The sequence below is a fragment of the Alnus glutinosa genome, chromosome 6, assembly GCF_958979055.1.
Source record: "Alnus glutinosa chromosome 6, dhAlnGlut1.1, whole genome shotgun sequence".
NCBI classification, from domain to species: Eukaryota; Viridiplantae; Streptophyta; class Magnoliopsida; order Fagales; family Betulaceae; genus Alnus; species Alnus glutinosa.
In genome coordinates, this window is record NC_084891.1 from 1,814,905 (window position 1) to 1,936,800 (window position 121,896).

The 121,896-nt window shown below is 36.2% G+C and overlaps 6 protein-coding genes across 6 annotated transcripts; 5 read left to right on the plus strand and 1 right to left on the minus strand.

Annotated features, from left to right (window-relative positions):
* The first annotated feature begins 17,189 nt into the window (after positions 1-17,189).
* Positions 17,190-20,747, plus strand: LOC133870566 (aspartyl protease family protein At5g10770-like). The gene is made up of 3 exons (XM_062307727.1): positions 17,190-17,403; positions 19,180-19,629; positions 19,924-20,747. The coding sequence occupies exons 1-3, from the start codon at positions 17,190-17,192 to the stop codon at positions 20,745-20,747; spliced, it is 1,488 nt and encodes a 495-aa protein (XP_062163711.1).
* Positions 20,748-25,445: 4,698 nt separating this feature from the next.
* LOC133870568 (uncharacterized) lies at positions 25,446-29,828 on the minus strand. Its single transcript, XM_062307729.1, has 3 exons — positions 29,787-29,828; positions 27,691-28,202; positions 25,446-25,665 (listed from the first exon to the last, which is right to left on the minus strand). The coding sequence occupies exons 1-3, from the start codon at positions 29,826-29,828 to the stop codon at positions 25,536-25,538; spliced, it is 684 nt and encodes a 227-aa protein (XP_062163713.1). The 3' UTR covers positions 25,446-25,535.
* Positions 29,829-72,892: 43,064 nt separating this feature from the next.
* On the plus strand, positions 72,893-75,994 carry LOC133871742 (aspartyl protease family protein At5g10770-like). The gene is made up of 3 exons (XM_062309157.1): positions 72,893-73,057; positions 73,799-74,236; positions 74,914-75,994. The coding sequence occupies exons 1-3, from the start codon at positions 72,913-72,915 to the stop codon at positions 75,744-75,746; spliced, it is 1,416 nt and encodes a 471-aa protein (XP_062165141.1). The 5' UTR covers positions 72,893-72,912; the 3' UTR covers positions 75,747-75,994.
* Positions 75,995-86,885: 10,891 nt separating this feature from the next.
* Positions 86,886-88,870, plus strand: LOC133870569 (protein FAR-RED IMPAIRED RESPONSE 1-like). Its single transcript, XM_062307730.1, has 4 exons — positions 86,886-87,261; positions 87,382-87,504; positions 87,631-87,743; positions 87,842-88,870. The coding sequence occupies exons 1-4, from the start codon at positions 86,886-86,888 to the stop codon at positions 88,868-88,870; spliced, it is 1,641 nt and encodes a 546-aa protein (XP_062163714.1).
* A 9,966-nt stretch (positions 88,871-98,836) lies between these two features.
* On the plus strand, positions 98,837-101,755 carry LOC133871859 (aspartyl protease family protein At5g10770-like). The gene is made up of 3 exons (XM_062309299.1): positions 98,837-98,983; positions 99,745-100,182; positions 100,870-101,755. Exons 1-3 carry the CDS (start codon positions 98,839-98,841, stop codon positions 101,700-101,702), a joined length of 1,416 nt encoding a protein of 471 aa, XP_062165283.1. The 5' UTR covers positions 98,837-98,838; the 3' UTR covers positions 101,703-101,755.
* Positions 101,756-113,884: 12,129 nt separating this feature from the next.
* On the plus strand, positions 113,885-119,423 carry LOC133871207 (aspartyl protease family protein At5g10770-like). Its single transcript, XM_062308601.1, has 3 exons — positions 113,885-114,096; positions 117,100-117,543; positions 118,469-119,423. The coding sequence occupies exons 1-3, from the start codon at positions 113,904-113,906 to the stop codon at positions 119,293-119,295; spliced, it is 1,464 nt and encodes a 487-aa protein (XP_062164585.1). The 5' UTR covers positions 113,885-113,903; the 3' UTR covers positions 119,296-119,423.
* The last annotated feature ends 2,473 nt before the right edge of the window (positions 119,424-121,896 follow it).

Below are 121,896 nucleotides of genomic sequence, written 5' to 3' on the forward strand. Positions count from 1 at the left end.
TGCAGTTCTTTTGTTTATGTAGTTCACCTCGCATTTTAAATGAATATTTCACATTTTGGTCTTATTCAATTCATACATAAATGAGAGTATTAAAGCATTAGTTAAATTTTAAAATTTATCGTTTTCTTTTAACTTTAACTTTTTGAATAATTGGTGATTTAAGACTTTTTAAGGTTTTTTTTTTTTTTTTGAAAAGTATACAAAACCCTCCTCAAACTACCACTTCGTCAATGTCCCCTTTTCTCAAAATACCAATTTTGTCAATGCTCCCCTTAAACTACAAAAAAAATGTCAAACATCCCCCCTTATGACAAAAATACCCTTCATAAAATTATTAGAATTTTTAAAAAACTAAAAAAAAGTCTGACCAACTCCTAAAAAAATTTCTAAAATACTCGTGTTTATTTTTTTTTTAAAAAAAATTATAAAATCTTTCAAAGATTCAGTCACGGGTATTTTTGCAAATTTTGTTAAATTCTGATCAATACCTAAATCTTACTAAATCCTAGCATATTTTTTTTCTTTTCTTTTTCTAAAACAACATAAGGGTATTCTGAGTACTCCGTTAGGATTTAACAGCAAATCTTAACTAAGTACTTTTAAGTGAGACATTTGAAAACTTAGATTCCCCAATTTGAGACGTTTGCTAGTTCACTACCCTTATTTCAAAACACGTATAATTCGATACTCTTTTGTGAAGTTATTCCAAGTAAAAATAATTTTTAATTTTATAATTTTTTCCTCTAAAAAGAAAAATGATGTCTCACAAAATATAAGTCATTATATTCACTCAACCGAGGCCAATACAACTATTAGTTGATTTTTCTTTTAGAAAGGATAAAAGTACACATAATTTTTCTTAAACTACTATTTAATTGTCAATGCCCCTCTCAAAAAAAAAAAGACCTTAAAAAAGTTCAACAAGACAAAAATATTCTTATAAATTTGAAAAAAAAAATACAAAAACTTCAAAAAATTAAAAAGCAAAAAACAAAATTAATTGTTTAAAAAAATAAAAAATAAAAATAAAATGACCGCATCAGTTTTTCAATTTTTTGAAGATTTTTTTTTTTCAGTTTTAGAAAAGAAAATTTTAAAACGAAAAAAAATAAAAGACAAAAATAAATTGTCTTGGTTTTTTATTTTATTTTTTCGTATTTTTTTAATATTTATTTTTATAGGTTTTTGCTATAATTTGAATTTTTTTTTTTTTTTTTTTTAATTATAAAGAGTATTTTTGTCATTGGGGTAATATTGACATTGTTTAGTAGTTTATGAAAAAAATTGACACAATCGTAGTTTATAGAAGATATTGACGATGTGGTGATAGTTTGATGAGAGTATGTGTAATTTACTTTGGTAGTTTACCTAATTTCCAATAAATTCATCGTTATATTAAAATATTCTAAGAACTCTATAAAATATGATAAATTACTCATCGGCCCTTGCTATCAAATTATGTAAAATACTTGACGAATTCGTTGGCGTGTCGCACGTCAGAGCCAAGTCCTTATTCTCAAGGTGAGCAGCGCGCATTCACTTGCTTCCTACGCAAGCAAATTGTGTTTTTGAGGATTGACGTGGCAAGTGGTTAAGGTATGTATTCTGCCACCTCTTTGAGATTTTGTCAGTCTTATAGAATAGAAGGGTCCAAAGCAAAGTATTTGCACCGACAGAATTTCAATACTTTATGCCAAGTAACTTGTAGGTGGAAAAAAGAAAAAGAAAAAAAAAAGATTTGCATGGCCCACTAAAAAAGAAAAATAAAGAAAGAACTTGTATATGCAGTAAGTAATAAATTCTTAGAGTTAAATACACTCTTAGTTCTTGAGTTTTAGAAATTTTATTTTTTAGTACTTAAGTTTCAATTTGTATCACAGATGGTACTTCCATTTTGAGAAAAGATCAAATTTGTATCTTAGTCAAATATTTTGACAAAAAACTAACGGCCTACCAGGTGTCAACGTACCCTGGAGAGTCGACACGTGTTTTAGTATAAAAAAATAAAAAAATTAAAAAATTAATTAAAAAATTAAAAAAAATATTAAAAACTTAAAAAAAAAAATTGAAAAAAAGAAAAAGAAGACGACCTCTTGACCGGCCATGGGGTGGTTCGGCAACCACATGGCCCAAAAAAAAAATTGATCAAGGGTTTTGGCCCTTGGGGGTGGTTCGGCCACCTCCATTGGCAAACCCTCAATTTTTATTTTTATTATGATGGGTTTTGGCCTCTGTGGGTGGTTCTTGAACATTTCTTTTATTATTATTTTTTTTTATACTACCATGGCCCAGACCAGTCAAGAAGGTGGCTCAACTACCCCTCTTATTTTTCTTTTCTTTTCTTTTTCAATTTTTTAATAAATTTTTAAAGATTTTTTTTTATACTAAAACACGTGTCACCTTCAGGGGTTGACACCTGGCGGGCAGTTAGTTCTTGAACGGAAAACTTGATTGAGGTATTAATTTTGTCTTTTCCAAAAACAGAAGTACTATTTATGATGCGAATTAAAATTCAGGTACTAAAATATAAAGTTTTCAAAACTCAAAGACTAGAATTATATTTAACCCTAAATTCTAAAAGGAGAGATTTGTTGAGAAATGATATTCAGTTAATGCAGACTGATATTTTCAGGTTCTACAAGGAGAAATTTGTTACATTTTCTAAGTATCTTTTACTTGGTTTCTTTAGCTAGGAGGTTGTACAACTGTGCCTGTCATGCTTGATAGAAAGATGAATCAGATAAGAAAATATCAAGTTTAAGCAATTCTATATGCCATCAATTGATGAGTTTCTTTAGAAAATGTACTTGTGGGGTGTCTTCAATCATTGGAATGCTGTTGAAAGAACACATGTCATTTTTATATATTAGTTATAGAAAATTTTCTACAAATCAATATGAAGAAAATTTTTGTCCCATTTTGCATTTGTTTTCTTGTTAACCTCTAATTTTTCTTGTTCTTGTTAATCTCTACTTGTTTCATCTCATTAAAAATAGAGCTCATGACGGACAATTAATACTGGACTTTAACCCAAAAAAAATGACTTACTTTAATGGGATTGGACCCGACTGAAATTCATGGAATCAACTCAACTTGATTGGAAAAAAAAAACAAAAAAGGATACGCTTGTTTCGGCAATAAATATTTTTTGTTGTTTGGTACGACCGAAAGTGATAGTTATATTGAAAATATTTTCAGTTTGATCAGAAAAACTTCTTTAGTTTTAAAAAATGATTTCCGTTTTTAAATTTCGTAAACCATTTTTCGAGTTTAAATTTCTCTTTCTCAAACCTCTAGATTGACCTCATCGGAAGTTGCCAAAAGTCGCCAACCTTTTTCTTAAAATATATATATATATATATATATATATATATATATATATATATATATATATATATATATATATATATATATATATATATATATAAACATAACTTTAGAGAGAATGAGATTGGCTCAATCGTGATCTAAAGTGGGAAAACTATGTAAGTCACATTCAATTCGGTCCATCTCCATTAAATGTGATGCATTCTAAGTGATTAAGGTTGTGAGTTCTAATTGATGTAATTGGAGTAAAATTGGAAAATTCGTGTCTGACACTCGTATTATTTTAAATTCTCTCTAGCTGGCATGCAGATTCTTCATATTAGTAAAATCTCTAGTAAGACGGCACATGTCTTAATTCAAGCTACCATTAAATAGTTCATACATTAGGTTTAGATAAAAGAAATTTTTGAATGTATCTGTGATATTATTTTGGTAGAACAATCTCTTCTATTTCTATGATTGAGTTATAAAAGTGTTAATTTATTATTAAAATTAAAAAAAAAAAAAAAAAAAAAGATTGAAAAGCGTCCACAAATTAGTAAACATGTTTTTTACAAGCTAACCCTCACACGTACGTAGACTGCCACTAGCTTTACTTGCTTTAAAGAGGCAGAAATGCGAGGTTGTTGTTATTGGACACGTAGCTGTGTACGTGGTGGCTGTACGTACCATGCATGTTGCCGTGTGTGTTTTGAGCAAACGGTTGGTTTGGTTTTTTCAACACTTGGTCATAATCTAAGTAACTATTCGTAATGATTGTTGAATAATAATAAGGAATTCCAATCTTTTATAATACAAGGGGCGTCTTTAATTGGCTCCATATCCAAGAGTCCAAATTTTTGATTTTTAATCACATAATATAGAAAAAAAAAAAAAAATAGTTGTCACAAATAGAAATGAGTATGGCATAGAGATTGGGGTTTAAATAAATAAATAAAAAAGAAAAAAGAAGAAGATAAATTGACTTTAGCTTAAACACAAATATTCAACCTGTGAACACTATTTTGAAGCAACATTGAGAATCAAGATAACCTTTCCCTTAAACATGCTAAGCCAAACATCCTTCTCATAATTAATTAATTAATATCATTCAGTCATTCACCAATAAACTATATATATATATATATATATATATATATATATATATATATATAAACACAATGTACAAAATATATTGATGAGTTCTTGGCCAAATTCTATTTTCCTAAACTTGGATAGTTAAAGATATAATCAAACCTCTTAGGAGAGAGAGTGTGTGTTCCATGATAGCTAGCAAGCTTTGAAATCTCCATGCCTTGGGGCAAGTCTAAGGCTATTGTTCCTGGCTTTCTCCAACCATCACTCGACTTTTTTTGTTATTTTAATTTCTCTAAGACACGAACGAAAGCCATGGACATTACACTTGCATTGAGTGCATTCTAGGGGCACGCCATCGAAAGCCTTACCACAAGCATCACATGGTGGGGAGGACTAGTCCTTGAAACAAAAGTGAAAAGGTGCCGGTAAAAATAGTCATTTGTGAAAGTACTACCGAACTTAATAGATGAACATTTTCCTAAAATGCATTGGGAATAAGTAGGGAAGTCATATATATTCTGCACAATAATAAAACTAATGATTTAAATCTCTTTCTTCTTCTTAAATTATACAATAGTATTCTTCACAATGAGCTTCAACACTATAGGTGAGCTTGAGGATATGATCCTCATGTTTGTGCCTAGCTACGAGCGGAAAAGTTGCACATTTGAAAACCCAAGAGAAATTCGCAATTAGTGCATACAAATATACACCGAGTTTCTCATTGGAATTAATAAGTGCAATTACAAATATGACATCTTCTATTAGAATTAACAGCAAGAAAGAGAGTGTTTATGGCCTTCAAGCTTTCAAAAATTAAATAAACATTGAAGATCAAGAGTGAAATCACATGGGATATATACATCTATAGTTGAAGCCACCGTTGAGACGTCCGCAAGCATCACAAGAGGCCAATATTCCAATATCATACATAGGAATCTGACAGCGAAAAAAGGGGAAATTAAGCATGTGTGGGTGAAGTAGCTAGGTATCACTTCCTTCTTGGTAGTCATGAGCACATCTATTGATCTGTTAGAAAAATAATTGAAATTAGAAAATCTTTTATAAGAATTAGACTATTAATTAATGGTGTTAAAAATAGTTTTGTTAATTACTAACCGATCGAATATAGGGAGGAGAATGTTGTTGTTTCAACAAATTATGACTTCATGAGACTAATATATTAGCTGGTATATATGTTATATAATAAGCATTATACAGATATATGAAAAATGTTTGCTTTCATTCTCTAATTACACATTTTTTGTCTAATTCTATATAAGAGATGTGCAAATCTAGTACTAAATTGAGAGTTTCTTAAATTTAAAATAAATTGTAAAATTGATGAAAGTTCAGAAAAATTCAGTACTTCATGCTGAATCATTGGTTCGTCTCTTATGTGAACTCTCATTAATTAATAAACAATTCCCTTATTGTGTACAAAGTGCTTAAGCTTAAGAGAGTGGTGAAGTATAGAGAGTAATACTTAATTACTTTAAAGGGTTTAAAAAAAAAAATTAGGCCCTGCCGTAGCCTAGTTTGGGCAGTTGGGCTTGACCCAATTTGTTCTCTTGCTACAAAACAAAGCCTACACAACTTTCACTTGTTCACAACTTTTGATGAACTTTGAGATTACCCCCAACTGCATTTATTCAGTGTGGATCTAAGAAAAGATTATCTTTTCTGCTGCTTGGCTAGCATTTAGGAGGGACCAATACGATAAAGGACCATGTTGAGATCATTTTTGTAGCAGCAGCATAATTCACTAGTTTTTTTTTTTTTTTTTCTAAGAAATAAAAAATATCATTACAATAAAGAGAAAAAATAAGCCTAGTCCAGAAGCTTCTTGGCTCAAAGGCCAATAAATAGAAAATAGCAGCTCATTAAAATTAATAAAATGTTCCTGTTTTATAAAATTAATAAAATTTCAATTCCCTAATTAATAAAAGAAAAAAGAAAACAGCAGCTCATTAATTTCCTTCCTTTTTTGTGTACGAGCTCACCGGTTTATCTCGTCTTCTTCCACCGTGTTTTGTGTGTTTTTTGGATGGTTTTATGGGTCAAGCTCTTAGGATCTAGATCTACACTTCTTGGCCCATTTTCGCACAACACGCACCTCACAAGTGAGTTCGCCGGCATACTCTGAATCCACCGACAGTCGTCGTGCTCCTCGTCCCTGCCCACTAGCTGGAGCATCCACTGCACGTGCCAGGGACCTTCCTGGCTCGTGTGGACCACGTCTCCTCCAACCGCCTCCCCACCACGACTCGTGGCATACTTCGGCGGCTCCAGCGTCTCCCATTGGCGAGAGGCCTTCCTCTGGCCGCACGTGGCTCTCACGCGCCACTAGAGGCGGCTCCCACTCACCTCCCCTCATCCAGGCCCCTATTGTTGGTTATTTTCCTGTTTTTATGTTGTTGTTGTGTTTTGTTTTGTTTTGGGCTTTTCAAGTTGTGCAACTGTTCTTCTTCGATTTATAGCAGTGCTTGTTCTTGGGTTGGGGCTTTTTGAGCCATTTTGTCATTTGAAACCGCTTCGTGCGGCTGTCCGACTTGTTTGTGATTCTTCTGGAGTCATGGGTGATCACCATTGCCTACTGTTACTTGTTTGTTTTTGTGTTTGGCTGCCTTTTGTGTTGGAGTTTAGTTGGTTTGTTGTTGTTCTTTCTGGGTTAGTTGTTGGGGAGCCCACCCCTTCTTTGTTTGTAGGATTTTTCACTTCTTCTTCCCTTGGGATCAGAAGTGGAAAGGATTCTCCCTTGTAACCCTTTTCCTCAATCAATTAGAAAAAAAATAAAAAATAAAAAAATAATTTATATTATTAAAAAAATTAAAGATATCGCTTGGTGTGTGTGTATATATATATTAGGTAGTAATTTTAAACTAACACTTTTAGTTAGGCGATAATGCACTTGCTTCAATTATATATACCAAGAAGGTGTTGAGATCATTTGTTAAAACTTTATAGATGCGGATTTTGCTTTTTGATTGTGATGTGATTTGGCGTTGGGCACATTATTTCACTGCTTAGCTTGCAGTTCTCTCATTCATCTTTGGACTTATATGAGTATATGCAGATGCTGATTGGCAAGTGATCTCAACGATGGTCGCTCCATCAAAGGCTACTGTTTTTTATTGGGTGATTTTCTCTTTTTTTTGGAGTAGTAAGAAACAATGTGTTGCTGCTCACTCCAGCACTGAAGCTAAGTACCATGAATTTTATGACTACACCTTCGAACTTCTTTGATTACAATGGGTCTTACTGGAAATGGGTGCTCCTCAGACGTTTAACTCTCCTACTTTCTGTAATAGCTACGGTGCAATTCAGATTGCCCATAACAATGTCTTCCACCAGCGCGCGTATAAGATGCTGATTATTTTTCCTGTATAATTTGATATTATTCTGTAATATTCAGTATTAATTGTCTGATATCATTTTTATTGTATATATTTTCTATTACAATAGAGCATATATGGATCATGTTTGTGTACCACTTTCAAGTTTCAAGGATCGATGCATGCTTTTTTATTAGGGCATGTATTTTTATCCTTAATCAATTTGAACACATTCACATATAACATGTGGTCTATCAATAAAAGGGTTAATTAAGTTGAGAGCATGGATTAATTGACCATGTTTTCTCTGATATTAATGATACGATGATAATATATTCGCATATAGATTGAAAAGGGTTGAGCGGTAAAAGTACTTCTTTGGGTTAATTCTCCCATAGGCAAATATCTTGTCTTTTTTAAATGCCTCTTCTAATCCTCTCTCTTCTTAGCTTTGGAAGGGGCTGTTAAAAGAATAGGATGGTGGTTGAAAATGGTGCTTTTATTTCTATTTCAAGTGGTTTGAATGTGGATATTTGGATTCCTTTGATGCCTAATTTTAGGCCTATTCCCAATGTCAATCTGGTGCACTTTCCAATTTTTTCTGTGGCTGAGCTTTTGATTCCAGGTGAGCAGATTTGGAATAGTCACTTGTTGCAACTTGCAAGATCTACTTGAACCCTCTATTGTTCAAAACATTCTTAGGCCATCTCCAGCAGTTGGAGTTAAAATAACTACTCAAAAAGTATCAATCTCTACTTTAACTACTGTTTTTCCTATATTCTCTCCACCAGATTTACTATTCAACTCTCTACTTACATTTAAATATTATTTTCTATTCTTTTTTTATTATATATGTTTTTTATTCTTTTATTCTCCTCATTTTCCCTTTCCGATCTCTCTTTCTTGTTCTTCCTTTCTCTTTTCGTCTGAAACACACTGAGACAGAGATCGAGGGATTTAGGGAGAGACCCATGAGAGGAGAGCCGAAGATGGAGAGACCCGAGAGGTCGAGACTGATCCGAGAGAGAACCGCTGAACTCGACGAACCCAGACGAAACCCATCAACCCGATCCTCCATGAGTCGAGCTCCGGTGGCCTGAGGCGAGTTCCGGTTGAGCTAGGCGCAGATCCGGCAAAGTTAGAGGTGATTTCCGATGATTATGAGCGATTTCCGATAGAGAACCGCTGAACTCGACGAACCCAGGCGAAACCCATCAACCCGATCCTTCATGAGTCGAGCTCCGGTGGCCTGAGACGAGTTCCGGTTGAGCTAGGCGCGGATCCGGCCGAGTCAAAGGTGATTTCCGGCGACTGGTAAAATAGGTTGATGATTTTGGTTGATTTTTAGTTGAACCCATCTGATTTTGAAGCTTGAATGTGTCTCCCCTGTTTCGATTATATGTATCACGACTAAAGCTATATTTATGGTTGATTTTGATGATTTTGGTTAGTTGTTCATGATTTTTGGTTGGTTGTTCATGGTCGATTTTGGTTGGTTGTTCCTGATTTTGTTGGTTGTTCATGGCCGGCAGAGAGGGACGGAGAAGGGGAGAGAAAAATATATTAATAAAAAAAGTGTAAACAGATGAATAGTGAATAGCCAGTGTTGGCTATTCACTGTTCACTGTTAAGGAAAAAAGTTTAAAGAAGCTATTCTGCTAGATTGAAAAAAATAGCTAAAAAAGTCAAATTTAACAATTCTGGTTAAAATAGCAACTCTGTTGAAGATGCCCTTAGTATTCACCTACACCATTGCTCCTCTTTTGATAAATGGTTTTGGGCTCCTTTTCCCTAGACTCGTCTTTTTTTTTTTTTAGCATAGTCAGCTCATGAGCTCTCTCTTTAAAGTCCATAGTTGGCCTAAGTTCAACCATTTGTTGGTCTAATTTCTTCGGCATTTATGGTAGTGTTTTTAAAACCCAAACCCATTTAAGGCCCACAGTTGACTTTCATATTTGACCATGTTTTTAAAGATTCTCGGACTATTGTTGTTAAATGTCCAACTCACTACAAGAAATTCACCATTTTTGGATGGTTTAAAACCGTCCAGAATTTTTGGTTGAGAATTCAGATTCTAAACGGTTTGGGTCAAACCGTCCATAATTAATTCCAGACGGTTTGAGCAAAACCGTCCAAAAATAAAATGAATATTTTTTTTTTATATATATTAATATCATTAATATTAATATAATTATTATTTTTTATATATTTTATATATTAATTAGTTTTTTTTAATTAAAACTAAATTAATCGATCTGAGAATAAAAAAGAAAAAGAAAAAAGAAAAAATATCGATCTGATATATGAGCCCCACACCAGGACGAGGGATCCGGCCGGTGACAAAGAAAGAAAGAGAGGAACAGAGATCTGGCACCACGCACACCGGCTGGCGAATGAGAAAGAGAGAGGAAGAGAGAACCAGCCGGAAATCCACGTATTTTGGCCAAATCTCTCTCTGTGTCCGTCCAGAGATTCCGTCGAACGTGGGTTTCGGCCGGATCTATCAAACCCAAGCACATCGGCATAGGTTTGATAGATTCGGCCGAAAACCCACTGTCTCTAGTCGCGAGATCCCATCGTTTCGTTCCCACCGACTATCCAGATCCCGTCGCCCGTCTTCAGTCGCCGGCCGAAGAGAGAGAGAGAGAGAGAGAGAGAGAGAGAGAGAGAGAGAGAGTTTGATGGTTTGTTGTGCAGCTTTTGTTTTAAAAAGAAGCAAACAGGGAAAAAGAAAAGAAAAGAAAAGAAAAGAACAATGGTTCAGTTTGACTGCATTTTGTTTTAAAAGAAAGAAACAGGAAAAAAAAAACATGTTATAGACGGTTTTATTGAAACCATCTATAAGTTACAGACGGTTTCAATAAAAAACGTCTCTAAATTTAGTGACGGTTTAAATGAAACCGACTGGAAATTTGGTTAAAACCGTCTGTAAATTTACAGACGGCTTTATAAAACCGAATGTAAAAATATAATTCTAGACGGTTTTGAAAACCGTCTAGAAAAAAACCGACTAGAATCGGCCCTTTTTTGGTAGTGACTCCCTCTGCCGCCAACCATTGTCAACTTAGTTCAAACTCAAGTATTCAACCTTGAGTTTGAGGTTTGATGGTAATCAAATCAATTAAATTTGAATACCATTCTTATCTATCTCAATTCTCCTATAAATAATAGTTTTCTGTATTGTAAAATCATCAAGGAGGAAAAGCAAAGTGTAGACCTTTGGGCTTTATCTTGTGGATGTAGGTCAAAGCTGAACCATGTAAAATCTCTTGTCTTGATTTTATTTTATTTCCTCGATTATCTTTATTTTTTTATTTGTTTATCTTTTCTTGATTTTACTTTATTTCCTCTATTATTTTTATTTTCGATTTGTTTATCTTTTCTTTTAGTAATAGGTTGTAAAATTCTGTTTGGTCATGCGATTTTTTTTTTGGTAAAAAAAGTTTTTTAAACAAAATTGTTGTGAGTTTAAAAGAGTACTCGCAAGTGCACGAGTCGTTTGCAATATAGTGTGTGCAATTGCGAGGTCGAAACATGCACAGGAAAACGGTAAAAAATCAGTGTTTTGTTTAACTAACCTCATTTTAACCTAGTTCCAAATATTGAGATTGAAACATGCAAAATAACACTAAGTTAAAGATGATGACACAAAATATGTTAAAAAGAGCTAAGGCTAAAGAATCCACCAAACCAAATTCAACAACACACACTCTTGTTTTCTATTTAAACACCCCAAGAGCATTTAAGCTTAAGTTGTCATTTAAGTTCTTAACCACAAATATTAGAACTATTTAATGAATCCAACTAAAAAATAAATCATAAAGAATACCCATTAGAAATCAAATCATCCATTGTATTCATTCAAAGAATAAATCACAATGAATATCCTCTTTCAAACCGATAAATCGATGTATTATCGGTTGAAACACACTAAAGGTCTTACTTCTTCAACTAAATACATTCATTCCAAAAGATAAAGCATTAAAGTGAATAGAACTTGAATAACATATTAATAGAACATCAAATGTACAAATAGCATAACAAGAGTGCGAGTGTTATTAATGGTGAGGTTTCATCCCCAACCTTAGTTGAGAGTTTTAACCTCCCATGACTAAAAACACCACAAAAGTTTGAAGAAACAACATAAACTCAAAGAAGATTTAAAGAAAAGAGTTACAAAATGTAAAGAGTTTCTGAAACTAACACTACAAGAAAAATAGGGGTTTTGAGCCCTTTTTTAGGGGCCGTTTTAAGGCCTTAAAACGGCTCAAAATGTTTTGTCATTTTTTTTAAGCCGTTTTCAAAATGGCTCAACATATCGCGTATTAAAGTCTCGGTTTGAGCCGTTTTGGACCAAAACGACCCTAAATAATTAGAGCCGTTTTAAAGAACAAAAAACGGCTCTCATTTTTTTTTAAAAAAAAAAAAAAAAATCTATTACTTTCTTTAGAGCTGTTTTAGGGTCCCTAAAACGACTCTAAATAAAAAGAAATTAAAAAAAAATATATCAAAATCCCTTTTCAGTACACCATATACATCCGATCAAAATAACCCCAAATCAGAATACCCATCAACAAAGGTGACAAACCAAAACCACAAATACTCATCTAAATTTATCACAGCATCAAGACCATTAGGCTACTAACATTACCACAACCCACAATACACAACTTGCCGGAACACCACACCACTAGAAAACTGTTAAAGCATAATCACATTCACAGCTCAGTCCATCAAGAACCCCAAAACAGAGAAACATCCAGTTAATACCAAGAATAGTGCGAGCAAACCTGCATTAGTAGCATTGTTTATTGCAATGGTTGCAACTGAGACACCCCTTGGTATCTGCATAATCATAAAAGAGAAAAAAAAGTTTTAGGACTTTCTGCCTAACAATTGGAAAAAAAAAAATCGATGAAAAAAAAAGAAGAAGGGAAATAGAGATCACATATGAACTGGAAGTTCACAAATAAAGCAACATATTTTACAAGGGTTATTTACCTAGAGGATTTTCGTAGAAAATCAACTGGAAATCTTGTCTCAAGCCGCCAGAAATTTCACTGAAGCCTCCCCTGGTTCTGTCGTCGTCGAACCCTTGTCCAGTCGCCGAAAATCGCTCCTACTCCCCGGAAATCGGCTTTTGGCTTGGTGTCTTGAGACCTACGGCTAGGTATCAAGAGACGGTGGTCGGAGAGAGAGAGAGAGAGAGAGAGAGAGAGAGAGAGAGAGAGAGAGAGAGAGAGAGAGAGAGAGAGAAGGAAGAAGAAGAACAAGAAAGAAGAAAGAAAGGGAGAAAGGAGAACATGGAGAGATGAGAGTGACGGATCATAGAGAGAGTGAGGAGATATTATATGGGTGTGTGAAAGGAAAAAATAAATTAAAATTCAAAACTCGAACTTCTCTTTGGCTGTGCGCGCGCGGGACACGAAAATTTCGTGTCCCGTGCACAGGGCCCTAAAATTTAGAGTTCTTTTTGGCAAGAAAACGACTCAAACTCGGAAAAGAACACATAAAAAATATTTTTTAAAAAATAAATTAAAAAAAATTAAAAAAATTAAAGAAAAAAGAAAAACAAATAAAAAACAAATTTTTGTTTAAAAAAAAACTGAAAATTATAAAAATAAAGAAATTAAAACCAGTTTTTATTTATTTTTCCTAAAAATTTTTGTTTTTTTTTTGTTTTTGTTTTTGTTTTTTTTAATTTTAATAATTTTATGAATGGTATTTTTGTCATTAGGAGGAGGAGGAACATTGACATTTTTTGGTAGTTTGAGGGGGGACATTGACATAATTGGTAATTTGGGGGGACATTGACAATTAAATGGTAGTTTGAGGGGGATATATAGATCGTATCACGATCGATCACATAGATCGTGCCACGATCGATTACATAGATCGTACCACGATCGATCTCATAGATCGTACCACGACCCATCACTTTGATTGTACACATAGATTGTTCCACGATCCATCACATTGATCGTACCATGATCGATCACATAATCGTACCACGGCCGATCACATGATCGTACCACGACCGATCACATAGATCGTACCACGATCCATCACATAGATCGTATCATATTCCATCACATAGATCGTACCACGACCAATCACTTAGATCGTACCACAATCGATCACACATGATCGTACGATCTATGTGATAGATTGTGGTACGATCATGTGATTGATCGTGGTACGGCCAATATGATCAATCGTGGAACGATCTATGTGATGGAACGTGGTACGATCTATGTGATGGATCGTGGTACGATCTATGTGATCGGCCGTGGTACGATCATGTGATCGGCCGTGGTACGATTATGTGATCGATCGTGATACGATAATGGTACGATCAATGTGATGGGTCGTGGTACGATCTATGTGATCGATTGTGGTACGTTCATGTGATTGATCGTGGTACGATCATGTGAGACTTTTTTTTGTTTAAACAGTTATAATTTGAGACATTTTTTTGTTTAAACGACAGCAATTAGAGCCGTTTTGATCGAAACGGCTCTATTTCGAACCGTTTTTCGTTAAGATGGCTAAACGGCTCAAAAAGCCTTTTTTTTTTTTTTTTTTTTTTTTTTTTTTTTTTTTGTAGTTTAAGATTTTACAAAAGAGAAAATGGCCTAAGACTACTGCCTAATTCGTTGGTTAACAAATGAGAGAATGCTATGGCTTTATAGAGGAGCATTTGGTTGGAAGGCCATGTAGAAAGACTCCTCTACCCCCCTCTATGGTTCTTCTTTTGTAAGAGACAACCAAAAACATGAAACCAGCGTGTTTAGCTGCGAAAATCAGAGGGAGAAGAGCTTTTGTGAAAAGAAATGGTCTGATTGGAGTTCTGGTACAAGTCTGCATTTTTGCCAGTTCTGCAGGGTACGCTCGAGCACAAATGGCCTACGCTCGAGCTCACTCAAGCTTGAAAGACTTCTTTGCGCGCATCCTGGTGCTCTGATTGGTGCTAAAGGGCAGGTGCGCTCGAGCCCAGTAGGTTTGTGCTTGAGCCCATGTGACTGACAGGCTCTTTGAACGGCGCATTGTTGCGGGCTGATGGCATGCTATGGGTGTGTGCGCTCGAGCACAGCAGGGATGTGCTCAAGCCCATTGCCTTAGAGTTCGAATTTCTAGTCTTTTGTGCAAATTTGCCTCAAAACCTCCATTTTTCACTTAATGACCTGAACAAAATGCTAAAACACCAAAACTACAAAATACATCAGAAAATAACAAATCTAAAGGCTTAACAAGTGTGAATTAATGAGTCTAAATATAAAATATTTGACACTCATCAAAAATCATAATTGTGGGCACCAACTATTGAATTTCATATGGTTAGTCAACTTTTGTAAATTAACTACATACCCCTGTAGTACAAATTAAAAGGTGGTGATAGCAACAAAATCGTACAAAATGTTTTGTTTGAGAGTGTATTTTAAAAAAAATAATGGTTTAAAAACGTAAAAAAAAAAAATTCACGTTTTTAAATCGTAGGTAAGAGAGTCTGCTGTTAAAAAGCACTATTTAAATTTAAAAGGCCGATCAAACTGCGATTTTAAAGGCTGAACTGTGATTTAACTAAATGCTAACTATGTCTTTAAAAATCATGTTTTCATTAATTGCGTTTTGAAATTACTATATATATTTTTTCAATCTGCCTGTTTTGAAATTGTTAAACCAAATGTACCCTAAGAAACTGAGCTGAAGGAAATATTACTTTGACACAGCGTTTAAGTTAATGTCAGAACCAATAAAATAGTAAGATGTGTTCTATTTAAGTCAATGTCACACTAATAGAATTTGTTAAGTCAGTGGACAAAATTTGATTATAAAGAGTAAATTTTTTTTTTTTGCATACCTGAAAAACATCTGAGTTCATTTTAATATCATAAAGAACTAATTATAAATAAGGTAACTACATGGACTAATTTACATTTTTTCCTCCATTTTAATTACAATCTGCTGTTACGATGTGGACGACCGTAGCTGGTCAAACAAATTAATCACCCAATTTTGGAGGGTAATTACTTAATGTAATTCTAGCTTTAATTATCCGAGCCTCATCGTGGACTGAAAAATTTCACTAATTATTTCAGAGATACTCAGCTTCATTCTTGCCTCTTCGTCTTGAAAGACTAGAACAATTTGCAAGAGTGTCAACTTCAGCACTCACAATGTGATAAAATAGGCAACCTCCTGATTTTTTCAGGGAAGCATTTTCACTAGTTCCCCTTTTCGCTTGTCTAGTTTGGCTGGATAGTGGAAAAGATTCTCTCTTTCTTACCACCTTACATTCTAAAATTGCACAATTATTGTCCTTTGCAGGACTTCAACCCTAATCTCTCCCTTGGATAGAGACAGAATATACCATCCAGTGCATTTGGCCATGCTCAATCTTGCTTTGGACTTCCAAAGCATTAAAATAATATGGAAAGTTCCATGAGGATTCAAGTGTGCTAGGAAAATCAAGATAGTCTATACAAGCTAGATAATATGATAAGGCCATTGTTAGAGGTTCATTGAATATGATAATTAGAGAAGAGAAATGCTACACACTTTTAAGTGTACACTTCCTGACATGCAAGGTACTAAAAATTACTAATGGGTTATGAATAATCATATATTATTGAATTTTAGATCCAATGATAATTTTTAGTGATACATCAGCAAATTTGCACTTAAAAGTGTGGAAGTGGAAGCGTGCGCAACATTTCTCATTAGGGAATAGGTGTAAAAGTTTTTTGAGCTATCTAATCTAATAATGTACAAATTGAACCATAAGCAAAGATGAAACTAGGGGTCCCTGAAGCCATGCATGTCCTCACCCCGAATTTTGATTAATTTTTTTTTTTTTAAGATTTGAGCGGTTAAAAATTAGATTTAAGCCCCATTCATGCTTTGATTCTATTTGGACTATAAGTTTGGTTGAGCTTTGCATACCACTCACTAGCTCTCTCTCTTTCTCTCTCACACACACAAAATGGTTACAAGGAAGGATCCTTTCCATTCTTGATCCTAAAGGAAGAGAGAATCTGTTACCTTCCAGTCAACTTGTCCTACATTTGAGATAGATAGAAGATCTTAAAGAAACAAAAACCGAAAAAGAGGTGGGCTCCCAACAATAGACCCAAAACGATAAATAATAGTGTGAAAATACAAACAAACGGTAAAAAATAGGACAAACAAGTTAGTGACCTGGTCATCTCAATATGGCCACATAAAGCGGTAATAAAAGCAAAAATGACACAAATTAAGACAAATTTATCTAAAGCCCCACTATATAAAGCTCAATTATATGAGTACCTGAAATAGAAAATGTGATGTCGAAGATTTGACAATCTATTTTATCGCCAATTATCTTATAAATAAGGCCAACAAATTAAGACAATAAGAATTGTTCACATGCAACAGAAACATAGTGGAGAGAGCTAGAGAGAAGGCTAAACAATGGCCACTCCTCCTCTTTCCTCCTCTTTCCTTAGCTTTTTCCTCTTGATCATCAGCACTCTTGTATTAATTCTTTCTTCTTCTTCTTCAAACAAGCTGGGATTTGCCTTTGCACGAAGAGAGAAAATAGAAAGCAACCCTCTTCATCATCATACTCATACCCTGCAAGTCAGCTCTCTTCTACCATCAACTACTTGCGGCCCTTCTTCCAAAGGTTTGTCACAAAACTCTCTCTCTCTCTCTCTCTCTCTCTCTCTCTCTCTCTCTTCAAAATCTAATGAGTTTGTGAATAAGTTAGAATTCATGCAAAAAATAAATAAATCAAGTTTAAACAAACTATCTAAATAAGTTAGCTCGAGTTACAAAAACGTACTCAACCAAAGAAACTAGGGTTAACTACAAAGAAAATAATAGGAAAAAGTACATATAATCCCCTCAAACTATCACTCCATTGTCAATGTCCCTTCTAAACAACCAATTGTGTCAATCTTCCCCTTAAACTACCGAAAAATGTCAATATCCCACTAATAACAAAAATAACCTTCATAAAATTATTAAAAATTTTTTTTTTAAAAAAAGACTAAAAAAATTATTTAAAAAAAATCCAAAATAACAAAAAGTTATAAAAAAAAAATAATAAGAAATAAAAACGGGGGTTTTTTTTTTTCATTTGTTTTTTTTTTAATAATTTTTAGTTATTTTTTCCTTTGTTTTTTTTTTTGAAAAAAAATATCATTCTCTTTCGTTTTTAATTTTTTTTTTTAATTTTTTAGTTTTAGTTTTTTTTTTTTTTTCGAATTTATAAGGACATTTTTGTCTTATTGAAAAAAAAATTATAGTCATTTTTGTCTTTTTGTTGATTTTAGGGGGGACATTGACATGTCTTCTTAGTTTGAGGGAGGACATTGACACAATTGGTTGTTTGGGAGGGATATTGACAATTGAGTGGTAGTTTAAAGGGTATATGTGTATTTTTCACAAAATAATATTTAATTTCGCATGCTCAAGGGTATTTTGGTAAGTAGGACACATAATGTCTCCCATGAAGTTATAAGTATGAATATTATATAGAATTATGATACGTTTACAACCTTTGTACAACTTATAAATCCCAACAGATCCAATAATTAGTTTGAAAAAAGCTGTATAAAAGTTGGAAGCATATCATATCTCTATTATATATCATACACTGTTTGGACAAAGACAGCTATTGCACGTCCTACGAATAGGCTGTGAGTATGTGATCATTGCAATAATGGTTTTAAGGGAATTGAATGATCAATTTTCTTTGATTTTTTAACACTTTTTTTTTTTTTTTTAATTTCCAAAACAAAAAATTAACAAATCCAAAATATAAAATACTTACATATCATTCAAAACAACTTCACTTTTATGTCACATAAGAACATTTTTTTCAAGCAATAAAGTAAAGAAAAAGAAAAAGAAAAAAAATGACATTATCTAAAAAGCATTAACAAACATAACCAATTTGCTTTTTTAAGCACAAATTCTACTCTTCAAAGCAAGTTTTGTTGTCCAATTCTCTTGCTCAATTTATTAAACTAACATATGTCCTTAATTAAAGCATATAATTCCCATACGCATTTTTGCTTTGTTCATTTTTGCATTGTCTTTTCATGATCACCGGCTTCATTTTTGGTGAGCTTTGTCAAATTGACAACTGTAAGAATAGTTTTTTTGGATGTATGTAATTTACAAATGAAGGATTTTTTTTTCTTTCTTTAATTTAATTTATTAAATTGACACATATTGATCCTTACGGCACGTAATTCTCATGCGTACTTTTTTATTTAAAAAAAAAATTGTGCATGATAATTGCATACTCTGTTAATCTTAATGAAAATTCACGTAAAAATCACATATTTTTAAGATAAATGTCAATTTAATAAACTAAATTAATACACATATTGATCTTTTTGTTAATATTAGATGTGAATGTGTTCTAACTGATTGGGAATTAAAAACACAGGCCCAAAAAGAAAATCATCCTTGAAAGTGGTACACAAATATGGTCCATGCTCCCACCTTCATGAAGACAAAGCAAAAACTCCCACCCACGCTGAAATCCTGCAACATGACGAGGCAAGGGTGAAGTCAATCCACTCCAGGCTCTCCAAAATGTTGGCCGGCAGTGGCGGAGATGATTTGAGGGACGTAGAGGCCTCCGCCGATATCCCGGCCAAGACCGGTAGCACCATTGGCTCGGGCAATTACGTCGTGACCGTTGGCCTCGGCACACCCAAAAAGGACTTGACGCTCGTATTTGATACCGGCAGTGACGTCACTTGGACCCAATGTGAGCCTTGCACCCAAACTTGCTACAAACAAAAGGAACCAATCTTCAACCCATCAGCATCCAACACTTACACAAATGTCACGTGTAGCTCAAATTCGTGCTCTCAGCTCAATTCTGCCACAGGTGATACAAATAATTTCGGCACTCTAACAACTATTTTTTAAGATCAACTATTGAATATTTATGACTCACATGTAGAAAAACAAATTTAATGATTGATCATAAAATTAAAAAAAAAAAGAAAAAAAAAAAAAAAGAAAAAAAAGAAGAAAGAAAGAAAAGAAGTTAAAGTTATGTAAAAATTATGCAAAAAATATTACTCATATATATATATATATATAATCATGGTAATATACTTTGGTAAGTGTCGTGTGCCAAATACTTTCCATATAAATAGAAATTTGCATGCAGGCATAGCACCGGGTTGCTCTGACTCCACATGCTTGTACGGCATACAATACGGCGACCAGTCGTTTTCCGTTGGATTCCTTGCCCAAGAGACGCTGACCCTCACACCAACAGACGTGTTCGACAACTTCCTCTTCGGTTGCGGCGAGAACAACAAAGGCCTCTTCGCCGGCTCAGCTGGGCTGCTCGGCCTTGCCCGCAACCCACTCTCCTTCGTCCAACAAAGCGCACCCAAGTACGGCCACTACTTCTCCTACTGCCTCCCCTCAACCTCCAGCTCCACCGGCCACCTCACCTTCGGGAAAGGCAGCGACGGAGCTTCGAACGTCCTCAATTTCACGCCCTTGTCGAAGAGCTTCAGCGGCACGTCGTTTTACGGCCTCGACATCACGGGAATAAGCGTTGCAGGAAGAAGGCTAGCGATCGCCGCCTCGGTTTTCTCGACCTCTGGGAGCATCATCGACTCGGGGACTGTCATCACTCGCCTGCCGCCCGCGGCGTACAGCCCATTGAGGACGGCATTTCGGGAGGCAATGAAAGAATATCCTCTGACGGACGCGTACGAGATACTAGACACGTGCTACGATCTCACCAGCTTCGACGATGTTACGTTCCCGGTAATATCGTTCTCTTTCAGCGGCGGGATCGACGTGGAGCTGGACGAGGTGGGGGTGTACTACGCTGAAAAAATCTCGCAGGTTTGTTTGGCTTTTGCCGGGAATAGTGAAGCGAGTGACGTGGCGATCTTTGGGAATGTTCAGCAGAGAAGGTTGGAGGTGGTGTACGATCTTGCTGGAGGGAGGGTTGGGTTTGGGCCTGCCAGTTGTACGTAGCTGATTAATTAACAAATCATTAAGGTGGGCTAATCACTGGATTAATTAGTTGGGATGCCTATAGAGAATAAAATAAAAGTGTGCAAGTCGATCATGCATGTATATATATAAAATACAATAATTCTTTTTTCTTTTTTTTTTTTTCTTTTTTTTTTTTTTTCTCACTCTTGAATTTGGTTGGGTCTTGTTTTTACTTAAATTATGATAATTTCTTCATAACTCAATTGGATCTTAATCTCTCCGGTGTCATATGATCGATCATCAAATTAAGGTTCGACGAAGATATTTAAATAAAGGGGAAATTACACTGGATTTAGCTTAGGTATTATAAAAAAAAAAATTAAAACATTTTCAATGATTTAGATTTAATTTTAATTCTTTTTATAAAATAGAGTGATTGAAATTAAATCTGAACCGTTGAAAAAACTATAATGTATATACTATAATTTTATTATTTCTTTTTCTTTTAAGCACCTAAGCCAAATTCAATTACATTTATTACTCCCCTTTAATAACTTGTACCCAATTTACAATATTCTTCAAACTTTAAAAAGTTACAATTGACTCCTTTTAACTATTTAACCCTTTTCACTTATCCTCGTTAAGATTTTATATTAAAGTCAACAAAAATTGCGTAATGTGTAATATACGTTATTCAAAATATTTATTATACCCTTGCATCATATTAAAAACAAATAAAAAAAATAAAAAAGAAAAACTGAAAAAATGAAAAAACTGTGAGCGACCAAAGATGCATGACCAGACCATGGAGAGTCGTGGATCACTTATAATGCAATGTGTTTAGGTGTTCGATTTTTAAAATCATAATTCAATTCTTATTTTGTGTGTGAATTTCGAGGTTTGACTTTGTGAGATAAAATGAGAAAAAATTGAATAAAATATAATGTGCTTTTGAAAAAGTTGAATAAAATATGATTTTTTTTTTTTAAAAAAAAAACACTGTAGCAAATAAAAAATATTTTCTACTTGCATCCAAATAGACCTTTAGGCTTTTCTTTTGTACCTACTTTGACCGGATCACATAAAAAGAGACATTTTGTTGCCTTTTATTTATTCAAAAATTGTTCTATCCAATTATAAGAGAAGTGATTGGTGCACAACAACGTTGTGCAAATATCATTTTTTCAGTCATAATGTCCACGCAAGTTGTTCGAAAGGCGACCTTGGAACCAAAAAAAAAAAAAAAAAAAAAAGACATATATGATTACCTTTTGTCTAAAATCACTAAGCAAAAAATACCTTAAAAAGCCTCTTCTCTTTTTTATATATATAAGAAAATTCTCAAAAAAATCACATGCAATATATAAATACTCTGTTCCTCCCTAAACTATTGGTTAGCTACGGTGCCACCCAAGGTAGCTACCCAGTACATTATTCTAAGATAGATGCTAGAGCAGGCTTTTTCTGTGGCCTATTGTAAAGTGTTTTGGAAACCGTCGCCACACGTACGGTTTTCTTTCAAAATCGGGTGCCTCTACATATTGTCTAGACACAAAACGACACCTACATAGTCATCCAACGCCTGTGCGGTCTTCATTAGCATGACTTTTGGAAAAGAGATATGATCTATACACAAAAGCCTCACAACTCTCGCACAACAGTCTTACGTGGCAAGCATATTTTATTGTTTTTTTTGTTTTTTGGTTCCTGCGGCTAGAAAACACTGGAGAGGGGGAAAATCAAATTTCATTTCCCCGCACCACTGCCCAGTCCCTATCTCTCTCTCAAATTTCTGTCCGTACAGCTCGCCCCATCGCCGGTCGCCCCCGTCGTCCGTCGTCCGTGTCTTCCCCCTCCGGCAGGCAGATCCTCTCCAGCTCTCTCTCTCTCTCCGGCGTATTTCCTCTCTCCGGCGGTTCCCACTCCGCCAGAGACGGTCGTCCGTCGTCTTCCCCCTCCGGCAGATCCTCTCCAGCTCTCTCTCTCTCTCCGGCGCTTCCCGCTCCGCCAGATTCGGTCGTCCGTCGTCTTCCCCCTCCGGCAGATCCTCTCCAGCTCTCTCTCTCTCTCTCCGGCGGTTTTCCTCTCTTCGCCGTTCTCTCTCGGCGTCCGGCGTCCGCCCTTCTCTTCGCTGTTCTCTCTCGGCGTCCGGCGTCCTCTGTCGTCCGGCAGATCTCGTCCCAGTCCAGCTCTGTCTCCGGCAGATCTTCTCTCCGGCAAGCAGGTATTTTTTTTTTTTCTTTTTTGCTGCTACATTCTGTTTGAAATTTTGATTTGGGGTTTTTTTGTTCTTTTTTTTTTGTTTTGGCTGCTACATTCTCTGGCATTTCAGTGAACTATGGTTTTGCAGCTTTGTTGTTTTGCATTTTGCTTTATTAAAATTTTTGGGTTGTTTTTCCATTGCACACAAGGTGCTTGATAAAATGCTCCACTGAGCTGGCTAGTAGATTTCAGACATGTTGTAGATTTTCGTGGATTTGGACTAATTTATTGGCTAGTAGATTTGTTTGTTTGTAAAATGGAAGGAAGAAAGGCCTTTGCTCGACATCATTTGAGCAATGATGGCAGAAATTTTGTCTTAAACAACATCATTGCCTTCCCTATGATGAATATTGAAAATTCTCATTCCCAATCCCTTAGCACTTGTTGACTGAGATGCCATATTTTGAAAGTGTTTGGCCCATGTTGAATAATATGTGGATAACGCTTTTTTGGTGCTAAATAAAATGTGGATAATGTTGGTTACTATGATTTTTATTTTTTGTAGATTTGAAATGTTTGTGTTAATGTGTTTTTTAGATCGGTTTGTGTTTGGATAAGGCTATGCTGGTGGAATAGGAGTTATATTTTGGATGGTATTCGATCTCCCTTCACATGTAGAGTGTATTTTGAGGTCCCAGTATATATATATATATATATATATGAGCTTGTAATTTATGGTCATCTACTGTTTGTTCTTGTGGTTTAGTTCATTTTTATATCCCATAATCATTGTGTTGTAGATTTTACTCCTTCTGTTGTGCTTCATTACTATAGTTTACCATCCCCTAAACTAAAAATAGGCTAGGTGTTTTAGAATGATTTCAATTGCCTTCTAGAAGAATATGTTTATGGGTTTTTACATGTTTTGATGCCTGTACTTCTCTGATGCAGTGTGTTGAAGTGATATTGGTGCTCTGCCTACTTGACATTTTTCAACATAATATACTTTGGTGTGTGATTCCCGTAGGTCCAATAATAGGATTTTTTACTGAGCAACTGGTATTTCAATTGCTCGTGGATATAATTATACTACTATGCTAAAATGACCCCAAATACTATTTTCTGATTTTCTTGTTTTTTTTTTTTGATGCCCACGGCTTAAGAGTTACATGCTTACAATAATTTGGTTTGAACAAGGACCGGCTTCTTAAATCAAATAGAATCCATATTAAATAAGAACAATTGGCTACTTTCTTTCTGTTCTTTTTAAAAAAGATTGTACTTGAGAATTTGACCTAAAGCTAGTGATTACTAGGATCTGATTTTGGTTTAATATATCCCGCATTTAGTTGGATGACTCTGATTATTTGAAGCAATGTTTGATTCTTGCATTCTCGTTCTAGTTTTTGGAGTTTAATGTTGAAATGTTTTAATTTTCAGAATCCCTGAAGTTTTCTAATATGCACAAAAAGTTGTGCTTCATCCAACAGGTCCACTATTTGATCAGGAAACAGACTTTGAGGCCCAGATGTGTTCGAGCCTTGAAGCGGATATTTATTCTTTGCGACCATGATAGGGACGGGGGTAATGCTTGGGAGAAGCATTTTTTCTGGAATTCATCCAAAAAAAAATGCTTCTTCATGGCACACTTGTAATTATTACAATTACAAATGTGCTATGGAGAAGCACAATTTCCGAAATTCAGACGGTGCCCTCAGTGATGCAGAGTTCTCTGTATTTTAATTGTATACTAGGATCCCACTTGGAAAAACTTTTGGAGGCTTGGGCATGCTTCAAACCTATTTTAGCTTGCTTCAGAGTGGTTTCCCCTGTGGAGAGTGTTAAACTTGATTTCTATGATCAATATAGTCTTAGTTCTCTCTGTCTGTCTACTTGTGAGTAAATGTTTGTTGGACTTGGGTCTTGAAATGAAATTAATTGTCAAGTATGGCCAAGCTGGTCGATGACTCGTTAAAGTCGCTGATGATAATTATTCTAATTACTGTTTTTATTTTTCTCTAAATCCCACTTACTAATCAGCATATATATAAGAACAAAACCAAACAAAAAGAAAAAAAAAAAATTAAAAAAATCAGCCAAAGCCAAATTGACAAGGACAAATTACCGAACAATAGCACATACCATATTGACATGGTAAAAGAGATCCATTGAACATCATACATTAAAACATAAATTGAACATAAAATGCAAAATCTCATTTCGGAAGAAAACTTTGGACAAGGAAAAAAAGCGAAAGTAAAATATGAACCTGAAGATATGAACCTGAAGAACCTAGCCGTTTTCACATAGCCTAAATAAAATTTCTACTCTACATAGTTGATCAGACCCATTCTTTGTGAGATTTGTACAATTTTATCTTTAATTCATACACCATGCAGAGTTCAAAAAATGTATATATCAAAATGCCCATCAAATTGTATATCAAAATACTTATATCAAAATGCCCATCAAAATGTAAATTAAATATACATTCCGCACCTTAACTGTACAAATATATATACATTCACATCAAATACATATCAAAAGGTAAAGGTACGTCAAATATACATCAATATACACCCATCTTTAATGACAACAAAAATGTACATCAAATACCATTAACTATTACATTGGTCTCAATGTGGAAGTAATGACTTCATCGGAAGATGGATAATTAACAGCATAGCATCGATAATTGATTTCTTTGTTCTCTGGGCCAGGTTTTTTCACTGCGTCTAACTCAGAAATTGTAAACCTGAAAAATGAACAACCATGTCCTTACTTTAAAGCTAACATTCTGTACCTTTAAAGATAAAGGAAAATGTTGACATGAATGCACACATAAAATGATAATGCATGCACATCATTTTGGCTGCTAACAAGTTCCAAAAAAACCAAACAGGTCCAAGCATGTTGAAACAAAAACACGCATTTCATCATCAATAAAACAAAACTTATCCAACCATGGAAGCACAGAAAAGTGATACATAATCATTGAATCTTTCTTTTCATTAAGAATAACACATTTTGCCTGCTCTCTCCCTGTGTCACTAGCATTCCTATTCAGAGCAAAGAGAAGGCAAAAGAGTGCCACTGAAGCATATAAATCCATAGAAGATTCTAACAGGTCCAACCAAAGGATGATAATAACAAAGCCTATATTTCCCCATAGACATAGCTTATGCAGATTAAGAAACAGTCGAAACAATGGATATGCATTTGACAACCTAAGAGAACCGAACTTTATCAGATTAAATAAGCAAACCTATTTTATCCAAATTCCACAATGTAAAATGTCCAAAACAACATATAAAAACCCATTAGACAACCCCATAGAATGAAACCTATCTCTAGTAAAGCAGAACATGCATTTCACAATAACAACACAGCCTTGTCCAATAGAAACAAACTTAAATCCAAAACTAGCGAAACCCACATCTAATATACACCAAAAACGGTCTCAGACAAGCAATAGCATCCATATCTAACCGCTAAGCCCAGATAAGAAGTTGGCAGAGTAGCATAACCAAACTAAAATATAGTAGCAAGAAGAAATAATATGAGCTTATTTTAGCCTCAATAGCAACCTGGTTTTCTTTGTACCAGTAGAGCCCTAAACCAACAAAAGAAACCCATCTAGAACCCAAACAAACCACAAACCACAAAATTAAACCACAAACCCAAACCAAACAAAACCAAATAATTTCAAGATTCAAGTATTACTTTAAAAGATTAAGAAAACAAAACAGCCTAACAACGTAACCTTTCACATCCAACACAGCCTTATCCTAACATAAACACTCATCTAAACTGAAACCCACATAAGGGTTTTGACAATCAACTATCACTTGTGCATATTAAGAACAAAAATCAAATTAACATCAACGCCTAAATTTCATGTACACCAAGAGAAACTTATCAAAATATGGAAACCCATCTAAAACCCCAAAAAACCAAAACCCAAATTAAACACAATACGGTTTCAGAAAGAAACGGCATACTAACTAATTTGACGCACAACAGCAATAACATAACCCACATTTCATTTGCAGCAACAAAGCCTATCCAAACGTATGAACTCATCTAAACCCCCAAAAGACCAAACCTTCATTTAAATCCCATTCCATGTGCACCGCCACCACCACAAAAAACAAAGCCAAATTTCATTTCCACCAGCATAGCCTTATCCAAACACAAACCGATCTAAAAAACACATTAACACAAACATTTCAAATCTACAAAAAATAAAAATCATAGTAACCAACATTATCCACATTTTATTTAGCACCAAAAAAGCGTTATCCACATATTATTCAACATGGGCCAAACACTTTCAAAATATGGCATCTCAGTCAACAAGTGCTAAGGGATTGGGAATGAGAATTTTCAATATTCATCATAGGGAAGGCAATGATGTTGTTTAAGACAAAATTTCTGCCATCATTGCTCAAATGATGTCGAGCAAAGGCCTTTCTTCCTTCCATTTTACAAACAAACAAATCTACTAGCCAGTAAATTAGTCCAAATCCACGAAAATCTACAACATGTATGAAATCTACTAGCCAGCTTAGTGGAACATTTTATCAAGCACCTTGTGTGCAATGGAAAAACAACCCAAAAATTTTAATAAAGCAAAATGCAAAACAACAAAGCTGCAAAACCATAGTTCACTGAAATGCCAGAGAATTTAGCAGCCAAAACAAAAAAAAAAACAAAAAAACCCCAAATCAAAATTTCAAACAGAATGTAGCAGCAAAAAAGAAAAAAAAAAAAAAAATACCTGCCCGCCGGAGAGAAGATCTGCCGGAGACAGAGCTGGACTGGGACGAGATCTGCCGGACGACAGAGGACGCCGGACGCCGAGAGAGAACGGCGAAGAGAAGGGCGGACGCCGGACGCCGAGAGAGAACGGCGAAGAGAGGAAAACCGCCGGAGAGAGAGAGAGAGAGCTGGAAAGGATCTGCCGGAGGGGGAAGACGACGGGCGACCGAATCTGGCGGAGCGGGAAGCGCCGGAGAGAGAGAGAGCTGGAGAGGATCTGCCGGAGGGGGAAGACGACGGACGACCGTCTCTGGCGGAGTGGGAACCGCCGGAGAGAGGAAATACGCCGGAGAGAGAGAGAGAGCTGGAGAGGATCTGCCTGCCGGAGGGGGAAGACACGGACGACGGACGACGGGGGCGACCGGCGACGGGCGATGGGGCGAGCTGTACGGACAGAAATTTGAGAGAGAGATAGGGACTGGGCAGTGGTGCGGGGAAATGAAATTTGATTTTCCCCCTCTCCAGTGTTTTCTAGCCGCAGGAACCAAAAAACAAAAAAAACAATAAAATATGCTTGCCATGTAAGACTGTTGTGCGAGAGTTGTGAGGCTTTTGTGTATAGATCATATCTGTTTGGAAAACTTGATAGTGCCAAGGCTTCCATTCCCGAGATATGTTACTATTCTGCCATTACTATTTTACATGCACCGTACCTCATGATTCCTTTTGTGAAGTTATTGCTAACTCTCTTTAGCAGAAAGTTATGTATGAAGAACTTGATAACCTTATCAAAACCCACACTCGTGACTTAATTGATCTACCTCTAGGGAAACCTATTGTAGACTAGGGCAAGTGAGTCTACATACTTAAGACCAAATCAGATGGGTTCATTGAATGATATAAGGCACACGTATTGTGGCAAGGGGTTCAACCGAGAGTATGAAATTGATTATGGGGAGAGATTTGAACCAATGGATTGCATTGCCTTAATGTTGTTCACTCTCTCCTTGCAATTGTAAGTGTTTGCGGCGTCATTGGGACCTTTCTTAGATGGACGTGCAAAATGTCTTCTCAATGGCAATCTTGCTATAGAAGTTTATATGCAGCCACCTCTATGTATACTAGTGATAGTACATACCAATTATGTCAGTTCTGTCGTGTACTATGTATGGGTTAAAAAGGGCTTCTTGAGTTTGGTATGCCAAATTCAACTCATCTATAGTCATGGGTCAGGTTTGTCTCTAGCTCCAATGATTCCAAATTTTCAATCCATAAGTTTGATTCTGGTATGATTATTCTTTCACTCTATATTAATGATATAATTATTAGTTGTGATGATATTATCGGCATTCGCGAGCTTTAATTTTTTGAGTCGGTAATTTGAGATAAAGGAGTTGGGCTTTCTTAGAGCATCTGTATTAAGCTCTCCAAATTTTTTCTAAATTTTAGCCAAATAATATACTTTTGTTATTTTATCTATTACTTTTAAAAAGTTTCCTACATCAAATTCTCTAAATATTTCTCTATTTTAATTAAATATTTTTTTTATTGGTTTTGAGAGCAACCACTTTAACTATCATGAACATCAAAGTTTCATACATCAAAACTCCCTCATTCGGCCATCCTCGACCAACCAAAACACCCAATTGGTTTTGGCTTCAAACAATCCCACCACAATCGGCTACCCACAAAACCAAGAACTTCAATTCCCAGCCATTACAAACATAAACACAATACCACCAAAATCTCAAAATTACACAATCAAACACCACCCCATCAGCCATCAACAGATAACTCAAGTTCTCACTAGAATCGGCCAAAACATGGCAAATCATCAAGCCTTAAAATAAAACCCAATATATTAAGAATCATCCAACAAAACATCACAAATAGAAATCCAACCCACAACTCAACAATCAATTGAAACCCAGAATTTCAAACCCTAAATCAATTGAAAACAAAGAATGAAACTCATGTTTGGGAAGGGAAATTTGGAGCTACAGCGTCAACGGCAACGCGTCGCTCTCCTCTGTCAGGCGTTGGCCAGAGTAGCGACGTGGTGGTGCACGGCCTTCAACTGCCATATGCCCAACACTCTCTCAGTGTTTCATGAACCTCATCTTTTCCCCACTGAGCCGGTAGCTTTGACCCGATCATTGGCGTGAAGGGAGCCCACGACAACGAGGATGACGAAGCCGATGAATAAGAAAACGAGCTGGATGATTGGGGCTTAGAAATATGACAGAGGAATTGCGAGTGGAGACGACAGAACCCCCAAAACCGAGAACCACAGATTCAAGCTGCTGCTTGGAGCAACCGATGTTGGCCCAGTGCCTGGAAGCAAAAGGCTGAGTTTCCTTCTCGAAATCGCCAGAAACTTCTACACACAGTGAAGAAGGCGCTCGACAGAGAGATGCGGAGGAAAGTGAAGAAGGCGTGAGAATGAAATAAAATGATATAAAATGGAATGGCGTAAGGAAGATGGGTGTTAAATTTGGAGAGAGATCTGACATGAGTTATTTTGCTGAAACGATACAGAGTTTGATGCAGGGGAGTTGACAAGTTTCTCCAATATTTAATGAAAGTTTTGAAATAGAGAGTTTGATACTGATGCTCTTAGATGAGAACTGCTACACTGACACCCTCTTTTTACTCCCATTTATTTACATCTTGACTTGGCACCAATGTGGTATTTACCACATCAGATTTTGGTAAAAAAAAAAAAAAAAAAAAAAAAAAAAAAAAAAAAAGGCTTTAAGAAATGGATGCTCTCTTTCAGCGAAAAATTGGCTGTCTGTCGTTCTTCTCTAGTCAGATGTGGTATTTAAGATGGCTATCAAATGGATGCCAAAAAAAATATAAGCAATGCAGCTATTCATAAGGCATAAATATATCAAGATCAACCTAGCACACAAATAGAAAAGGATTTTCATGCGTAATATCTCAATAGAATATTCCAATCAACAAATATTTCAATATTCTAAAAAGCGCAAAAACTTTTAAAAAACAAAGGAAGACACAACACACATCATAGAATGAGAAGAGATGTGCAGAGGATGCGAAAATCTCGGGAGAAATTCGGGAGAATTACACACAAGATGACATGATAAATCAATAAAACTACCGTGTAGGGCAGAGAAAGAAACGCAAGTCTTAAATCTGTAGAGATCCCGTCCGGACGTGTCACTTAACCGTCCAGACGACTACTGCTAGGGTAGCGTACAACAAGACTACTCTTGTCTGGACGTGAGAATAGGTCCGTCCGTACACTTCACATTGAAAATTTGAAACTGGAGAAAAATTTACAGAAAAATATTTTTTCCTAAAATTAGCTTTAAAACACACATGTAAAATTAACTGATAACGCAGTCAAATAACATTGCAAAAATATGCAAAGATATAAATAAGAGTTAAGTATTCAATAAGCACAAATTTCGTTGTTGATAGAAATTTTAAATAGATTACTTAACTCATGCAATGCATGTGTGTGTGAAAGCTTTCTCAATAAGGTATGAAGTTTACTGATATAACTTAGAGCAACCAGATTTTTTAAACAAGAGAAAAAATCAATGAAAGATCAGTCAAAAGTCAAACCTTATTATTTACTAGGGCCTAGCCACCCTCATCTGATACACCCCCCCTAAGATGTAGCACCTAATTGTTTTTACTTGAATCATGGAGGACAAGGTATAAAGCCAATTCAGCACAGAAGTAGTGAATATAAGCATATAACAAGGAATTCAGAAGAATACTGCTTATTTCTTTTTGGTGCTGCAACCTAAAGAGAATGCTAGAATTTTTAGGCTCCAGGTTCAACTAGCATGTTGATCAATTTGACCATCTTATCAAAAACATCTCTCTCATTAGAATTTTCAGAAATAAGAAGTCAAAGAGGAAAATGATGTACCTTAGGGGAGCCTTGGATAGTGTACAATATTTCATTGCATAAGAAAAGCAACTATCTATAATTAAGATACAACATGAAAACTTAGTAGATATCAGGCATAAACTCTCAATCATATATAAGCATATTCAATTAATGCACAATGAACTGAGAAATCAGGCACACATACATTATCTAAAAAGCTATCAAAAGAAAAGAAAAAAATCCTTTTTTTTTTTTGTTTGTTGAAAACACTAAAATAGAAAAACAACAATGGCAGGCTTATGGAAAAGGAAATAACATCTAGTTCCAGCATGTAAGGTAAAATCAAACTTGTCCTCAGGAAGAGAGGTTTATAAATACCAAGACAGAAAAGCAGCCACCCGACGTGCTTTTAACTGTCATCCAAAAAAAAAAACAATATCTGCAGAAGTTTCTCAAGATAACAAGAGAAAAAATGGGGATAGAATAAATGATTCCTCAAACAGAATGCAAGGCATGAATAAGATATGGCATGAAAAACAATGCAATGCAAACATACCTGACATGCATTAGGGTTTAGGAACCAAAATCCTAGGCATGGCAGACCTCATCTGCTAGGTGAGCTCACTCCCCCTCAAGGGGTGAATGGTCTCATTCTTCCTTATCTATACCTTCTTTACTTATGAGCAGGGGTGTGAGCCATGTCCCAATTGATCAGTCTGACTAGGACATTTTTCATCATGTTGACAAGCCCTTCATTAATCTAATTCTTCTTGGGCTTGTGAGGCTTCACTTTGAAGCATTCAGCTTTGGTGTGGCCATACTTACCACAGTGATGGCATGAGGGAGAATCCCTTTTAGGAAATAACGTTGTTGCCGAAAAGCATGATGAGGCTTGGAAGGTTTAGGGCTAGACTTATCTATCTTTTGCTTTGTTTTCCTGATCTGAGGCTGCTGATGTTAGATCTGAGGACAGTGTGGCCTGATGTGTCCAGAGACACCACAATGATAGCAAGTAGGCTAACTTTGTTTGCTAAAATGCTTCTTGAAAGGCTCTGCAAATTTAAGATTAACATTTTCACAAATAACAAAGTCCTTACATCTTTGAGATATATGCCTCCTATGAGGCGGAACATATTTATCTAAAGAGATTTTCTCAATAAAGCCTTTTCTGGAATCCTCCAGCTTCTTCCAAGGTCTGTGGGATTTTAATAAATAACACTTTGGTCTAATATGACCAACATTCCCACAATGATGCAAATAGGAACAAACTTACTTTGTGTTCCTGAATCCTTGGAGTTAGGCTTCACACAATTATTTAAGCAAGAATTTTCAAAACAATCTACATCTACTATCACAGGCTTAATATCAACAGAATCTAATTTAGAATCAGAAGCATTTGAAGTAGAAGTACTTAAATCAGCAGTTAAACCAAGCTTGTTAGAAATATATGAATGAATACACAACATGCTTTTCAAATTATCATTTGAGAATTTTTTCAAGAGATTTTCAGATTCCTTTAATTTATTCTCAAGTATATCAATAAGGTTAATAACATGGTATTCTCAGATTTCAAAGAATCAATCAACACATGTGATTCAGATAATTGTATAATCAAAGACACTTTTTCTTGCTTCACTTTTTTGAGCTCTTTTGAAGAAACAATTTTATCCAATTTAGCAAAAACTTTAGAGATCAATATCATAATTTTCTTCAGAGAACTGAGAGAATTCCATGATAAGAGGTGTAATAAAAAAATAGAAGCCACAAAGAGATAAGGATCTCACTTAGGAATTAAATCGTTTAAATGGAATGTACCCACTCTGATACAAATTGAAAATTAAATAGACTTCTAATTTTAACAAGTGTGTGCAATAGTGTGCAACAAAATATCAAAATGCGGAATTAAAAGATACAGATATTTTGTTGATGAAGTGGAAACTTAGTTAAAAGAAAAACCACTCCGAGGTAGCCAAACCCAGGATATCCATTATTTAGAAGATAAGACTAGTTACAAAGTAGTAGCACTCACATAAACTTATGCAGTGGTCGTACCTTGAACTCTAACATGTAACACAACACGAACGCCTCCCAACCAAGTCTTTTACTTGAAGGTGTCTTCAATGAAATCTTTTACCTTAGGGCCAACCCCTAAGATAGACTTCAATTCAGCACAATAACAGCACTTGGCAATGACTTTAGAGAGACTAACTCAGCACAATAACTCTAAAATATAACTCTCTAAGCACTACGGAATTAAATACCGAATTCTTACAATTCTCAAGCCTAGGGGTCTTTATTTTTAGTCTACAGATTCAAATGAGCGTCTGGCTTGAAATATCTAGGCCCCGTCTAGATGGTAGATATAAGGCGTCTGGACATACAATTGTACGATCGACTTTCCAAATTTTGCTGAAATTCTTTCCTAAATTGAGTCGCATTTGGACGATCACACTTTAGCTGTACGCAACTTCCATATCAAGGTTTGGCTCGTCCAGACCATAGCATTTGTCATCCGGAAAGTTGATTTAATGCACGCAATTTTCATATATGAAGCTCGAACGTCCGGACCATGAAGACTAACATCCGGACGTCTGTATTTTGAATGCATGACTTGCCTTATGAATGAGAGCGTCCGGACGGGAATCCACATCGTCCAGACGGTTGCAGCTATCTTCCTATATCTGTGTTTTGGAAAGAAATCTCATAGCTGATCGAATACTGAGTGGCGTTCGGCCGTGCTGCTGAAACGTTCAGACGGATGCAAGTTGGAACAGTTTGAAGCTTTTCGACACAAAAAAAGGTATAGGCGGAAAGTTCTTGTCGTTCGGACGGATGATTCTTTGGACAGTTGAGCGTCCGGACGGTATAACACATCGTCCGGACGGTTGCAAGGGAACTGCTCAACATGTTTTGAATTCCGCACAGTCTTCTTGAAGCTCACAACTGAAGAGTAGACTCTGAATAAAAAGACTACCTGTATAAAAGCATCATTGTTTATGTTACTGACTGATGAGTGTCCAAGCGTTTCACTAGGCCGTTCGGACGATAAATTCGGAATCTGACTTTTGCTAAGTTGTAGACTTTGCAGAATCTTCTTGGAGTTTGAATTTTCCTTCTTGATGCTTGTGACACTGATCTTGTCATAATAAGGCCCTTTCCATATTAGAGAAATAAACTTTGAATATTTGAAGACTCTGAACTGATACGTCATCCCTGTGATGTGACGACCCATTTTTTTTTTATACAAAACATTTCATAAACATTAATCTCTTAAAATATAAATGGATCCTCACAGTGGCACGACGATGTGTCGCAAAGCCAACATATAGTTCATACCCCATAATATGTACTAGGTAAATCAGAGTACAACATCTACACTACTAAAAAACCTGATTTTATGGACGGTTTTATCATAGACGGTTTTCAAAACCGTCTATAAAAAAAATATTGTGGACGGTTTTTTATTAAACCGTCTGAAAAAAAAAAATTTACGGACGGTTTTAGAAAAACCGTCCGGAATTAGAAAATTCCGGACGGTTATAATAAAACCGTCTATAATTAGAAAGACGGTTTTAGAAAAACCGTCTGGAATTTTCTAATTCCGGACGGTTTTTCTAAAACTGTCCAGACCTAGCTTGTAAAAATAGAAATCCCTAGATATCCATTCTCGCTGACACACACCCAGCTGCTGCGCGCCTTAGCTTCTTCCATTGAGCTTCTCCGGCACTCTCTCTCTCTCCCTTCATCGTCTTCTCCGGCGCCATCTCTCTAGAAGTCGACCCCGGCTGGCCCTACGTCATCTTCTCCGGCGACGCTCCGACGCGTCTCAGCTAGCCCACGCCCCTTCCCGACGTACGCTGGCCCACGTCCGGTTTAAAGGTTTGATTGATTTTTTTCCTAGCTTGCTATAATTTGCAATTATTTATTGGACTTGGTTTAAAGGTTTTGATTCCGTACACACCCGTGAATTTAATATGAAACTGGATTTTCTTTTGCTGTTTACTATATATTTTCTCTTTTGGGTGTTTTTATTTCCTTTGAATTATCTTAATGAATCTACCAATGGTGTTTGTCGGAAGTTTTTGTGAAATGTTTCTTGCTTTTTCAATTTTTTCGTATCTGAGATTCGACCCCCATCTTCATTTGTTTGCATTTTTTATCTATTCATTTTTGTTATTTCTTGATTCTTGATTTCTTTCGCACCAGTGGGTTTAATATAAAACTGGATTTTAAAATGAAAAATTGACTTCTTCAAAATGTTATGGTTCATAAGTGCACTATTTTTTTTTTTTTTTTTCACTATTAATTGTGTCAAGACAGCCTGAAATTTGTGTGTTGCAAAAGGATATTAGTGCTTCTAGTGGTGGAAATAGCAGAATGGAGACATGACAGTGGCAATGAAACAGAAACCTGACAGCAAAAAAAAACCTCTTTAGTTAATTGAACCCTCCCTTATACCCCAAACCTATCGGCTTTCCAGAATTCCAAATATTGGAATATTTTCTCTTAAACTACAATAATCAGATCCTTTAAAAATCGAATATTGAAATTAAAGGGCCCAATCCAATACTAAAACAGAAGGGTTCCAGGACCCATTCCCAAAATTCATGTATTATGAAAGCTTGAACTAATAGAAGCTCAAGCTTCTATTTCTGTCTACAAACAAACCAATGGCATATTCTCTTATGGGACCAAACTAACTCAATTAAGACAAGCTTCAGTCCATCATATGCAACAGACACAAAACCTTCATCCAACCACGCAGAACTATTTATGAGGTAAGAACAACAAGAGTTCTTTTATTCAATCATTCTTCTTAATAATATTTTATTTTTCAAATCATTCCACACTAGCAAGCCTCCATCTGTCCAATTCTCTAAGCCAAACTTGTGGATCATAATGCCCAACCATCTAGAAATATAGAATAATATGCATGATTAAAAACTCACAATAAACTAAAGATGTCGGTGCTTTACTTCATTCCATTCTTCCTATTGTATCTATCATTCTAATTAATACCCATAGTTAGAGTTGTTATCAGTAATTCAGTATCATTCTTATTTATATATTTTTTTTTGTTTATGGTAACTTAGGGATTTATGTTGCTTTAGATGTTGGCACACGACATTTCTTGTCTCTGTCAAAAATATGAACAACTATACATCTCTTACAGAATACAAATCAAAGATTGAGCCAATACAGTTGAGACAATTGGTATATGGTCTAACTCTTAGACAGCAATTGCCCAAACAAGTCAAAGTAGAGAAGGAAAAGGATCACACAATAAAATGAAATATAGTTGCATATATAACCAGAATATGTTACATATTACACATGGCCCAAGCATCAAGATAGAACCAAAACGCTGTGTTCTATAATTTGGCCATTTTGTTTCCTGAATTCCTAGATAAGTTATAAAGTCTTGACAGAGAAGAAGTTTTTTTATTTTTTGAAAGAGAAGAAGTTTTTTTTATTTTTTTTTTTTTATTTTTATTTTTATTTTTTTAAATTAATTAATTTTATTTTAAACAATAAACTCAGGACTCCTTGCATTAATAATCGATAAATTCCTAGATAAGTTATAAAGTCTTGACGTTAATGTTTGATTAAATTCTCTTTTCCAAAAGCTGTGTTCCCGTTCGCCCGGTATAGTTATTCAATAAAAAATGACTGTTTTCTTTAAGAATCAATTTTTTTCATCATCTTTCATGGTATTTTTGGGGTTTTTTCGAAGCCTTTAAAAGTCTAGAATATTTACAATTTTCATAAATTCTGTTGAATTTCAGCTTAAAAATTCTCTGTGGCGAGCCCTTCAAACCTTTTTTACTTATCAAAAAAGGTTTGAAGGGCTCTCCTATTATAAGATTGATTCTAATGGCTCAATATATATGCATATACCATTTATATGTAGAGATTAGCTTACAAAAGATGCATATTGTACATGTGCAAAACTTATAATGCTCATCCAATCATATGATCCTAATTATAATGCAAAACTTATAATGCTTGTGATACAATATACTCTCTTTCTCCCTCAATTATACAATAATTAACAAAGGCTCCACAATCTCATTCAACAGTTACAAATTCTATGGATTAAACCAAGTCTATACTTCTAGGTACAGGTAGATCATCTCAATGTTCACTCTCTCATTCAGAAACTTAAATATTTTTGTGGGTTACACCAAATAATTCACTTTAACTATAGCTACCCCACCACTCACCCCTACGTGATTCCTACTAGTGAGTGTCATGGCATGGCTTATTTTATTGACCCATCGATTATTTAACTGTCAAATTAGATTCTTTTCTGTCCCTTCAAAAAATCCACTTCAAAGGAGAGCCTCTAAAAATTTTATTGGTGTCTTTATCCCTTCAGATTCTTTTTTATCATCTCCATTTTGTAAGTTTTAACTACTTCCATGAAAGAGCCAATGAGGACATGCTTGGGGGCCTCTTATCATCATTACAAACAAGGCAATTTTAGCAACAACGATAAACCAAATGGCAGCTACAGAGCTTATTAAGGATAGGGATGATGCATCTCAAGGACCACCATGATCTTTTCTTAGTGCATATAATTTCTCCCTACAATAATCCTAGAATGAGAAGTGCTTTCTCTAGCTTATTCTTTCTTTTTTTATTTTGATTTTTGACTGCTTAGGTTTGACTGGATTTACTTCTAATTATTTGTACCTTCCATCACATGTTACCAACTACCCACCATGATTTCTTTACAGTAACATGTATCATTTATAGATGATGTGATCGCTAGGATCATTGACTGCTCATATTGAAGATATCATTTCTAAGAAATTTTTTGCAAGGTATTGTTTTGTTTGAACCTCTCTCTCTCTCTCTCTGTGCATGCATGTGTGTGTGCAGTGATTAATTTGAAGCATCTGCACTTTTAATTAAGGTTGATCAGATGATTATTTTAACAGGGATTATTGCAGACATATTGGATAAGCCCGACACAATACAGGCATTTTAACTGCTATATATATATATGACACGTATATATAGATGACATAATCAATGACATAATCAGACAACCTAGCGGTGTTTTTTTCTCACGAACTGCCCAACGAATATATATATATATATATATATATATATATATATATATATATATATATATATACATGAAACTTAACTTTTTGGTTTTGTGTATCTTTTTGGTTTGTATGATGATGGATGAATGAATGTTCAGACCACCAATGCATGACTGTATCCATGTCTTTTCAGTTTTCAATATTTTTTTCTTCTTCACATGATGTAGTTAGAAAGATGGATAAGAGTTGGATGAAGTTGCCGCGAAGTTCGCGAGAGTATATTCGCGGAGTTATGGCGTTTGTGAAATTTGCACGTGAACATGAGAGTAGACAAGGGGTCATTGTGTGCCCCTGTAAGAAGTGTTTGTTGGGCAAATCATGGTCTTGTGAAGTTGTATTTGCCCATTTAACGTCAGGTGCCGGGATTATTGAGGGTTACACTGAGTGGATAATGCATGGGGAATTACCTGTCCCTCCCGTTCATAACGAGACAACACATGAACGGGGGGGGTCCAGTGGGATGCAAGACATGCTTACTGGAGGTTCCAGTGGGATGCAAGACATGCTTACTGACGTTTTTGTGATGCACGATGTTTGTGTAGAAGTCGGTGGGCCTGAAGTGGGAGTTAACGCCGAAGCCGAATCCGAGTCTGTGGATGTTGCGGTTGACGACTCTAACAGGGTGCCGAATAAGTTAGAAGAATTGCTAAAGGATGCCGATACGCCACTCCATGGAAATACAAAACATAGCAAATTGGGAGCTATTGTGCGTCTATATAGTATTAAGTGTATGAGCGGTTGGAGCAATACATCATTCTCCATGTTGCTTGAATTCATCAATGAGCTGATGCCTCCGGGCACAAGTTTGCCTAAAGACACATACGAGGCAAAAAAGTACTTGAAAGATTTGGACCTTGAGTATGAGAAGATATCGGCTTGTCGCAAAGGTTGTATGTTGTTTTGGAGGGAAAATGAAAAGTTGGACAAATGTACATTCTGCAATGAGTCCAGGTGGAAGGATGACTTAACTAATGAAGATGGGTCGACAAAAAGTTTGAAAAAAAAAGCCGGTCAAAGTGTTGCGTTGGTTTCCTCTAATACCAAGGCTGCAGAGGTTGTTTATGTCCCATCATACATCGCCACATATGAAGTGGCACGCTCAAGGCCGTACAAAAGACGGTGTGTTGAGGCATCTGGCCGATGGAGAAGCATGGAAGGCATTCGATTCACGTTACCCAGTATTCGCATCAGACCCGCGAAATGTGAGGCTTGGTTTAGCGGCAGATGGCTTTAATCCTTTTGGGAACATGTCCTCTAGTCACAGTACTTGGCCGGTAATGTTAGTACCCTACAATTTGCCTCCTTGGATGTGCATGAAGCAACCGTATTTTATGTTAAGCTTGATTATCCCTGGTCCGAATGCACCAGGACAGAATATAGATGTGTATCTAGCACCCCTTGTAAGTGAGTTGAAAAAACTATGGGAAGAAGGGGTAGAAACTTTTGATGTAACATCGAAAAAATATTTCACAATGCATTCGGCCTTGATGTGGACGATAAATGATTTTCCGGCATACGGTGATTTGTCAGGTTGGAGTACACATGGCCGGAAACCATGTCCTTGTTGTAGGCATGAAACTCAATCAACGTGGCTAACTTATGGTAAAAAATTTTGCTTTATGGGACATAGGCGATGGTTGCCTCCGGATCATCCATGGAGAAGAAACAAGAGACGATTCAACGGTGTGCAGGAAATGGTTGGTCCTCCCAAAGTGCCGGATGGCGATGAAATCATGAGCCAGTTAGAGTGTGTTGTCAATCGGGCAAGGACTGGGCAGAAGCTGCAGGTTGGGGAAGTAGATTGGAAGAGGCGAAGTGTATTATATGATTTGCCTTATTGGAAATATCAATTACTACGCCATAACATTGATGTGATGCACACAGAGAAAAATGTGGTTGATAACATACTTGGCACGCTATTGGACATGAGCGGTAAAACCAAAGACAACCACGAAGCACGTCAAGACTTGCGTAAGATGAAATTGAGACCAGAACTCTGGCCATTTATCGCGGAAAACGGTAAAACATATTTTCCCGCAGCTTGTTTCACAATGACGAAAAAAGAGAAGACTGACTTCCTGCAAGTGTTCCATGATGTGAGAGTGCCCGATGGATATTCTTCAAATGTATCACGTTGTGTCAAGCTCAAGGAATGTACTGTTGGGGGTTTGAAGAGTCATGACAATCACATAATCATGCAACAACTCATGCCAATTGCACTTCGAGGAAACTTACCGGATGATGTTGTGAGGCCTTTGATTGAGCTATGTGGGTTCTTTAGGGATATTTGTTCAAAAACACTGAGGGTGGAAGATCTGGATCGTCTAGAGAATCAAATACCCATAATCTTGTGCAAATTGGAACGAATATTCCCTCCGGGTTTTTTTACATCCATGGTACACGTAATCATACATTTAGTACGTGAATGCAAACTGGGCGGACCGGTACACTACAGGTGGATGTATCCCGTTGAGAGGTAATGTTAAAATTCTGTGAACTTGACATTTGTTCAACCGAATGACCTATTACAATATATATGTCTTATGTGATGGTCTCATGGTCTGCCTTTAATGTAGGTGCCTTGGTAGATATAAACGTACCGTTCGTAATAAGGCCGCACCCGAAGGGTCTATTGCAGAGGGTTACATTGCAGATGAATTGTTGACATTTTGCTCGCGATATTTAGTGAACGCGCCAACGGTCCACAATAAGGCCCCAAGACACCAAGAGGAATCGAGAGGGGCGACCAATTGGATAAAACTTGATAATATCACGTTTGAGCAAGCACACCGATATATTTTATTCAACTCTGACGATTTCCTTCAATTTCGCACGTGAGTGACATTAGTAAATACGTATTATACGCCTCTAAATACAATGAAAAGTAACCTATACATCTTTTGTTGACGTATAGGATGCACATGGAGTCGCTAATGGAACAAAACAACCGGGAACGTATCTCGCATCAACAGTTGGAGAAGCAACAGAGGGACCAATTCTGTAGTTGGTACAAGTCATACGTAAGAGAATTGTTGGTTTGAATAATTATTTGCCTATAAAAGCATCATGAAACACGGATTAAACAATGTGTCTAAATCACAGGTTGATAAGTTGGCCGAGGCAGATAGAAGGACATTGGGAGAGAAACTTGTAAGTCATGCTAAAGGCCCAATGTCTGATGCTGTAGAATATAAGCGGTATGTGGTTAATGGCGTGTTATACCGCACCCTGAATGTCGATGAAGAAAAAAAAAGTCAAAACAGTGGACTGTGTGTCACCACTGAAGATGGTCCCACCTACTACGGTAAGCTCACTCGAATAATCGAGGTTACATACTACGACTTGACACGGTATGTGCTTTTCAAGTGCGATTGGGCCGACATTCAACCGAATAAGGGATACAAAAAAGACGAATATGGATTCGATCTTGTTAATTTCAAGAACCTAATACACACGGGTGCGCGAGTAACCGATGATCCGTTCGTACTACCAAATCAAGTATCGCAGGTGTATTATGTCGAGTATCCTAAAAATTCAAATTGGGCTGTTGCTGTAAGGACAAAACCTAGAAATGTGTACGATGTTAGAAGTGGTGAAAGTGATGATTATGTTGAGGCTGACAGTTATCATGAGCACGAGCCGTTCAACGTCAACGTAACGGGTGACGTTGGTTTTGATGACATTGATTGTGCACGTGCGGATGTACCGGCCACACAAGTACCATAATAATTGTATGTTGTCTAGAATGACTTATAGTCGTCTCACTTTTATTTTCTTTGCATGTCGTTTGTGTTGCAAAAAATATTGAATACTTTATTTACTATTAAATGTGACCCATTTTCATGTGTTTGTAGGTAGACATGGCCTCTAAACAAAGAATGCCGCGACCAGGAGGATTTTTGGACGCCTATAGACCACACACCGAGTGAGCGACCGGTTGTAGGGTCGGACGATACGACACAAGACCCTAATGAGACACAGGGGGGCGTAGATGCTCAATATGTACTACATGAGCGACCGGTTGTAGGATCGAATGATACGACACAGGACCCTAACGAGACACAAGGGGCAGCACATTCTCAGCATATAGTACATGACCAACCGGTTGTAGGGTCAGACGAAACGACACAGGACCCTAACGAGACACAAGGGGTTGTAGATTATGAACAATGTGTAGCACCTGATATGGAGTTTGGATCATCAGCACAATCAGTACCCGAGACTTCACAACATAGTGGTACTACTCGGGTGCCGCGTATATTACGGGATGGGAAAGTTTACACAATAGGTATGAATTATTTTTATATTTGATGGTAGTCAAACACTTTAGTAATCTTTTACTATTATAGTAATAATCAAGTGTGACTAACATTTTTTTTATGAGTTGCAGATGAGCAGGGTAGGAAGAATGTTAGGACTGTTGGTAGTCCTAAGGACATATGGCACATACCTGATGGGGAAAAGGTGGTGATCGAATTCAACCTATCCTACCAACCAACCGGCCCGGGGGTTGAGAAATTTAGAAGAATTTGTGGGAAGATCATAAGAAGTGGTAAATTCGTACAGCTGCATGGTAACTGGAGGACATTACCATTGGAAGGAAAGGAAGATATGTGGCGCACCCTAACGGTAACAAAATTTCTATTTCCATGTCAATAATTTCTTATTTATAGTTTTGTAGTCTTACATTTCCAATTAATTAAGATATGTGATATCATTTTTTGTGTAGCAAAAATTTTATTTTGAGCCTATTCACCTACTTGCGCACATAAAAAGATTAACGTTGATGGACCTAGCAAAGAAAAGAAGGCAACACAGGTACGAGGTGAAGAGGAGTCTAAAGTTGAAACAAGGTGATACCGTACAATCTGTGGTCAGTAGGGCTTCACCAGCGCCAATGTTCGATGCAGAAGACTTCGAAATGCAAGTTGAGACGTGGTTGTCTTCGGCTGATAAGGTATTTTAATGTATTTCTTATTGGTCTTTTCTTTGTAGAATAAATCAACATATTTACATTACCAAATTTATAGGAGAGAGCGTTGAAGTCCAAGATAAGCCGTGGCCAAAACGCACTTCTTCACACTTTGGGATCGAAGAGCATCGCACAGGTTGCACGAGAAATGGTACGTCTAATAGATAAACGTTCACTGCTTGTACGCACTGCAGTAATATAATATGCTTATAACTGATAATGTTAATGATATTGCAGGAGGAAGACATAGGAGAAACACCAAACTGAGATGATATGTTCATTGTTTCGCACACGAAGAAAGATGGGAACCCTGTGAATGCGGCGGCTGGAGAAACTATCGTAAGTGGTAAATACAAAATATTAGTTCTAGGTTCAAATTCTCACCCTTGGATGTTTTGTGCAGGAGAAGATAAGAGAAATTATTATGAATCAGTCGCCTGCAGAACGAGTGTGTTCACAGGGGTCAATCTATTGGTCGCATAACGATGCGTGTGCACAAGTGCTAGGACGAGAACATCCCGGTCGTGTACGCGGGGTAGGGCTAGGGCCGACTCCCGGTAAATCCACCTCTTATACCTCCGGACAAGGATCGATCTCTAGTGGGCCTACTCCCAAAGAATAAGAAATGGCTGCTGAGATGGAACGTTTGAAGACTTTGTACGAAGCACAACAGGAAGAGCTTGCAGCTGTCAAACGTATGGTAGCCTTGATTATGGCAGAGAAACAATCATCAATGGGAAACAACGAAGAAGGTGATGTTTTGGTTTACACTTAACTTTGCCATCTTCAGTCACTAATTGTCCCCTCTTACTGTTCATTGGGATTGTTATATTTTTATTTCAAATTTCACTAGAATAATTTATGGTTAAAGATGAATGCTAATAGTTAAGAGTTTGTGTTAACTATTATATGCTTAGGTTGAATATTGGAATTCTCGTCAACATGTCTTTTTAGTTATTGGGGGAAAACGTCGTCAAACAATTATATGTTTTGTTTTTTTCTTTTAATTAATTAATTCATTTTCGGAAATTTTATTGTGTGGTAGGTTTTAGACTACTGTCATCATCAACTTTTAATTGTTGTTTTGGGACATTCATCAAGTGGGTGAGTCATGTGTGTACTTTTGTTGCATACAGGGTGGCCAATATTGTTGGACCAAAACTTTTATGGGTTCAGACTAGCGTTTCTGATGGGATCCTCCAAATTATGTTTTTATAGTGGTTTTTATAGTGACAATGTTGTATGGCAGTGGTGAAGCTAATGTGGGGGTGTTATAGATTGGAGTGCATTAAAAATGATACAGATATATATATATATATATATATATATATATATATATATATATATATATATATATATATATATATATATATATATTTCAAGTTAAAAATGATACAGATTGGAGTGCTTTATGGTTCATGATGAGTATATGTAATTTGTTTTCAAATATGTACTATTAAGAAACAGATATTAGGCTTACAGTGCATGGAAATGGGTAAAATCATAGTGATAAAAGATGAATTGGTATGCATAGTATTACACAAGAGTGAACTGCTGATGCTACTAGTTTGATTTATGCGGTTGCTTTATATTCAAATGATGAGATAGGCTTGTTGGTACAAAACTTTTAAACACCTTCTCATTACTTGTGTTTAGTTTTCACCTAATGGCATGTTAATCATCTTTTCAAGAAAAAGAAAAAACATGTTAATCATAACTTCATTAAGATGATTCTTACCTAACAATTTGATATTTGTATACCTATTGCAGCAAACACTGGAAGTAGAACTTAATAGTATGGTTGAAGCAAGCAATGCACACAGGTCGTAAATCAGATTAATTCTCCTATGGGCCGGCTTGCATGCATTGATGATTATAATTGTGTATGGAAACAACTTGTTTTAATATTTTTGGATTTTTAGTTATGTATTTATATTTGAATTCTGTAATAGGTTACGTTGTGAGTTGTTTAATTATGTTTTAAATATGTAAGCTATTGGACTATTGTTATGTTGTGAGTTGATTGAATTTGGAAATAGATTTGGATTTGTATTTGTATTTGAATTTAGATTTGAATTTGGGATTTCGGAAATGGATTGGAAATGTTGTATTAGGGTTTTTAAAAATAATAATTCTAGACGGTTTGGGCCCAAACCGTCCAGAATTATTCGGTATTTTACCTATATAAATCCCAGACGGTTCGGGCCCAAACCGTCTGTAAAATTACAGACGGTTTGGGCCCGAACCGTCCGCAATCTTTTTTACCGACCAATTATCCTGGACGGTTTTAAACCGTCCAGAAAAAACCGTCTGGAACTTTTTCTAGACGGTTTTTTCGGATTTATGGACGGTTTAAAACCGTCCAGAAATCCCATTTTTTTTGTAGTGCTATCTACTATGCAGCGGAGAACATAAACCTAATTGCGGAATTCACATCTTAAACATCTATCATAAATTAATAACAAGAGTCATTTAACATTTATGTGTTTAAGTCTTTCCTCAATATATATACATAACCGAAATGGCTTTATACAATAACAAGTGACACAGGTGTCACAAGCCATAACAAAACCTATAAAACTGAGGACTTCCATGGTCCCGCAATTACGACCATCGCGGTGAGCTCCGATCATAATATCCCAAATGCACGTCTACAACCCCATCAACTACGACTCGAGTACCTGCAGCCAAAGGAACATCATATGTACGGTTGTAGGGGTTTGCCACATCCGTATAGGTGAAATGATGAGTTCACCGCCTCAGTACATAATATCGAGACCTTAGTGATATTAAACTAATTGAGTTTTCGCAATGAACCAACTTTTCTTTTTAGCCTCGCGTACACTATAATAGCTACCAATTTATAAAATTTTGTTTGAAAATCCCCATAGCTGATATAACGAACACCGACTACGTATACACCCACCTACAAATTTACTTTTATGTTGGTAGCTTAAATGCGCATAGATCGAACGTTACTAACAGTGACATCACCGTGCCTCAGGGCATTACAACTTCATGTCTATGGCACATAGTTGTCCATGCGGTTACTAGAGTAAAACTTTGATATCCAAGCACTTCTTACTGATGCACCATGACACTCTATCGACCTACTCCTAAGTCACACTGTTATCGCAACCAATAACGTCACAACCAAGTACACCAAGCTTAAAAAATGCCATTTGCTCTTTAGTACGAGTTTACTATCATTTTCCGAATATGGTTAACACTGAATCCTAGGGCATTACAACTTCATGTCAAGCACATAGTTGTCCACGAGGTTACTAGAGTAAACTCTGATATCTAGGCACTTCTTACTGATGTGTCACGACAATTCATCTACCTACTCCCAGGACACTGTATTACTCATACCGAACCATGACAATACTCTTGCACCTCAAAGCTCAATGTTCTTAAATCATGCAACTAGACGAAAAAAATATACATAAGTTCTTTGCTAGTAAAACTCTTAGGCATACAAATACGTCTAGCATAAAAACTACAATATTCTATATCATGAAAATATTACACAATTTAAACAATGATATGCATGCTCATGATTGTCCTTTCATTCCTTGTGAGACTTTCCTTCCCTTTCATTCTTATGAGGCTTACCCTTTCTTCCATTCCTTGAGGTTTACCCTCCCTTTCATTCTTATGCTCATGCTCATGCTTTATGCTTTACAATTCAAACTCTGTACTCTTATTCTTTGCAAATCATGCTTTCTTCAAATACGCTAAACCAATCAACATGCAATTTCATCATTCTTCTTTACATAATTTAAATCTCAACCGCAGCTCACATTAAAACACTCTAAATCAATTCAACACATTTCATAACATCATTGATATATTTGAACATACTCTAAAGTATTCAAATCAAGCAAAACAGGTATATTCAACATACAGTTGGTTCGGATTTATAAAACAACATATATATTTTGCAATTCTATAATATGTAAAAATAACAGTTTTTCAGTGAGTAAAATATCATCTGGCTGCATTGGACTCACGACTCCAACTCTACATTGAAGAACCCATTGAAGTCTCCAATTATGACACGACCCTGCAAACACTATGGAACTCTATACTCTATGACACATAAGCTACCCACGTGCTCACACATCACATTACCCACTTCTAAGGCTAGCTAGGTACCTTAAGCTATTATTAGGTTGACGTTCAAGCCTTGGTTCATATTTTATTCATCTAATAATCTTTAAGACACATTTACTATTTTATTTGTCTACTTACTATTATTAAGTCACATTATCATTGTTAATTTGTTAGTGACTTGTTACTAATTTAGTGAGTTAACAATATATATATATATATATATATATATATATATATACCACTCTTAAACCTAACCAATGGCACACTTAAGTACTTTGTGTATATGGATAGGTAGATTAGTTACTAAATTACCTCATATTGGAATCAAAGTACATTTATGTACTTCAACATCCTTACTAATTTCTATTTGTTGTCTTAGGGTTAGATAATTACCATTTTAAAACATCCCCATCTTAACCTTTATTTTTAGTACTTAATCCTTATTAATTACTAACCACCTTAGTAGTTTAGTTATGGAACATTAACCTTATTTAACGCCCTAATTCAATAACTCTTTCGATTAGTTTATGAAAAATAAAATTGACTTATAAAAATAAAAGGCAAGTGTGTGCAATAGTGTGCAACAAAATATCACAATGCGGAATTAAAAGAGACATATATTTTGTTGACGAAGTGGAAACTCAATTAAAAGAAAAACCACTCTGGGGCAGCCAAACCCAGGATATCCACTATTCATAAGACAAAGCTAGATACAAAGCAGTAACACTCACATACCCCTGATGCAGTGGTCGTACCTTGCTCTCTAACGTGTAACCCAATACGAACGCTTCCCAACTAGGTCTCCCAGCTGAAGGGGTCTTCAATGGAATCATTTATCTTAGGGCCGTCCCCTAAGATAGACTTCAGTTGTAGCGCAGGAACAACACACTTGCAATGGCTTGAGAGACAAATCAGCTCCAATAATCTTACAAATAACTCTCTAAGCTCTGAAGGAATTCAATACCAAATTCTTGCAGTTCTCAATGCCCAGGGGTCTCTATTTATAGGTTGAGGGTTCAAATGGGCGACTGCAGTCATATGTATGGACGCCGTTCAGACGGTGAACCTGAGCCGTTCGTCCGGACAACTGTGCGACCAGAATTTTCAAGATTTTCGCTGAAAATCTTTCCTGTTTGAGGGCCGCGTCCGGACGGTGAGACATTGTTGTCCGGACGGTCGCATGTCCGCTGCAAGTAATTTCCATATAAGGCTTTAGCGCGTTCGGACCAAGGGAGATGGTCGTCCTGACAATTGATCTTCAACATGCAATTTCCATATCTATGTTGCGCGCGTCTGGACCATGATAGGCAGGCGTCCGGACGGTTGAAGTTGAATACGCAATTTTCATATCAGGTGCACGCGCGTCCTGACGATGGCAGACTGAAGTCCTAACGGTTGCATCAATCTTCCCATAAATGAACTTGGAAAGAATCTGAAGCTTGATCGAATACTGAGAGGTGTCCGGACGGGCTGTTGAGACGTCCGAACGAATGCAAGCTGGAACAGAAGCTTCTCGATACAGTGAAGGGTCCGGACGGAAATCTACGTCGTCCGAACGAATGATGCTTGGTCTGTCGGGCGTCTGGACGGTATGGCACGTCTTCTGGACGGATGGAACAGTGGACAGATGAGCATCCGGACGGGATGGCACTATCGTCCGGACGGCTAGCAGGGAACCGACTTTTCTGACTGTAGAATCTTCTAAAACTCTTTTGAATAGCGGAATCCCTTGTAAAACAGCATCTTTACATACAAGTGATTTTGTCCAAACAGAATGAGGCTAATCACAAACTAACAAAATCTCCCTCTGGCCATTCTAGGACAAAAATCACTTGACTGGTTTGGAAATACATTCCCGGTCCAAAAATTACTCCCTCTTTTTGTCACAACGGGACAAAGGGTAAACAAAGTGATAAAAGAAACAACACACCCCAATAAAAATTACTCCCTCTAACGGTCTCAGAAGGACCAGGGTAAACAGAGTAATATAAGTTCAAAAGTTTAAGTCAAAGTAACAAAATATGAGCCAAATGTTTCAAAATAAAAACAACAACAAAAATAAATAAATACAGCTCAAACATCCTCGGCCATAAAAGCAGTCCTCGGCGCATCATCCTCATCATCACTACCGCCAGGATGATGATACTTGAGGCACTCCCTGAGATCCAGCTGGTTCTGCTCCACCCGCTTGTTGATGGAGTGCACCTCCTGCTGCATAGAGGTGATGGACTGTTGCATGGTGCTCATGCCTCCATGAATAGCAGCTAAGACCTCCATGATCTGTAAAAAATTGATCTCTGGCTCTGAAGGCGAGACTGTCTGAGAGGATGAAGCCATGTCTGGAAAGCCGACTGGCATGGCAGGAGGGATGGGCACCTCATCATCGGAGTCATCTCTCCGCAGCTGTGCATTAGACTTCATCAAAGTCTGCTTGCTGATGGGCTGCTGAATCTTCATCTTCGGTTCTCCAGTAATGTTGATGCTTGACTGAAGAATGATCTGAGTGAGTAGGCAGCCAAAAGGGAGACTGGTATTACCCTCATCATGGGCCTCCAGCATGATGCTCATAATATACTTGCACAGGCAGAAAGGCAAGCGGAGGTGGATGGCATACACGAACTGGGCCTTCTTCAGAATCAGGTCACTGCGCCTGACAATTGGCCATAGGTTGTGCTGCACTATCTTGGCAAGCAAGCGATGAGTGGGAGACAGTGCGCCGATCCAGATGGTGGTAGCACGCTTTTCTCCTTGTGGAACTGCATGGAAGAACTCTCGAAGATCGTCCATAGAGGGAGGAAGCACCACCTTATTATAAGGACTGCTGGGCAGATCAAGGACTGGAACGCCTATGAAGTGACTAATGATCTGGGGATCAACAGTAATGATGTGCCCGTCAACAGTGGACTGCAATACCATCCCATGATCATCATCCTGCGCCACCTCCAAGTTGGCATTGAAGAGTTTGACCAGCCTGGTGAGAAAAATGCAGGCACATGTGTAGAGGTATCCCCAGTGGTAAGTCTGGATAGTCTCATAAATACTATCTAGTGGAGGCACCATAATGTCAGATCGGACCACATTGCGCTCGACAATGACTGTGCGATCCATGATTTTGGTTTGGAGTGCGCTCCTCTCTTCCTCAGTCCTCTGGGGACCCTGCGCTGGGAACTGATTGTAGACATGATTCTGCACAACAAAACCAACAAGATTTTGCCACAAATAGTCCAAAAAGATTCTTGTTAGATCATAAAAATTTGGGTAAAGTAACGGCAGTACAAAGGACTATTAAAAAATAGACAAAAATTATCACAGTTATAGTCCCAAAAAGTATCACCACAAATAATCCCAACATGGTAAATATATGCATCTCATAATCTCAAAAACATTCCTAAAGAAATCAACATTCTAACAGTTAAAATGAACTGAAGAGAAAAAGACTAGAGGAATACCTGGATTGTGAGATTAATGCACAAAAAGACAAAAAAAGGATGAGATAAAGCCAAAAACACTCAAGAAATAACTCACTAAAAGCCAAAAAGTGAGATTGTGGTGGGTTAAGGAGGAGAAATGGCAACTAGGGGTATATATAGCCTCTAGGGATGTAAATAAGCCAGTCCGTTCGACAGCCCGCTCGATACCCGCTCGGTTTAGCCCGATCCGAACTCGAGCTCGATACTGTAGAAACTGATCGTTACTGTTGAAACCCGCTCGATTAGTAAGTGATACATACCCGACTCGATCAACAAAACTCGATAGGGGCTCGCGAGCTCAACTCGTTTAAAGCTCAACCGGATCGCTCGCCCGACTCGTTAGCTCGTTCATACTTACATATATATTAGTAAATAGTAAACATAGTATAATATATATAGTATTACATATTAATTATAATACTTTGATAACAATATTTAGTATGTTAAATTAACATATTAAGTTATTAATAGTTAGTATATAACAATATAACAATATAACAATATTAAATAGTTAGCATATATATATAAACACATATATCACATCACACATGGTTAACAATAGTTATATATTATACTTATATTGTAGTTACTTAGTTATATAGAATATATTAGACTTACTATTTATTCACATTATACATATACCATTATTTATACTCTGTAGTTATATATAATAATATATTATTAATTTGTTACTTATAAACTATAGTTATATAATATATTTTATAATTTGCCTTATATACTTATATATTATATATTTATGTTATTAATAAATGCATAGAGGTTGTTCATAAACTTAGGCTTGAATTCTGCTTTGATCACTCATTGAAAAATTTAATAGTTTACATCGAGCTCTAGTTGAGCCGAGCTTGTCCAGTAACCCGGCTGGGCTCGAATGTCATTTTCAACGAACTCGAGCTCGCCCGAGTTTTAAATGAGCCGAGCTTGAACATGTAATTTATAACTCGGCTCGAATTTGAGCTCGACTATTTAGGCTCGACTTATAAACGAGCCAGTCTTGAAATCTTCAAACTCGACTCGGTTCGGCTCGATTACATCCCTAATAGCCTCTGTGGGGTCCCCGTCCGGACGATATATCCTTACCGTCCGGCCATTGGTTGCCGCGTGCGTCCGGACGACTAAACTCCGCCCGTTCGGACTCCAGAAGAAAATACGTCCGGACAACCAAAATCCACCCGTCCGGACGCCAAGAGATACCGTCCGGACGCTTCTCAATAAAAAATAGAAAACTAAGGAAAATTTTCAGAAATCAATTTTTCTCAAGTCAATTTCAGAACACGCATGTATAATCCACTGATAACACAATCAGAGAGCATCTCAAAACTAAGCAGAGATTTTAATCAGGACAACCATTTTTCCTGGACATAGAAAATTTCAAATAGACAACTCAACTCATGCAATGCGTGTGTGTGTGAAGACTTAACCCACAAGGTATGATTATCATAGATATGACAAAGAGCAACCAGATTTTCTAGACAAGAGAGAAAATCAATGCAAGATTAGTCAAAATTCAAACCTTATAACTTACTAGGGCCTAGCCACCCTCATCTGATACATTCCCCCTGAGATGCAGCACCTAATTATTTTATTTGTACCATGAAGGACATAGCAAATGTTTTACTTGCACGTAGATGGCAAGGCATAAATCAAATTCAGAACATGAGCAGTGAATAATAAAAGCACAAAATTCATATGATTTATGCTTGATTCTTATGATGCTGCAATCTAGAGGGAATGCCAGAGTTTTTAGGTTCTAGGTTCAACTAGCGTGTGGTCAATTTGGCCATCTTATCAAAGACCTCTTCTCTTATCCAAAAATTCTAGAAACACAAAGTCAGAGAAGGAAAGATGTACCTTTAGGAGAGTCGTGGATAGTGCACATTTTTCATCACATGAGAAAAGAAGCTATCTTATTTTTGCATATATCTGAATTATATCTAAGCAAAGTAAATTAATACCCAAAGAATTGAGATATCAGGAGAAAACACATGCAATATCTGATATGCCAAGAGAAAAAAAATATCTTGCAAATTCTCCCCAATTTTTTTTATTATAAAAAAAATAATGCAATATGGAAATGACATCATATGCAAGGCAAGATCAAACCTAATGATGCCAATACAGAAAAACAGTCGCTCGACCTGCTTTTTCTGTCTTCCCCAAAAAGTACCTGCAAAATTCTCTCAAGAGAAATAGAGGGCAAAACATAATTGGTTCCTAGATTGCATACAAAATATAACAAGCAAGATAAGCAATCAAACCTGATCTGTAGGATTAGGAACCAAATCCTAGGCATGAACACCCGACCCTGCTAGGTGCGTCTGTTCCCCCTTATGGGGTGACTATCCTTCTTAACCCAAGCTTGCCTTCCTGTAGGTGGGTGCTGGCAGGACTGCATCATCCATTCCATCATACTTTGCATCCAGATAGGTGGTTCACTGAGGTACTGCTCTTCTTTCACCTTCTGAGGCCTCCTAAATTGCTTGGATTTATTCTTGGAGTTGCCACTGTGATTGGCAGGTACAAATCGTTGCTGAGGCCGTTGATGCTGGGATGCCTGGTATCGTGGTCCATGAGACCAATGAGCTTGATATCTTGGTGCTTGATGATGTGGGGCCTGATACCATGGAGTCTGGAACTGGGCCGCAGGTCTAGTGCCATGACCAACCTGTCGGGGCACTTCTTTCTTGGCCTTGGCTTTCTGAGCTTTTAGGAGGGAGCATGAGGACGAACATGCCCACTTGGCCGCAGTGATGGCATATGGGAGGTCTTCTGATGGAATGAGGCTTCTGAGTGCCTGGAACATCATCGTTGACCTTGTCCTTCCCTTTATCTTCAACAGTTGCATGAGGCTCTGGGACTGCAGGTTTTACAAATATAGTATTTAAAGTAGAGGGAGCATCAGAAGAAAGAGCTACATACCCGAGACCATTCTTGTCAGTTGGGCTTTTCTGGATAGACAACATACGAGTCAGCTTCTCATCAGTGACTCTCTCTAGCTGGAGCTGTGTCTCTAGTAGTTTTTCCTCGAGCTCTTGTATTCTGAGCAGCAATGAACTCTTCTCAGTTTGCAGACTATCAGATAATAGAGGTGCTGCTTATGACTTTCCCTTAACTTCTCATACTCTATATAGAGTGTCTTGTAGGCCTCCTTGAGCTCTTCCCCATTATCACTATGTTCCGAATAATAAGAGTCTTCTTCTTCAACATGTGGGGCTACAAAGGCCAGAAAGTTTTCAGACTCTAGAGCTTCTTCTCCTGACTCATCACTGAGAGTCACATTGTATGCCTTCCTTTTGCCCTTCTTAAGATTCCCGCAATCGGCTCGGATATGCCCAAAACCTGAGCATTCAAAACATCTGGGCCCTCTGGGATCCATTTTTTCTTCTTCCTCTGGTTCAACTTCTCTGGGAGCTTTCTTCACTTTTTCAGAAAACTTCTTTTTGAATCGGTCATCTCTCATAAGTCTTCTGAAATTCTTTGTTAACATAGCCACAGCTTTTTCTTCCTCCTCAGAGTCATCTTCAGATGAAGCTTCTACCTTCTTCTTGGAAGCTTTCAGGGCAATGGTCTTCAACTTCTTGACCGGGGGCAGAGATAGCTTATACTTTTGAAGAGATCCCACCAACTCTTCAATCTTCATCTCTTCAAGATCTTTGCTTTCTTCAATGGTGATTACCTTGATCCTGAAACGCTCAAACAAAGATCTTAGAATCTTTCGGATCAGTTTTACATCCAAGATAGGCTTCCCAAGACTCACCATGGAGTTTCTCAGGTCACTCATCTTGGAGTAAAACTCTCCAAATGTCTCATCTTCTAACATCTTAATTTCTTCAAATTTTGAAATCAACATTTGAAGTTTGGTAGATTTTACAAGTTTTGTGCCTTCATATGTTGTTTCCGAAATTTTCCATGCTTCTTTGGCTGATTCGCAATTTGAAATTTTTGCGAATTCTGATGGAGAAAGTGCTTGGCACAGAGCATGGAGGGCTTTATCATTTGAAAGACGTGCGTTTTTCTGAGGGACTAGTTCGAGTGCTGCATCCTCTAGTTTGGTCCAACCAGTTTCAACAATACTCCAACAGTCAATAGATTTCAGAAAGAAACGCATACGTGCCTTCCAATAATCATAGTTTGTACCATCAAAGGCAGGAACAAAATTAAGAGTTTGAGACATTAGAAGTCAAAAATAAACAACACTCAAGAAATTAATCTTCTCAGAGTGTACCAAGCTCTAATACCAATTGAAAAATAAAATTGACTTCTAAAAATAGAAGGCAGTGTGTGCAATAGTGTGCAACAGAATATCACAATGCGAAATTAAAAGAGACAGATATTTTGTTGATGAAGTGGAAACTCAATTAAGAGAAAAACCACTCCGGGGCAGCCAAACTCAGGATATCCACTATTCAGAAGACAAAGCTAGATACAAAGCAGTAACACTCACATACCCATGATGCAGTGTTCGTACCTTGCTCTCTAACGTGTAACCCAACACGAACGCTTCCCAACCAAGTCTCCTACTTGAAGGGATCTTCAATGGAATCCTTTATCTTAAGGCCGTCCCCTAAGATAGACTTCAGTTGTAGCGCAGCAACAGCACACTAGCAAGGGCTTGAGAGACAGATTAGCTCCAATAATCTTACAAATAACTCTTTAAGCTCTGAAGGAATTCAATACCGAATTTTTGCAGTTCTTAATGCCCAGGGGCCTCTATTTATAGGCTGAGGGTTCAAATGGGCAACTGTAGTAATATGTACGGACGCCGTCCAGACAGACAACTGTGCAACTAGAATTTCTGATATTTTCGCTGAAAATCTTTCCTGTTTGAAAGCCACGTCCGAACGGTGAGAGACTGTCGTCCGGTTGGTCGCATGTCCGCTGCAAGTAATTTCCATATAAGGCTTTAGCGCGTCCGGACCAAGGGGGATGGCCTTCTGGACGGTTGATCTTCAACATGCAATTTCCATTTCTATGTTGTGTGCGTCCGGACCATGATAGGCAGGCGTCTGGACGGTTGAAGTTGAATACGCAATTTCCATATTAGGTGCACGCGCGTCTGGACGATGGCAAGCTGGAGTCGAACGGTTGAATTTGAATTGCGATTCTTGTCTTAAGGAGAAGCACGTCCAGACGGGAATCCACGCTGTCCGGATGGTTGCATCAATCTTCCCATAAATGAACTTGGAAAGAATCTAAAGCTTGATCGAATACTGAATGGCGTCCGGATGGGCTGCTGAGACATCTTGACGGATGCAAGCTGGAACAGAAGCTTCTCGATACAGTAAATGATGCTTGGTTTGTTGAGCGTCCGGACGGTATGGCACGTCGTCCGGACGGATGGAACAGTGGACAGATAAGCGTCGAGACGGGATAACATGATCATCCGGACGGCTGGCAGGGAACCTGTTAGTATTTTGGCCTTATTCTGTGTTTGGACAAAATTACTTATGTGTAAAGATGTTGTAAACAAGGATTCCACTATTCAGAGTGATGTCAGACGATTCTGCCTGCAAGTCAGAAAAATTTCAAGTTCCCTGTTAGCCGTCTGGACAATCGAGCCATCCCATCCGGACGCGCATCTGTCCACTGTTCCATCCGTCCGGACGACGTGTCATCCCGTCCGGACGCCAGACAGACCAGCATAATCTGTCCAGACGAAGTGTTCATTCCGTCCGGACCCCATACTGTATCGAGAAGTTTATGTGCTAGCTTGCATCCGTCCGGACGTTTCAACAGCACGTCCGGATGCCTCTCAGTACTCGAACAGTCTCAGATTCTTTCCAAGTTCCAATAAAGGGAAGATCGATCAACCGTCTGGACGATGTGGTATCCCGTCCAGACGCGCATCTCCTTAAGGCAAGAATCACAATTCAAATATCACCGTCCAGACGTTTAACAGCTATGGTCCGGACGGGCGTTCATCAAAGAGGGAAATTGCCGATTCGACTTCAACCGTCCGGATGACTGCTCCTCATGGTCCGGACGCACGCATTGCAGATATGGAAATTGCGTGCTGAAGAATTGCCGTCCGGACGTTCATCCCTATGGTCCGGACCCTCGAAAGCCTTATAAGGAAATTACTTGCAGTGGACTTGTGACCTTTCGGACGATGTGCCATCCCGTCCGGACGAGGCTCTTAAACAGGAAAGATTTCCTTGCGAAATTTTTGGAAAATCTTGTCGTACAGTTGTCCGTCTGGATGGCCCATGTCCACCGTCCGGACGGCGCCCAGGTATATTTTGTCTAACGCTCATTTGAGCCCCCAGCCTATAAATAGAAGCCCCTGGGTATTGCGAACTGCAAGAATTCGGTGTGAATTCCATTAGAGCTTAGAGAAGTCATCAATCCCTCTGAAGCCGTTTTACAAGTGTGCTGTGCTATAAACCGAAGTTTATCTTAGAGGGCGGCTCTAAGATAAAGGATTCCATTGAAGACCCCTTCAGGTAGGTGACTTGGTTGGGAAGCGTTTGTGTTGGGTTACATGTCAGAGATCAAGGTACGACCACTGCATCGGTACATGTGAGTGTTACTATCTTGTATCTAGCTTTGTCTTCTGAATAGTGAAATTCCTGGGTTTGGCTGCCTCGGAGTGGTTTTTCTCTTGATTGAGTTTCCATTTCGTCAACAAAAATCTGTGTGTCATTTATTTTCCGCTGTGCTTTAATTTTTGTTGACACTTATGCACACACTTTATTTTTAGAAGTCAATTTCGTTTTTCAATTGGTATCAGAGCTTGGTACACTCTGAGAAGATTAATTTCTTGAGTGTTATTATATTTGACTTCTATATTTTGATATCTCTCAAACTCTTAATTATGTTCCTACCTTCGATGGTACGAACTATGGCTATTGGAAAGTTCGGATGCGATTCTTTTTAAAATCTATTGACTGTTGGAGTATTGTTGAAACTGGTTGGACTAAACCAGAGGATACAACTCTCGAGACAGTCCCTTTGAAAAATGCCCGACTTTCCAATGATAATGCCCTCCATGCTCTGTGCCAAGCAATTTCTCTTTATGAATTCGCCAAAATTTCAAACTGCGAATCAGCCAAACAAGAATGGCAGATCTTGGAAACAACATATGAAGGCACGAAACTTGTTAAATCTGCCAAACTTCAAATGTTGATTTCAAGATTTGAAGAAATTAATATGTTGGAAGAAGAGACCTTTGGAGAGTTTTACTCCAAAATGAGCGACCTGAGGAACTCCATGATGAGTCTTGGGAAACCTATCTCGGATGTAAAATTCTCAGATCTTTGCCCGAGCGTTTCAGGATCAAGGTAACGACAATTGAGGAAAGCAAGGATCTTGAAGAAATGAAGATTGAAGAGCTAGTGGGATCTCTTCAAACATATGAGTTGTCTCTCCCCCCGGTCAAGAAGTTAAAGACCATTGCCCTAAAGGCTTCCAAGAAGAAGGTAGAAGCCTCATCTGAAGAAGACTCTGTGGATGAAGAAAAGGCTATGGCTATGTTAGCCAAAAATTTCAGAAGACTAATGAAAGATGATAGGTTCAAGAAGAATTTTTCTGAAAAATCAAAGAAACCTCTTGGAGAAGCTGAACCAGAGGAAGAAGATAAGAAAGATCCCAGAGGACCCCGATGTTTTGAATGCTCAGGCTTTGGGCATATCCGGGCTGATTGTGGGAATCTTAAAAAGGGCAAGGGGAAGGCATACAATGTGACTCTCAGTGATGAGTCAGAAGAAGAAGCTCCAGAGTCTGAAAAATTTCTGGCCTTTGTAGCCCCACATGTTGAAGAAGAAGACTCATATTACTTGAAGCATAGTGAAAATGAGGAAGAGCTTAATGAGGCCTACAAGACACTTTACATAGAGTATAAGAAGCTGAGGGAAGGTCAAAAGCAGCACCTGAATGATCTGAACAGTTTGCAGACCGAGAAGAGTTTATTGCTGCTCAAAGTACAAGAGCTAGAGGAAAAGCTACTAGAGACACAGCTCCAGCTAGAGAGAGTCACTGATGAGAAGTTGACTCGTATGCTGTCTATCCAGAAGAGCCCAAATGACAAGACTGGTCTCGGGTATGTAGCTTCCTCTTCTGATGTTCCTTCTTCCTCAAAGACTGTGTTTGTGAAACCTACAGTCCCAGAGCTTCCCCCCGCTGTTGAAGATAAACAGAAGGAAATGGTCAATGATGATGTTCCAAGCACTCAGCAACCTCATTCCATTAGGAGACCTCCTATTTTCCATCACTGCGGTGTCAGTGGGCATGTTCGGCCTCAGTGCTCCCTCTTGAAAGCGCAAAAGGCCAAAGCCAAGAAAGAAGCGCCCAGACAAGGTCATTATGGCGCTAGACCTGCAGCTCAGCATCAGACTCCTTGGCATCAGGCATCCTATCAAGTACCATGGGGACAAGCATCAAGGCATTAGTATCAAGCCCCTTGGTCTCATGCTCCTCAGCATCAGCGGCCTTAGCAGCGGTTTGTACCAGCCAATCACAGTGGCGTCTACAAGATCAAACCCAAGCAAGTGAGAAGGCCTCAGAAGATGCAAGAAGAACAATACTCCAGTGAGCCTCCTATTTGGATGCAGAATATGATGGAGTGGATGATACAGTCTTGCCAGCAACCACCCACTGGAAGGCAGACTTGGATTGAGAAGGACAGTTACCCTATGAGGGGGAACTAACACACCTAGCAGGTTCGGGTGTTTATGCCTAGGATTTGGTTCCTAATCCTATGGCATCAGGTTAGATTGCTTATTTTACTTGATATATCTTTATATGCAATCTAGGAACCAGGTATGTTTGCCCCATATGTCTCTTGAGAGAATTATGCAGGTATTTATTGGGGAAGACAGAAAAAGCAGGTCGAACGACTGTTTTTCTGTGTTGGCACCATCGAGCGTTCACAGGTTTGATCTTGCCTTTGCATATGATGTCATTTCCATATTGCATGTTTTGTTTTAAATAAAAAAAATTGGAGAATTTGCAGGATTAATCTTTCTCTTGGCTTATTAGATATTGTATGTATCTTCACCTGATATCTCAATTCTGTGAGCATCAATACTTTGCTTAGATGTATTTGAGAGTTTTATGATGATTTTGGCCAAGTGATTTTCCTGTTTATGCAAGAGTAGGATAGGTTCTTTCCTCATGCGATGAAAAAGTGCACTATCCGAGACTCCCTAAAGGTACATCTTTCCTTCTCTGACTATTTGCTTCTAGAATTTTTGAATAAGAGAAAAGGTTTGTGATAAGATGGTCAAATTGACCACAGGCTAGTTGAACCTAGGATCTAAAAACTCTGGCATTTCCTCTAGCTTGCAGCACCATAAGAATTGAGCAGTTATTCGTATGACTTGTGTGCTTTCTCCGATAACCAAATCTTCAATATCCATGACCATTCATCAAAACAAGTAAAAACCCATTCCTTACGTATAATCGGCCATAACCATTAAGGGCTACCCAAAAGTCAACACCAAAAATCCAACCATACATCATACGACCATAGGAATCATGAGTTACCAAATCAACCCAAAACACCAATAGATAAACTACGAACATTACACACCACATAAAAACTATACCCCTTCAAAATCTCACTCTCTATTCGGCTACCACATCAAAGGATCCCAAAAATCAATTTTGGATTCCCATCAAACGATACTATGAAAACTCAATTAAAATCCACCAATCCAAGCCCTAACTCACCTCCATAAACATTATCAAAATGCTTCCATAAACACTGCCCACACATATATAAACATAATCCAACAATTTCCATTATGAAACTAACACCCAAAGGTCACCTAAACCGATAATCCATAACAAATCAATATACCCATACAAGCATAACAAGAAATCCAACCATTCGGCCATAACCTAAAAATCAATTTCCGTTCTCAGTTAACATTAACCCTAAAACACCAAATCCAAACATTAACCCATAAAATCACATTCTCATTAGTAAAATGCCCACATATACACATACATAATCGGCAAACTCAAGGAGGCCATCAAAGTATCATTTCGGTTATCACAAATATATGGACAAAATCAAACTCAATCCAAATAACCACCACAATCTCCTTTGAAATCAAACCCAAAAAACCCATTCGGTTAACCCAATAAGAATCCCCTTGAAACCTTCAAATTTCATACCCAAAAATAATCTTAATCGAAACAAAACAATGGCCATAAAAAGTACCAAAACCGAAACCATATAAAGGGGAAAACATCATCTGGCCAACCCCCAAACTAAAAAGCCCTAAAATTTCGACCTAAATCCAACCCAAAGAGAACCCATCCGATTCTAACAAAAAATCTAGGGAATCCAAGAAAAATCAAAGACAAGAAAGAAGAGGAATTTTACCTTGAACTCCCGCATCTTTTGGTCTCAGTTTGTGCAGGAGAATCACTCACTCTCAACAGCCCAAGCTCTCGGGTCAGTGGTGGAAACTGAAGAGAAGGAGAGAAGGGAAGAGGAGGGCATCGGTGTTGCTGGCGGAAGAAGAAGAAGAAGATGGGAGGGAGAGAGGGGTTTGGACGAGAGGAGAAACCGAGAGAGGGAGGGGCTGCGTCGGGCCGAGCAGAACAGGGAGAGGGGGAGGAGATCCGGTCGAACGGGGGAGAGGGTGTGGGTTGGGTGGAGCCGAGAGAGATGAGGGAGAAGAAAGAAAAGGGAAGAGAGAAAGAGGGGCATGCGGGCTACTGGAGGGGAAGGAAGGAAGAAAAGAGAAAGAAAAGAGGGAACGTGTAGCAGGGAGGAAGAAAAGAAAGAAAAGAGGGAAGAAAAGAGAGGTGCGGGTGAGGGGAGAGAGATCTGGGCGGTCCAGAGAGAGAGAGAGAGAGAGAGAAAAGAATAGAAGAAAAGGAGATAAGGTGGGACACGTGGCACGAAGTGAGAGGCTAAGAGAAGATAAGGATATCCTCTCTAGCCAATCAGATGATGCCACGTGGCAGAGGGAGATTGTCTTTTATTTTAATGCTTAGACTTCTATAAATTATGCTATGACCCCATAAAATTAAAACTTTATCATTTAATAATTAACATTTCGCCCCACATATATTTAGACTATATTTTACTAATGCGATTAATTATTTATTTCACTAAGACTCTTTATTATTTTCTAAAGACCCATTAGAAATATTTTATTATTCTAATTCCATTATTTCATCTGAACTCATTTATACATTGACAATATAAATATTGTTACTTAAAATCTACTATTGGTTCCATCTAATTAATAAATATAATTTATCAATTGCTAAATGCCCTATTTATTTTCTTGGTCTTTACATGTGAAATCAGTAACAGTACATGATAGTGATTTTGTCCAACAGAATGCAGCTAACACAAAAACTAACAAACTGTTTTGTGGCATATTTTGTTGGGTCATATGGGTGAGCGGGGTATGTTAGAACTTCATAAGAGAAATCTATTGAAGGGTGTCAAAAACATCCAAACTTGATTTTGTAAGTTCTATATTCTGGGGAAGAAGAACCAGGTGCAATTCAAGACAACCACACAGAAGACAAAGGGTATTCTGGATTATGTTCATTCTGATGTTTGGGGACACATGAGGACAGCATCATGGGGAGGACATATGTATTTCTTGACATTTCTTGATGATTTTTCTAGAAAAGTTTGGGTGTACTTCATTGCGCACAAGTCGAAGACGATTGCCAAATTCAAGTTGTGAAAACCTAAAGTGGAGAACTAGACTGGGAGAAAGATCAAGTGCCTCGGGACAGATAATGCTACTGAGTACACAAATGACAAGTTCAGGGATTTCTATGAGCAGGATGGGATAAAGAGACATTTCATAGTATGCATGACACCACAGCAAAACAGACATCTGTGCGAACATCAAATCCATGTGGTTCACATCTGATGCGTTGTTGGACATGATGGAAACATTGCTTGGCGTTCGGACACTTCCTCTGGCCATCCGGATGGTCACTAGGGAAAACCATTGTCTGGTGTCCGGACGATCTAAAGGAAAAACCGAATTTGACATCTATAAAGTTGCCAGAATCTTCCTCATATCAGAATCTTTCCTTTCATTAGTAGTAAATTGCAGATTTTTCCTTGTACAGTACTTTCCATGCTGAAATATATATTCTGCAATATTCTCCAAAAAAAGGCTTCTGAATTACAGTGTCCCTCAAAACTCAGGAAGTGTTTTTGTCTGCTAGAATGTAGCTAATGAAATGAACAAACTCCACCTTTGGCCATCCTGGGACAAAAATATATAATCGATGGAAAAAGAAATAATCTGTCCTAAAAATAAAAATTACTCCCCCTTTTTGTCTCAAAAGGACAATGGGTAAACAGAGTAATAAACCCACAAAATCTAACATCCAAAAAATTTGGAATGTAGTAAAGTTCAAGAAAAAGAGCCCAGACATAAACAGTTTATCAAATAAAACTGATAAAAATATGAAGTGACAGCACTTAATCCCCAAACAGCTTTCTTAAAGAGAAAAGAAAGACATGCAGAGTGATTCTTTCACACATAGAGTCAGAGCACATATGTATAAAGAATGGATAAGACAGTTATGAAGCAATTCAAACATATTCAAGAGAGATGAGTAATTTATGAGCACCAATTTCTCTGCAGAATTTATACTATGTTCAATTTACTCAACTCATGCAATGCGTGTCGTGTGTGAAAGCTTTTTCAATAAGGCATATGTTTATTGATAAGGTTGAAAACATTGAATTTTCTAAATAAGAGAAATTATTGTTTAATTAGTCAAAAGTCAAACATTATCTTAGTAGGGCCTAGCCACCCTCATCTGATACACTTTCCCTAAGAAGCAGCACTTTTTTTTTTACTTAGTCCGTTAGTGATTGTCTCTTTCCGCAATGAATTGACCACTAACTCTTTCTATAGGGACATGTGTAAGAAATTATTTAACAGCACATTCAGTAGTGGATTTTTTTTGTATCCATATATTCTAAGAATTTTATTGCTTTTTAATATTTGTTCTACAACCTAGAAAGAATGGCAGAATTTTTAGGTTATAGGTTCAACTAGTGAGTTGGTCAATTTGACCATCTAGGCAAAAATTTATCTCTTAATAAAATTTTCAGTGTCAAAAACTAGAGATAAAAGAATTTACCTTAAGGGAGCTTTGGATAGTGCACAAATTCATCACATGAGAGGAATAAACTATCTAGCTTTCAGATGCAGCAGAAAAATTTAAGCATATATCAAATTTAAATCATCTTAAGGACATGTAAGGATATGTCATCAATGCACACAAACCGAGATATTGATTCTAAATACATAAGATATTTGATGATATGTATAAAGAATTAGTTGCAACATCAACCCCCCCCCCCACTTTTTTTTTTTTTTTGAAAAATAAAACACACTTCAACAGAAAAACAACAAAAACTTGCTTTTCAGATAAGAAGATAAAATCTAATTCTAGCATGTAAGGTAAAATCAAACATGTCTTCATAGAAAGGTTTTGAATTTACCAAGACAGAAAAACAACTGCCCAACGTGCTTTTTTTGTTATCCTCATATATACGTGCATAAAATTTTTCTAAAAGAAGCTAGAGAATAATGAGGATAAAGTTCCAAGCAGAGATACAAAGCATGATCAAAGCAATATGTCAATGAGAAAAAAATATGCAATGCATAAATCCAGACATGCTCTAGAATAGGAACCATGATCCTACGTGTCCTGAGTACTCACCTACCATTAGGTGAGTCCACTCCCCCTCAAGGGGTGAATGATCTCATCCTTCCTTACCCATACCTTTCTTACCTTTGGGGTAGGGTTGTAAGCCTTGTCCAATCTGTCCAACCTTATTAGGACAGTCTCCATCATGGTTTCAAGCTCTTCATAAATCTAATTTGGCTTGGGCTTGTGAGGCTTCAACTTGAAGTATTTGGCCTTGGTGTGGCCATTCTTGCCACAATGGCAACATGAAGGAGGAACCCATTGTAAGTATTGCCGCTTTGGCTGAGGAGCATGATGAGGCTTGGAAAGTTTAGAGCCAGATTTACCTTTCTTTGGCTCTTCTTGATCCGAGGCTTCTGAGTGCGAATCTGAGGACAGTGTGGCTTGATATGACCAATGACGCCACAATGATGGCAGGTAGGCAAGCTCTTTGATTTGGAATGCTTCATTACATATACTACAAGTTTAATGTTAGCATTCTCACATGCATTCTGAGGCTCTGCAACTTCAGGCTTTACAAAGACACTCTTAGAAGCAGAAGCAATATTAGAAGTAGGTACAACAGATTTATCAAGTAATTTAACTTCTAAGTACTTGATTTTCTCAATTAATTTGCTTCTTTCATTTTCCAAATTATTTAGCTTTTTCTCATGCAGTAGGTTTATTTCCCTTAATTCCATAAATTACTCAATCAACTTATTGTAAACCTTCTAAAGCTTATCTTCTTATTCACTATTTGCATAATACTAATCATCAGACTCATGAGGACTATTATAGGAAGCAGCAAGAGCAAAGAACTTATAATTCGTACTTGGAGTTTCTTCATCATTACTTAGGATAGCATTGTAGGCCATACCTTTGAATTTCATATTTCCACGGTCAGCTCGCTTATGACCATATCCCCGACATTGAAAGCATTGAATTCCGTGAGGATTCTTTTCCCTTTTCAAGAACTTTTTGAATTTCCTAACAACCAAGGCTAGGTCTTCATCATCCATTGATTCTTCATAAGAGAAATCCTTTATCTCTTTTCAGTTTTGAGAGCCATGGATTTTGCCTTCTTGACAGAGGGCATGGAAAACTGATAGGTTTGAAGAAAACCCACAAGCTCTTCAATTTTTATGTCATCCAGATCTTTGCTTTCTTCAATGTAGGTAACTTTAATTCTACACCTTTCAGGCAAAGATCTTAAAATCTTTTTAATGAGCTTAGCATCACATACTTTCTTTCCAAGATTTATCATGGAATTTCTCAAATTATTGATCTTGAAGTAAAACTCATTAAAAGTCTCATCCTCTAACATCTTAATTCATTCAAATTGAGAAACCAACATTTGAAGTTTGGTAGATTTAACAATTTTAATGCCTTCATATGTGGTTTCTAGGACTTCCCATGCTTCCCGTGCAGTTTAACAATGTGAAATTCGGGAGAATTCAGATGGTGAAAGTGCTTAGTAGATAGCATTTATGGCTTTATCATTTGAAATACGCGATTGAGTTTGAGGAATAGTCCATTAAGCAATTGGTGTCTTTGGTGGAATCCATCCAGATTCAACAATATGCCAAACGTTTATAGATTTAAAAAAAAAATCTCATGCGCGGTTTCCAATAGCCATAATTAGAACCATCAAAGGCAGGGACAAAATTAAAATTTAAAGCCATGAGAAAGAAGAGGAGTCAAGGATAACTCTAAGGAATTTAATCCAAACATGAGTGAACCCACTCTGAAACCAATTGAAAAATAAAGACTCATTTGTGTGTGCGTGTGATCAACCAATAAACCAAAATATAAAATACGGAATGCAAAGAATACAGATTTTTTGGTGACGGAGTGGAAACTCTTTGTATCAAAGAAAAAAACCACTCCAGGGCAGCCAAACCCAAGCAATCCACTATTTAGAAGAAAAAGCTAGTTACAAAGCAGTCGTACTCACATACCCCTAATGCAGTAGTCGTACTTCTAACTCTAATACGCATCTATACGTGAACACCTCTCAACCAGACCCTCTATCTAAAGAGTACTTCTATGGATTCCTTTAACTTAGAGCTCATGTCTAAGTTAGACTTCAATTGGTTGATCAAATCACACAATAAAAGCTCTGAGAGAGTTAGCACATTCTAAACACCATCTCTTAGCACAATAGAGTTCAATATCGAATTCCTTACAAAACACAGCCTCCAAGCCTCTTTAAATAGGCTCCAAAAATCCTAATTCTACTCAAATTCGGATTTTCCTAGGGGCGTCCGAACAGGAGCAGGCGTTCGGCTAGTAAGCAGCATTCTCCATAAGTTTGCTGGCTGACGTCCGGACGGCTTGTCCAGTGTCCAGACGGTAAGCAAAACCCTTCCACTGTTTGCAATCATCGCATTTACGTTCGAACACTTGTGCGAACATTTTCTCTTTGTGGGTTGCATCCACTGAGCCTCCAAACATCTGTGCGAACATCAACACCATGTGGTTCACGTCTGATGTGCTGTTCGGACAGGACGGAAACACTGCTTGGCGTCCGGACACTTTCCTCTGACCGTCTGGGCAGTCACTAGGGAAAACCACTGTCTGGCACATCTGGCCATCCGAACGGTCTAAAGGGAAAACCAACTTTGACATCTGTAAAGTTGCCAGAATCTTCCTTGTATCAAAATATTTCATTTCTTGAGCAATATATTGCAGATCTTGCCTTATACAATACTTTCCATGCTGAAATATATATTCTGTTATATTCTTTGAAAAAGACTTCTGAATTATAGTGTCCCTAAAATGTCAGTTTCTAGAAAATGAAGTATTTTTGTCTTCCAAAATGTAGTCAATAAAACCAACAGAGTATATTATGGATACTTTCCTTCTTAATATGATATGAATCCAATACTACTTAGATCTCTTGCCATTCATATTCTGTATATGATGTTGATTATTTTCTTGTATAATTTGATATTATTCTATAATATTTAGTATTAATTGTGTGATATCATTTTTATTGTATTTCAAATTCTGATTGGCCTTCTTCTACTAGAACTAGGCCTAGTTTGTGTATAGCATATAGTTATATAAACATATTGTTCTCTTTTCTCCACTTTTCTGTAGCTATTTCTACATAGAGCATATATGGATTGATTCATGTTTGTGTACCACTTTCGAGGATGCCTTTTTATTAGGGAAAGTATTTTTAATTCTCAATCAATTAGAACACATTCACATATAATATGTGGGCTATCAATAAAAGGGCTAAGTTGAGAGCATGGACCATGTTTTCTATGATATTAATAATGATAGTTTTTTTTATTTTTCTCTCAAAAAAAAAATCAAATCTTATTTCACTTTTATATCACATCAATAACTTCTTATTACTATTTAAACAAAAAATCCGTAACAAAACTATTTACCAAACACACCCAGTATATCGAAAAGGGTTGATGACTTGGGATATGTGAATTGTGAATTAAATAAAGTTTGAAAGTCAATGCTATATGCAAAAACTGTTTTTTTTTTTTCTTAATCTTTTTCTCCTCTTGAATTCAGATTATTTTTAGATTTTAAAAAAAAATTAAAAATTAAAAAATAAAAATTAAAAAAAAAAAAAAAAAAAAAAAAAAAAGGAAGAAAAAAAGAGAGGAGGAAAGGCCATGGAAAACTCTTTATAAGTCACAAGTATGTTTATATCTCCTAGTTATTTGTTGTAACTCATTTAACAACAAATGAATCTAACCCTTTTATTATTATTATTATTTTTTTTTTTTATCATGGATGGGTATTGTGGGCACCAACTATTAAATTCCATACAATCAGTCAACTTTTTTAAAAATAAAAATAACTACCTTGTAGTACAAAAGGTGGTGATAGCCATGACCCATTTTCTTTGTTGGGGGGGGGGGGGGGGGGGGGTTGTAATAGGTTGTAAAAGTACGTTTTGTCATACAATTTTTATGAATAAAAAGTATATTTTTTTAAACAAAATCATAATTATGGGTACCAACTAACTATTGAATTTCATATGGTTCTTCAACTTTTGTAAATTAATTGCCCAATAAAGGGGGTTTAAATAGGTTGTAAAACTTGCGGCATCTAGGGATATCCCTCTTGGGGCCATTGATGATATTATCGGCATTCACGAGCTTCAATTTTTTGAATTAGTAATTTGAGATAAAGGAGTTGGGCTTTCTCAGCTACTTCCTTGGGTTGGAAGTGTCTTTTAGTTTTGATGGTTACTATCTCTCTCAGGCTGAATATCCTTCTGATCTTCTCTCTCGAGTCAAACTTAGTGATAGTAAAATTGCTGATAGTACCCTTAAGATGAATTCCAAAATTGAAGCCACTACTAGTGAGTTACTTTTGAATAGGTTGGCAATTTTTGAAACGACTTGCGAATCCAATACGAACACGACACAAAATTATAGGGCTTGGGCTTAGGCTAAACGGGTTTGAGTCATAAACAGGTTAATCCGTTTATGACCCGTTAACTCGTTTCTGACACATAAGCCTATTTATGACTTGATTAGATAAGTGGGTTGACCCGCCCAACCCGTTTAGCTAATCATGTCGGGTTCGGGTTGGCCTAAACCGGTTGGTGTGTCAAACGGATTGACTTGAACACGACCCGATAACCCGTTTTTCCAACCCTACTTTTGATCGAATGCCATATTCTATCGACAATTAGTTAGAAGTCCCATCTATCTTATTATCACAAGACCATATATTGCTCATGTAGTTTTTCTTGTCAATTAGTCCATGATCAAGCCGTACTTAGTTCACTATGCTGTTGTTTTTTCGCATCCTCTATTAAGTGAATGGCATATTATTTCACTATCTACATTTCTTCTCTCATTCATCTTTGGACTTATATGTGTATGCATATGCTAATTGGGCAGTTGATCCTATATATTGATGGTCACTCCACCACAGGCTACTGCTTCCTATTGGGTGATTTTTATCTTTTTTGGGCATAGCAAGAAATAATATGTTGTTGTTCGCTCTAGTATTGAAGCTAAGTATCGGGCACTTAATGACACCACCTTCTAACTTCTTTGGTTACAATGGGTCTTACAAGAAATGGGTGTTCCTTAAACTTTTAGCTCTCATATTTTCTGTGACAATCACAATGCAATTCAAATTGTCGATAATGATGTCTTCCACGAGCATACGAAGCACATCGAGGTTAACTATCATTTTGTGCTTCGTCTTCTATTTAAGGAACTCTCCGCCACTGTCCTATTGCATTTGTTGACCAGCTCGCTGACATGTTCACCAAAACACATCCACCTAGACATTTTTGTGACCTAATTTCTAAACTCATGATGGTTTTTACGTTACCACATTGAGTTTAGGATATGTTAAAGTATATTATGGATACTTTCCTTCTTAATCTAATATGAATCCAATACTACTTACATCTCTTGCCATTCATATTCCGTATAAGATGTTCATTGTGTGATATCATTTTTACTGTATTTCATATTTTGATCGGCCTTATTCTGCTACAACTAGGCCTAGTTTGTGTATAGCTTATAGTTATATAAATATATTGTCCTCTTTTCTACACGTTTCTTTGGCTATTTCTACATAGCGCATATATGGATTGATTCATGTTTGTGTACCACTTTCAAGGATGCCTTTTTATTAGGGCAAGTATTTTTAATTCTCAATCAATTAGAACACATTCACATGTAATACGTATGCTATCAATAAAAAGGCTAAGTGGAGAGCATGGACCATGTTTTCTATGATATTAATGACGACAGTTTTTTTATTTTTCTCTCACAAAAATTTAAATCTTATTTCACATTTATACATATGATCACTTTTTATTACTATTCAAACAAAAAATTCATAACAAAATTCTTTACCAAACACATCCAGTATGTTGAAAAGGGTTGATGACTCGGGATATGTATATTGTGAATTAAATAAAGTTTGAAAGTCAATACTATATGCTGAAACTTTTTTTTTTCTTAATCTTTTTCTCCTCTTGACTTCGGATTCTTTTTGGATTTGACCAAGGAAGAAGAAGAAGAAGAAGAAGAAGAAGAAGAAGAAGAGGAAAGGCCATGGAAAACTCTTCATAAGTAACAAGTATGTTTATATCTCCTAGTTATTTATTATCTCTCATTTTACAACAAAGGAATCTAACTTTTGGCACCAACTATTAAATTTCATACAGTTAGTCAACTTTTTTAAAAATAAAAAATAACTGCCTTGTAGCACAAAAGGTGGTGATAGCTGTGGCTTCTTTTTAAACAAAATCATAATTATGGGTACCAACTATTCAATTAGATATGGTTGGTCAACTTTTGTAAATTAACTGCCAAGTAGAGGGTGTTTGAATAGGTTGTAAAACTCTGTTTGGTTATTTATTTTTGCACGTAAAAAGTGTACTTTTTTTTTTTAACAAAATCGTAGTTGTGGGCACCAAGTATTGAATTTCATATATTGTAAATTACTTTTGTGGGGGGGTGGAGTTTTAAATAGGTTCTAAAGATATGTTTAGACATTGATTTTTGCACGTAAAAAGTGAATTTTTAGACAAAATCGTAATTGTGGGCACCGACTATTGAATTTAATACAATTAGTCACATTCTTTCCTAAATTAACTACTACAAAAGGTGGTGATAGCCGCGGTCCCATTTCCTTGGGGGGTGGGGGTTATAAGAGGTTGCAAGAGTCTGTTTGGTTTAAATAAAATCGTAATTGTGGGCACCAACTATTGAATTTCATACAATTAGTCAACTTCTGTAAGTTAACTGCCCTTTAAGTACAATCCAAGAAGGGGAATATAATCATTTCCATTTCAAATTACATAAATATTATCGATTTATTTTATGGTCAAAATTTAAAGTTGATGTATCTAATAAATAGTATTAAATTCATTAAATGAAATGAAAATGATCATATTCCAACCGAAGGAGGGAGGGGGATAGGTTGTAAAAGTCTGTTTGGTCACTAATTTTTTGCATGTAAAAAGTGTAATTTTAAAACAAAATCATAATCGTGGACTCCAACTGTCGAATTTTATATGGTTATATAGTCGACTTTTGTAAATCAACTGCCCTTGTTGTAAAAAAGGTGTTGATAGCAACAAAATTGTAGAAAATGTTTTGTTTGAGAGAGTTTTTGAAAGAAAAAAAAGGACGGTCTAAAAACATTTTTTTTTAAAAAAAGGTAACGTCTTTTAAATCGCAAATAAGGGAGTGTGTTATTAAAAAGCACAATTTTAACTTAAAATGCCAATCGAACTGTGCGCGATTTTAAAAGATAAACCATTATTTAACCAAACACTAACCGTGTCTTTAAAAATCATGTTTTCATTAATTGTATTTTGAAATTATTATATATTTTTTTCAAACCGCTCATTTTGAAACTGTACGTTAAACCAGATGGACCCTATGAAACTCACTCAAGAGCCAAATAGTTTAATGCACAAATTATTTATTCATGGCAACTGAAGTAAATATTAAAGCTCCGTTTATTTCAACGTAAAATGTTTTATGGAAAACTTTTTCCCTATTTTCTGGTGTTTGGTTCAATAAAAAATCGTGGTCAAACAAAAAACATTTTTTGGTTGATCAAGAGAACCTTATTTAATTTTCATAAAATTGGTTTCTCTTTATTTATTTATTTTTTTTTTAAAAAAAATATATATATATCCGTAAAGCATTTATTTATTTCTTTTACACACTCTAGCTCGCAGTTCATTTTTCATTGCCACCAAAGTTTGCAGTGGTAACATTAAACCCCCGCCAGTTCCGCTGGAATCCTCCATCGGCCGCCAGCTTTTCCACCGTCGTTGATTTTCCTTACATGCCTAATATATCCCGAAAAATATTCTACTTCCAACACAAAGGGAGCTAATTAACCTACTAACTTGGGAAGAGAGAAAAAGAACTAAACAAAAAAAGGACTAAACAAAAAAATAAAAAGAAAAAGAAAAAAAAACGAATGATGGCATCGCCAACCTTTTACTATAAATACATAGACGTCGATTTGTACAAATGCAACATATAGTATATGATTTTGAGCGAAAAGCTAATCCATGGGTGCTCCAAATTCCTCCTTCCTCCTCTGGTTTATCCTCTTTGGTTTCTCTGCTTTTCTATGCCTTTATGCCCATGAAGGAAGTCATACTGTTGAAGTCAGCTCTCTCATACCGTCAACTACTTGCCATGCTTCTGACAAAGGTTTTAACAAGTCACCATGAAATCTCTCTCTCTCTCTCTCTCTCTCTCTCTCTCAAAGGTTTTTACCTTATACGTGTGAAACTATGTATAAGGTAAAAACATATCTTTGATTAAAATAAAGTTTTTGATTAATCCCTTGGAACAGTATATATTCTTTGAGATCAGCATAGCATTTATGTATAAATGCATATATGCGCGAACTAGGATTCTCTCAAGTAGATTTCATAATAGTTTCTCACAATTACTTGATCGACCGGATAAGTAGTTGGACAGTTCAATTTTTATTTGCTAAGGTAGATTTGATAATAGTTTCTCTCAAATTTAAACAAATAATTTGAGAGAATCCGGCCTGATCCCCTGGAAACGCACCCTAAGCGGGTTGCCTAAAAGTTCTTGTATTGAAAGAATACAATTTACCAACGCACAATTAATACTTGATTAAGTTCTTCTGAAGACCTTTTCTGTCCTTTTCAAATAACTACTCTGAAAGATAAATGCATCAATTTTTATTTATTTATTTTTTTCATTCAGTATATATATATGTGAGCATTTTCTTAAGCATACGGATATTGTTTTTGCGCATAGGGTTTTGGATAATCAATTTAATTAATTGTTTCTTAATGTTTTGATCCTAGTTTTACATGTTCGAATAAGAAATGATTGATTTAATAATTTAATTAATATTCTAATAGTTCTCATTGATTTAATAATTTAATTAAAAGTTAAACATTGTTCGTTCAGGTCCAAGAAGCATGGCGTCCCTAAAAGTGATGCACAAATATGGGCCATGCTTTGAAAGCAACAAAGACGAAGTAGCAGTTCCAAATCACATTGAAATCCTCCTCCAAGACCAGTCCAGGGTCAATTCAATCCACTCCAGGATTTCCAAGAACTCCGGCAGTAGCAAATTTAGGGACTCTCAGGCCACCACCCTTCCAGCTAAATCCGCTCTCCCGCTCGGATCCGGCAACTACGTTGTCTCCATCGGCCTTGGCACGCCCATAAGAGACCTAAGACTTGTATTTGACACTGGCAGCGACCTTACTTGGACGCAATGTGAACCATGCGCCCGATATTGCTATAATCAAGTTGACCCAATCTTTGACCCTTCCAAATCCACATCGTATTCCAGCATTACATGCGCTTCGCCGTCATGCTCTCTACTCGCCTCTGCCACAGGTAACCAACCGGCCATATTAACAAATGTAGAGTGTATTTCATTCCGGATTTTGTAGGTCAAATTGCTTGTTTCCAAACCCCTAAAACCAAACTGACATATGAGAGAAAGAGAGAGAGAGAGAGAGAGAGAGTTCTTGCCTAATAAATTTAAAAATATTCCAAAATTCATTCGAAAATTCAAAGACTAGGTATAATGTGGAATCATAAAAACATGAGTTTGGGTCACAATCTTCAAAATGTTTAGGATAATTCTAAAAGGTTTAATCTTAAAATAATAAGTACTATAATTTATAATTAACAGTTTTATATTTTGCTATCTCAACATCCAACTTAATAAGATATAATGAATTAAAGAAAAATTAAAGATCTTTTAAGTAGAGTTTAAAAAGATGATATTTAAATAATTAAATTAAAAATGGTGTCAAGTTATCATAAAAGGAAAATTTTCTCTATAGTTTTTACTGCAATTTTCATATATACTAATGTGACTGTCCATGTTAATTAAATTGACAAGTACTTCAATTTTTTTGCTTGATAATTTCATCAATCAGGGGCTGTCACATCAATTTGTTAAAAAATAATTGTAGAAAAACTCGTTCTAAAAAACTCATCTTATCTGATAAATAAATTTAAATAACCTTTGAGTATAATTTTTTGGCATTTCTGTTACAATGCAGGAAACCAATCGCCTTGCCCCTCTCGTACTTCACAATGCATATACGACATAGGATACGGTGATGGATCATACTCAATTGGCTATTTCAGCAAAGAAAGGCTAACCATAACACCGTCAAACGTGTTGGACGATTTCTTATTTGGTTGTGGCCAAGACAACGAAGGACTCTTCAACGGCATCGCCGGGTTGCTAGGCCTCGGTCGCAACCGAATCTCTATCGTGCAACAAGCCGCACAAAAGTACGGCCAATTTTTCTCATATTGTCTGCCCTCCACGCCTAGCTTAACGGGATATCTCACGTTCGGAAACGACAGTGGAGGGGTCTCCAACAACGTTAAGTTCACACCTTTGTTGACGCTTTCTCAGGGTGCATCGTTCTATGGGCTTGGTTTGACTGGAATAAGCGTTAATGGACAGCAACTATCGATTCCAACGTCGGTGTTTTCGACAGCAGGCACCATCATCGACTCTGGAACGGTCATAACGCGGTTGCCACCGATGGCGTACAACGAACTACGAACAACATTTCGAAAGTTGATGAGTGGTTATCCGATGACGAGCTCATATTCGTTATTCGATACGTGCTATGACTTTCGCAAGAACAATACTGTTTCGATTCCAAAAATTGGCTTTTTGTTTGGTGGTTTGATGGTGGATTTGGACCCCGCGGGGGTGTTTTACGTGGTGAGCTCGTCGCGGACTTGTTTAGGGTTTGCCGGAAACAATAAAACAAGCGACATAGTGATTATCGGGAATACTCAGCAACAAAGGTTGGAGGTGGTCTATGATGTTGTTGGAGGGAGGATTGGATTTGGCCCTGCTGGTTGTAGCTAGCTAATTACATACGAATGATAAGCTGCTTAGAAAATAATAACTATGAAAATAATAAAATAAAAAGTAGAGAGGCCAGGTTGTAACCTTGTAGGGTTTACTTGTTCTGATCGAATAAGTGGGCCTCGCTTCTCAAGTTATCCAAAGTAAAAGGGAATTAATATGTATTAAGGTTTAAGTAATGACTTTATAAGTTTATATATAAAAATAAATGGAAATATAAATGAAGAAATCCGAAAATAAGCTAGTCATTGACAATTGTATATCTTTTGTTTCGTGCCTAGACTGTATTAAGGCGTGCTAGAGCCATTCCTAAACACAATTGTATTGCATGTGTGGCTAACCATTAAAGAACAATTGTCAATGGAGAATTATTTAGACTACTTCAGCGCGTCTATATATATATATATATATATATATATATATATATATATATATATATATATATATATATTGTACTTACTGCAAAATAGTTAAGGACCACCTATCTTATAAATGATGCTTTTATAGAGAGAGAGAGAGAGTGAGAGAGAGAGAAAGAAAGGAGTTTGGAAAGGAGTAATCAAAAGGCAATTAGATGCTTGGAATTATGACGAATTCTTGCATTTATTGCATTGAGATTAATATTTAATTAAAATGAGAGGTGGATTAATTAGGAAAACAAAATTCAAATGGATAATCTATATATGCTTTTATAACGTCAATTATTAGTCTCTACATCGGTGTTTTTGGCGGTGTGCACGATCATCGAATATGGGACAGAGATAAAATGTTTGCGCCAGCAACATACAATGCATTGCGGTGAAAACGTTTTGTAATTTAAGACGAAACTATCTGATGACAATCCTGAATTTGATTCTCTATACGTGCTATATAAGTAGAAAAAGAAATACCAGTACGTAGAAACACCTTTGTGTGTTTGCTCAAACTCCAAAATTCAAAAACAAGAAGAAGGTGAACGGAAGGGCCGCAGCCTGTGCAAAGAGTTAAACGGACTTTTTAGAAACAAACAAAAAAAGAATTTACAGAGAAGGCCATTAAATTTATAAATTTATAAATAAAATAAATAAATATAATTAATCAAAATTGCCTCATGATTAGCTCTCCCTTTCTTGCAATTGACAAAGCCCATTTAATTAATTAACTAAGGCAGTAAAAAAAAAGAATTAAAAAAAAGAAAAAAGAAAAAAAGAAGTAGAAGCAAGAAAATTGCTTCACCAAGGCTGTGGCATTATTGCTTTCTATCACCATGATCGTTTTGCTGGCATCCTTCGAGGTTAGAGCTAGGGACAACGTATGAGGATTGCTACAAAAAATGCGTATCTGAAAGGGGCCTAGCCTTTGGGACTATTATTACAAGCAGGCATGCGAAATTATATGCACTGGAATTGAAGGGTCATCCATCCATGCATTCTCCAAATCAACGTCGCCCTTCAAAATGATGATAATTCAATTTATACACTCAAAAACTTACTATATATAATATATAAAAAAACCGATAACTAGTAAAATTCCAAGAGAAAAAATTAAGAGGATTGTTGAAATGCTGCTGTACGTGTTAGTGAAAAAGAAAAAACTATAGAGTTCAAGTCATGACGTGTGTGTTTGCACATTATAAGAGAGTCCTCAATCGACTCAATAAAAATTATATAAACTTTTTAATAAGAATATCTTCTTCGTCTCCTTTTTTTTTTTTTTAGTGGGTTGGCATATAATTTGAAAACATAATTTTTAAAAGTGCGGTTAAACGTTTGATAAAATTACATTTTATATTTTCTTACTAGTTTAAGTTTTCAGAATAAATGATGATCTAATGGTTACAGAGAAATCTCTCTCTCTCTCTCTCTCTCTCTCTCTCTAATGTGATTCTGCTATCAAATTCCTTATTTCACTCCTCATGAAAATGTTAATATAACTTGAATGATTAATTTCATGTTTCAGTTTCTTTTAATTTCATCCCTTCCACTTGGGTTTAAGGTTAAATCCAATGGCAAATGTGGGATTTCTTGCATGCTGCCTGAATGCATGCAGCTAGAAGCATAGGGATTATTTTTTTGGGTTCCATGCAAAATGTTACAAAAGAGTGAGTGAATTTTCCATCCCGTAATTCTTGAGCTAGGCATAACGAATAATTGTTAAAGTATTAATTAAATTTACCATTTCTGATTAGTTTAAACTTTTGTGACAAATAGTAATTTAACATGGTATCAAAGTAGAGGTCCTAAGTTCAAACCATGTCTCCTTCATAATTTAACCTCCTATTTCAATTATCTATTAAAATGGAGTTTGAGCCCACACGTGAAGGGAAGTGTTAAAGTTTTGATTAAATAATTAATTTTATCATTTCCTAACAGTTTAAGCTTTTAAAACTAGTGATAATTTAACAATAACAACTTTTACACTCTACAAGAAAACCAAACATTTCAACCATCGACATTGTACAAACGCATCAAACATAAACCCCAGCATAGATAATGCCATCGCCAACTGCTACCGTCTTCAAAAAAAAAAAAAAAAAAAAAAAAAAAAAAAAAGAAATCAATCTCAACATTCTACAAATTTCTTCCCCTCAAAATTGAGGGGATATTAGAGTATATTACTGAGTTTGAGAATCCAAGCTACACATCTATACCTACAATTGAAGTCTATCACATATCTACAGTTGAAGTTTATCACCTACCTACAGTTGAAGTCTATCACCTAGTCACAATTGAAGACTATCACCTACTTGTAATCGAAATCTTTTTGTATTATTCTCATCTACCCTAATTTTCCTAATGAAAATTTTATATTGTAAATATCACCAAAAAAAAAAAAAAAAAAAAAGAGTAAAATTTAACCCATGGCTTTATCCTATGAACATAGTTCATAAATTACCGAACCACGTAATTTTTTATCTCTTTATTTATTCTGCTTTATATTTATTTGTCTATTGCGTTATCTTTTCTTTCAACAAGAACGTGCAAACCTTTCCAAGAAGGTTTTAAGGGCTCGTATAAACCATATGGATGAGAATTATAAACTCTATGTATATTAAGTACTGCATATATATTATTTCTTTCATTGAAAACTGTTATTGCTAAGATTATGCGTTACTATTCTTTCCCAAAACTTACATTATTTCTTTCATTGGTGTAATTATAGAGAACACATTTTCTAAAACGAATTTGTGAAATGCATGACATTTTCAATAAGATTAATTATAGTTCTTTACTTTCTTTTGTTTTATTAAAATTTAGGCTCAGATCGAACATGAGGTTTTGTTGTATTAATTTTAGAAATGTATTGATGTTTGTATTGTATCGCAGATCATTGTATTTCTTTCCTATTCAACTTTTCTTGTACTCTTATAGGTGTTTAGGGTAGTCTTTAATGGAAAATCCTAACAGATAGGTAAAATTAAAATTTTTTTTAAAAAAATGGAAGAAGAAGAAGAAAGAAAGAAAGAAAGAAAGATGAATACACTAAATGTACACTTGTTAAAGTTTAAGAATATAATTGCAAAAGTGATGAAAGATCAAGAGTAGTAAGTGAAATTTTTCCTATTATTAAACCAAAAGCATAACTTTGGTATAGTGATATATTACAATTTTCTCAACAAATGAGAAAGTAATTTTGAGTGTTAAAGAGTAAGAGTTTTTGACAAATTCCCATCCCTAAGTCTTGCTCTTGGAGTTGGAAAAGGATCCTGAAACTTAGGGACCTTGCAAAAACCTTCATCCGAATTCAAGGGAGGGATGGGAGGTCAATTTTTCTATGGCCCGATCATTGGCACCCATTGGGGTATTTGCTTTATAAGTTTGGCTTTCGGGTGGTCTATGACTCAAGGCTCTCCATGGATGCTAAACTTTCATCCATCATTATTAATGGTGATTGGTACTGGCCAGGAGCTAGGTCTGAAGCTTTGGTGGATATTCAATGTCTCCTTCAAGAGATTCCACTTCCAGGTTCTGATTCTCCTATTTGGGACTCAAGCAAAGGCACTTTTTCTTATGCAGAAACATGGGAAATAATGAGAGTAAAGTTCTCGGAAACTAGTTGGTGGAAGCTGGTTTTGTTTTCTGCAACCATTCCTAAATATGCCTTTATTAATTAATTGGTTGGTTTGCAGGGATGCCCTCATTACCAAGCAGAAGATGGCCGGTTTGCTGAGGTTATATGGGCGATCCTAACTGTTTGTTCTGTCATGGGGGTATGGAGTCTAGAGAACACTTGTTCTTTCGCTGCAGTTTCAACAGGAGAATTTGGAGGGAATTGATGGCTGCTTGTTCGTTTATAGATCCCCTTTGTTTTGGGATGATGTGGTGGATTGAGGCAGCTCTGTGTTGTAGGGGAAAAACTTGAAGGTTTGTTTGGGTAGATTATGCTTTGGGGCGCAATCTACCATATTTGGAGGCATCGAAATGACCTTCAACATGGGAATACTGATAAGTCAGAAGAGGCTATTATCAAATGGGAGGTTCGATTGAGATAGCTAGCTAAATGGAGGTTTGAGGATCTGTCTAGCCCCCTAGGTCTTGTATATAGGTGGCACTTACACCCTTTCACTACAAGAAATTCGCTCATTAGAGTCGACCCTTAGTGGACGCTAATAAGTTGACGTTGAAAGACCAACGAAGATGCTCATCTGCCGATCTTCAGCGTCGACATAAGGGTCGACGCTGATGATCGTCTTTTAGCGTCGACATACTATTCTCAGTCGACACTAAAACTTATACCATATTTAAGATAAGTCGATGCTGATGATAGACTATTAGCACCGACAAAAATGTCGACGCTAATAGTCTATCATCAGCGTCGACCACTGTGGACACTAATAACCTAAAAAAATATTTTTAATACTACATTAGCGTCTAATAACCTAAAAAGAAATTTAAAAAAATAAATAAATAGCTTATTGGCGTCAACTCTGTCGACGCTAATAAGCTAAAAAATAAAAAATTAAATTGCCTATTATGGTCAACTTAGTCGACACTAATAACATTAAAAAAAAAAATTAAATTAAATATCCATTAGCATCGACTACGTCAACGCTAATACTCTAAAAATTTAAAAATATATATATATATATATATACTATTCTAAGGTAGTAATCATATATTCTCAAGAAGGCCAGCAATGTTAACCTACAGGCAGTAATATTTTCCATATTAAACTAGCTTATTAAACTACAGCATCAATAAATAGATAATTAATAAAGATGATGCTTTCATAATTGATATTGTAAGCACACAGCTACTACATATCTTGCCACAAAAGATACATGAATGACCAACCTAATTTGGAGATAAGAATCCAACATTTAGAGAGTTATTTTCTAGGGGTGTAAACCCGGAGCGGGTTCCCGAGTATTGGGTAAAAATCGGGAACCGGCTCCGGGTCCCCGGGTTTTTTGTTTTAAACACCCGGCCCCGGACCCGGGTACCCCGGTTACCCGGGGTACCCGGATACCCGGTTTATCCGGGTATCCGGTCCGGGTGGTATATTTAATAAAATAATAATAATTTTATAAGCCCTTAAAATCAAATTGGATGGCTTCAGATTATGTACCAAAAAATTGAAAGAGATAATATAGATTCTTTCTCCGAAGCTTGGAAGAGGAGACTTAGATGCGTACAAAGGCATTCATGCTAGGTTCCTGTACAAACTGCCATCACTACCAATCTTGACTTGCTGAGGAAATGGAGATGTGAAATGGAAACTATTCTTGATAGGAAATGTCAATGAAATTAAGGCCGGTTGGATTCTAGATTACAAAGACAAAGGAATAAATTACTAACCATGATGAACTTAAAAGATTTATCAATGGTAAACAAAAGATTTGACAACTATTCGTGCGAAATAACCTCTCGAAGAGCTGCTCTAAAAAATGAACCTAACACTGAATATTAACCTGACTATTGAAAGCTGCCTCAAAAACTAAGCTAAGCGAAGACACAAACTGGCTCAGATCATTATGCAGAGCTAAAATACAGCAGATAATCAGGCCCAGAATTTTGGACAGACAAGCTACAGACAACTTTTGTTGTGGAGAAGACAAGTAGCTAGAATTCATAAACATCTCATATTTATTTCTGGCAAGTCAAACGACTCAAACCGCTTCTTTGCATAGATATTTGAATGGTCATACAACTGAATTACTATTCATCATTTCACATAATTAAGCACATCAAATTACTGTAAAATAGCATGTATTACTTCTGCAACCAAAATCAGAAACATATATTTGCTTACGAAGAACTAGGCCCATCACTTCTGCAACCAAAATCAAAACCCACTCAAAACCCAAAGCCAAATCCCATCTAAATTTCGGCCACCAATATCAAAACCTAACAAAAATCAAAATAGTGAAAACACCCAGTCCCTAAACAAGTCAAAACACCCGGTCCTCAAACTGAATCACAAGATTCACAACCCAGCAACAACATAAAAACTCCAATTTTAAGACATAAAAATTGAATCAGTTTTTTAATAAGAAAAAACCCAAGTCACAATCTTCAATCATTTAAACAAAAAAACGTCTAAAAAAAAATTAGAGAAAAAAAAAAAACTGATCCGAGGATCTCCTCTATGATCTACCCTTCAAATATTTGCTTGTTCTACTTCGAAAATGCCAAACCTGTAGAGAAATAGAGAAAGATGAAGAAGAATGAAGAACTAAGAAGAAAAAGAATGAAGAACTAAGAACTAAGAAGAAAGTCGGTTACCTGGTAGGCGACGAGTCGGTTTTTTGGCATTTAGGGGCTGTCACATCAATTTGTTACTGCTGGTTGTAGCTAGTTAATTACATAGGAATGATAAGCTGCTTAGAAAATAATAACTATGAAAATAATAAAATAAAATAAAAAGTAGAGAGGCCGGGTTGTAACCTTGTAGGGTACAGTTTACTTGTTCTGATCAAATAAGTGAGCCTCGCTTCTCAAGTTATCCAAAGTCAAGGGGAATTAATATGTATTAAGGTTTAAGTAATGACTTTATAAGTTTATATATAAAAATAAATGGAAATATAAATGAAGAAATCCGTAAATAAGCTAGTCATTGACAATTTTATGTCTTTTGTTTCGTGCCTAAACTGTATTAAGGCATGCTAGAGCCATTCCTAAACACAATTGTATTGCATGTGTGGCTAACCATTAAAGAACAATTGTCAATGGAGAATTATTTAGACTACTTCAGCGCGTCTATAACACACAAACACACACACACACACACACAGATATATATATATATATATATATATATTGTACTTACTGCAAAATAGTTAAGGACCATCTATCTTATAAATGATGCTTTTATAGAGAGAGAGAGAGAAAGAAAGGAGTTTGGAAAGGAAGTTTAATCAAAAGGCAATTAGATACTTGGAATTACGATATATATATATATATATATATATATATATATATATATATATATATATATATATATATATATATATATTGTACTTACTGCAAAATAGTTAAGGACCATTTATCTTATAAATGACGCTTTTATAGAGAGAGAGAGAGAGAGAGAGAGAGAGAGAAAGGAGTTTGGAAAGGAAGTTTAATCAAAAGGCAATTAGATACTTGGAATTACGATGAATTCTTGCATTTATTGCATTGAGATTAATATTTAATTAAAATATTAATTGAAGCCACTACTAGTGAGTTACTTTTGAATAGGTTGGCAATTTTTCAAACAACTTGCGAATCCAATGCGAACACGACACAAAATTATAGGGCTTGGGCTTAGGCTAAACGGGTTCGAGTCATAAACAGGTTAATCCGTTTATGACCCGTTAACTCGTTTCTGACACGTTTATGACACATAAGCCTATTTATGACCTGATTAGATAAGTGGGTTGACCCTCCCAACCCGTTTAGCTAATCTTGTCGGGTTCGGGTTGGCCTAAACTGGTTGGCGTGTCAACCGGGTTGACTTGAACACGACCCGATAACCCGTTTTGCCAACCCTACTTTTGATCGAATGCCATATTCTATCGACAATTAGTTAGGAGTCCCATCTATCTTATTATCACAAGACCATATATTGCTCATGTAGTTTTTCTTGTCAATTTGTCCATGGTCAAGCCGTACTTAGTTCACTATGCTGTTGTTTTTTCGCATCCTCTGTTAAGTGAATGGCATATTATTTCACTATTTGCATTTCTTCTCTCATTCATCTTTGGACTTATATGTGTATGCATATGCTAATTGGGCAGTTGATCCTATATATTGATGGTCACTCCACCACATGCTACTGTGCGCTTCCTATTGGGTGATTTTTATCTTTTTTGGGCATAGCAAGAAATAATATGTTGTTGTTCGCTCTAGTATTGAAGCTAAGTATCGTGCACTTAATGACACCACCTTCTAACTTCTTTGGTTACAATGGGTCTTACAAGAAATGGGTGTTCCTTAAACTTTTAGCTCTCATATTTTCTGTGACAATCACAATGCAATTCAAATTGTCGATAACGATGTCTTCCACGAGCGTACGAAGCACATCGAGGTTAACTGTCATTTTGTGCTTCGTCTTCTATTTAAGGAACTCTCCGCCTCTGTCCTATTGCATTTGTTGACCAGCTCGCTGACGTGTTCACCAAAACACATCCACCTAGACATTTTTGTGACCTAATTTCTAAACTCATGATGGTTTTTACGTTACCACATTGAGTTTAGGAGATGTTAGAGTATATTATGGATACTTTCCTTCTTAATCTAATATGAATCCAATACTACTTGAGTAATGATAGGCAGGGGCCATCTTACCGGCCCCTGCCCGGCCCTTTCCTACGTGGAAAAGGCCATTTTAGTTTTACTGTTTTTATTTTTTTTTCCAAAAAAAAAAAACAAATTCAAATTTTGAAAACAACTCGTCGATATCTATTCCCATTTTCTTCATTTCAGTTCAGAGCTTCCCCCCATTTTTTCCCTCCCTCTCTCCATCTGCCCATTTTCTTCCCATCGTCGACCGCGAAGAACGACCCGCCACCGCCGTTCTCCATGCACGACCCGCCACCGCCATTCTCAACGCACGACCCGGCGTCGCCGTTCTCCACGCACGACCCGCCACCGCCGTTCTCAACGCACGACCCAACTCCGTTGTGCTTCCAATTCCGGCGGCGACCATTCAACCATTCGTTCTCCACCATCGTCCTCCACCTCCGGCCAAAACTTAGGGTTCCGGCGACCCATTTCCGGCCCAGAACGACCCCAATTCCGGCTCTGGTACTGATCTCCCCCATTTTTGCGTTTTTTCAGTTGTTTTCAGAGTTGCTTTCTTTAGTTCCTTGCTGTGATTTATGGTTTTTTGCTATTGGGTTTTCGGTTATAAAATGCCTTCAGAATGGGATGTCTATGAATTCAAATAATTATCATTGTTGATTGTACCGACCGGAGAAGGCGAAGAAGAACAAGAAGAAGAAACTCTCCTAGGTAATACCCACTTTCTCTCTGTCTCTCTCTCTATCTTTACGGTTTGGTTCTTTGGTTTCGTTGTTTAGTAATCTCTCTATACGGGTCAGTGTGTATCGTCAGTACGTACAGCTAGGATTTTCTGTGTAGGTGTGGGAATCTGTGAGATCGGGTTTTGTGGTGATGTTTGGTTGGTGAGAAAGGTTGTTGAAAGCGAGAGAAAATAGAAATTGTTGCTGAAATTGGAGTTGTCTATGCTGTTTTTTGGTTCTCTAGAAATGGCAACGAAATTCAAGAGTGAGAGTAAACGTGGAAATTGTTGCTGAAATTGGAGTTGTCTATGCTGTTTTTGGGGCCTCTAGAAATGGCAACGAAATTCAAGAGTGAGAGTAAACGTGAGTCAGGTGGTAGTTGTCATTTAACTCTGATCGAAAATTGTTGCGGAATTTGGTGACATACTTAGTTGCTGATTTTCCATCCTTTTCCTTTGGTTTTTCCACCAACCAACTGGGGCATTAAATTAATCATTGATTTATTTATTCTTCTGCATGTGATGAAAATTTATATGAAATGTGATGGGTGCCAAAAATTAATTATTGAATGTAACTAATACTTGCTCAAATGAACAAGTATTCTGAAGCAAAAGAAAAAGAAAAAGAAAAAATAAACCAAAAGTCACAGACACCCTTCCTTATTTTCTAATCTCCCTCCCTTAAAAACCAACTGCTTTCCTTTTGCAAACTCTGCTGATTAATAAGGAAATTTAGGCTTCTTTTTTAAAAAGAACAAAAAATAAAGTTGAGCTTCATAGATTTTTCTTTTCTCCCCTAAGGCTACAGTTATAAAATTTCTCAATCATATCATTCTTAAATATCCACCTGCATTGAGGGGTTAAATTTTTTTTTTAAAAAAAAAAAACCTGCAAAGCTTTTCAAATAATATTCTGTCAAAATAAATGGACTTGGTAAAATGCTCAAACATGATATGCTGCTTCTTTTGTATCTTTCTGTATTTACGGGTCTTGCAATTGATTTCATTCCTCTGCTAAGCTAAAGAATTTTTTTTTATTCCTATGATATGTCATAGAAGTTTGCTCATGTTGTCTTGTTTTTTGAATTTTCAACTGAAGCACTACTCCTTGGATATTAATGGAGGTCATTTAGACAATTCATTTTTCATTAAATTTTGAACGTTGTTGATCTTGTGTTGCTTAAACGCATTTGAAATGGGGGATATATCAAAACACCTAATTGGATATTGTTTGTGGTTTTTTGATTTTTTTTATTCCCTCCCCATTTAATTAGTAACCTGATATTATTCTTATTTATTGAGTGCTATGTTTCTTGAGTGCTTATCTTGTAATTATGAACTAAATGATAATGCATTGATATATATAGTTATTTGTTACAGAAACTTTTAAATGGATTTATCAGAATTGGACTTAATTTCACAACACGAAGATGATTGTTCATTGACAAATATTGAACTTGATGATGTTGTGCCCATCGAAATGGACCCTCAAAATGGTATGTTGGACACTTCATGCTTACCTTTAATTTTTGTAACATTATAAATGTTATTATTTATAGTTGGGTTTTTTACACCATATTTATTTATTTATTTTCATTTTGTGATAGATGGAAATGAAATTGTTGCTAATGACCAATTGAATGATGGTGTGGATAATTGTCGGTCCAAGGCCAAGCTCATAGATGGAGATAAAGTTGTTGAGGAGCCTAAGAACAGTATGCTATTTGGCTCCATAGAGGAAGTCATTGACTATTATATGAATTATGGAAAGCAAGCGGGTTTTGGTGTGACACAAAAGAAGAAGATAAAGTATGAAAATGAAGATGTACATTACATCACTCTGACATGTGCTCGCAAAGACAAAGCATCATTCAGTTCAAGTAATAACCTTTGCAAGGCTAGCAAAACAAGCAAAACGGGGTGTAAGGCTACTTTGAATGCAGCGTTAGTGGACACATCGTGGTATGTGACAAATGTAAATCTAGGGCATAATCACGACTTAAGCCCAGGTAAAGCAAGATACTTTCGGTGCAACAAGAAGTTGGATCCTGCTACGAAAAGAAAGTTTGATATAGATGATAGAGCTGGAATCCGTACGAATAAAATTTAAAACGCACTAGCCGTTGAAGCGGGGGGATATGAGAATCTTACATTTGGAGAGAAAGAGTATCGCAATTATATTGCGAACTCAAGACGCCTTCGCCTTGGTACAGGAGGTGCCGCAACACTTCGTGACTATTTCAATAGAATGCGGAAAGTAAATGATGATTTTTATTTTGATATAGATGTGGATGATGAGTGTAGGCTGAGAAATGTGTTTTGGGCTGATGCACGAAGTAGGGCATCATATGAAGATTTTGGTGATGTGGTTACATTTGATATAACATACTTAACCAACAAATACGAAATGCCATTTGCCCCTTTTGTGGGAGTAAACCATCATGGTTAATCAATTCTTTTAGGGGCGGTTTTAATTTCAAGTGAGGATACGGCGTCATTTGTTTGGTTGTTTGAGACATGGTTGAAATGCATGAAGGGCCGTGCGCCAAGGGCAATTATTACAGATCAAGATAGGGCAATGAAAAATGCTATTAATACTATGCCATTAAGAGTGCCATACGAAATTGTGTGTATAATTCTCATACATGTGACGAGTTTGATGCATGTTGGCAGAGTCTGCTTGAGTGTTATAATCTGGAAGAGAATGCATGGCTGCGTGGTTTATACAGTGAACGAACATTTTGGGTACCAGCATATTTGAATGATGTATTTTGGGCCGGCATGACTACCACACAACGTAGTGAGAGTATGAATGCCTTTTTTGATGGTTATGTGCAATCGTCCACCTCATTGAAGGAATTTGTGGATCAATACGATAACGCTTTGCGTAGGAAGGTTGAGGTTGAGAATGTTGCTGATTTCGATTCCTTCAATACCACCATTTCATGTGTGAGCTATTGGCCCTTTGAGAAGCAATTCCAAAAAATTTACACCCATGCAAAGTTTAGAGAAGTTCAGAAGGAGATTTCAGAGATTATGTATTGTGGTTCTTCTCTTTTAAAAAGTGAATGTGGAATTCGTACCTATCAGGTGATCGAACGGGTAGAAATTAATGAATCCTATAGGAAAAAAATCGTTTTTAATGTTTGCTACAATGGCCCTGTATGTGAAGTAAATTGTAGCTGTCATTTGTTTGAATCAAGAGGAATTTTGTGCAAACATGCCATATCCGTGTTGACTACATTTGAAGATGTGGATTTGTTGCCTGAAAAGTATTTTCTAAATCGATGGAGGAAGGATTTGAAGCGGCCATATAAGTTAATCAAGAGTAGTTATGATCCTTTGAGTGGCAACCCTACTGCAGATCGATATGCTGAACTGAGCAAAAATGTGCTGAAGTTGGCCGCTATTGCAGCACCAAACGTGGATCATTGCATTGAAGTGCAAAAGTATGTTGATATGCTAATTAAGAAATTTAGCGGTCCAAGCTGTGAACAAAGTCAACCTTCCCAATCACTCCCAAGTGCAAAAGATCTCCCAAGTGCACCTATGATCGATAATGGAGCCATAGATTGTATGGAGGTGGAGGTGTGTAGTCCGCTTGTGGCTCGGACTAAAAGCGCGCGACCATCAATCAGAAAAGTGTCTGTGGTTGAAAAAGTGGTGGGGAAAAAGTCATCAAAAGGAGGAAATAAGAAATAGAGTAACACAAATCCCGAGCAGTGAAGGAAAAGAAAGAAGGTATTCAACTATTCGAAAGTCGTTGTATGTGTACATATTGATGTGTAATTTTAATATTAATTTTAACATTTTTGAATATTTTATTTTTTGAAGACATGCCAAAGATCGCTAGTAGATGAACTGGACACAAGTGAAGATCCGTTGCTTTTTTCAACTGATGTGTAGCATGACCAAGTGATTGAAACACAACATAGTGTACTTACACAGCTGCTGAAAGGAGGGGAAAAAAAGTTCATATACGTGCATTTGATTCATACATGTTCATGAATAGTTTAATTTCATATATATTAATCGTTCGATGTATTTGTTTCAGATGTTTGGGAATTCACAATCGTCATGTATTTTCGAAGGAGATTCTATATACTTGTCGTAAGTGGTAAGGTCTTTTTGATTAAAAAAGTATATCACATTCTCTGACTAGGAAACTTGTTTCCTATTATATTCTTTTCCTGCTTACCCATGTTGGTAGCACATTATTACTCAGGTTTAGTTCAGCTGAGATTTTCGCATCCTCTGTTTCTTACAATGAGAAAAGCTACTGAACGCAATATGAGATGATATTTGTACTTTTTTATTTTTATTTTTTGTTATGGATATGAGATGGTGTCCTATTATAGTATTTGAAAAATCAATTTGCTATATTATCCAAGCATGCGTGGAAGTAAATACTGCTACTGCACTTGTTTAATAGTTGCTTTAGTCTTTTAGTTGCACCTTTTTAAGCTGTTATCCCAGTACCCTAACTTTATCTTGATCCTTTATATGCAGATGCTGATGAAGTGGATACAGCGACTTCTGGTAAAGTACATTTTTTTTTTCTTTTAACATAATCAAAGATTTGTTTTTGGTGAGTGAGTTTAAGAGAATCTGTATGGCTTTAGAATTGTGAATTTTCTACATCATGGCGACTGGCAAGGATGGAAGTTTTTGTGGCTTCTTGTTTATTTGGTTTCTTTTGATAATCTACCATTCTATTGGCGTTGAATTTTTGGGTGTTTCTGCATTTCAGCTCTTGTTCTACTGTAAGAGTTTAGATACATGTACTGAACCGTTATCCCACTTTTTGTTTTCAGGTTTCAATGCTTATTTTAGTTTTTGGTTCTTTTTTCTATGGTGGGGGAAGGAAGAGTATGAGAAGTGATTGACCGGAGATCTATATAATATGCCATTATTGGTTTACCTTGCAAAAAACATTTAGGCTTTCTTGCTTGCTTTTTTTTATAGTTTGATTTTCTTTTCTTTTCTTCTCGGATTTGTTTCTTTCCTCTACCATTATTTTGTGTTTCCTAACAAAAGAAAAGAGAAAATTTTAAGAAATATGTCTTTCCTTCGTAGATTCAAGTGGTGGAAGGAGAGGAGAGCTTGTTTTTAATTTACATCAGTTTTGGGTTAATTTTTTTACTTAATAGACGGAAATTAATAATAGGCATATTCAATATGTGTGTACTGGCTTTATTTTTATTATATTGATCTTTTTTCTATGGTGGCTTTGGTTGGGATTATCGTCGGAAGATGGTGGATGTTGATGATGGTATTTGGGCAGAATATATCCAGGTACTTTTAAAAAAAAAATAGACTCTTTTTTCCTTCTCTGTTTTTGGGTGTAATTATTGTAAGATTTTCAACTTATGAAACTCACAGGCGTATCCTGAGATTAAGCCATACAGGAAATGGGGGTGTCCAATATATGAAGAGCTATGCACCATATTTACAAAGCCAAAGGCCACTGGACGGTATGTCTATGCAAGTACTGGAGAAAAACATTCATGTCATTGAAAAGTGAGAAGCGATTGACCTGGTTGAAGGCCATGCTTCCCAGTGTTCCATGATGCAAAGGGGTACGTTGGTGGTGGGTGAACAAGTCAAAACAGTTCTGGATTGTGATCATGTCACTCACTGTTTTTGTTAGACTTTTGGACAGTGAAACCCAGGAAGGGAAACACTTGAGCTATGCATCATTCACTAGGAATATAGCATGAATTTACTACTATTTCCATGGGACATATGCGAATGCTTTATGTAAAAATGAATGACTGGTTATCTAGCATTTGGTGGTGCTCTCATTAACATATCTACTGCTAAAGCTTATTAGCTGATTTGCGTGGGGTTTAATTATTATTTATCTCAAAAATTTAAGCCGATAGTAAATAATAAATTAATATTTAAATTATATTCTAATACTTTTCTTTAGCAAGTAAGACATAACAAGTGAATTTTTATGAATACCGCATGCCTTTAGATTTAGTTGTTAATTGTGTATGTATATAAATAGCAGCAATCAAAACCTAAATGATGGGTATTGGTCTTTTGTTTATTTTTTATTTTTCTTTTTCTTTTCCTTTTCCTTTTTCTTCCCATCAAATGAGACGTTGGTTGTGGCGATTACTGATTGGTGTAATGGAGAGGATATTTTGAAGTTAACTTTGGCAAGTGCTCCACTGTAAATGAACTTGAAAATGAATGAAGTCTACGTACATATAGACTTGAAATTGTGAAGAAAAAAGGTTTTTGATAGATGGCCATTTGTTGGCACATGCAAGTTGCAGTTCATCCATATATGAAAGATAAAGAGAGTCCATTGAGTTGTGGGGAAGTTTTGTTTCTTCCCATGTCAATTGAGTTGGTTTGGTGCTCAGAGGGTCCATCCCAAGCAAGTAGTTCGATGGGGTAAGTGAGGTGTTTCATCATTTCAGACGTCTTTGAAATTGAAGCCACAGTCTCTTCTTAGTTCCCTACCACATCCACTCAATTCTTAACAGTAATTTCCTAGTTTTAGGTCTCTAAAACTTACAAAACTCAGTTAAAGAGACCAGCCAAAATCACCCAACAACTAACCAAAAGACCAAAGAAACTGCAGGAACAATTCAATTTAAGACCAAAAGACAACAATTAAGTTTAACATACATTTAGGATATTCGTACAAACAGAAAAAAGTCTCTTACAACTGAATTGTTTTCATAATTTCATTTTAACATCAAGTTAGTATGTCTAGGTTCACTATAACTACAAAAATAAAAGGCTAACAGCAAAATGACAACTAACAACAAAACACGAAACATCTTCTCGTTACGTTGCGCTAATTGTTCCTTACATTTTTTTTCAATCAATTCCTCAACTTTCTCCTCCATTTCTTTCAAATGTGCGCTAATTGTTCCTTGCATTTTTTTTCAATTTAATTCCTCAACTTTGTCATTGTCAACCTGTCTTCTCTCCTCCATCTCTTTCAGATATTGCGCTAATCCCTTCTCGTATGCAGACATCTTCTTATCAGCCCATTCAAAAAAATCACAATCACCGGCTTTCTGCATGAAAAAAACAAGGGTCAACAAAAATGTCATGAACTACTAACGACGAAATATAACACAAAGCTAATTTCAAAATATAACAAAAATTACCTTGTAGTTATTACATCCATACCACTTTTTAGTGGGATTGGATGTGGTCCAAGAGTACCTTAGACGTGCAGGAATTCCACACTTACATAACGGATGACCGCTTGACAAATCACTTGTTGTAGACATTTACTTGTGCCTAAATTTAGAAGCACACGACGTGAGAATCTTCTATATATTGAATTGGGAGGCTAAATATATGTTACTCAAACAAGAAATACAATCATAACCTTTAGATAAGTGACAAGCTCAGATTCCACCAAAATCCATCTAACATAATAAAAAGAAAAAAATCCTCAAATTCTACCAATCTTCTATGCATGCGGTTATTAACGAATAACTAGGAGGATCAGAAAATTAAATAAAGAAATAACGAAGCACAAGCACAAAAAAACTAATCATATGAAAATCATTTTTTTTTTCTTTAAGATAAGATCATTCCATAATGCTGGACATGTCAAGTACATAAGAGAATATTTGTCAGAAGAAATCATTGAAAAGGATGGGACAAAATTACCGTATCAAGTCTATGCAGTTATACAACATTACAACCATGATCAGCTTGCATAAAAAAGATAAGAAGATGGATGAATTATGTGCTTTTGACTTGTGCAATTAGAGACAGAACAGAAAACATACTTGGCATAGGATGCTTTGAAGTCCAAAGATTTAAACAGTACATGTGGAGCGAATTTAATAAGAACAAAAAGGTGGCATGGAAGAAAACCAACTTCTTTCACAAACTATTCAGATTGAAGGCAAATACAATAAGAACAACTTGATGCATGTGATTTAAGATGACCAATTAAATTTTATAATAATAGTAATAAGAAAAACTGCTATGAGTCTGGGCATTTGGCAAAGAAGCTGAGCCAATGAGTATAAGATATCATATGCACAGATACAATTGTGTGCATGAACATCTCCTCCAATCTTTTTCAGTTATGATTCAACTGCTTTATTTGTTTGCTAAAGTGCTATAATTATCTCCTAAAATCTTTTCGTCAGACCATAATATATTCAACGAGCAAACATGCTAAAAGGTGTTAAAACTACTGTTTTACAGCATTATTGCTTTTTCTTTGCACAATGTGAGTCATTTGTTATCTATTTTGACTAGGTACGCAATATACAAAACTCTAACCCTCCATCACTGATAGCAAAACGCAGAAGATTTCCAGAATGCAACTCTGACTGAAAATTGAAGAAATTTAAGATACATAGAGTAAGGAATTGGCTTGTTAAACAAAAATAATGATGAAAATCATATGGAGACTTGGCATACATGACCATGAATAACTTGACTCAGCACAAACTCTCAGATACACCAGCATTGAACTCTCAGATACAATCTAGGTTTCACAATCCACATAACACAAAAAACCACAAATCACAGCAAGGAACTAAAAAACCACAAATCACAGCAAGGAACTAAAAAATCATAGAAAGACCATCAAACAATCAAAAAACCAGAAACAATTTCCAACAAATCGGGTACTCCACATGCTTCAAGAAGTTATTAATGAAGAAAAATTTGATCAGAGTTTAAGGATGTCATTCACAGTGCCAGTTAAACAATCAATCTCCTTTACAACAGCAGCCATGCCTATAGGTTGTTGCGGATGAAGGTTGTTCCACAATGATGTCTACAGAAATTTATATATCATACATTTAATCTATTGTATGACACAAAGAAGAAGTATATCTTACATCCAAGGGCAAAGAGAAGTCAAATTTATAAACATCTTTCTTATCCTTTGAGACAGACAAGCATTCAGGGCAATTCTTTAGAAGCTCAAGCTTTCTTTACCTGGAAAGGAAATGAGCTAAACCAAGCTCGATGAGATCCCCAATCAACGCAAAATCTGCTCCCCCGGTTTAAGGATCTAGAAGCTCAAGCTTTTGGGTATTGGCTTCTGAAGCTTCATGTTCCATAGGGGTTTTTCGGTTTATAATCAATGTTTTACAATCCACATAACACAAACATGTAAGAAGGCATTTTATAACCGGAAACCCAATAGCAAAAAACCACAACTCACAGCAAGGAACTAAAGAAAGCAACTCTGAAAATACTGAAAAAACTCAAAAATGGGGGAGATCGGTACCGGAGCCGGAAATGGGGGAAATCTGGGCCAGAAATGGGTCGCCGGAACCCTAAGTTTTGGCCGAAGGTGGAGAACGACGGTGGAGAACGAATGATCGAATGGTCGCCGCCGGAACTAGAAGAACGATGGAGTTGGGTCGTGCGTTGAGAACGGCGGTGGGGGGTCGTTCTAGGCCGGAAATGAGTCGCCGGAACCCTAAGTTTTGGCCGGAGGTGGAGAACGAATGGTCGAATGGTCACCGCCAGAGCTAGAAGAACGATGGAGTTGGGTCGTGCGTTGAGAACAACGGCGCCGGGTCGTGCGTTGAGAACGCCGGAATTGGGGTCGTTCTAGGCCAGAAATGGGTCGCTGGAACCCTAAGTTTTGGCCGGAGGTGGAGGACGACGGTGGAGAACGAATGGTTGAATGGTCGCCGCCGGAACTGGAAGAACAACGGAGTTGGGTCGTGCGTTGAGAACGGCGGTGGCGGGTCGTTCTTCGCGGTCGACGGTGGGAAGAAAATGGGCAGATGGAGAGAGGGAGGGAAAAAATGGGGGGAAACTCTGAACTGAAATGAAGAAAATGGGAATAAATATCGACGAGTTGTTTTCAAAATTTGAATTTTTTTTTTTTTTTTTTGGAAAAAAAAATAAAAACAGTTCTCCTAAAATGGCCCTTTCCACGTAGGAAAGGGCCGGGCAGGGGCCGGTAAGATGGCCCCTGCCTATCATTACTCATACTACTTAGATCTCTTGCCATTCATATTCCGCATAAGATGTTCATTGTGTGATATCATTTTTACTGTATTTCATATTTTGATCGGCCTTATTCTGCTAGAACTAGGTCTAGTTTGTGTATAGCTTATAGTTATATAAATATATTGTTCTCTTTTCTACACGTTTCTTTGGCTATTTCTACATAGCGCATATATGGATTGATTCATGTTTGTGTACCACTTTCAAGGATGCCTTTTTATTAGGGCAAGTATTTTTAATTCTCAATCAATTAGAACACATTCACAAATAATACGTGTGCTATCAATAAAAAGGCTAAGTGGAGAGCATGGACCATGTTTTCTATGATATTAATGGTGATAGTTTTTTTATTTTTCTATCACAAAAAATTTAAATCGTATTTCACATTTATATCATATGATCACTTTTTATTACTATTCAAACAAGAAATCCATAACAAAACATATCCTTTGTCATGCAGTTTTTTTTTTTTTTTTTTTGGTAAAATGTGCAATTTTAAAAAACTATCATCATATGGACGCCTTCCTCGTTTGTTTTCTTAGAGAGAGAGAGAGAGAGTACCCACCCACGACTATTGCGCCACGTGCCTTTTTGTTACCGCCTGAGTGGAGCCTTCACGGGTTATACCGTACTGATGATTTGATTTTCCCTTTTCTTAATGCCAAAAACGAAAAAAAAAAAAAAAGAAAAAGAAAAAAAGAAGAAGGTGCGGACCGAGACTGAGTACGTAGGAGGCGTGCGTGGCTGCGTGCGATAAAGAAAGCCCAGAGTCATGCATGGACAACATGGTACTTGATGGTTGTTTCAAACTTTCAACTTCTTCTCATGCAGCCAGAGACCTTTGGTTCCACCGTTATCCAGGCAACAGCGTGCGTTGGATGGTCATCCTATAACTTGTTTGTGTTTTTGTTTTTCATTTTCTGTTGTTATTAAGACAAATAAATTAACAAACAATTAATTCAAAACATAAAAACAATTTTTTAAACTAAAAACAAAAGGCACCTCCCAAATCACATTAACAAACATAAACACATATATGTTCAACTTTATTTTCCAATATATCTACTAGTCTATAATCAAACCGATGGATCTTTTATTTTTATTTTAATTTATAGATCCCTGATTAAAAAAAGCCAAGGGCTAGTTGACGCCCCTCCATCGTGAGCGAAGGCCATCACAATAAAATCTAATTTAATTCGTGACATTAAACTCGACCATCTTTTTGAGCCAAATTTAATTTGTTCATTAGCCGAGTCTACCAAAATCTTTTTCTCACGCACAAATATTTTCCTTTGATTAATTCAATTCCCAGCTACTTTATAGATTTTAATTACTTCCGATATATATTGTGGTTGTTCAATCATGTCTCTTGGCTTGCACTTGAAGCAAAAGTTGATCCACCCCGGCCAAAATCCTGAAAAAGAATTTTTTAGGGGAAAGAGAGAGAGAGATGGAAAACTTTCAATATATATATATATATATATCCAAACGTCTATTCAATTGAGGAACAACGTACACTTGTAAATGGAAGGATCGATCGATCTCCAAGTTTTTCAAAGTCAAAAAGTTGAAAAAAAAGAAGAAGACTAAAAAGCAAAAATAAACATGTAGCTATGGCCTATGGGTCCATGATTGAATTATATATAATATGTTGTGGTTCTGCTTTGAAAGATAATATAACGCCGAATAATAAATAGATAGACACAAAAAATTATATGGTTCAGTATTATATGATCTATATATGTTCACATGATAAAGTCTAAATAGCTACATTTTGCCCTTATTTTTTTGAATGATGTTTACAATATAACAAGCTATTATTTATAAGAGAATTAGATAATACAAATAGACTTAAACTTCAACTAGATAACTGTGACTACATGATAGTTTTAGTTGTAGTTATATCACAATCTTCAACTGTAACTAGGTCGTGGGGGATGAATTGAAGTGATGGGATAAGGGCGGCAGGTTGCATTGTCATTGACATGCAACGCAGCCAGCTGAGAGATCAGTCAAGCTATTCCACGCTTCGTGTTTTAATTTGAAGAAAAGTTAGAAAACCACCAATGCCGTGCTTGACGACGTAATTTGTTGCATATTCCCTTGCTGGCCTAACCTTCTACGGAGAAAAATATGCATTAATTCTAGAGAGAGAGAGAGACCAATGTAATGGCAAATGAAAAAGGCTAGCTAGCTAGCTAGAGCATGTAATGTGGTCTTTTTTGAGTTTTTAGAAAGATTTAGTAAGAGTGTTTTGTTATGATATTAATGATGATAGTAAGAGTCTGTTTTGTCATGCAGTTTTTTTTTTTTTTTTTTTTTTTTGTAAAATGTGCAATTTTAAATAAAATCGTAATTGTGGGCACCAACCATTGAATTTCATACAATTAGTGATCAGCTTTTGTAAGTTAACTGCCCTTTATGTACAATCTAAGGGGAATATAATATTTTCATTTCAAATTACATTGATATTATTGATTTATTTTATGGTCAGAATTTAAAGTTGATGTATCTAACAGATAGTATTAATTTTATTAAATGAAATGAAAATGGTCATATTTCAACCCAGGGGGAGGGGGAGGAGGGTATGTTGTAAAAGTCTGTTTGGTCACTAATTTTTTGCATGTAAAAAGGGTAATTTTAAAACAAAATCATAATTGTGGACTCCAACTATCGAATTTCATACGGTTATGTAGTCAACTTTTGTAAATCAACTGCCCTTAGCTTGTTGTAAAAAACGTATTGATAGCAACAAAATCGTAGAAAATGTTTTGTTTGAGAGAGTTTTTGAAGGAAAAAAATGGACGGTCTAAAACCATTAAAAAAAAAAGAATAACGTTTTTTAAATTGTAGATAAGGGAGTGTGTTATTAAAAAGCACAATTTTAACTTAAAATGCCGGCCAATCGAACTATTCGCGATTTTAAAGGATAAACCATGATTTAACCAAACACTAACCGTGTCTTTAAAAACCATGTTTTCATTAATTGTATTTTGAAATTACTATCTATTTTTTTCAAACCACTCATTTTGAAACTGTACCTTAAACCAGATGGACCCTAAGAAACTCACTCAAGAGCCAAATAGTTTAATGGACAAATTGTTTATTCATCGCAGTTGAAGTAAATATTAAAGCTCCATTTATTTCAACGTAAAATGTTTTATGAAAAACGTTTTCCCTATTTTCTGGTGTTTGGTACAATAAAAAATTGTGGTCAAACCAAAAACATTTTTCAGTTGACCAAGAGAACCTTATTTAATTTTTGTAAAATTGGTTTCTTTTTTTAAAAAAAAAAAAAAAAAAAACCGTAAATCATTTTTTGAGCTTAATCTTCTCATTCTTTTACACACTCTAGCTCGCAGTTCATTTTTCATTGCCACCAAAGTTTGCAGTGGTCACAATAAACCACCGCCGGTTCCGCTGGAATCCTCCATCGGCCGCCAGCTTTTCCACCGTCGTCAATTTTCCTTACATGCCTAACCCCGAAAAATCTTCTACTTCCAACACAAAGGGAGCTAATTAATTAACCAACTAACTTGGGAAGAGAGAGAAAGAACTAAAAATGAAAAGGACTAAACAAAAAAAAAAAAAAAAAAAAAAAAGTATGATGGCATCGCCAACCTTTTACTATAAATATATAGACGTCGGTTTGTACAAGTGCAACATATAGTATATGATTTTGAGCGAAAGGCTAATCCATGGGTGCTCTAAATTCCTCCTTCCTCCTCTGGTTTATCCTCTTTAGTTTCTCTGCTTTTCTATGCCTTTCTGCCCATGAAGGAAGTCATACTGTTGAAGTCAGCTCTCTCATACCATCAACTACTTGCCATAGTTCTAACAAAGGTTTTAACAAGTCACCATGAAATCTCTCTCTCTCTCTCTCAAAGGTTTTTATCTTATACGTGTGAAACTATGTATAAGGTAAAAACACATCTTTGATTAAAATAAAGCTTTTGATTAATCCCTTGGAACAGTATATATTCTTCGAGATCAGCATAGCATTTATGTATAAATGCATATATACGCGCACTAGGATTCTCTCAAGTAGATTTCATAATAGTTTCTCACAATTACCTGAATGACCGGATAAGTAGTTGGACAGTTCAATTTTTATTTGTTCAGGTAGATTTGATAATAGTTTCTCAAAATTACCTGCTTGAATTCTCTCAAATTTAGACAAATAATTTGAGAGAATCCGGCCTGATCCCCTGGAAACGTACCCTAAGCGGGTTGCCTGAAAGTTCTTGTATCGAAAGAATACAATTTACCAATGCACAATTAATACTTGATTAAGTTCTTCTGAAGACCTTTTCTGTCCTTTTCAAATAACTACTCTGAAAGATAAATGCATCGATTATGATTTTTTTTTTTTTTTTTCATTCAGTATATACAGATGTGAGCATTTTCTTAAGCATACGGATATTGTTTTTGCGCATAGGGTTTTGGATAATCAATTTAATAATTGTTTCTAGACGTTCAAACGTGTTGTGATTGATCAATATTTAGCTAGAATTATTTTTATTTTTATTTAGCTAGAAAATGTTTGATTTAATAATTCAATTAATATTTTAACCGTTCTCAAAAGTTAAACATTGTTCGTTCAGGTCCAAGAAGCAAGGCGTCCCTAAAAGTGATGCACAAATATGGGCCATGCTTTGAAAGCAACAAAGACGAAGTAGCAGTTCCAAATCACATTGAAATCCTCCTCCAAGACCAGTCCAGGGTCAATTCAATCCACTCCAGGATTTCCAAGAACTCCGGCAGCAGCAAATTTAGGGACTCTCAGGCCACCACCCTTCCAGCTAAATCCGCTCTCCCGCTCGGATCCGGCAACTACGTTGTCTCCATCGGCCTTGGCACGCCCATAAGAGATCTAAGACTTGTATTTGACACTGGTAGTGACCTTACTTGGACGCAATGTGAACCATGCGCCGGATATTGCTATAATCAAGTTGACCCAATCTTTGACCCTTCCAAATCCACATCGTATTCCAGCATTACATGCGCTTCGCCGTCATGCTCTCTACTCGACTCTGCCACAGGTAACCGACCGGCTGTATTAACAAATGTAGAGTGTATTTCATTCCTGATTTTGTAGGTCAAATTGCTTGTTTTCAAACCCCTAAAACCAAACGGACTTGAGAGAGAGAGAGAGAGAGAGAGAGAGAGAGAGAGAGAGAGAGAGTTCTTGCCTAATAAATTTAAAAATATTCCAAAATTCATTCAAAAATTCAAAGACTAGGTATAATGTGGAATCATAAAAACATGAGTTTGGGTCACAATCTTCAAAATGTTTAGGATAATTCTATAAGGTTTAATCTTAAAATAATAAGTACTATAATTTATAATTAACTGTTTTATATTTTGCTATCTCAACATCCAACTTAATAAGATACAATGAATTAAAGAAAAATTAAAGATCTTTTAAGCAGAGTTTAAAAAGATGATATTTAAATAATTAAATTAAAAATGGTGTCAAGCTATCATAAAAGGAAAATTTTGGCTATAGTTTTTACTACAATTTTCATATATACTAATGTGACTGTCCATATTAATTAAATTGACAAGTTCAATTTTTTTGCTTGATAATTTCATCAATTAGGGGCTATCACATCAATTTGTTAAAAAGTAACCGTAGCAAAACTCATTCTAAAAAACCCATCTTATCTAATAAGTAAATTTAAAGAACCTTTGAGTATGATTTTTTTGGCATTTTTGTTACAATGCAGGATGCCAACCGCCGTGCCCCTCTCATACTTCACAATGCGTATACCACATGAAATACGGTGACAGATCAAACTCAACCGGCTATTTCAGCAAAGAAAGGCTAACCATAACACCGTCAAATGTGTTGGACGATTTCTTATTTGGTTGTGGCCAAGACAACCAAGGACACTTCAAAGGCATCGCCGGGTTGCTAGGCCTCGGTCGCAACCGAATCTCTATCGTGCAACAAGCCGCACAAAAGTACGGCCAATTTTTCTCATATTGTCTACCCTCCACGCCTAGCTCAATAGGATATCTCACGTTTGGAAACGACAATGGAGGGGTCTCCAACAACGTTAAGTTCACGCCGTTATTGACGCTTTCTCAGCATGCGTCGTTCTATGGGCTTGGTTTGACTGGAATAAGCGTTGGCGGACAGCAATTATCGATTCCAATGTCAGTGTTTTCGGCGACAGGCACCATCATCGACTCCGGAACGGTCATAACGCGGTTGCCACCAATGGCGTACAACGAACTACGAACAACATTTCGAAAGTTGATGAGTGGTTATCCGATGACGAGCTCATATTCGTTACTCGATACGTGTTATGACTTTCGCAAGAACAATACTGTTTCGATTCCAAAAATTGGCTTTTTGTTTGGTGGTTTGAGGGTGGATTTAGATCCAACTGGGGTGTTTTACATGGTGAGCTCGTCGCAGACTTGTTTAGGGTTTGCTGGAAACAATAAAACAAGCAACATAACGATTATCGGGAATACTCAGCAAAAAAGGTTGGAGGTGGTCTATGATGTTGTTGGAGGGAGGATTGGATTTGGCCCTGCTGGTTGTAGCTAGCTAATTACATACGAATGATAAGCTGCTTAGAAAATAATAAAATAAAATAAAAAAGTAGAGAGGCTGGCTTGTAACCTTGTAGGGTTTACTTGTTCTGATCGAACAAGTGAGCCTCGCTTCTCAAGTTATCCAAAGTAAAAGGGAATTAATACGTATTAAGGTTTAAGTAATGACTTTATAAGTTTATATATAAAAATAAATGGAAATATAAATGAAGAAATCCGTAAATAAGCTAGTCATTGACAATTTTATGTCTTTTGTTTCGTGCCTAAACTGTATTAAGGCATGCTAGAGCCATTCCTAAACACAATTGTATTGCATGTGTGGCTAACCATTAAAGAACAATTGTCAATGGAGAATTATTTAGACTACTTCAGCGCGTCTATATATATATATATATATATTGTACTTACTGCAAAATAGATAAGGACCACCTATCTTATAAATGATGCTTTTATAGAGAGAGAGAGAGAGAGAAAGAAAGGAGTTTGGAAAGGAAGTTTAATCAAAAGGCAATTAGATGCTTGGAATTACGACGAATTCTTGCATTTATTGCATTGAGATTAATATTTAATTAAAATGAGAGGTGGATTAATTAGAAAGACAAAATTCAAATGGATAATCTATATATGCTTTTATAACGTCAATTATCAATCTCTACATCGGTGTTTTTGGCGGTGTGCACCATCATCGAATATGGGACAGAGATAATTAAAACGCTTGCGCCAGCAACACACAATGCATTGCGGTGAAAACTTTTTGTAATTTAAGACGAAATTATCTGATGACAATCCCGAATTTGATACTCTATACGTGCTATATAAGTAGAAAAAGAAATACCAGTACGTAGAAACACCTTTGTGTGTTTGTTCAAACTCCAAAATTCAAAAACAAGAAGAAGGTGAACAGAGGGCCGCAGCCTATGCAAAGAGTTAAACGGACTTTTTAGAAACAAACAAAAAACGAATTTATAGAGAAGGCCATTAAATTTATAAATTTATAAATAAAATAAATAAATATAATTAATCAAAATTGCCTCATGATTAGCTCTCCCTTTCTTGCAATTGACAAAGCCCATTTAATTAATTAACTAAGGCAGTAAACAAAAAAAAAAAAAGAAGCAAGAAAATGGCTTCAACCAATTGGCTGTGGCATTATTGCTTTCTATCACCATGATCGTTTTGCTGGCATCCTTCGAGGTTAGAGCTAGGGACATCGTATGAGGATTGCTACAAAAAATGCGTATCTGAAAGGGGCCTAGCCTTTGGAACTATTATTACAAGCAGGCATGCGAAATTATATGCAATGGAATTGAAGGGTCAACCATCCATATATGCATTCTCCATATCAACGTCGCCCTACAAAACGATTATAATTCAATTTCTACACTCAAAAACTTACTATATATATAAACCGATAACTAGTAAAATTCCAAGAGAAAAAATTAAGAGGATTGTTGAAATGCTGTTGTACGTACGTGTTAGTGAAAAAGAAAAAACTATAGAGTTCAAGTCATGACGTGTGTGTTTGCACATTATAAGAAAGTCCTCAATCGACTCAATAAAAATTATATAAACTTTTTAATAAGAATATCTTCTTCGTCTCCTTTTCTTTCTTTTTTTTAGTGGGTTGGCATATAATTTGAAAATATAATTTTTAAAAGTGCGGTTAAACGTTTGATAAAATTACAATTTATATTTTCTTACTAGTTTAAGTTTTTAGAATAAATGAAACGGTTACCGAGAAATCTCTCTCTCTCTCTCTACTGTGATTCTGCAATCAAATTCCTTATTTCACTCCTCATGAAAATGTTAATATAACTTGAATGATTAATATTGTTCCATGTTTCAGTTTCTTTTAATTTCATCCCTTCCACTTGGGTTTGAGGTTAAATCCAATGGCAAATGTGGGATTTCTTGCATGCTACCTGAATGCATGCAGCTAGAAGCATAGGGATTATTTTTTGGTTCTCTTGCAAAATGTTACAAAAGAGTGAGTGAATTTTCCATCCCGTAATTCTTGAGCTAGGCATTACAAATAATTGTTAAAGTATTAATTAAATTTACCATTTCCGATCAGTTTAAACTTTTGTGACAAATAGTAATTTAACATGGTATCAGAGTAGAGGTCCTAAGTTCAAACCATGTCTCCTTCATTATTTAACCTCCTATTTCAATTATCTATTAAAAGGGAGTTTGAGCTCACACGTGAGGAGAAGTGTTAAAGTATTGATTAAATGATTAATTTTATCATTTCCTAACAGTTTAAGCTTTTTAAACTAGTGATAATTTAACAATAACAACTTTTACACTCTACAAGAAAACCAAACATTTCAACCATCGACATTGTACAAACGCATCAAACATAAACCCCAGCATAGATGTAACGCCCCAAATTTGAGCCAGCAAATTCGTAAGCAGAAACCTCCGGTTCCCACGTGACGTTACTACATCAGAGATAACTCTCGCAGCGGAATATATTTTGTTATTCTAAAGACTTAGGAATTGATAGCATAACACGATAGAGCTGACTGAAATACCTTGATACATTAATTAAAAGTTGCTTAAGTTATCATTACACGTCATTTGCACACTAGGTGCATTAAAAATAAGTGCCACAAACGGCACATAAACATACAACATAAAATATGTCAAACAAAACATCATCATAATTATTACAAGCCATGAAATGAAACACACATAAATATGACTAGCACTTTCTAAGCTAGCACATATTCCTACGGCAATAGTTTCAAAAACCATTAAAACTGGCATATGAGTCATTGTCTTCCTCTTCTAGATCTGCATCAGTAACTATGCAAATATAGCGTTATCATATTTGCATAGACAAACAAGTGAGTCATCCATTTTCATATCTAAGTTACCATCAAACAAATAACAGTTCATAAAGAATGCAAATGCGAGGGTTGTATGAATATGCATCGTAGTAACCATTTAGTTTGATGTTTTATGATCATCTTTCTTCAAACCTCTCGTCCTAGGTTATCTGAACCCGTTTACGTCCGTTGCCTCCCACTTTGAAGTCTTACCTGTTTTTACTGGAATCCTACCGGTCCCAGTATTAGTTATTTATCAGGACTTCGGACTCCCCTTGGTCACTCTGAACCCCTTGGGTCCACTGATTAGCCTTCCTTCCACTTGCTACTACATCAGCTTGTCGATGGCTATCTCCTCAGCCGTTATTTTAATTGGACACAACATGCAATGCATGAACAACCACATGCAATGCATGAACAACCACATGCAATAAACACACACCACACAGTCCTAATGAAACATAGAATCATTCCTCAGTAAGTACATCCATACTTACTCTCTTTGGTGTAGTTTCTTCGCTCCTTTTTCTGCATATAAATCAATCCATATAATAAATATATATCAATTATCTATCAAACAAAACATTGTTTATAGACACTCATTTTTTAAAATTTATTATTATCCATTACTTCATTATTTTTGAGATGATCACTTATAACAATCTTAAAACTTTGGTTCATGATTTGGTGACGAGGCTATATGACCAATACCACCAAATACAAACTTAAAGGATTTAAAATATATCATAAGGACAATAAAAGTAAATACGATCAACGATTCATGTTTAAGCACCGAAACACAGCGTAGCTGTTGGTGACATAACGCTCAAACATGAATCTTAACAATTAATATGGAATGCTATATGATAAATACACAAGTAATAAAAATTACCTATGATGATCCAAGACCATCATAAAGCTAAAATAAAACAAGAATAATATACATATATATCCATAATTTCATAAAATTCATAATAACATCAAATAAGATCAAAGAGAGGTATATGTGTTCTTTTCTTGAATTCTTTTCTTTTTAACCTTAATTATTTCTTTTGCACATAATGAACATAATCAAGCTCGAACTAATGAAATCAAAACTTAAACCATAAAATCAATGAAACAAATTATTGGAAGCTTACCAAAATACTTCCTAGCACACTTCAAGATTTGAACCACACAAAACTACACAAATTTCACAATTTTCTCACTTGATCATGGATGTGTGTGTGTGTAAAGCTTGATGGGTAATGCATCCTTCCACCTTGGTTCTATTTATAGGAGAATGAATGGTTAGGATCAAGTGGACACATTTTGATCTAATGGATTGGGAGTTGATGCATCATAGCCTTATCTCCAATGCAAATGGGTTTCATCATTACTAAGGTAGTGCATTTGCATTATAATTAAAGAAATGAAATTTAAGCCAACACTCTCTCTCTCTCTCTCTCTCACTCATGATGGCCTGGCCACTAGGGGATTTTAATACAAAAATACAGATCTGGAAGATATTAGGGCCGGCTAGTGTTAAGCTTCTAATTCATTCTGCTAAAAATTCGACAGTTTGATCAATTAGGCACCGATTTTGGTCAAAAAGTCAATTGTTACCAAATTGAATTCTGACTTCACAGGATTCAAGTATAAACTTAATATATATAATATTGAATAATTAAAAACCATAAAAATATATTTATCAAGCTTAAATTTAGAGGTCAAAGTTCAACTAAAAGTGCCACTTGGCACCTAAATAGTCAACTACAAACCCAAAAAGTCAACAGGAAGACTTTTCACTAAATTTTACCATAGGATAGATCTTTCTTTTTTGAGAACAAGGGTCTTTGAATCAACTAAATCCGAGTCCGTTTGACCAGTTTTCGGTTCGATCAAAGTTTAAGGTCTGTTTTGAACTTTTATCAAATTGAAACTATGAACATTTTTTAATCAACGAATATTTATTTTCATAAATATTCATATTTATTCTTTTGCCTTATTATTAGGTCTTAAATCTAATTGAAGACATTAAATCTTATGTCTTAAAATTTGGGGCGCTACAATAAATAATGTTATCGCCAACTGCTACCGTCTTCAAAAAGAAAAAAGAAGAAAAGAAAAATCAATCTCAACATTCTACAAATTTCTTCCCCTCAAATTGAGGGGATATTAGAGTATATTACTGAGTTTGAGAATCAAAGCTACACATCTATACCTACAATTGAAGTCTATCACATATCTACAGTTGAAGTTTATCACCTACCTACAGTTGAAGTCTATCACCTAGTCACAGTTGAAGACTATCACGTACTTGTAATTGAAATCTTTTTGTATTATTCTCATCTACCCTAATTTTCCTAATGAGCATTTTATATTGTAAATATCACAAAAAAAATAAAAAAAAAATAAGAAAAAACGAGTAAAATTTAACCCATGGCTTTATCCTATGAACATAGTTCATAAATTACCGAACCACGTAATTTTTTGTCTCTTTATTTATTCTGCTTTATATTTATTTGTCTATTGCGTTATCTTTTCTTTCAACAAGAACGTGCAAACCTTTCCAAGAAGGTTTTAAGGGCTCGTATAAACCATATCGATGAGAATTATGAACTCTATGTATATTAAGTACTGCATATATATTATTTCTTTCATTGAAATCTGTTATTGCTAAGATTATGCGTTACTATTCTTTCCCAAAACTTACATTATTTCTTTCATTGGTGTAATTATAGAGAACACATTTTCTAAAACGAATTTGTGAAATGCATGACATTTTCAGTAAGATTAATTATAGTTCTTTGCTTTCTTTTGTTTTATTAAAATTTAGGCTCTGATCGAACATGAGGTTTTGTTGTATTAATTTTAGAAATGTATTGATGTTTGTATTGTAGCGCAGATCATTGTATTTCTTTCCTATTCAACTTTTCTTGTACTCTTATAGGTGTTTAGGGTAGTCTTTAATGGAAAATCCTAACAGATAGGTAAAATTAAAATTAAAAAAAAAAAAAAAATGGAAGAAGAAGAAGAAAGAAAGATGAATACACTAAATGTACACTTTTTAAAGTTTAAGAATATAATTGCAAAAGTGATGAATGATCAAGAGTAGTAAGTGAAATTTTTCCTATTATTAAACCAAAAGCAAAACTTTGGTATAGTGATATATTACAATTTTCTCAACAAATGAGAAAGTAATTTTGAGTGTTAAAGGGTAAGAGTTTTGGCAAATTCCTATCCCTAAGTCTTGCTCTTGGAGTTGGAAGAGGATCCTAAAACTTAGGGACCTTGCAAAAACCTTCATCCGAATTCAAGGGAGGGATGGGAGATCAATTTTTCTATGGCATGATCATTGGCACCCTTTGGGGTATTTGCTTGATAAGTTTGGCTTTCGGGTGGTCTATGACTCAAGACTCTCCATGGATGCTAAACTTTCATCCATCATTATTAATGGTGATTGGTACTGGCCAAGAGCTAGGTCCGAAGCTTTGGTGGATATTCAATGTCTCCTTCAGGAGATTCCACTTCCAGGTTCTGATTCTCCTATTTGGGACTCAAGCAAAGGCACTTTTTCTTATGCAGAAACATGGGAAATAATGAGAGTAAAGTTCCCGAAAACTAGTTGGTGGAAGCTGGTTTTGTTTTCTACAACCATTCCCAAATATGCCTTTATTAATTAATTGGTTGGTTTGCAAGGATGCCCTCATTACCAAGCAGAAGATGGCCGGTTTGCTAGGGTTATATGGGCGATCCTAACTGTTTGTTCTGTCATGGGGGTATGGAGTCTAGAGAACACTTGTTCTTTCGCTTCAGTTTCAGCAGGAGAATTTGGAGGAAATTGATGGATGCTTGTTCGTTTATAGATCCCCTTTGTTTTGGGATGATGTGGTGGATTGAGGCAGCTCTATGTTGTAGGGGAAAAATTTGAAGGCTTGTTTGGGTAGATTATGCTTTGGGGCGGCGATCTACCATATTTGGAGGCATCGAAATGACCTTCAACATGGGAATACTGATAAGTCAGAAGAGGCTATTGCGGCTACTATCAAATGGGAGGTTCGATTGAGGTAGCTAGCTAAATGGAGGTTTGAGGATCTGTCTAGCCCCCTAGGTCTTGTATATAGGTGGCACTTACACCCTTTATTGTAGCTTGTATTGTTGGTTTTGTTTTGGGCTGAGATAGTATGTGCTGTAGTTTGTTAGTTAGTGATACTGCCTTGTAGTTTGCTTGCTGCAAGCTTGTTTAGTTGTAGTGGTCTGCTGTTGTAGTAGGCATTTGCTCCTTTTTTGGATGTGTTTCAGTTTTTATTGGAGGGTTGTATTCTCTTTTTGGTGGTTTATAAAGCTTTAATTCATCCCAAAAAAAAATAATTGAGTGTTCAATTCATTAGTGTTTTGTGTTTGAAGATGTTTGTTGTTACTGATTTTGTTTCAAAACAAAAGGGAGAAGTTGCAAGTGTTTTAGAAAGAGAAAACAACGTGCCTTTGTATTCAGGTACGAGCAATTCTACATGTATAATATTAAATATCTATCAAGTGTCCAATAAAAAATGAGATGGCTTCTAAAATCACCATTTGATCAAAATCATCATTTGATTAATCACACGTCCAATGGTAATTTTAAAAGCCATCTCATTTCTTTATGGACACTTGATGAACACCTAATATAAATATAGAATTACTCACGTTTCTTGGCTTCAAAAGTAGAGAGACGAAAATTCTAGTTGTTACAAGTGTGTGATTTATTATTATTTAACCCCAAGTAATTTTAATTAAAGAAGTAGCTTTTCTGCAATTGCCTCTGCACCACAAAGCCACAAAAACAATTACTTCACTAATGGATATAAAAACATGCATAATTAAGCTAATCATGGATCATTTAATTAAGGCAGTAAATTAACAAAAAGATAATGGCTTCAAGAAAGGTTGTGGCATTGGTTTGTATGATCACCATCATCGTCTTGGTGGCATCCTTTGAGGTTGGAGAAGCCATTAGATTGAAAGTGGAAAAGAATTGCTACAATAAAATCTTCAAAGAGTGCATGATTCACAAAGGTGGTTTTGATCAGTTTCATGATCATGAAATTCATTGCTACATCCAAGCTACTAATCAATGCGAATATTCTTCTGGCAAATGAGTTTTCATTTCATTTTTACACTAAAATACTTACTATATATATATATATATATATATATGAGTAAACAAAACTCAATGTACTTTTCCAATTTTCTGTATTAATGGCTTTGTATTAATTATAAAATGTTATATATATATAACTCACGGATATCATTTTTTTTTTTAATCAAATTGCTCCCTAATGCTTAAATTTTGTCAATTTACTCCTAAAGGGTTCAATTATTTTTCAAATAGATCCTTATATTATGTCTCCGTTAATTTTTTAACATCCATGCCATGCGACACCCAATTGAAAACTGACACATGTCATTATTATCAACATGTCTACTCAGCATCTAAAAGCTGTAACTTGCTACGTTAGTGTGACACATCATCCAAATTAAGGAAAAAAAAAAAAAAAACCTCAAATAAAATAAAAGTAAAGTGCTCTTAAAAAACATTCTGATCGTTTTCCGTCAAAATTTCATACAGAAGTTTGTGGTGATAAATTATCTATAATTGATGATATTTTGTCCCCGTCTGCATCACACAGCTATATCTCCAATTCAAACTATCTCATCAAGTTAAATGCTGCTCGATGATGGCCCAAAACATTCAAAGCGACCTACTAAATATGCATAAGGAAGGCTGAGGCCATAAAATAAAATAAAAAATCTAAAGTTGATAGGCTTTAGAAGACTCCAATGACAATAATTCCATATCAATCGAGCATCAAGAAAATTAATGCTAACTGCCTTGGTAGGTACCATTGAAATTGTATGATGAGAAGCAATTAACCCATCAAATCTCTCACTCTCTCTTTCCTTCTATATATGTCCTACATTTTTGGAGACAGATCCTACTTTTTTCACCATCAAGTAGGTGTGTAGTGTACGTGGCTAAGGCTATAACCAAAAAAAACATTCCAATCGTCTTGATTGATCTAATTAACCCGAATTAATATTTATTACATGATTTAGATTAGAGTTTACAATTTTAATAATGTATATATTAGGGGAAACCACGTTTAATCATTTTCAACTTTCATCATTTTTGTAATTTTTCTTATTCCTCAAAGTTTAAAAACTCTCAATTTAGTATATCAAACTTTAAAAAATTTACAATCTCACTCAAAATACAATCATTTTTTTTTTATAAAACAAAATTAATTGTAATTTAAGGGCAATTTTGTAATTTTATAAAATTTACAAGGGTACAAGTGTTATTTTACTCATTTGACCGTCTAATTTAACCCAAAATCCTAATTCTTAAGTATGGGAGGAGTGAGATTGCAAAACATTTAAAGCTCAATACACTAAATTGTGCGTTTTTTAATTTTGGGAGGGTTGAGATTGCAAAAGTGATGAAAGTTCAGCGGGTTAATACAGATTTCCCATATGTATTATCACATGGTAAATATGTTGTCACGTCAGCACTATATATTTCAGTAAATACACCAAAATAAAATCACATAATGTAAATATACGATTGGGTGTGCAATTTTTTTTGTATTCTTTTTAGGGTTAAATACATATTTGCCTCCTGTACTTTACGACCTTTATTTTTTGCCCCCTCAGTTTCACTTTTTATCAAATTTGGTACCTGTGGTATATGAAAAGACGGAAATGGTACCTCCGTCTGATTTTTCGTTCAAAACTAACGTCCACCCACGTCATTGGGTACCTAAAAATTTGAAGCCCAGAACCCAATTCTTTATACATCGTTTCCAACAACATCCAAACAACAACATGACAGAAAATGCCGAGGGTGGACGTTAGTTTTGGACGGGAAATCAGACGGAGGTACCATTTTCGTCTTTTCATATACCACAGGTGCCAAAATTGATAAAAAGTGAAACTGAGGGGACAAAAAATAAAGGTCATAAAGCACAGGGAGCAAATATGTATTTAACCTTTCTTTTTAACTTTACTCAAAATTACGAATACACAGGAATAAAAAAAAAGAATAAATATTATGTTTGGGAAGATGAATTAAATTGAATATATTTAAAATAAATATTTTTTTAAAGAAAAAATAATAATAAAAATTAGGAAAAAAAAGAAATAAGTGTTTGGGGGTGGTTGAGCCACCAATAGTTTTTTTTTTTTTTTTTTTTTTTTTTTACTTTTTAAAAATTAATATATACATATTTAAATTGGGTTGCAAAAAGTTTGAATTGGGTTGAAAAAATTTTGAGTTGGGTTGAAAATAAAATAAAAATAAAATGGAGCCATATATGATTTTTTTTTTTTAAAAAAAAAAAAATGAAAAGAGAGAGAGAGAGAGAGAGAGAGAGAGAGAGAGAGAGAGAAAAAAAAAAAAAAAAAAAGATACCCACCCAAACATCTCAGCTAGCCCTATTCTAGTTATCTGGGTACCTTGTAATCCCGAGTAATTCTACATGTACATTAAGTGTCCATCAAATGTCCATAAATAAATGATGTGACTTTTAAAATCACCAGTCATTTTATCAAAATCATCATTTGATCAATCACACGAGTAATTCTATTAGTATTTTTTGTGTACATCAAGTGTCCATCAAAAAATGAAGTGGTTTTTAAAATCATCATTTTATCAAAATCATCATTTAATCAATTACACGCTTAATGGTGATTTTAAAAGCCACCTCATTTTTTAATAGACACTTGACAGACCATCACACACACCTAATGGTGATTTTAATTAAAAGCTACATCATTTTTTTATGGACACTTGATGGCGATTAAGTGTCCATATACACTTATAGAATTACTCTTTTAATCCCACCTGGCCACCACTTATTTATTAGGTAAGAGTAGGCCAGCAATACATTATTTTTAAGTAGGGAATTAATGACAAACATGTCTGGAACTCAAGTTTATCATGAAAAATTATAGTGAAAAATCATATTTAGCTTAAAAGTTTATGAGCATGTTGTTATGAAGAGAGAGAGAGAGAGAGAGAGAGAGAGAGAGAGAAGTGAGGTTTCCTTAGTTGAATGAATGCTTTACATTGAAATCTCTCGTGCAAGGTTTTAGATTTTGGTTACAATGTTTTTCTAATTATCATAAAACCATTAGTCCCTTAAACTCTTACGTGTTCACCGTGCGCTTTTGAACTACTATAATTACTCAAACTGAAAGGCATCCTATCAGCTGGCATTGTGTTGTGTTACCAACTTTCTCCTACTCTTTCTGCTTTGAAATGGGTTTCATGCGGTTCTTCTCTTAATGATGCAACAGATCCATCTGCCTGTGGCGGAGACTTCTGTTTCCAGAGCGTGTCACTACTCGACGACACATGCAGCAGCTTTTTTATTGCTTCTTTAAATATTGAAAATACTGTATTGTTAGTTCATGCATTAAGTAAAAGCACTAGCAAGAACTTCCCGTAAATTTGTACGTATAACTCATGTACTCAATAAACAAAATCTGGTGCATTACATCTAAAGCCTATTACGTTGAAACCCTATATATTAGTACGAAAACCATCCGGTAGCAATCGGTCGACAAAGATGCGGGACTTTCAGATGCAGAGGGTGATCAGAGACGCTATTACCGCAACAACTGTCTAAATCTACTAGAATAAGGTGAGAAATGCAGGGTTTCATATCTTCACACGTTGTAGCTAGACTCGAGGCTTATTATTGGTGAGATGCCGCATCAGAGACCAAGAAGAATGGACGGCACACAAGAAAGGAGTTGGGTCCTCTTTTGTTTCTCAAGTTTTAATTTGGCATTGGCATTGGAGTGCTGACATAGAAATTGACTTGTCAAATGAAACAACCTAATAAATGGAAAACTATTAATTAATTTTGACAATAAAATGACAGAGAAACCTATTTAAAATTTAGACAAAACCTAAAAGCATTGTTGTTAAAATTAAAAACTCAAAAACTAAATACAAGCAACTCAAATAAAAATCTAGCTGGGTGCTAATTAATTTTTTTTTTTTCAAAAATAAAATAATAAGTTTCATGAATATTCCAGGGATCCAACTTCAAGTGCCTACACACATAGAAACAAATGGGTTTGTTTTTTTTTTTATTATTTGGAAGAGAATATTAGAATTTTGTAATTTTGTATGGTAGAGGAGTAATTTCCTCGATATTATCAATTTCAATTATTTGGTGGGTGCTTGTGTACGTGATGGCTGGTCACTCTAATAGTCCGTGAAAATTACGTATGAACGTACGTACCTACTATGGAGGCCGGGAAATAAATAAATAGGGTCCGCTATCTTGTTTATGCAACACATGCATAGCTTTGAGGGAAAAGCAAATCTATCTATGGCTACTACTCCTGTTTCCTCCTTCCTATGGGTTATTATCCTCTTTGGTTTTTCTGCAGGTTTTCTATGCCCTTATGCTCATGAAGGAAGAGAGACTACAGAAAGCCAACACCTGCTTCTTCATACGCATACTGTTCAAGTCGACTCTCTAATCCCATCAACTACCTGCACAAGTACTGCTTCTAACGAAGGCATGAAATCTCTTTCTCTCTCTGTGTTAAAATATATTCCGATATTATGGTGATTGATAGTCAAATTCTTGTGATTTGATTACCTTATTTTGTATAGTATTTACCTACTACATCTTTTTCTATAAATAGAGATTATTGGTATTGTAAATATCGTCAAGAATAAGAGCAAAATGTAGTTACTAAGGCTTTAATATTTAGATGTAGGTCATAGACCGAATCACATAAATTCTTGTGTTTCCTTCTTTCCTTTAATTTCCTTTAAGATTATGAATTTCTTCACTCTCTCTCTCTCTCTCTCTCTCTCTCTCTCTCTCATTATTAAAATATATTTTAATATTATGGTGATTGATAATCAAATTCTTGTGATTTGATTACCTTATTTTGTATTGTATATATTCACCTACTACATTTTTTTTTTCGAGGTAGAGGGATTATTGGTATTGTAAATATCATCAAAAATAAGAGCAAAATGTAGTTACTAAGTCTTTAATATCTGGATGTAGGTCAAAAACCGAATCGCATAAGTTCTTGTGTTTACTTATTCCCTTTAATTTCCTTTATGTTTATGAATTTCTTCACTCTCTCTCTCTTTCTCTCTCTCTCTCGTCGTTAAAATATATTTTAGGGGTAATTACCTTTTCCCCCCATGAACTATCGACCTGTATCATTTTGCCCCCACGAACTACCACTTCGACCAAAAGAGAGCATCAAACTACCATTTTTACACGCTTTGCCCCCTTCTGTCAGTCTAATTCATGGAAAGACTTAAATGCCATAACTCAATTTAAAAAATGACCTAGATACCCTCATCTCAAAAAATAAAACAAAAAATAAAAAATAAACAAAAATCTGAAGGAAAAGGGGTGGCTGCCGCCACTCCTGAGGTGGCCGGGTGGCCTGCGAACCACCCCCAGAGGTGGCTCTGGCCACCTCTGGGGTGGCTCGCGGCCCACCCCGGCCTAAGGGGTGGCCGCACGGCCACCCTAGGTCTTTTCTAGGGTGGCCGAGGCCGTGGGTGGCCTGCAAGCCACCCCTAAAGGTGGCTCCGGCCACCCCTTAGGCCGGGGTGGGCCGCAAGCCACCCCAGAGATGGCCGGGGCCACCTCTGGGGGTGGCTCGCAGGCCACCCGGCCACCTCAGGGGTGGCGGCAGCCACCCTTTTCCTTCAAGTTTTTGTTTTTGTTTTTTTTTTTTTTTTAATATATTAATTTTAATATTTTTTTTATTAATTACTGTAGAGGGTATTTTGGTTTTTAAATCAAAATTAACGGTAAAAAATGACATATTCCATCCAAGTTAACGGAATTTCTGACGGAATGAGCCAAAGTGTGTAAAAATGGTAATTTGATGCTCTCTTTTGGTCGAAGTGGTAGTTCGTGGGGGCAAAATAACATAGGCCGGTAGTTCATGGGGGGAAAAGGTAAGTACCCCCATATTTTAATATTATAGTGATTGATAATCAAATTCTTGTGATTTGATTACCTTATTTTGTATTGTATATATTCACCTACTACAATTTTTTTTTTCTATAAATAGGGATTATTGGTATTGTAAATATCATCAAGAATAAGAGCAAAATGTAGTCACTAAGGCTTTAATATCTCAATGTAGGTCATAGACCAAATCGCATAAATTCTTGTGATTCTTTATTCTCTTTAATTTCCTTTATGTTTAAGAATTTCTTCTCTCTCTCTCTGGGGCCAGTAGGCCACTCTTCTCTTTCTCAGTATTACATTTAAATAAATTAAGTAGTTAATTAATCTTTTTACCCATGAAAAGATAAGTTCCTGGCCTCCCCTCGGAAAACAGCATATATTCTTCGAGATCAACATATAAATATATAATATAGTATATCAAAACTTAATCCATTTTTTTTAACGGATAATTGTACCACTGGTCCCTGGGGTTAGCCTAGATTACGAATCACTCCATGTGGTACAAAAAGTTCATGGATGGTCCTTGTAGTAAACTATAATTACAAATCACTCCCTGAACTCGTTTTCCGTCCACTAAGTTAACAGAGTCCGTTAATGGATTACAATACAAATTATATTTAGAGGTTGTCTCATTATTTATATAACGTGGCAAATTAACAGATTCTGTTAAATTGGTGGATGAAAAACGGGTTCAGTGAGTGATTCGTAATTATAGTTTACTACAAGGACCCTCCATGAACTTTTTGTACAGCAATGTGTGATTCGCAATTTAGGTCAACCCCAAAGAACCAGTGGTGCAATTATCCCCTTTTTTTTAATGGAATTAGGCATAGCAAATAAGAAATGGAAAGGAAAATAAATTTATTATATGAATGAAATTACTTTTCTACCGCTTGTTATGGGTCTTACTTTGAGTGTTTATTTTTAATAATTATGTACACATAGCTAGCTAGCACACAAAGTAGACGAGGATAAAAGTGCTTTTCAATAATATCAATATTGGTTATTTAAATGAGAGGTAAATGATATATATATATATATATATATATATATGAATTTTTCTTCTCAAAATCCCGGCCCCGGGGAGAGGGCCTCGAGCATCCTTGGCATGTTGTAATATCGATCAATATATAGCGAGAATAATTTTTTAAAATGTTATTAAGGATACTATAAAATTATTTACAAACTGATGTAGCAGTTTAAAATTAATAAAATAATTAAACAAAAAATTTGATTTCTTAATTTTTCTTAATTATTTTACGTACACGTTATAAATTGTCACATGAGTGTATTAATGACTTTATAATAAAAGTTTTAATATCCAAAATATTTTTGGCATGCATTTGAAACTGCTAGAGCCTTGTTAATTTGAAAGTGAATTTCCAATTTATATGAAAAATTCGAAGTTTTAGTTACTTTGTTTTTTCCATGAAATTCAAACTCTCGGTACAAATTTCAAGCACCCAAAACATTCATAAGTATATTAGTTTTTGAAATTTATGATCTAAATTTAAGTTTCAATTTGCTTCCAAAATCTTCCAACTGATGAAGCATTTATGTTACTCAGGTCCTAAAAGCAAGGGCTCTCTAAAAGTGATACACAAATATGGGCCATGCTTTCAAAGCAAGGAAGATGAAGTAGCAGCAGTTCCAAATCACATTGAAATCCTCCTCCAAGACCAATCCAGGGTCAATGCAATCAACTCCAGGCTTTCCAAGAACTCTGCCGGCAGCAGTAAATTTAGGGACTCTCAGGCCGCCACCCTACCGGCTAAATCCGGTCTTACGGTCGGCTCTGGCAACTACGTTGTCACCGTCGGCCTTGGCACGCCCAAAAGAGACCTAAGACTTGTATTTGACACTGGCAGCGACCTTACTTGGACCCAGTGTCAACCATGCGCCGGATATTGCTATAACCAAGTTGACCCCATCTTTGACCCTTCCAAATCCACATCATATTCCAACGTTACATGCACGTCGCCAACATGCACTCAACTCTCCTCTCCCACAGGTAACCTAATCATATTAACAAATTTATACTGTATTTATCTCAGCGATTTTGTATGTTAAATGCGTGTTTGAAAACAAAATTAAGAAAAGTATTCTATTTGGGAGTGTGTTTGAAAAACAAAAATGGCAATTTAAAAACGTGAAGAAAAAAATCTACGTTTTAATTTGCGCAGTAGGTAGATAGAGGGGTGCGTTTTAAAAAACATACGGTTTTAAAAGTGATTCAAGGTACAATTTTTTCAAATGTATTTTGACAAACGCTTAACTGCATTTAAAAAAAAAATGCATTTTTATTAACTGAATTTTAAAATTACTAAATTTGCAATAGTATGTTTTGAAACCTCTACAACCAAACAGACACTCAAGATCCCACTTACAAGAGAGAAAGATAGAGAAAGTTCTTGCCTAATTAATTTTTTTAAAAAAAAAAAAATTACCAAAATTCTTTCGAAAATTCAAAGACTAGGTATAATGTGGAATCATAAAAACATGAGTTTCGGTCGGAATCCTCAAAATGTTTTGGATGATTCTATATATGCAATTGAATCTTAAAATCATAACTATCATTAATTTATAATTAAATGCTTTATATTTTGATATCTCAATATCCAACTTAATAAGACACAACGAATTAAAGAAAAATTAAATATCTTTTATGTAAATTTTAAATAGATAAAATTTAAACAATTTAATTAAAAATGGTGACTAGCATTTTGAAAAATCCATAATAGAGTTATCTTAAAAAACCCCACCTTAATCGGCAAGTAAATTTAAATGAAAAATGTTAATATGTGTCAGTATGTGATTAGTCACATACTAACTTGAGACACATACTAACACGTGTCAAGAAATTATAAATTACGTCCAACATTCCTCAATTTAATGAATGTGGGAGTATAATTTACAGCTTTTTTGTTACAATGCAGGAAACAGACCACGGTGCTCCCTTACCTCACAATGCATATACCTCATAGGATACGGTGACAAATCATACTCAATCGGCTATTTCAGCAAAGAAAGGCTAACCATAACACCGTTAGATGTGTTGGACAATTTCTTATTTGGTTGTGGCCAAGACAACGAAGGACTCTTCAATGGCAGCGCCGGGTTGCTAGGCCTCGGTCGTAACCAAATCTCCATCGTACAACAAGCTGCAAAAAAGTACGGCCTATTCTTCTCGTATTGCCTACCCTCCACACCTAGCTCAATAGGACACCTCACTTTTGGAAATGGCGGTGGAGTCTCCAACACCGTAAAGTTCACGCCATTGTTGACACTTTCTCGAGGTGCGTCATTCTACGGGCTTGGCTTGACCGGAATAAGTGTCGGCGGACGTCAACTATCGATTCCAACGTCAGTGTTCTCAACACCAGGCACCATCATCGACTCCGGGACAGTCATTACACGGTTGCCACCTATGGCGTACAACGAACTGCGAACAGCAGTTCGAGAGTCGATGCGTGGTTATCCGATGACAAGCCCGGTCTCAATACTCGATACGTGCTATGACTTTAGCAAGAACAAGAGTGTTTTAGTTCCGAGCATTGCCTTTTTGTTTGGTGGTGTGAGTGTGGATTTGGACCATGCAGGGGTGTTTTTCATACTAAGCTCTTCGCAGGCTTGTTTAGGGTTCGCCGGAAACAATGATGCAAGCAACATAGTGATTATCGGGAATGCTCAACAAAAAAGGTTAGAGGTGGTGCATGATGTTGCTGGAGGGAGGATTGGCTTTGGCCCTAGTGGTTGTAGCTAATTGAGTCGAGCTAACAACAAAGAGAATCGTTTGTGTTAGCTTGTGATGGGAATAAATATGGTTTTGGGTTTAATTAGTGACTTTATGAGTGGCAATAAGTCTCTTATAAAATAACGTTGTATTTATCATGTTAATCACTAAAATATTGACTATCACGTGGCATTTTACATGAAGTTGACATGGCAATTTACTTGGCACTTATCATGTCAGCAATTAAAACGTGCACTGCCATGTGGTACTCATTTTATAAAATATAAACTGTAATTAGGTAAGTTTGTAAAAAAAATTATAGTAAGCTCAATGGATGTGTTAAATGAATACTATTGTTGGATTTGGTATTACGTACGTTCTTACTGCATGCTTAATATTCTTGGGTGTTGGTTGATTACAAGGTTAACCATTTTCAAGCCTACACTTCGGCTCGGCTTCAGCATAGGCCTCGAGTAGTTACGGGTGGGCTACCTTTGGGCTGGGTTAAGCCCAATAAAAAAAAAAGGGGGTAATACTAATAGTAATAATAATCATAATAATAATAATAATAAATATATTGTTATCGTTCACTTTAAATTGAGAACGTACCCTGTTTTTTCGAGTTTTTAATATTAGCATATTTTATTTCTTTGTTATTCCATAACATGAAAAGCCTTAAGCCATGCTAGAACATATGTGTTTGATTTTTGATGAAATAAAAGGCTTCCAGTTTCCTAGACTTTACGACATGTGCACCCGGCCCACGTGGGCTGAGAAACCAGTATTTTAGCTAGAAAGCTATGTTTCAATACTAAAGTTGCATCACCCGACCGGGCATGTTTGATTTTGGATTTCCTCGACTTTACGACATGTGCAGCCGGCCAACGTGGGCTTCGAAACCAGTATTTTAGCTAGAAAGCTATGTTTCAATACCAAAGTTACATCACACGACCGGACATGCCCGGTCGTCCATTTTCGTTCTTGACGGTTAGCGGTAAACCGTTTTTGCAAAAACTAATTTTAAAAGCAGTTTAACGGTTAGTAATTAGCGGGTGGTTATTAGGAGCAGTTATTTCACCCCTATGGAGCGTGTCACTCCTTGACGACACATGCAACAGCTTTTTTATTCTTTCCCTGAACATTGAAAATGTTTCAATACGAACTACCCCATGCAAAGCACTAGTAGCATATTCCCTTCAATTTGTACTTACTACTCTTGCATGTACTCAAAGAACAAAATCTAGCTGGTGCATTACATCTGAAGCTCTATTACGTACGTTGAAAACCCGTTAGTACGAAAACCATCCAGTAGAAATGGGTCTTTTGTTTCTTAAGTTTTAATTTGGCATTGACATTAGAGTGCTGACATTAACTATAACACATGTACATAATAGATGGCAAACTATTAATTTTAACAATAAAGTGACAAAGAGCCTATTTAAAATCTAGGCTAAACCTAAAGACATTGTTGTTGAAATTAAAAACCCGGAAACTAAATACAAATCAAATTAAAACCTAGGTGCTAAATTTTTTTTTTTCTTTCAAAAATAAAATAATAAGTTTCATGAATATTCCAGGGATCCAATAGTTATAATGTTAGAGCACTAGTAGCAGATGTCCAATAAATAGTTATTTTCCCTAAAATAGGGAAAATGTGAAAAAAGTTACCAAAAATCATACCACAACAATTACCCTATTTTAGATAGTCACCCTTGGGAAGCTACAGTTGGGTAGCACTGTAGCTTCCCAACAAGATATTATAATCCAAAAAAAACCATCTCTCTCTCCTACTCCTCTCTCCTTCCTCCTTCCCCCGTCCTCCATCATCTTCACCTCAATTTCACCTTCCACCTTCCTCACCGGCTCACCCCTTCTCAATCCCCACAAACCCATTTTCCGACCACGTCTCCACAGCTCAAACTCAATCAAAATCCGAAATTTCTTCAACCCCCTCAAAGCCCCAAGCCCCAAAATCACCTCCCCACGTCGATGTCCGGAATCAAATCCATCAACCCGTCGTAGAGGCCGAGGATCTTGAACAACTTCTCGGGGGATCGCTGGCTTATGCTTATCGCTTCGGCGAAGTTAAAGAGCTGGATCGCTGGGTCCTTCGCCATCTATTGCTCATCGTCGTGGAGACGTGGTCGTCGGATCTTCGCAGCTCATCGTCGTCATCTATTGCTCCTTTGTGAAATTGTGTTTTCATCTGGGCTTTCTTGTTTGATTTTTTTTTTCTTTCTTTTTGATTTTCTCGGGAAAAGTCTGGTCTTTCGAAAAATTTGGAACCTTGTTGTTTGTTTGGGGTGGGGAACAATTGCCGGCGATTCGGGAATGGATTCAGGAATGGATGGATTGACTTCGTCCATAGGGTAGAAAGTGATGAGATTGGCTTGAGAGCATCGCCGGCGGGATTAATGGGTGACAAGAAACATGACATTTATTTTTGCGGAGAATAAATAAATCCTCAAGAGGAATCCGTGGAATTTGTAGACCAGTGGAAACCGGATCCGCCACTACACTTTAAATTTCCCACCTGGGTTTCTTCGCCTTGACCGGAATTATTGACATTAGGCTCCGGCGACGGCTATTGGACTGTGCTTTTAATGATCGGCGCACGACACATGGAGCAGT

Coding starts and splice junctions, on each gene's coding strand:
- LOC133871859 (XM_062309299.1), top strand. CDS start 98,839: ATGGGTGCTCTAAATTCCTCCTTCCTCCTCTGGTTTATCCTCTTTAGT. Junction 98,984..99,744: donor TTGCCATAGTTCTAACAAAG/GTTTTAACAAGT, acceptor TTGTTCGTTCAG/GTCCAAGAAGCAAGGCGTCC. Junction 100,183..100,869: donor TCTACTCGACTCTGCCACAG/GTAACCGACCGG, acceptor GTTACAATGCAG/GATGCCAACCGCCGTGCCCC.
- LOC133871742 (XM_062309157.1), top strand. CDS start 72,913: ATGGGTGCTCCAAATTCCTCCTTCCTCCTCTGGTTTATCCTCTTTGGT. Junction 73,058..73,798: donor TTGCCATGCTTCTGACAAAG/GTTTTAACAAGT, acceptor TTGTTCGTTCAG/GTCCAAGAAGCATGGCGTCC. Junction 74,237..74,913: donor TCTACTCGCCTCTGCCACAG/GTAACCAACCGG, acceptor GTTACAATGCAG/GAAACCAATCGCCTTGCCCC.
- LOC133870566 (XM_062307727.1), top strand. CDS start 17,190: ATGGCCACTCCTCCTCTTTCCTCCTCTTTCCTTAGCTTTTTCCTCTTG. Junction 17,404..19,179: donor TTGCGGCCCTTCTTCCAAAG/GTTTGTCACAAA, acceptor TTAAAAACACAG/GCCCAAAAAGAAAATCATCC. Junction 19,630..19,923: donor TCAGCTCAATTCTGCCACAG/GTGATACAAATA, acceptor ATGCAGGCATAG/CACCGGGTTGCTCTGACTCC.
- LOC133870569 (XM_062307730.1), top strand. CDS start 86,886: ATGCTATTTGGCTCCATAGAGGAAGTCATTGACTATTATATGAATTAT. Junction 87,262..87,381: donor AGATGATAGAGCTGGAATCC/GTACGAATAAAA, acceptor GCCTTGGTACAG/GAGGTGCCGCAACACTTCGT. Junction 87,744..87,841: donor TTATTACAGATCAAGATAGG/GCAATGAAAAAT, acceptor GCATGTTGGCAG/AGTCTGCTTGAGTGTTATAA.
- LOC133871207 (XM_062308601.1), top strand. CDS start 113,904: ATGGCTACTACTCCTGTTTCCTCCTTCCTATGGGTTATTATCCTCTTT. Junction 114,097..117,099: donor AAGTACTGCTTCTAACGAAG/GCATGAAATCTC, acceptor TATGTTACTCAG/GTCCTAAAAGCAAGGGCTCT. Junction 117,544..118,468: donor TCAACTCTCCTCTCCCACAG/GTAACCTAATCA, acceptor GTTACAATGCAG/GAAACAGACCACGGTGCTCC.
- LOC133870568 (XM_062307729.1), bottom strand. CDS start 29,828: ATGATCGGGTCAAAGCTACCGGCTCAGTGGGGAAAAGATGAG. Junction 28,203..29,786: donor CTCAGTGGGGAAAAGATGAG/GTTCATGAAACA, acceptor TCCTGCGGCTAG/AAAACACTGGAGAGGGGGAA. Junction 25,666..27,690: donor ATCTTCTCTCCGGCGGGCAG/GTATTTTTTTTT, acceptor TTCATTTTTCAG/GTTTACAATTTCTGAGTTAG.